Source organism: Rutilus rutilus (assembly GCF_951802725.1).
Source record: "Rutilus rutilus genome assembly, chromosome: 11".
Taxonomy (NCBI): domain Eukaryota; kingdom Metazoa; phylum Chordata; class Actinopteri; order Cypriniformes; family Leuciscidae; genus Rutilus; species Rutilus rutilus.
In genome coordinates, this window is record NC_140216.1 from 21,878,107 (window position 1) to 22,022,285 (window position 144,179).

The 144,179-nt window shown below is 38.5% G+C and overlaps 1 protein-coding gene across 2 annotated transcripts; it reads right to left on the reverse strand.

The window, feature by feature from the left end:
• Positions 1-52,331: 52,331 nt before the first annotated feature.
• Positions 52,332-115,277, reverse strand: LOC311299901 (uncharacterized protein). Of its 2 annotated transcripts, XM_084423832.1 has the most exons (11): positions 113,814-115,276; positions 113,160-113,275; positions 63,124-63,219; positions 62,442-62,537; positions 61,828-61,923; positions 61,214-61,309; positions 60,600-60,695; positions 60,058-60,153; positions 59,446-59,541; positions 57,466-57,579; positions 52,332-56,320 (listed from the first exon to the last, which is right to left on the reverse strand). In XM_084423832.1, exons 2-10 carry the CDS (start codon positions 113,232-113,234, stop codon positions 57,532-57,534), a joined length of 795 nt encoding a protein of 264 aa, XP_084279958.1. In that variant the 5' UTR covers positions 113,235-113,275; positions 113,814-115,276; the 3' UTR covers positions 52,332-56,320; positions 57,466-57,531. The 2 variants fall into 2 exon arrangements, with proteins under 2 accessions (XP_084279958.1, XP_084279959.1); XM_084423833.1 differs by lacking the exon at positions 60,058-60,153 and having other exon boundaries at positions 113,160-115,277.
• Positions 115,278-144,179: the final 28,902 nt, after the last annotated feature.

The window sequence follows — 144,179 nt, forward strand, 5'->3', positions numbered from 1 at the left end:
ACAGTCCCAACATTAAGTACACCAATTTTTGTGTTTCTAAGTCATTCCCTCTAGCGCCACCACCTGTCCAAAGTTTCACTTTTACTTTGCTAATAACTTTTGAACCGTAAGGCCAATCAGCAAAATCCTTTTTTCCTCTGATTCCTGAGCTCATGACGATTCGATTGCACCCTATATCGTCATTTTCCGTCATAAAAACATGGCCGCCATTTTGAATTTTCCTAAAAAGGTACTTTTTCAAACTCGTCCTAGACGGTTTGTCCGATTTGCACGAAAATTGAATCGGATCATCTTCAGGCAGGGGTGACAAAAAGTTATTAAAATCTTGTTGATTCGTCAAACCGTTTTCGATAAACGCTCGAACAAATTTTACGTAGCTCTTGCAAAAACAGTCGTAAGGCCGTATCTCCGCAACGGTTTATCGTATTCAGACCAAACTTGGTACATGTACTCACAAGCATGACCTGAGGCTACATGCTGCGTTTCGGCACAGCGCCACCTACAGGTCCGGAGATATGAAAAATGGCTATTTTTGCTTATAACTTCTGAACAGTTTGTCCAAAAATCATAAAATTGGTCTTGATAGATTCAGGGCGTCATGCCGAGTCGACTGATATCCAATTTTGCCATATCGGCCAATTTGACTGTCGGCCATTTTGAAATTTGTGCTAAAATGCTGTATTTTAACAACGCATGAACTGATTGTTACGAAACTTGGTATGGGTCATCAGCACGATGTCCTGAAGGAGTGTGAGAAGTTTCGAAACAGCGCCACCTAGTGGTGAATTTTTTTTTTCAAATGCTTATAACTTTGGGTGTGATCGACTTATTTTCACGAAACTCATCTTTTTAGACTCCTGAATCGTTGCCGAGTCCTACGATACCAAACATGCTAGGTTTCGCCTTACGGTTTGTGTAGCGTTGTGATTTAGCGCTTAAAAAACATTTGGCTATATCTTTGAAACCGCTAGTCCGATCGAGACGAAACCACCGTCAGAAGTTTGGAAACATAGGTCGATAGCTATACGCCAATGCCCAAATGCGAAAATATTGATGTTTAGGGGTACTAATTTCCAATCAAAGTCATGTGTCAGTCATTTTTTTCGTGTTTTTTCATATAAATGTCTATAACTCCGAAGTGAATTGAGATATTTTCACCAAAATTGAGACACATATGTATGGGCTCACTCTGAGGACACGTAAAAAAAATTGTGGGACTGAGCCTCTTGGTGGCGCTATAATTGAACAAAACATGAAATTCCCATTGACTTCAATACAGTTTTGTGAAATAAAATGCTATACTAAACAAATGCATTGGTGTAATATTACGAAACTCAGATTGTGTCATCAGCACCATCCCCTGAAGGCAACCAAAATATTTCAAGACAGCGCCACCTAGTGGTCAAAAGTTATAACAAAATTTCCAAAAAGGCTAATAACTTTTGAATAAATCTGGCTATTGAAATGCCACGGGTCTTAATAGATTCCTTGGGTCAAGCCGAGAACATAGATACCAAGTTTTCCTTATTTGGCCAAACTTCCTGTCCGCCATCTTGATTTTCAGTCAAAACCTACTTTTTCGAACTCCTCCTAGACCGTTAGTCCGATTTTCACCAAAATCGAATAGTACCATCTCCAGACCGTGCCGACTAAAAGTTATGGATTTCGTGTCGATAGACGAAACCGTTTTCGTATAGCGCAGCAGCAAAGTTGAGGCATGATGCTAATAGCAATAATTAAGGCTTTATATCTGCAATGCCTTGATATATTGACACCAATCTTTGTATGTGTCATTGTCACTTCACTCTGACCACATCACATCAGTTTTGTAACTGCGCCACCTATTGGTCGAAAGTGATAATCCATCAAATCATATTTTTAATTATTGTTTCTATGATTTTTCAGGCATTTTGCCTAAAATCCTCTTTAAATGTCTTTAATTGCTCATTGTTGCAGTTGGTCTGACACTTTCAGACATGTTGGCATGTCTTGTCGTCTTATTCTGCTTGGCCCCGGTAATGGCTGCTTGCAGCTATATTTATTATTATTATTCTTCCGCCATGGGAGTCTATGGCAGCCCATAGAACCGATTGCGGGAAAGTTGTTTTGGTTTGACATTCTGATAGAGGACAGTCCCAACATTAAATACACCAATTTTGGTGTGTCTAAGACATTCCCTCTAGCGCCACCACCTGTCCAAAGTTTCACTTTTGTTTTGCTAATAACGTTTGAAGCGTAAGGCCAATCAACAAAATTCTTTTTTCCCCTGATTCCTGAGCTCATGCCGATTCGAATGCACCCTATGACGTCATTTTCCATCATAAAACATGGCCGCCATTTAGAATTTTCCAAAAAAGCTACTTTTTCGAACTCGTCCTAGACGGTTTGTCCGATTTGCACAAAAATTTAACCAGATCATCTTCAGGCATTGCTGACAAAAAGTTATTAAAAGAAAGTTGATTCGTCAAACCGTTTTTGATAAACGCTCGAACAAATTTTACGTAGCGCTTGCAAAAACAGTCATAAGGCTGTATCTCCGCAACGGTTTATCGTATTCAGACCAAACTTGGTACATGTCGTCACAAGCATGACCTGAGGCTACATGCTGCGTTTCGGCTCAGCGCCACCTACTGGTCCGGAGATATGAAAAATGGCTATTTTTGCTTATAACTTATGAACAGTTTGTCCAAAAATCATAAAATGGATCTCGTTAGATTCAGGGCAACATGCCGAGTCGACTGATATCAAATTTTACCATATCGGCCATTGTGGCTGTCGGCCATTTTGAATTTTGTGCTAAAATGCTGTATTTTAACAACGCATGAACGGATTGTTACGAAACTTGGCATGGGTCATCAGCACGATGCCCTGAAGGAGCCTGAGAAGTTTCGAAACAGCGCCACCTAGTGGTGAATTTTTTTTTCCAAATGCTTATAACTTTGGTTTTGGTTGACTTATTTTCACGAAACTCATGTCATTAGACTCCTGAATCGTTGCCGAGTCCTACGATACCAAACATGCTAGGTTTCGCCTTATGGTTTGTGTAGCGTTGTGATTTAGCGCTTAAAAAACATTTGGCTATATCTTTGAAACCGCTAGTCCGATCGAGACGAAACCACCGTCAGAAGTTTGGAAACATAGGTCGATAGCTATTCGCCAATGCCCAAATGCGAAAATATTGATGTTTAGGGGTAGTAATTTCCAATCAAAGTCATGTGTCAGTCATTTTTTTCGTGTTTTTTCATATAAATGTCTATAACTCCGACGCGAATTGAGATATTTTCACCAAAATTGACACACATATGTATGGGCTCACTCTGAGGAAATGTAAAAAAAATGGTTTGACTGAGCCTCTTGGTGGCGCTATAATAGAACAAAACATGAAATTCCCATAGACTTCAATACAGTTTTGTGAAATAAAATGCTATACTAAACAAATGCATTGGTTTAATATTATGAAACTCTGTATGTGCCATCAGCACCATACCCTGAAGGTACCCAAAATATTTCGAGACAGCGCCACCTTGTGGTCAAAAGTTATAACAAAATTTACAAAAAGGCAAATTACTTTTGATAACATCTGCCTTTTGAAATACCATTGGTCTTCTTACATTCCTTGGATCAAGCCGAGAACATAGATACCAAGTTTTCCTTATTTGGCCTATTTTCCTGTGTGCCATCTTGATTTTTAATCAAAACCTACTTTTTCGAACTCCTCCTACACCGTTTGTCCGATTTTCACCAAAATCGAATCGTATCATCTCCAGACCGTGCCGACTAAAAGTTATTGATTTCGTGTCGATTGACGAAACTGTTGTCGTATACCGCAGCAGCAAAGTTGAGGCATGATGCCAAAGGCACTATTCAGGCTTTATCTCTGCAATGCCTTGACATATTGACACCAAACTTTGTATGTGTCATTGTCACTTCACTCTGACCGCATCACATCAGGTTTGTAAATGCGCCACCTATTGGTTGAAAGTGATAATCCATTAAATCATATTTTTATTTACTGTTTCTATGATTTTTCAGGCATTTGGCCTAAAATACTCTTTAATGTCTTTAATTGCTCATTGTTGCAGTTGGTCTGACACTTTCAGCAATGTTGGCATGTCTTGTCATCTGATTGTGCTTGGCCCCGGTAATGGCTGCTTGCAGCTATATTTATTATTATTCTTCTTCTTCTTCTTCTTCTTCCGCTCTTGGAGTCTATGGCAGCCCATAGAACCGATTGCGGGAAAGTTGTTTTGGTTTGACATTCTGATAGAGCACAGTCCCAACATTAAATACACCAATTTTGGTGTTTCTAAGTCATTCCCTCTAGCGCCACCACCTGTCCAAAGTTTCACTTTTATTTTGCTAATAACTTTTGAACTGTAAGGCCAATCAACAAAATTATTTTTTCCTCTGATTCCTGAGCTCATGCCGATTCGATTGCATCCTATGACTTCATTTTCTGTAATAAAAATATGGCCGCCATTTTGATTCATTCGAAAAACCTACTTTTTCGAACTCGTCCTAGACGGTTTGTCCGATTTGCACGAAAATTGAACCAGATCATCTTCAGGCAGTGCTGACCAAAAGTTATGGAATTCAAATTGATTCGTCAAACCGTTTTCAATAAACGCACGAACAAATTTTACGTAGCGCCTGCAAAAACAGTCGTAAGGCTGTATCTCTGCAACGGTTTATCGTATTCAGACCAAACTTGGTACATGTCATCACAAGCATGACCTGAGGCTACATGCTGCGTTTCGGCGCAGCGCCACCTACTGGTCCGGAGATATGAAAAATGGCTATTTTTGCTTATAACTTCTGAACAGTTTGTCCAAAAATCATAAAATTGGTCTCGTTAGATTCAGGGCGACATGCCGAGTCGACTGATATCCAATTTTACCATATCGGCCATTTTGACTGTCGGCCATTTTGAATTATGTGCTAAAATGCTGTATTTTATGAACGCATGAACGGATTGTTACGAAACTTGGCATGGGTCATCAGCACGATGTCCTGAAGGAGTGTGAGAAGTTTCGAAACAGCGCCACCTAGTGGGGAATTTTTTTTTTCAAATGCTTATAACTTTGGGTGCGGTCGACTTATTTTCACGAGACTCATCTAATTAGACTCCTGAAACCTTGCCGAGTCCTACGATACCAAACATGCTAGGTTTCGCCTTACGGTTTGTGTAGCGTTGTGATTTAGCGCTTAAAAAACATTAGGCTATATCTTCGAAACCGCTTGTCCGATCGAGACGAAACCACCGTCAGAAGTTTGGAAACATAGGTCGATAGCTATACGCCAATGCCCAAATGCGAAAATATTGATGTTTAGGGGTAGTAAAATTCAAACAAAGTCATGTGTCAGTCATTTTTTACGTGTTTTTTCATATAAATGTTTATAACTCTAAAGCAAATTGAGATATTTTCACCAAAACTGACACACATATGTATGGGCTCACTCTGAGGACACGTAAAAAAAATTGTGGGACTGAGCCTCTTGGTGGCGCTATAATAGAACAAAACATGAAATTCCCATTGACTTCAATACAGTTTTGTGAGATAAAATGCTATTTTCATTCAAAACCTACTTTTTCGAACTCCTCCCACACCGTTTGTCCGATTTTCACCAAAATCGAATCGTATCATCCCCAGACTGTGCCGACTAAAAGTTATGGATTTCGTGTCAATTGACGAAACCGTTTTCGTATAGCGCAGCAGCAAATTTGAGGCATGATGCTAATAGCACTATTCAGGCTTTATCTCTGCAATGCCTTGACATATTGACACCAAACTTTGTATGTGTCATTGTCTCCTCACTCTGACCACATCACATCAGTTTTGTAACTGCGCCACCTATTTGTCGAAAGTGATAATCCATTAAATCATATTTTTAATTACTGTTTCTATGATTTTTCAGCCATTTCGTCTAAAATCCTCTTTAAATGTCTTTAATTGCTCATTGTTGCAGTTGGTCTGACACTTTCAGACATGTCGGCATGTCTTGTCGTCTTATTCTGCTTGGCCCCGGTAATTGCTGCTTGCAGCTATATTTAGGGGCCAAGCACCGAAGGTGCGGAGGCACCTATTGTATCCGTTCGCGTTCTTATTATTATTATTATTATTCTTCTTCTTCTTCCGCTCTGGGAGTCTATGGCAGCCCATAGAACCGATTGCGGGAAAGTTGTTTTGGTTTGACATTCTGATAGAGGACAGTCCCAACATTAAGTACACCAATTTTGGTGTGTCTAAGTCATTCCCTCTAGCGCCACCACCTGTCCAAAGTTTCACTTTTACTTTGCTAATAACTTTTGAACCGTAAGGCCAATCAGCGAAATCCTTTTTTCCTCTGATTCCTGAGCTCTTGTCGATTCGATTGCACCCTATATCGTCATTTTCCGTCATAAAAACATGGCCGACATTTTGAATTTTCCTAAAAAGGTACTTTTTCGAACTCGTCCTAGACGGTTTGTCCGATTTGCACGAAAATTGAATCGGATCATCTTCAGGCAGTGGTGACAAAAAGTTATTAAAATCTTGTTGATTCGTCAAACCGTTTTCGATAAACGCTCGAACAAATTTTACGTAGCGCTTGCAAAAACAGTCGTAAGGCTGTATCTCCGCAACGGTTTATCGTATTCAGACCAAACTTGGTACATGTACTCACAAGCATGACCTGAGGCTACATGCTGCGTTTCGGCACAGCGCCACCTACAGGTCCGGAGATATGAAAAATGGCAATTTTTGCTTATAACTTCTGAACAGTTTGTCCAAAAATCATAAAATTGGTCTTGATAGATTCAGGGCGTCATGCCGAGTCGACTGATATCCAATTTTGCCATATCGGCCAATTTGACTGTCGGCCATTTTGAATTTTGTGCTAAAATGCTGTATTTTAACAACGCATGAACGGATTGTTACGAAACTTGGTATGGGTCATCAGCACGATGTCCTGAAGGAGTGTGAGAAGTTTCGAAACAGCGCCACCTAGTGGTGAATTTTTTTTTTCAAATGCTTATAACTTTGGGTGTGATCGACTTATTTTCACGAAACTCATCTCATTGGACTCCTGAATCGTTGCCGAGTCCTACGATACCAAACATGTTAGGTTTCGCCTAACGGTTTGTGTAGCATTGTGATTTAGCGCTTAAAAAACATTAGGCTATATCTTCGAAACCGTTTGTCCGATTGAGACGAAACCACCGTCAGAAGTTTGGAAACATAGGTCGATAGCTATACGCCAATGCCCAAATGCGAAAATATTGATGTTTAGGGGTAGTAATATTCAATCAAAGTCATGTGTCAGTCATTTTTTACGTGTTTTTTCATATAAATGTCTATAACTCCGAAGCAAATTGAGATTTTTGCACCAAAATCAACACATATATGTATGGGCTCACTCTGATGACACATAAAAAAAATGGTGGGACTGAGCCTCTTGGTGGCGCTATAATAGAACAAAACATGAAATTCCCATTGATTTCAATAGAGTTTTGTGAAATAAAATGCTATACTAAACAAATGCATTGGTGTAATATTACGAAACTCAGAATGTGCCTTCAGCACCATCCCCTGAAGGTACTCAAAATATTTCGAAACAGCGCCACCTAGTGGTCAAAAGTTATAACAAAATTTCCAAAAAGGCTAATAACTTTTGAATAAATCTGTCTATTGAAATGCCACTGGTCTTAATAGATTCCTTGGGTCAAGCCGAGAACATAGATACCAAGTTTTCCTTATTTGGCCGAACTTCCTGTCCGCCATCTTGATGTTCAGTCAAAACCTACTTTTTCGAACTCCTCCTAGACCGTTTGTCCGATTTTCACCAAAATCGAATCGTATCATCTCCAGACCGTGCCGACTAAAAGTTATTGATTTCGTGTCGATTGACGAAACCGTTGTCGTATACCGCAGCAGCAAAGTTGTGGCATGATGCCAAAGGCACTATTCAGGCTTTATCTCTGCAATGCCTTGACATATTGACACCAAACTTTGTATGTGTCATTGTCACTTCACTCTGACCGCATCACATCAGGTTTGTAACTGCGCCACCTATTGGTTGAAAGTGATAATCCATTAAATCATATTTTTATTTACTGTTTCTATGATTTTTCAGGCATTTGGCCTAAAATACTCTTTAATGTCTTTAATTGCTCATTGTTGCAGTTGGTCTGACACTTTCAGCCATGTTGGCATGTCTTGTCATCTGATTGTGCTTGGCCCCGGTAATGGCTGCTTGTTATTATTATTATTCTTCTTCTTCTTCCGCTCTGGGAGTCTATGGCAGCCCATAGAACCGATTGCGGGAAAGTTGTTTTGGTTTGACATTCTGATAGAGGACAGTTCCAACATTAAGTACACCAATTTTGGTGTGTCTAAGTCATTCCCTCTAGCGCCACCACCTGTCCAAAGTTTCACTTTTACTTTGCTAATAACTTTTGAACCGTAAGGCCAATCAGCAAAATCCTTTTTTCCTCTGATTCCTGAGCTCATGACGATTCGATTGCACCCTATATCGTCATTTTCCGTCATAAAAACATGGCCGCCATTTTGAATTTTCCTAAAAAGGTACTTTTTCGAACTCGTCCTAGACGGTTTGTCCGATTTGCACGAAAATTGAATCGGATCATCTTCAGGCAGTGGTGACAAAAAGTTATTAAAATCTTGTTGATTCGTCAAACCGTTTTCGATAAACGCTCGAACAAATTTTACGTAGCGCTTGCAAAAACAGTCGTAAGGCTGTATCTCCGCAACGGTTTATCGTATTCAGACCAAACTTGGTACATGTACTCACAAGCATGACCTGAGGCTACATGCTGCGTTTCGGCACAGCGCCACCTACAGGTCCGGAGATATGAAAAATGGCAATTTTTGCTTATAACTTCTGAACAGTTTGTCCAAAAATCATAAAATTGGTCTTGATAGATTCAGGGCGTCATGCCGAGTCGACTGATATCCAATTTTGCCATATCGGCCAATTTGACTGTCGGCCATTTTGAATTTTGTGCTAAAATGCTGTATTTTAACAACGCATGAACGGATTGTTACGAAACTTGGTATGGGTCATCAGCACGATGTCCTGAAGGAGTGTGAGAAGTTTCGAAACAGCGCCACCTAGTGGTGAATTTTTTTTTTCAAATGCTTATAACTTTGGGTGTGATCGACTTATTTTCACGAAACTCATCTCATTGGACTCCTGAATCGTTGCCGAGTCCAACGATACCAAACATGTTAGGTTTCGCCTAACGGTTTGTGTAGCATTGTGATTTAGCGCTTAAAAAACATTAGGCTATATCTTCGAAACCGTTTGTCCGATTGAGACGAAACCACCGTCAGAAGTTTGGAAACATAGGTCGATAGCTATATGCCAATGCCCAAATGCGAAAATATTGATGTTTAGGGGTAGTAATATTCAATCAAAGTCATGTGTCAGTCATTTTTTACGTGTTTTTTCATATAAATGTCTATAACTCCGAAGCAAATTGAGATTTTTGCACCAAAATCGACACATATATGTATGGGCTCACTCTGATGACACATAAAAAAAATGGTGGGACTGAGCCTCTTGGTGGCGCTATAATAGAACAAAACATGAAATTCCCATTGATTTCAATAGAGTTTTGTGAAATAAAATGCTATACTAAACAAATGCATTGGTGTAATATTACGAAACTCAGAATGTGCCTTCAGCACCATCCCCTGAAGGTACTCAAAATATTTCGAAACAGCGCCACCTAGTGGTCAAAAGTTATAACAAAATTTCCAAAAAGGCTAATAACTTTTGAATAAATCTGTCTATTGAAATGCCACTGGTCTTAATAGATTCCTTGGGTCAAGCCGAGAACATAGATACCAAGTTTTCCTTATTTGGCCGAACTTCCTGTCCGCCATCTTGATGTTCAGTCAAAACCTACTTTTTCGAACTCCTCCTAGACCGTTTGTCCGATTTTCACCAAAATCGAATCGTATCATCTCCAGACCGTGCCGACTAAAAGTTATGGATTTCGTGTCGATAGACGAAACCGTTTTCGTATAGCGCAGCAGCAAAGTTGAGGCATGATGCTAATAGCACTATTCAGGCTTTATCTCTGCAATGCCTTGACATATTGACACCAAACTTTGTATGTGTCATTGTCACTTCACTCTGACCACATCACATCAGTTTTGTAACTGCGCCACCTATTGGTCGAAAGTGATAATCCATAAAATCATATTTTTAATTATTGTTTCTATGATTTTTCAGGCATTTGGCCTAAAATACTCTTTAAAGTCTATAATTGCTCATTGTTGCAGTTGGTCTGACACTTTCAGACATGTTGGCATGTCTTGTCGTCTTATTCTGCTTGGCCCCGGTAATTGCTGCTTGCAGCTATATTTATTATTATTATTCTTCTTCCGCCATGGGAGTCTATGGCAGCCCATAGAACCGAGCGCGGGAAAGTTGTTTTGGTTTGACATTCTGATAGAGGACAGTCCCAACATTAAATACACCAATTTTGGTGTTTCTAAGTCATTCCCTCTAGCGCCACCACCTGTCCAAAATTTCACTTTTATTTTGCTAATAACTTTTGAACCGTAAGGCCAATCAGCTAAATTCTTGTTTCCTCTGATTTCTGAGCTCATGGCAATTCGATTGCACCCTATGACGTAATTTTACGTCATTAAAATATGGCCGCCATCTTGAATTTTTCTAAAAACCTACTTTTTCGAACTCGTCCTAGACGGTTTGTCCGATTTGCACAAAAATTGAACCAGATCATCTTCAGGCAGTGCTGACCAAAAGTTATGAAATTCAAATTGATTCGTCAAACCGTTCTTGATAAACGCTCGAACAAATTTTACGTAGCGCCTGCAAAAACAGTCGTAAGGCGGTATCTCCGCAACGGTTTATCGTATTCAGACCAAACTTGGTACATGTACTCACAAGCATGACTTGAGGCTACATGCTGCGTTTCGGCGCAGCGCCACCTACTGGTCTGGAGATATGAAAAATGGCTATTTTTGCTTATAACTTCTGAACAGTTTGTCCAAAAATCATAAAATTGGTCTCGTTAGATTCAGGGCAACATGCCGAGTCGACTGATATCCAATTTTACCATATCGGACATTTTGACTGTCGGCCATTTTGAATTTTGTGCTAAAATGCTGTATTTTAAGAACGCATGAACGGATTGTTACGAAACTTGGTATGGGTCATCAGCACGATATCCTGAAGGAGCGTGAGAAGTTTCGAAACAGCGCCACCTAGTGGTGAATTTTTTTTTTCAAATGCTTTTAACTTTGGGTGCGGTCGACTTATTTTCACGAGACTCATCTAATTAGACTCCTGAAACCTTGCCGAGTCCTACGATACCAAACATGCTAGGTTTTGCCTTACGGTTTGTGTAGCGTTGTGATTTAGCGCTTAAAAAACATTTGGCTATATCTTCGAAACCGTTTGTCCGATCGAGACGAAACCACCGTCAGAAGTTTGGAAACATAGGTCGATAGCTATACGCCAATGCCCAAATGCGAAAATATTGATGTTTAGGGGTAGTAAATTCCAATCAAAGTCATGTGTCAGTCATTTTTTACGTGTTTTTTCATATAAATGTCTATAACTCTGAAGCGAATTGAGATATTTTCACCAAAATTGACACACATATGTATCGGCTCACTCTGAGGACACGTAAAAAAAATTGTGTGACTGAGCCTCTTGGTGGCGCTATAATAGAACAAAACATGAAATTCCCATTGACTTCAATACAGTTTTGTGAAATAAAATGCTATACTAAACAAATGCATTGGTGTAATATTACAAAACTCAGAATGTGCCATCTGCACCATCCCCTGAAGGTACCCAACATATTTAGAAACAGCGCCACCTAGTGGTCAAAAGTTATAACAAAATTTCCAAAACTGCTAATAACTTTTGAATAAATTGGCCTATTGTAATGCAACTCATCTTAGTAGATTCCTTGGGTCAAGCTGAGAACATAGATACCAAGTTTACCTTATTTGGCCTAACTTCCTGTCCGCCATCTTGATTTTCATTCAAAACCTACTTTTTCGAACTCCTCCAAGACCGTTTGTCCGATTTTCACCAAAATCGAATCGTATCATCTCCAGACCGTGCCGACTAAAAGTTATGGATTTCGTGTCGATTGACGGAACCATTTTCTTATACCGCAGCAGCAAATTTAAGGCATGATGCCAAAAGGACTATTCAGGCTTTATCTCTGCAATGCCTTGACATATTGACACCAAACTTTGTATGTGTCATTGTCACTTCACTCTGACCACATCACATCAGTTTTGTAACTGCGCCACCTATTGGTCAAAAGTGATAAGCCATTAAATGATATTATTCATTACTGTTTCTATGATTTTTCAGGCATTTTGCCTAAAATCCTCTTTAAATGTCTTTAATTTCTCATTGTTGCAGTTGGTCTGACACGTCTTGTTGTCTTATTCTGCTTGGCCCCGGTAATGGCTGCTTGCAGCTATATTTATTATTATTATTCTTCTTCCGCCATGGGAGTCTATGGCAGCCCATAGAACCGATTGCGGGAAAGTTATGAAATTTGGCACAATGATAGAGGACAGTCCGAAAAGTCACCATACCAAATTTGGTGTCTTAAAACCAATCCCTCTAGCGCCACCACCTGTCCAAAATTTCACTTTTATTTTGCTAATAACTTTTGAACCGTTTGGCCAATCAACAAAATTCTTTTTCCCTCTGATTCCCGAGCTCATGCCGATTCGATTGCACCCTATGACGTCATTTTCCGGCTTATAAATATGGCCGCCATTTTTAGTGGGCTGAAAAAGCTACTTTTTCGAACTCGTCCTAGACGGTTTGTCCGATTTGCACGAAAATTGAACCAGATCATCTTCAGGCAGTGCTGACAAAAAGTTATGGAATTCAAATTGATTCGTCAAACCGTTTTTGAATAACGCTCGAACACATTTTACGTGGCGCTTGCGAAAACAGTCGTAGGGCTGTATCTCCGCAACGCTTAATCGGATTCAGACCAAAATTGGTACATGTCATCACAAGCATGACCTGAGGCTACCTGCTGCGTTTCGGCGCAGCGCCACCTACTGGTCCGGAGATATGAAAAATGGCTATTTTTGCTTATAACTTCTGAACATTTTGTCCAAAAATCATAAAATTGGTCTCGTTAGATTCAGGGCAACATGCCGAGTCGACTGATATAAAATTTTACCATATCGGCCATTTTGACTGTCGGCCATTTTGAATTTTGTGCTAAAATGCTGTATTTTAAGAACGCATGAACGGATTGTTACGAAACTCGGTATGGGTCATCAGCACGATGTTCTGAAGGAGCGTGAGAAGTTTCGAAACAGCGCCACCTAGTGGTGAATTTTATTTTTCAAATGCTTATAACTTTGGGTGTGGTCGACTTATTTTCACCAAACTCATCTCATTAGACTCCTGAATCCTTGCCGAGTCCAACGATACCAAATATGCTAGGTTTCGCCTTACGGTTTGTGTAGCGTTGTGATTTAGCACTTAAAAAACATTAGGCGATATCTTCGAAACCGTTTGTCCGATCGAGACGAAACCACCGTCAGAAGTTTGGAATCATAGCTTGTTAATTAAACGTTAAAGCCCAAATGCGAAAATATTGATGTCTAGAGGTAGTAAATTCCAATTAAAGTCATGTGTCAGTCATTTTTTACGTGTTTTTTCATATAAATGTCTATAACTCCGAAGATAATTGAGATATTTTCACCAAAATCGACACACATATGTATGGGCTCACTCTGAGGACACATACAAAAAATGGTGGGACTGAGCCTCTTGGTGGCGCTATAATAGAACAAAACATGAAATTCCCATTGACTTCCATACAATTTTGTGAAATAAAATGCTATACTAAACAAATGCATTGGTTTAATATTACGAAACTCAGATTGTGTCATCAGCACCATCCCCTGAAGGTACCCAAAATATTTCGAGACAGCGCCACCTAGTGGTCAAAAGTTGTAACAATTTCCAAAAAGGCTAATAACTTTTGAATAAATCTGGCTATTGAAATGCTTAATAGATTCCTTGGGTCAAGCCGAGAACATAGATACCAAGTTTTCCTTATTTGGCCAAACTTCCTGTCCGCCATCTTGATTTTCAGTCAAAACCTACTTTTTCAAACTCCTCCTAGACCGTTTGTCCGATTTTCACCAAAATCTAATCGTATCATCTCCAGACCGTGCCGACTAAAAGTTATGGATTTCTTGTCGATAGACGAAACCATTTTCGTATAGCGCAGCAGCAAAGTTGAGGCATGATGCCAATAGCACTATTCAGGCTTTATCTCTGCAATGCCTTGACATATTGACAACAAACTTTGTATGTGACATTGTCACTTCACTCTGACCACATCAGTTTTGTAACTGCGCCACCTACTTGTCGAAAGTGATAATCAATTAAATTATATTTTTAATTACTGTTTCTATGATTTTTCAGCCATTTCGTCTAAAATCCTCTTTAAATGTCTGTAATTGCTCATTGTTGCAGTTGATCTGACACCTTCAGCCATGTCTTGTCGTCTTATTCTGCTTGGCCCCGGTAATGGCTGCTTGTTATTATTAGGGGCCAAGCACCGAAGGTGCGGAGGCACCTATTGTATCTGTTCCCGTTCTTATTAGGGGCCAAGCACCGAAGGTGCGGAGGCACCTATTGTTTTCGTTCGCGTTCTTATTATTAGGGGCCAAGCACCGAAGGTGCGGAGGCACCTATTGTTTTCGTTCGCGTTCTTATTATTATTATTATTATTATTATTATTCTTCATTGTTCCGACTGGGAGTCTATGGCAGCCCATAGAACCGATTGCGGGAAAGTTGTAATGGTTTGACATTCTGATAGAGGACAGTCCCAACATTAAATACACCAATTTTGGTGTGTCTAAGTCATTCCCTCTAGCGCCACCAACTGTCCAAATTTTCACTCATGTTTCTGCTAATAACTTTTGAACCACAAGGGCTAGAAACAAAATTCTTTTTTCCTCTGATTCGTGAGCTCATGGCGATTCGATTGCACCCTATGACGTCATTTTTTGTCATAAAAACATTTCCGCCATTTTGAATTTTCCGAAAAACCTACTTTTTCGAACTCCTCCTAGGCCGTTGGTCCAATTTCCACGAAAATTGAATCAGATCATCTTCAGACCATGCCGAAAAAAAGTTATGGAATTCGTGTTGATTCATCAAACCGTTCTCGAATACCGCGCAAACAAATTTTACGTAGCGCTTGCAAAAACAGACACAAGCCAGTATCTCCTCAACACTTTATCATATTCAGACCAAACTTGGTACATCTCATCACAAGCATGACCTGAGGCAACATGCTGCGTTTCGGCGCAGTGCCACCTACTGGTCCGGAGATATGAAAAATTGCTATTTTTGCTTATAACTTCTGAATGGTTTGTCCAAAAATCATAAAAGTGGTCTCGTTAGATTCAGGGCGTCATGCTGAGTCGACTGATATCCAATTTTCCCCGATCAGCCATTTTGGCTGTCGGCCATTTTGAATTATGTGCTAAAATGCTGTATTTTATGAACGAGTGAACGTATCGTTACAAAACTCGGAATGGATCATCAGCACGATGCCCTGAAGGAGCCTGAGAAGTTTCGAAACAGTGCCACCTAGTGGTGAATTTTTTTTCCCAAATGCTTCCAAATGCTTATAACTTTGGGTGTGGTCGACTTATTTTCACGAGACTCATCTCATTAGAGTCCTGAATCGTTGCCGAGTCCCACGATACCAAACATGCTAGGTTTCGCCTTACGGTTTGTGTAGCGTTGTGATTTAGCGCTTAAAAAACATTTGGCTATATCTTCGAAACCGCTAGTCCGATCGAGACGAAACCACCGTCAGAAGTTTGGAAACATAGGTCGATAGCTATACGCCAATGCCCAAATGCAAAAATATTGATGTTTAGGGGTAGTAAATTCCAATCAAAGTCATGTGTCAGTCATTTTTTACGTGTTTTTTCATATAAATGTCTATAACTCCGAAGCGAATTGAGATATTTTCACCAAAATCGACACACATATGTATGAGCTCACTCTGAGGACATGTAAAAAAAATGGTGGGACTCAGCTTCTTGGTGGCGCTATAATAGAACAAAACATGAAATTCTCATTGACTTCAATACAGTTTTGTGAAATAAAATGCTATACTAAACAAATGCATTGGTGTAATATTACAAAACTCAAAATGTGCCATCAGCACCATCCCCTGAAGGTACCCAAAATATTTCGAGACAGTGCCACCTAGTAGTCAAAAGTTATAACAAAATTTCCAAAAAGGCTAATAACTTTTGAATAAATCTGGCTATTGAAATGCCACTGGTCTTCATAGATTCCCTGGGTCAAGCCGAGAACATAGATACCAAGTTTTCCTTATTTGGCCAGACTTCCTGTCCGCCATCTTGATTTTCATTCAAAACCTACTTTTTCGAACTCCTCCTAGACCGTTTGTCCGATTTTCACCAAAATCGAATCGTACCATCTCCAGACTGTGCCGACTAAAAGTTATGGATTTCGTGTCGATAGACGAAACCGTTTTCGTATAGCGCAGCAGCAAATTTGAGGCATGATGCCAAAAGCACTATTCAGGCTTTATCTCTGCAATCCCTTGAAATATTGACACCAAACTTTGTATGTGTCATTGTCACTTCACTCTGACCACATCACATCAGTTTTGTAACTGCTCCACCTATTGGTCGAAAGTGATAATCCATTAAATCATATTCTGAATTACTTTTTATATGATTTTTCAGCCATTTCGCCTAAACTCCTCTTTAAATGTCTTTAATTGCTCATTGTTGCAGTTGGTCTGACACTTTCAGCCATGTTGGAATATCCTGTCATCTGCTTGCGCTTGGCCCCGATAATTGCTGCTTGCAGCTATATTTAGGGGCCAAGCACCGAAGGTGCGGAGGCACCTATTGTATCCGTTCGCGTTCTTATTATTAGGGGCCAAGCACCGAAGGTGCGGAGGCACCTATTGTTTTTGTTCCGGTTCTTATTAGGGGCCAAGCACCGAAGGTGCGGAGGCACCTATTGTGTTTGTTCCGGTTCTTATTATTATTATTCTTCTTCCGACTGGGCGTCTATGGCAGCCCATAGAACCGATTGCGGGAAAGTTGTTTTGGTTTGACATTCTGATAGAGGACAGTCCCAACATTAAATACACCAATTTTTGTGTTTCTAAGTCATTCCCTCTAGCGCCACCACCTGTCCAAAGTTTCACTTTTATTTTGCTAATAACTTTTGAACCGTAAGGCCAATCAACAAAATTCTTTTTTCCTCTTATTTCTGAGCTCATGCCGATTCGATTGCACCCTATGACGTCATTTTCCGTCATATAAATATGGCCGCCATTTTTAATTTTCTGAAAAAGCTACTTTTTCGAACTCGTCCTAGACGGTTTGTCCGATTTGCACGAAAATTGAACCAGATCATCTTCAGGCAGTGTTGACCAAAAGTTATGGAATTCAAATTGATTCGTCAAACCGTTTTCGATAAACGCACGAATACATTTTACGTAGCGCTAGCAAAAACAGTCGTAAGGCTGTATCTCCGCAAAGGTTTATCGTATTCAGACCAAACTTGGTACATGTACTCACAAGCATGACCTGAGGCTACATGCTGCGTTTCGGCGCAGCGCCACCTACTGGTCCGGAGATATGAAAAATGGCTATTTTTGCTTATAACTTTTGAACAGTTTGTCCAAAAATCATAAAATTGGTCTCGTTAGATTCAGGGCAACATGCCGAGTCGACTGATGTCCAATTTGACCATATCGGTCATTTTGGCTGTCGGCCATTTTGAATTTTGTGCTAAAATTCTGTATTTTATGACCGCATGAACGGATTGTTACGAAATGTGGTATGGGTCATCAGCACAATGCCCTGAATGAGCCTGAGAAGTTTCGAAACAGCGCCACCTAGTGGTGAATTTTTTTTTTCAAATGCTTATAACTTTGGGTGTGGTCAACTTATTTTCACGAAACTCATCTTTTTAGACTCCTGAATCGTTGCCGAGTCCTACGATACCAAACATGCTAGGTTTCGCCTTACGGTTTGTGTAGCGTTGTGATTTAGCGCTTAAAAAACATTTGGCTATATCTTTGAAACCGCTAGTCCGATCGAGACGAAACCACCGTCAGAAGTTTGGAAACATAGGTCGATAGCTATACGCCAATGCCCAAATGCGAAAATATTGATGTTTAGGGGTACTAATTTCCAATCAAAGTCATGTGTCAGTCATTTTTTTCGTGTTTTTTCATATAAATGTCTATAACTCCGAAGTGAATTGAGATATTTTCACCAAAATTGACACACATATGTATGGGCTCACTCTGAGGACACGTAAAAAAAATTGTGGGACTGAGCCTCTTGGTGGCGCTATAATTGAACAAAATATGAAATTCCCATTGACTTCAATACAGTTTTGTGAAATAAAATGCTATACTAAACAAATGCATTGGTGTAATATTACGAAACTCAGATTGTGTCATCAGCACCATCCCCTGAAGGCAACCAAAATATTTCAAGACAGCGCCACCTAGTGGTCAAAAGTTATAACAAAATTTCCAAAAAGGCTAATAACTTTTGAATAAATCTGGCTATTGAAATGCCACGGGTCTTAATAGATTCCTTGGGCCAAGCCGAGAACATAGATACCAAGTTTTCCTTATTTGGCCAAACTTCCTGTCCACCATCTTGATTTTCAGTCAAAACCTACTTTTTCGAACTCCTCCTAGACCGTTTGTCCGATTTTCACCAAAATCGAATCGTATCATCTCCAGACCGTGCCGACTAAAAGTTATGGATTTCGTGTCGATAGACGAAACCGTTTTCGTATAGCGCAGCAGCAAAGTTGAGGCATGATGCTAATAGCAATAATTAAGGCTTTATCTCTGCAATGCCTTGATATATTGACACCAATCTTTGTATGTGTCATTGTCACTTCACTCTGACCACATCACATCAGTTTTGTAACTGCGCCACCTATTGGTCGAAAGTGATAATCCATCAAATCATATTTTTAATTATTGTTTCTATGATTTTTCAGGCATTTTGCCTAAAATCCTCTTTAAATGTCTTTAATTGCTCATTGTTGCAGTTGGTCTGACACTTTCAGACATGTTGGCATGTCTTGTCGTCTTATTCTGCTTGGCCCCGGTAATGGCTGCTTGCAGCTATATTTATTATTATTATTATTATTATTATTCTTCTTCTTCTTCTTCCGCCATGGGAGTCTATGGCAGCCCATAGAACCGCTTGCGGGAAAGTTATGAAATTTGGCACAATGATAGAGGACAGTCCAAAAAGTCACCATACCAAATTTGGTGTCTTAAAACCAATCCCTCTAGCGCCACCACCTGTCCAAAGTTTCACTTTTATTTTGCTAATAACTTTTGAAGCGTAAGGCCAATCAACAAAATTCTTTTTTCCTCTGATTCCTGAGCTCATGCTGATTCGATTGCACCCTATGACGTCATTTTCCGGCTTATAAATATGGCCGCCATTTTGAATGTGCTGAAAAAGCTACTTTTTCGAACTTGTCCTAGACGGTTTGTCCGATTTGCACGAAAATTGAACCAGATCATCTTCAGGCAGTGCTGACAAAAAGTTATGGAATTCAAATTGATTCGTCAAACCGTTTTCGATAAATGCTCGAACAAATTTTACGTAGCACCTGCAAAAACAGTCGTAAGGCTGTATCTCTGCAACGGTTTATCGTATTCAGACCAAACTTGGTACATGTCATCACAAGCATGACCTGAGGCTACATGCTGCGTTTCGGCGCAGCGCCACCTACTGGTCCGGAGATATGAAAAATGGCTATTTTTGCTTATAACTTCTGAACAATTTGTCCAAAAATCATAAAATTGGTCTCGTTAGATTCAGGGCAACATGCCGAGTCGACTGATATCAAATTTTACCATATCGGCCATTTTGACTGTCGGCCATTTTGAATTTTGTGATAAAATGCTGTATTTTAAGAACGCATGAACGGATTGTTACGAAACTTGGTATGGGTCATCAGCACGATGTTCTGAAGGAGCGTGAGAAGTTTCGAAACAGCGCCACCTAGTGGTCAAAAGTTATAACGACATTTCCAAAAAGGCTAATAACTTTTGAATAAATCTGGCTACTGAAATGCCACTGGTCTTATTAGATTCCTTGGGTCAAGCCGAGAACATAGATACCAAGTTTACCTTATTTGGCCAAACTTCCTTTCCGCCATCTTGATTTTCATTCAAAACCTACTTTTTCAAACTCCTCCTAGACCGTTTGTCCGATTTTCACCAAAATCGAATCGTATCATCTCCAGACCGTGCCGACTAAAAGTTATGGATTTCGTGTGGATAGACCAAACCGTTTTCGTATAGCGCAGCAGCAAAGTTGAGGCATGATGCTAATAGCACTATTCAGGCTTTATCTCTGCAATCCCTTGAAATATTGACACCAAACTTTGTATGTGTCATTGTCACTTCACTCTGACCACATCACATCAGTTTTGTAACTGCGCCACCTATTGGTCGAAAGTGATAATGCATTAAATCATATTTTTATTGACTGTTTCTATGATTTTTCAGCCATTTCGTCTAAAATCCTCTTTAAATGTCTTTAATTGCTCATTGTTGCAGTTGGTCGGACACCTTCAGCCATGTTGGCATATCCTGTCATCTACTTGCGCTTGGCCCCGGTAATGGCTGCTTGCAGCTATATTTAGGGGCCAAGCACCGAAGGTGCGGAGGCACCTATTGTGTTTGTTCCGGTTCTTATTATTATTATTCTTCTTCCGACTGGGCGTCTATGGCAGCCCATAGAACCGATTGCGGGAAAGTTGTTTTGGTTTGACATTCTGATAGAGGACAGTCCCAACATTAAATACACCAATTTTTGTGTTTCTAAGTCATTCCCTCTAGCGCCACCACCTGTCCAAAGTTTCACTTTTATTTTGCTAATAACTTTTGAACCGTAAGGCCAATCAACAAAATTCTTTTTTCCTCTTATTTCTGAGCTCATGCCGATTCGATTGCACCCTATGACGTCATTTTCCGTCATATAAATATGGCCGCCATTTTTAATTTTCTGAAAAAGCTACTTTTTCGAACTCGTCCTAGACGGTTTGTCCGATTTGCACGAAAATTGAACCAGATCATCTTCAGGCAGTGTTGACCAAAAGTTATGGAATTCAAATTGATTCGTCAAACCGTTTTCGATAAACGCACGAATACATTTTACGTAGCGCTAGCAAAAACAGTCGTAAGGCTGTATCTCCGCAAAGGTTTATCGTATTCAGACCAAACTTGGTACATGTACTCACAAGCATGACCTGAGGCTACATGCTGCGTTTCGGTGCAGCGCCACCTACTGGTCCGGAGATATGAAAAATGGCTATTTTTGCTTATAACTTCTGAACAGTTTGTCCAAAAATCATAAAATTGGTCTTGATAGATTCAGGGCGTCATGCCGAGTCGACTGATATCCAATTTTGCCATATCGGCCAATTTGACTGTCGGCCATTTTGAATTTTGTGCTAAAATGCTGTATTTTAACAACGCATGAACGGATTGTTACGAAACTTGGTATGGGTCATCAGCACGATGTCCTGAAGGAGTGTGAGAAGTTTCGAAACAGCGCCACCTAGTGGTGAATTTTTTTTTTCAAATGCTTATAACTTTGGGTGTGATCGACTTATTTTCACGAAACTCATCTCATTGGACTCCTGAATCGTTGCCGAGTCCAACGATACCAAACATGTTAGGTTTCGCCTAACGGTTTGTGTAGCATTGTGATTTAGCGCTTAAAAAACATTAGGCTATATCTTCGAAACCGTTTGTCCGATTGAGACGAAACCACCGTCAGAAGTTTGGAAACATAGGTCGATAGCTATACGCCAATGCCCAAATGCGAAAATATTGATGTTTAGGGGTACTAATTTCCAATCAAAGTCATGTGTCAGTCATTTTTTTCGTGTTTTTTCATATAAATGTCTATAACTCCGAAGCGAATTGAGATATTTTCACCAAAATTGACACACATATGTATGGGCTCACTCTGAGGAAATGTAAAAAAAATTGTGGGACTGAGCCTCTTGGTGGCGCTATAATTGAACAAAATATGAAATTCCCATTGACTTCAATACAGTTTTGTGAAATAAAATGCTATACTAAACAAATGCATTGGTGTAATATTACGAAACTCAGATTGTGTCATCAGCACCATCCCCTGAAGGCAACCAAAATATTTCAAGACAGCGCCACCTAGTGGTCAAAAGTTATAACAAAATTTCCAAAAAGGCTAATAACTTTTGAATAAATCTGGCTATTGAAATGCCACGGGTCTTAATAGATTCCTTGGGTCAAGCCGAGAACATAGATACCAAGTTTTCCTTATTTGGCCAAACTTCCTGTCCGCCATCTTGATTTTCATTCAAAACCTACTTTTTCGAACTCCTCCTAGACCGTTTGTCCGATTTTCACCAAAATCGAATCGTATCATCTCCAGACCGTGCCGACTAAAAGTTATGGATTTCGTGTGGATAGACCGAACCGTTTTCGTATAGCGCAGCAGTAAAGTTGAGGCATGATGCTAATAGCACTATTCAGGCTTTATCTCTGCAATGCCTTGACATATTGACACCAAACTTTGTATGTGTCATTGTCACTTCACTCTGACCACATCACATCAGTTTTGTAACTGCGCCACCTATTGGTCGAAAGTGATAATGCATTAAATCATATTTTTATTGACTGTTTTTATGATTTTTCAGCCATTTCGTCTAAAATCCTCTTTAAATGTCTTTAATTGCTCATTATTGCAGTTGGTCTGACACTTTCAGACATGTTGGCATGTCTTGTCGTCTGGTTGTGCTTGGCCCCGGTAATGGCTGCTTGCAGCTATATTTATTATTATTCTTCTTCTTCTTCTTCTTCTTCCGCTCTTGGAGTCTATGGCAGCCCATAGAACCGATTGCGGGAAAGTTGTTTTGGTTTGACATTCTGATAGAGCACAGTCCCAACATTAAATACACCAATTTTGGTGTTTCTAAGTCATTCCCTCTAGCGCCACCACCTGTCCAAAGTTTCACTTTTATTTTGCTAATAACTTTTGAACTGTAAGGCCAATCAACAAAATTATTTTTTCCTCTGATTCCTGAGCTCATGCCGATTCGATTGCATCCTATGACTTCATTTTCTGTAATAAAAATATGGCCGCCATTTTGATTCATTCAAAAAACCTACTTTTTCGAACTCGTCCTAGACGGTTTGTCCGATTTGCACGAAAATTGAACCAGATCATCTTCAGGCAGTGCTGACCAAAAGTTATGGAATTCAAATTGATTCGTCAAACCGTTTTCAATAAACGCACGAACAAATTTTACGTAGCGCCTGCAAAAACAGTCGTAAGGCTGTATCTCTGCAACGGTTTATCGTATTCAGACCAAACTTGGTACATGTCATCACAAGCATGACCTGAGGCTACATGCTGCGTTTCGGCGCAGCGCCACCTACTGGTCCGGAGATATGAAAAATGGCTATTTTTGCTTATAACTTCTGAACAGTTTGTCCAAAAATCATAAAATTGGTCTCGTTAGATTCAGGGCGACATGCCGAGTCGACTGATATCCAATTTTACCATATCGGCCATTTTGACTGTCGGCCATTTTGAATTATGTGCTAAAATGCTGTATTTTATGAACGCATGAACGGATTGTTACGAAACTTGGCATGGGTCATCAGCACGATGTCCTGAAGGAGTGTGAGAAGTTTCGAAACAGCGCCACCTAGTGGGGAATTTTTTTTTTCAAATGCTTATAACTTTGGGTGCGGTCGACTTATTTTCACGAGACTCATCTAATTAGACTCCTGAAACCTTGCCGAGTCCTACGATACCAAACATGCTAGGTTTCGCCTTACGGTTTGTGTAGCGTTGTGATTTAGCGCTTAAAAAACATTAGGCTATATCTTCGAAACCGCTTGTCCGATCGAGACGAAACCACCGTCAGAAGTTTGGAAACATAGGTCGATAGCTATACGCCAATGCCCAAATGCGAAAATATTGATGTTTAGGGGTAGTAAAATTCAAACAAAGTCATGTGTCAGTCATTTTTTACGTGTTTTTTCATATAAATGTTTATAACTCTAAAGCAAATTGAGATATTTTCACCAAAACTGACACACATATGTATGGGCTCACTCTGAGGACACGTAAAAAAAATTGTGGGACTGAGCCTCTTGGTGGCGCTATAATAGAACAAAACATGAAATTCCCATTGACTTCAATACAGTTTTGTGAGATAAAATGCTATTTTCATTCAAAACCTACTTTTTCGAACTCCTCCCACACCGTTTGTCCGATTTTCACCAAAATCGAATCGTATCATCCCCAGACTGTGCCGACTAAAAGTTATGGATTTCGTGTCAATTGACGAAACCGTTTTCGTATAGCGCAGCAGCAAATTTGAGGCATGATGCTAATAGCACTATTCAGGCTTTATCTCTGCAATGCCTTGACATATTGACACCAAACTTTGTATGTGTCATTGTCTCCTCACTCTGACCACATCACATCAGTTTTGTAACTGCGCCACCTATTTGTCGAAAGTGATAATCCATTAAATCATATTTTTAATTACTGTTTCTATGATTTTTCAGCCATTTCGTCTAAAATCCTCTTTAAATGTCTTTAATTGCTCATTGTTGCAGTTGGTCTGACACTTTCAGACATGTCGGCATGTCTTGTCGTCTTATTCTGCTTGGCCCCGGTAATTGCTGCTTGCAGCTATATTTATTATTATTATTCTTCTTCTTCTTCCGCTCTGGGAGTCTATGGCAGCCCATAGAACCGATTGCGGGAAAGTTGTTTTGGTTTGACATTCTGATAGAGGACAGTCCCAACATTAAGTACACCAATTTTGGTGTGTCTAAGTCATTCCCTCTAGCGCCACCACCTGTCCAAAGTTTCACTTTTACTTTGCTAATAACTTTTGAACCGTAAGGCCAATCAGCGAAATCCTTTTTTCCTCTGATTCCTGAGCTCATGACGATTCGATTGCACCCTATATCGTCATTTTCCGTCATAAAAACATGGCCGCCATTTTGAATTTTCCTAAAAAGGTACTTTTTCGAACTCGTCCTAGACGGTTTGTCCGATTTGCACGAAAATTGAATCGGATCATCTTCAGGCAGTGGTGACAAAAAGTTATTAAAATCTTGTTGATTCGTCAAACCGTTTTCGATAAACGCTCGAACAAATTTTACGTAGCGCTTGCAAAAACAGTCGTAAGGCTGTATCTCCGCAACGGTTTATCGTATTCAGACCAAACTTGGTACATGTACTCACAAGCATGACCTGAGGCTACATGCTGCGTTTCGGCACAGCGCCACCTACAGGTCCGGAGATATGAAAAATGGCAATTTTTGCTTATAACTTCTGAACAGTTTGTCCAAAAATCATAAAATTGGTCTTGATAGATTCAGGGCGTCATGCCGAGTCGACTGATATCCAATTTTGCCATATCGGCCAATTTGACTGTCGGCCATTTTGAATTTTGTGCTAAAATGCTGTATTTTAACAACGCATGAACGGATTGTTACGAAACTTGGTATGGGTCATCAGCACGATGTCCTGAAGGAGTGTGAGAAGTTTCGAAACAGCGCCACCTAGTGGTGAATTTTTTTTTTCAAATGCTTATAACTTTGGGTGTGATCGACTTATTTTCACGAAACTCATCTCATTGGACTCCTGAATCGTTGCCGAGTCCAACGATACCAAACATGTTAGGTTTCGCCTAACGGTTTGTGTAGCATTGTGATTTAGCGCTTAAAAAACATTAGGCTATATCTTCGAAACCGTTTGTCCGATTGAGACGAAACCACCGTCAGAAGTTTGGAAACATAGGTCGATAGCTATACGCCAATGCCCAAATGCGAAAATATTGATGTTTAGGGGTAGTAATATTCAATCAAAGTCATGTCAGTCATTTTTTACGTGTTTTTTCATATAAATGTCTATAACTCCGAAGCAAATTGAGATTTTTGCACCAAAATCGACACATATATGTATGGGCTCACTCTGATGACACATAAAAAAAATGGTGGGACTGAGCCTCTTGGTGGCGCTATAATAGAACAAAACATGAAATTCCCATTGATTTCAATAGAGTTTTGTGAAATAAAATGCTATACTAAACAAATGCATTGGTGTAATATTACGAAACTCAGAATGTGCCTTCAGCACCATCCCCTGAAGGTACTCAAAATATTTCGAAACAGCGCCACCTAGTGGTCAAAAGTTATAACAAAATTTCCAAAAAGGCTAATAACTTTTGAATAAATCTGTCTATTGAAATGCCACTGGTCTTAATAGATTCCTTGGGTCAAGCCGAGAACATAGATACCAAGTTTTTCTTATTTGGCCGAACTTCCTGTCCGCCATCTTGATGTTCAGTCAAAACCTACTTTTTCGAACTCCTCCTAGACCGTTTGTCCGATTTTCACCAAAATCGAATCGTATCATCTCCAGACCGTGCCGACTAAAAGTTATTGATTTCGTGTCGATTGACGAAACCGTTGTCGTATACCGCAGCAGCAAAGTTGTGGCATGATGCCAAAGGCACTATTCAGGCTTTATCTCTGCAATGCCTTGACATATTGACACCAAACTTTGTATGTGTCATTGTCACTTCACTCTGACCGCATCACATCAGGTTTGTAACTGCGCCACCTATTGGTTGAAAGTGATAATCCATTAAATCATATTTTTATTTACTGTTTCTATGATTTTTCAGGCATTTGGCCTAAAATACTCTTTAATGTCTTTAATTGCTCATTGTTGCAGTTGGTCTGACACTTTCAGCCATGTTGGCATGTCTTGTCATCTGATTGTGCTTGGCCCCGGTAATGGCTGCTTGCAGCTATATTTATTATTATTATTCTTCTTCCGCCATGGGAGTCTATGGCAGCCCATAGAACCGATTGCGGGAAAGTTATGAAATTTGGCACAATGATAGAGGACAGTCCAAAAAGTCACCATACCAAATTTGGTGTCTTAAAACCAATCCCTCTAGCGCCACCACCTGTCCAAAATTTCACTTTTATTTTGCTAATAACTTTTGAACCGTTTGGCCAATCAACAAAATTATTTTTTCCTCTGATTCCCGAGCTCATGCCGATTCGATTGCACCCTATGACGTCATTTTCCGGCTTATAAATATGGCCGACATTTTTAATGGGCTGAAAAAGCTACTTTTTCGAACTCGTCCTAGACGGTTTGTCCGATTTGCACGAAAATTGAACCAGATCATCTTCAGGCAGTGCTGACAAAAAGTTATGGAATTCAAATTGATTCGTCAAACCGTTTTCGAATAACGCTCGAACACATTTTACGTAGCGCTTGCGAAAACAGTCATAGGGCTGTATCTCCGCAACGCTTTATCGGATTCAGACCAAAATTGGTACATGTCATCACAAGCATGACCTGAGGCTACATGCTGCGTTTCGGCGCAGCGCCACCTACTGGTCCGGAGATATGAAAAATGGCTATTTTTGCTTATAACTTCTGAACATTTTGTCCAAAAATCATAAAATTGGTCTCGTTAGATTCAGGGCAACATGCCGAGTCGACTGATATCAAATTTTACCATATCGGCCATTTTGACTTTCGGCCATTTTGAATTTTGTGCTAAAATGCTGTATTTTAAGAACGCATGAACGGATTGTTACGAAACTCGGTATGGGTCATCAGCACGATGTTCTGAAGGAGCGTGAGAAGTTTTGAAACAGCGCCACCTAGTGGTGAATTTTATTTTTCAAATGCTTATAACTTTGGGTGTGGTCGACTTATTTTCACCAAACTCATCTCATTAGACTCCTGAATCCTTGCCGAGTCCAACGATACCAAATATGCTAGGTTTCGCCTTACGGTTTGTGTAGCGTTGTGATTTAGCCCTTAAAAAACATTAGGCGATATCTTCGAAACCGTTTGTCCGATCGAGACGAAACCACCGTCAGAAGTTTGGAATCATAGCTTGTTAACTAAACGTTAATGCCCAAATGCGAAAATATTGATGTCTAGAGGTAGTAAATTCCAATTAAAGTCATGTGTCAGTCATTTTTTACGTGTTTTTTCATATAAATGTCTATAACTCCGAAGATAATTGAGATATTTTCACCAAAATCGACACACATATGTATGGGCTCACTCTGAGGACACATACAAAAAATGGTGGGACTGAGCCTCTTGGTGACGCTATAATAGAACAAAACATGAAATTCCCATTGACTTCCATACAATTTTGTGAAATAAAATGCTATACTAAACAAATGCATTGGTTTAATATTACGAAACTCAGATTGTGTCATCAGCACCATCCCCTGAAGGTACCCAAAATATTTCGAGACAGCGCCACCTAGTGGTCAAAAGTTCTAACAATTTCCAAAAAGGCTAATAACTTTTGAATAAATCTGGCTATTGAAATGCTTAATAGATTCCTTGGGTCAAGCCGAGAACATAGATACCAAGTTTTCCTTATTTGGCCAAACTTCCTGTCCGCCATCTTGATTTTCAGTCAAAACCTACTTTTTCAAACTCCTCCTAGACCGTTTGTCCGATTTTCACCAAAATCTAATCGTATCATCTCCAGACCGTGCCGACTAAAAGTTATGGATTTCTTGTCGATAGACGAAACCATTTTCGTATAGCGCAGCAGCAAAGTTGAGGCATGATGCCAATAGCACTATTCAGGCTTTATCTCTGCAATGCCTTGACATATTGACAACAAACTTTGTATGTGACATTGTCACTTCACTCTGACCACATCAGTTTTGTAACTGCGCCACCTACTTGTCGAAAGTGATAATCAATTAAATTATATTTTTAATTACTGTTTCTATGATTTTTCAGCCATTTCGTCTAAAATCCTCTTTAAATGTCTGTAATTGCTCATTGTTGCAGTTGATCTGACACCTTCAGCCATGTCTTGTCGTCTTATTCTGCTTGGCCCCGGTAATGGCTGCTTGCAGCTATATTTATTATTATTATTCTTCATTGTTCCGACTGGGAGTCTATGGCAGCCCATAGAACCGATTGCGGGAAAGTTGTAATGGTTTGACATTCTGATAGAGGACAGTCCCAACATTAAATACACCAATTTTGGTGTGTCTAAGTCATTCCCTCTAGCGCCACCAACTGTCCAAAGTTTCACTCATGTTTCTGCTAATAACTTTTGAACCACAAGGGCTAGAAACAAAATTCTTTTTTCCTCTGATTCGTGAGCTCATGGCGATTCGATTGCACCATATGACGTCATTTTCCGTCATTATAATTTTTCCGCCATTTTGAATTTTCCGAAAAAGCTACTTTTTCGAACTCCTCCTAGGCCGTTGCTCCAATTTCCACGAAAATTGAATCAGATCATCTTCAGACCATGCCGACAAAAAGTTATGCAATTCGTGTTGATTCGTCAAACCGTTCTCGAATACCGCGCAAACAAATTTTATGTAGCGCTTGCGAAAACAGACACAAGCCTGTATCTCCGCAACGCTTTATCGTATTCACACCAAACTAAGCACATATCATCACAAGCATGACCTGAGCCTACATGCTGCGTTTCGGCGCAGTGCCACCTACTGGTCCGGAGATATGAAAAATGGCTGTTTTTGCTTATAACTTCTGAATGGTTTGTCCAAAAATCATAAAAGTGGTCTTGTTAGATTCAGGGCATCATGCTGAGTCGACTGATATCCAATTTTCCCAGATCAGCCATTTTGGCTGTCGGCCATTTTGAATTATGTGCTAAAATGCTGTATTTTAGGAATGCATGAACCTATCGTTACGAAACTCGGTATGGGTCATCAGCACGATGTCCTGAAGGAGCCTGAGAAGTTTCGAAACAGTGCCATCTAGTGGTGAATTTTTTTCCCCAAATGCTTCCAAATGCTTATAACTTTGTGTGTGGTCGACTTATTTTCACAGGACTCATCTCTTTAGACTCCTGAATCATTGCCGAGTCTAACGATACCAAACATGTTAGGTTTCGCCTTATGGTTTGTGTAGCGTTGTGATTTAGCGCTTAAAAAACATTTGGCTATATCTTTGAAACCGCTTGTCCGATCGAGACGAAACCACCGTCAGAAGTTTGGAAACATAGGTCGATAGCTATACGCCAATGCCCAAATGCGAAAATATTGATGTTTAGGGGTAGTAAAATCCAATCAAAGTCATGTGTCAGTCATTTTTTACATGTTTTTTCATATAAATGTCTATAACTCCGAAGCGAATTGAGATATTTTCACCAAAATCGACACAAATATGCATGGGCTCACTCTGAGGACACATAAAAAAAATGGTGGGACTGAGCCTCTTGGTGGCGCTATAACAGAACAAAACATGAAATTCCCATTGACTTCAATACAGTTTTGTGAAATAAAATGCTATAGTAAACAAATGCATTGGTGTAATATTACGAAACTCAGAATGTGCAATCAGCTCCATCCCCTAAAGGTACCCAAAATATTTCGAGACAGCGCCACCTAGTGGTCAAAAGTTATAACAAAATTTCCAAAAAGGCTAATAACTTTTGAATAAATCTGGCTATTGAAATGCCACTGGTCTTAATAGATTCCCTGGGTCAAGCCGAGAACATAGATACCAAGTTTTCCTTATTTGGCCAAACTTCCTGTCCGCCATCTTGATTTTCAGTCAAAACCTACTTTTTCGAACTCCTCCTAGACTGTTTGTCCGATTTTCACCAAAATCGAATCGTATCATCTCCAGACTGTGCCGACTAAAAGTTATGGATTTCGTGTCGACAGACGAAACCGTTTTCGTATAGCGCAGCAGCAAAGTTGAGGCATGATGCCAAAAGCACTATTCAGGCTTTATCTCTGCAATCCCTTGAAATATTGGCACCAAACTTTGTATGTGTCATTGTCACTTCACTCTGACCACATCACATCAGTTTTGTAATTGCTCCACCTATTGGTCGAAAGTGATAATCCATTAAATCATATTCTGAATTACTTTTTATATGATTTTTCAGCCATTTCGCCAAAAATCCTCTCTAAATGTCTTTAATTGCTCATTGTTGCAGTTGGTCTGACACCTTCAGCCATGTTGGCATATCCTGTCATCTGCTTGCGCTTGGCCCCGATAATTGCTGCTTGCAGCTATATTTAGGGGCCAAGCACCGAAGGTGCGGAGGCACCTATTGTTTTTGTTCCGGTTCTTATTATTATTATTATTATTATTATTATTCTTCTTCTTCTTCTTCCGCCATGGGAGTCTATGGCAGCCCATAGAACCGCTTGCGGGAAAGTTATGAAATTTGGCACAATGATAGAGGACAGTCCAAAAAGTCACCATACCAAATTTGGTGTCTTAAAACCAATCCCTCTAGCGCCACCACCTGTCCAAAGTTTCACTTTTATTTTGCTAATAACTTTTGAAGCGTAAGGCCAATCAACAAAATTCTTTTTTCCTCTGATTCCTGAGCTCATGCTGATTCGATTGCACCCTATGACGTCATTTTCCGGCTTATAAATATGGCCGCCATTTTGAATGTGCTGAAAAAGCTACTTTTTCGAACTCGTCCTAGACGGTTTGTCCGATTTGCACGAAAATTGAACCAGATCATCTTCAGGCAGTGCTGACAAAAAGTTATGGAATTCAAATTGATTCGTCAAACCGTTTTCGATAAATGCTCGAACAAATTTTACGTAGCACCTGCAAAAACAGTCGTAAGGCTGTATCTCTGCAACGGTTTATCGTATTCAGACCAAACTTGGTACATGTCATCACAAGCATGACCTGAGGCTACATACTGCGTTTCGGCGCAGCGCCACCTACTGGTCCGGAGATATGAAAAATGGCTATTTTTGCTTATAACTTCTGAACAATTTGTCCAAAAATCATAAAATTGGTCTCGTTAGATTCAGGGCAACATGCCGAGTCGACTGATATCAAATTTTACCATATCGGCCATTTTGACTGTCGGCCATTTTGAATTTTGTGATAAAATGCTGTATTTTAAGAACGCATGAACGGATTGTTACGAAACTTGGTATGGGTCATCAGCACGATGTTCTGAAGGAGCGTGAGAAGTTTCGAAACAGCGCCACCTAGTGGTCAAAAGTTATAACGACATTTCCAAAAAGGCTAATAACTTTTGAATAAATCTGGCTACTGAAATGCCACTGGTCTTATTAGATTCCTTGGGTCAAGCCGAGAACATAGATACCAAGTTTACCTTATTTGGCCAAACTTCCTGTCCGCCATCTTGATTTTCATTCAAAACCTACTTTTTCAAACTCCTCCTAGACCGTTTGTCCGATTTTCACCAAAATCGAATCGTATCATCTCCAGACCGTGCCGACTAAAAGTTATGGATTTCGTGTGGATAGACCAAACCGTTTTCGTATAGCGCAGCAGCAAAGTTGAGGCATGATGCTAATAGCACTATTCAGGCTTTATCTCTGCAATCCCTTGAAATATTGACACCAAACTTTGTATGTGTCATTGTCACTTCACTCTGACCACATCACATCAGTTTTGTAACTGCGCCACCTATTGGTCGAAAGTGATAATGCATTAAATCATATTTTTATTGACTGTTTCTATGATTTTTCAGCCATTTCGTCTAAAATCCTCTTTAAATGTCTTTAATTGCTCATTGTTGCAGTTGGTCTGACACCTTCAGCCATGTTGGCATATCCTGTCATCTACTTGCGCTTGGCCCCGGTAATGGCTGCTTGCAGCTATATTTATTATTATTATTCTTCTTCCGCCATGGGAGTCTATGGCAGCCCATAGAACCGATTGCGGGAAAGTTATGAAATTTGGCACAATGATAGAGGACAGTCCGAAAAGTCACCATACCAAATTTGGTGTCTTAAAACCAATCCCTCTAGCGCCACCACCTGTCCAAAATTTCACTTTTATTTTGCTAATAACTTTTGAACCGTTTGGCCAATCAACAAAATTCTTTTTTCCTCTGATTCCCGAGCTCATGCCGATTCGATTGCACCCTATGACGTCATTTTCCGGCTTATAAATATGGCCGCCATTTTGAATGGGCTGAAAAAGCTACTTTTTCGAACTCGTCCTAGACGGTTTGTCCGATTTGCACGAAAATTGAACCAGATCATCTTCAGGCAGTGCTGACAAAAAGTTATGGAATTCAAATTGATTCGTCAAACCGTTTTCGAATAACGCTCGAACACATTTTACGTAGCGCTTGCGAAAACAGTCGTAGGGCTGTATCTCCGCAACGCTTTATCGGATTCAGACCAAAATTGGTACATGTCATCACAAGCATGACCTGAGGCTACATGCTGCGTTTCGGCGCAGCGCCACCTAGTGGTCCGGAGATATGAAAAATGGCTATTTTTGCTTATAACTTCTGAACATTTTGTCCAAAAATCATAAAATTGGTCTCGTTAGATTCAGGGCAACATGCCGAGTCGACTGATATAAAATTTTACCATATCGGCCATTTTGACTTTCGGCCATTTTGAATTTTGTGCTAAAATGCTGTATTTTAAGAACGCATGAATGGATTGTTACGAAACTCGGTATGGGTCATCAGCACGATGTTCTGAAGGAGCGTGAGAAGTTTCGAAACAGCGCCACCTAGTGGTGAATTTTATTTTTCAAATGCTTATAACTTTGGGTGTGGTCGACTTATTTTCACCAAACTCATCTCATTAGACTCCTGAATCCTTGCCGAGTCCAACGATACCAAATATGCTAGGTTTCGCCTTACGGTTTGTGTAGCGTTGTGATTTAGCACTTAAAAAACATTAGGCGATATCTTCGAAACCGTTTGTCCGATCGAGACGAAACCACCGTCAGAAGTTTGGAATCATAGCTTGTTAACTAAACGGTAAAGCCCAAATGCGAAAATATTGATGTCTAGAGGTAGTAAATTCCAATTAAAGTCATGTGTCAGTCATTTTTTACGTGTTTTTTCATATAAATGTCTATAACTCCGAAGATAATTGAGATATTTTCACCAAAATCGACACACATATGTATGGGCTCACTCTGAGGACACATACAAAAAATGGTGGGACTGAGCCTCTTGGTGGCGCTATAATAGAACAAAACATGAAATTCCCATTGACTTCCATACAATTTTGTGAAATAAAATGCTATACTAAACAAATGCATTGGTTTAATATTACGAAACTCAGATTGTGTCATCAGCACCATCCCCTGAAGGTACCCAAAATATTTCGAGACAGCGCCACCTAGTGGTCAAAAGTTCTAACAATTTCCAAAAAGGCTAATAACTTTTGAATAAATCTGGCTATTGAAATGCTTAATAGATTCCTTGGGTCAAGCCGAGAACATAGATACCAAGTTTTCCTTATTTGGCCAAACTTCCTGTCCGCCATCTTGATTTTCAGTCAAAACCTACTTTTTCAAACTCCTCCTAGACCGTTTGTCCGATTTTCACCAAAATCTAATCGTATCATCTCCAGACCGTGCCGACTAAAAGTTATGGATTTCTTGTCGATAGACGAAACCATTTTCGTATAGCGCAGCAGCAAAGTTGAGGCATGATGCCAATAGCACTATTCAGGCTTTATCTCTGCAATGCCTTGACATATTGACAACAAACTTTGTATGTGACAGTGTCACTTCACTCTGACCACATCAGTTTTGTAACTGCGCCACCTACTTGTCGAAAGTGATAATCAATTAAATTATATTTTTAATTACTGTTTCTATGATTTTTCAGCCATTTCGTCTAAAATCCTCTTTAAATGTCTGTAATTGCTCATTGTTGCAGTTGATCTGACACCTTCAGCCATGTCTTGTCGTCTTATTCTGCTTGGCCCCGGTAATGGCTGCTTGCAGCTATATTTAGGGGCCAAGCACCGAAGGTGCGTAGGCACCTATTGTATCTGTTCCCGTTCCTATTATTATTATTATTCTTCCGTTTCTTCCGACTGGGAGTCTATGGCAGCCCATAGAACCGATTGCGGGAAAGTTGTAATGGTTTGACATTCTGATAGAGGACAGTCCCAACATTAAATACACCAATTTTGGTGTGTCTAAGTCATTCCCTCTAGCGCCACCACCTGTCCAAAGTTTCACTTTTATTTTGCTAATAACTTTTGAACCGTAAGTCCAATCAACAAAATTATTTTTTTCTCTTATTCCTGAGCTCATGCCAATTCGATTGCACCCTATGACGTCATTTTCGTCATAACAATATGGCCGCCATTTTGAATTGTCCGTAAAAGCTACTTTTTCGAACTCGTCCTAGATGGTTTGTCCGATTTGCACGAAAATTGAACCAGATCATCTACAGGCAGTGCTGACCAAAAGTTATGGAATTCAAATTGATTCGTTAAACCGTTTTCGAAAAACGCTCGAACTAATTTTACGTAGCGCCTGCAAAAACAGTCGTAGGGCTCTATCTCCGCAACGGTTTATTGTATTCAGACCAAACTTGGTACATGTCATCACAGGCATGACCTGAGGCTACATGCTGTGTTTCGGCGCAGCGCCACCTACTGGTCCAGAGATATGGAAAATGGCTATTTTTGCTTATAGCTTTTGAACAGTTTGTCCAAAAATCATAAAATTGGTCTCGTTAGATTCAGGGCAACATGCCGATTCGACTGATATCCAATTTGACCATATCGGCCATTTTGACTGTCAGCCATTTTGAATTTTGTGCTAAAATGCTGTATTTTATGAACGCATGAACGAATTGTTACGAAACTTGGTATTGGTCATCATCATGATGTCCTGAAGGAACCTGAGAAGTTTCGAAACAGCGCCACCTAGTGGTGAATTTTTTTCCCCAAATGCTTATAACTTTGGGTGTGGTCGACTTATTTTCACGAGACTCATCTCATTAGAGTCCTGAATCGTTGCCGAGTCCAACGATACCAAACATGTTAGGTTTCGCCTTATGGTTTGTGTAGCGTTGTGATTTAGCGCTTAAAAAACATTTGGCTATATCTTTGAAACCGCTTGTCCGATCGAGACGAAACCACCTTCAGAAGTTTGGAAACATAGGTCGATAGCTATACGCCAATGCCCAAATGCGAAAATATTGATGTTTAGGGGTAGTAAAATCCAATCAAAGTCATGTGTCAGTCAATTTTTACGTGTTTTTTCATATAAATGTCTATAACTCCGAAGCGAATTGAGATATTTTCACCAAAATTGACACAAATATGCATGGGCTCACTCTGAGGACACATTAAAAAAATGGTGTGACTGAGCCTCTTGGTGGCGCTATAACAGAACAAAACATGAAATTCCCATTGACTTCAATACAGTTTTGTGAAATAAAATGCTATACTAAACAAATGCATTGGTGTAATATTACGAAACTCAGAATGTGCCATCAGCTCCATCCCCTAAAGGTACCCAAAATATTTCGAGACAGCGCCACCTAGTGGTCAAAAGTTATAACAAAATTTCCAAAAAGGCTAATAACTTTTGAATAAATCTGGCTATTGAAATGCCACTGGTCTTAATAGATTCCCTGGGTCAAGCCGAGAACATAGATACCAAGTTTTCCTTATTTGGCCAAACTTCCTGTCCGCCATCTTGATTTTCATTCAAAACTTACTTTTTCGAACTCCTCCTAGACTGTTTGTCCGATTTTCACCAAAATCGAATCGTATCATCTCCAGACTGTGCCGACTAAAAGTTATGGATTTCGTGTCGATAGACGAAACCGTTTTCGTATAGCGCAGCAGCAAAGTTGAGGCATGATGCCAAAAGCACTATTCAGGCTTTATCTCTGCAATCCCTTGAAATATTGACACCAAACTTTGTATGTGTCATTGTCACTTCACTCTGACCACATCACATCAGTTTTGTAATTGCTCCACCTATTGGTCGAAAGTGATAATCCATTAAATCATATTCTGAATTACTTTTTATATGATTTTTCAGCCATTTCGCCAAAAATCCTCTCTAAATGTCTTTAATTGCTCATTGTTGCAGTTGGTCTGACACCTTCAGCCATGTTGGCATATCCTGTCATCTGCTTGCGCTTGGCCCCGATAATTGCTGCTTGCAGCTATATTTAGGGGCCAAGCACCGAAGGTGCGGAGGCACCTATTGTTTTTGTTCGCGTTCTTATTATTAGGGGCCAAGCACCGAAGGTGCGGAGGCACCTATTGTGTTTGTTCCGGTTCTTATTATTATTATTCTTCTTCCGACTGGGCGTCTATGGCAGCCCATAGAACCGATTGCGGGAAAGTTGTTTTGGTTTGACATTCTGATAGAGGACAGTCCCAACATTAAATACACCAATTTTTGTGTTTCTAAGTCATTCCCTCTAGCGCCACCACCTGTCCAAAGTTTCACTTTTATTTTGCTAATAACTTTTGAACCGTAAGGCCAATCAACAAAATTCTTTTTTCCTCTTATTTCTGAGCTCATGCCGATTCGATTGCACCCTATGACGTCATTTTCCGTCATATAAATATGGCCGCCATTTTAAATTTTCTGAAAAAGCTACTTTTTCGAACTCGTCCTAGACGGTTTGTCCGATTTGCACGAAAATTGAACCAGATCATCTTCAGGCAGTGTTGACCAAAAGTTATGGAATTCAAATTGATTCGTCAAACCGTTTTCGATAAACGCACGAATACATTTTACGTAGCGCTAGCAAAAACAGTCGTAAGGCTGTATCTCCGCAAAGGTTTATCGTATTCAGACCAAACTTGGTACATGTACTCACAAGCATGACCTGAGGCTACATGCTGCGTTTCGGCGCAGCGCCACCTACTGGTCCGGAGATATGAAAAATGGCTATTTTTGCTTATAACTTCTGAACAGTTTGTCCAAAAATCATAAAATTGGTCTCGTTAGATTCAGGGCAACATGCCGAGTCGACTGATGTCCAATTTGACCATATCGGTCATTTTGGCTGTCGGCCATTTTGAATTTTGTGCTAAAATTCTGTATTTTATGACCGCATGAACGGATTGTTACGAAACGTGGTATGGGTCATCAGCACAATGCCCTGAATGAGCCTGAGAAGTTTCGAAACAGCGCCACCTAGTGGTGAATTTTTTTTTTCAAATGCTTATAACTTTGGGTGTGGTCAACTTATTTTCACGAAACTCATCTTTTTAGACTCCTGAATCGTTGCCGAGTCCTACGATACCAAACATGCTAGGTTTCGCCTTACGGTTTGTGTAGCGTTGTGATTTAGCGCTTAAAAAACATTTGGCTATATCTTTGAAACCGCTAGTCCGATCGAGACGAAACCACCGTCAGAAGTTTGGAAACATAGGTCGATAGCTATACGCCAATGCCCAAATGCGAAAATATTGATGTTTAGGGGTACTAATTTCCAATCAAAGTCATGTGTCAGTCATTTTTTTCGTGTTTTTTCATATAAATGTCTATAACTCCGAAGTGAATTGAGATATTTTCACCAAAATTGACACACATATGTATGGGCTCACTCTGAGGACACGTAAAAAAAATTGTGGGACTGAGCCTCTTGGTGGCGCTATAATTGAACAAAATATGAAATTCCCATTGACTTCAATACAGTTTTGTGAAATAAAATGCTATACTAAACAAATGCATTGGTGTAATATTACGAAACTCAGATTGTGTCATCAGCACCATCCCCTGAAGGCAACCAAAATATTTCAAGACAGCGCCACCTAGTGGTCAAAAGTTATAACAAAATTTCCAAAAAGGCTAATAACTTTTGAATAAATCTGGCTATTGAAATGCCACAGGTCTTAATAGATTCCTTGGGTCAAGCCGAGAACATAGATACCAAGTTTTCCTTATTTGGCCAAACTTCCTGTCCGCCATCTTGATTTTCAGTCAAAACCTACTTTTTCGAACTCCTCCTAGACCGTTTGTCCGATTTTCACCAAAATCGAATCGTATCATCTCCAGACCGTGCCGACTAAAAGTTATGGATTTCGTGTCGATAGACGAAACCGTTTTCGTATAGCGCAGCAGCAAAGTTGAGGCATGATGCTAATAGCAATAATTAAGGCTTTATCTCTGCAATGCCTTGATATATTGACACCAATCTTTGTATGTGTCATTGTCACTTCACTCTGACCACATCACATCAGTTTTGTAACTGCGCCACCTATTGGTCGAAAGTGATAATCCATCAAATCATATTTTTAATTATTGTTTCTATGATTTTTCAGGCATTTTGCCTAAAATCCTCTTTAAATGTCTTTAATTGCTCATTGTTGCAGTTGGTCTGACACTTTCAGACATGTTGGCATGTCTTGTCGTCTTATTCTGCTTGGCCCCGGTAATGGCTGCTTGCAGCTATATTTATTATTATTATTATTCTTCTTCCGCCATGGGAGTCTATGGCAGCCCATAGAACCGATTGCGGGAAAGTTATGAAATTTGGCACAATGATAGAGGACAGTCCGAAAAGTCACCATACCAAATTTGGTGTCTTAAAACCAATCCCTCTAGCGCCACCACCTGTCCAAAATTTCACTTTTATTTTGCTAATAACTTTTGAACCGTTTGGCCAATCAACAAAATTCTTTTTTCCTCTGATTCCCGAGCTCATGCCGATTCGATTGCACCCTATGACGTCATTTTCCGGCTTATAAATATGGCCGCCATTTTGAATGGGCTGAAAAAGCTACTTTTTCGAACTCGTCCTAGACGGTTTGTCCGATTTGCACGAAAATTGAACCAGATCATCTTCAGGCAGTGCTGACAAAAAGTTATGGAATTCAAATTGATTCGTCAAACCGTTTTCGAATAACGCTCGAACACATTTTACGTAGCGCTTGCGAAAACAGTCGTAGGGCTGTATCTCCGCAACGCTTTATCGGATTCAGACCAAAATTGGTACATGTCATCACAAGCATGACCTGAGGCTACATGCTGCGTTTCGGCGCAGCGCCACCTAGTGGTCCGGAGATAAGAAAAATGGCTATTTTTGCTTATAACTTCTGAACATTTTGTCCAAAAATCATAAAATTGGTCTCGTTAGATTCAGGGCAACATGCCGAGTCGACTGATATAAAATTTTACCATATCGGCCATTTTGACTTTCGGCCATTTTGAATTTTGTGCTAAAATGCTGTATTTTAAGAACGCATGAACGGATTGTTACGAAACTCGGTATGGGTCATCAGCACGATGTTCTGAAGGAGCGTGAGAAGTTTCGAAACAGCGCCACCTAGTGGTGAATTTTATTATTCAAATGCTTATAACTTTGGGTGTGGTCGACTTATTTTCACCAAACTCATCTCATTAGACTCCTGAATCCTTGCCGAGTCCAACGATACCAAATATGCTAGGTTTCGCCTTACGGTTTGTGTAGCGTTGTGATTTAGCACTTAAAAAACATTAGGCGATATCTTCGAAACCGTTTGTCCGATCGAGACGAAACCACCGTCAGAAGTTTGGAATCATAGCTTGTTAACTAAACGTTAAAGCCCAAATGCGAAAATATTGATGTCTAGAGGTAGTAAATTCCAATTAAAGTCATGTGTCAGTCATTTTTTACGTGTTTTTTCATATAAATGTCTATAACTCCGAAGATAATTGAGATATTTTCACCAAAATCGACACACATATGTATGGGCTCACTCTGAGGACACATACAAAAAATGGTGGGACTGAGCCTCTTGGTGGCGCTATAATAGAACAAAACATGAAATTCCCATTGACTTCCATACAATTTTGTGAAATAAAATGCTATACTAAACAAATGCATTGGTTTAATATTACGAAACTCAGATTGTGTCATCAGCACCATCCCCTGAAGGTACCCAAAATATTTCGAGACAGCGCCACCTAGTGGTCAAAAGTTCTAACAATTTCCAAAAAGGCTAATAACTTTTGAATAAATCTGGCTATTGAAATGCTTAATAGATTCCTTGGGTCAAGCCGAGAACATAGATACCAAGTTTTCCTTATTTGGCCAAACTTCCTGTCCGCCATCTTGATTTTCAGTCAAAACCTACTTTTTCAAACTCCTCCTAGACCGTTTGTCCGATTTTCACCAAAATCTAATCGTATCATCTCCAGACCGTGCCGACTAAAAGTTATGGATTTCTTGTCGATAGACGAAACCATTTTCGTATAGCGCAGCAGCAAAGTTGAGGCATGATGCCAATAGCACTATTCAGGCTTTATCTCTGCAATGCCTTGACATATTGACAACAAACTTTGTATGTGACATTGTCACTTCACTCTGACCACATCAGTTTTGTAACTGCGCCACCTACTTGTCGAAAGTGATAATCAATTAAATTATATTTTTAATTACTGTTTCTATGATTTTTCAGCCATTTCGTCTAAAATCCTCTTTAAATGTCTGTAATTGCTCATTGTTGCAGTTGATCTGACACCTTCAGCCATGTCTTGTCGTCTTATTCTGCTTGGCCCCGGTAATGGCTGCTTGCAGCTATATTTAGGGGCCAAGCACCGAAGGTGCGGAGGCACCTATTGTATCCGTTCGCGTTCTTATTATTATTATTCTTCTTCTTCTTCTTCTTCTTCCGCTCTTGGAGTCTATGGCAGCCCATAGAACCGATTGCGGGAAAGTTGTTTTGGTTTGACATTCTGATAGAGCACAGTCCCAACATTAAATACACCAATTTTGGTGTTTCTAAGTCATTCCCTCTAGCGCCACCACCTGTCCAAAGTTTCACTTTTATTTTGCTAATAACTTTTGAACTGTAAGGCCAATCAACAAAATTATTTTTTCCTCTGATTCCTGAGCTCATGCCGATTCGATTGCATCCTATGACTTCATTTTCTGTAATAAAAATATGGCCGCCATTTTGATTCATTCGAAAAACCTACTTTTTCGAACTCGTCCTAGACGGTTTGTCCGATTTGCACGAAAATTGAACCAGATCATCTTCAGGCAGTGCTGACCAAAAGTTATGGAATTCAAATTGATTCGTCAAACCGTTTTCAATAAACGCACGAACAAATTTTACGTAGCGCCTGCAAAAACAGTCGTAAGGCTGTATCTCTGCAACGGTTTATCGTATTCAGACCAAACTTGGTACATGTCATCACAAGCATGACCTGAGGCTACATGCTGCGTTTCGGCGCAGCGCCACCTACTGGTCCGGAGATATGAAAAATGGCTATTTTTGCTTATAACTTCTGAACAGTTTGTCCAAAAATCATAAAATTGGTCTCGTTAGATTCAGGGCGACATGCCGAGTCGACTGATATCCAATTTTACCATATCGGCCATTTTGACTGTCGGCCATTTTGAATTATGTGCTAAAATGCTGTATTTTATGAACGCATGAACGGATTGTTACGAAACTTGGCATGGGTCATCAGCACGATGTCCTGAAGGAGTGTGAGAAGTTTCGAAACAGCGCCACCTAGTGGGGAATTTTTTTTTTCAAATGCGTATAACTTTGGGTGCGGTCGACTTATTTTCACGAGACTCATCTAATTAGACTCCTGAAACCTTGCCGAGTCCTACGATACCAAACATGCTAGGTTTCGCCTTACGGTTTGTGTAGCGTTGTGATTTAGCGCTTAAAAAACATTAGGCTATATCTTCGAAACCGCTTGTCCGATCGAGACGAAACCACCGTCAGAAGTTTGGAAACATAGGTCGATAGCTATACACCAATGCCCAAATGCGAAAATATTGATGTTTAGGGGTAGTAAAATTCAAACAAAGTCATGTGTCAGTCATTTTTTACGTGTTTTTTCATATAAATGTTTATAACTCTAAAGCAAATTGAGATATTTTCACCAAAACTGACACACATATGTATGGGCTCACTCTGAGGACACGTAAAAAAAATTGTGGGACTGAGCCTCTTGGTGGCGCTATAATAGAACAAAACATGAAATTCCCATTGACTTCAATACAGTTTTGTGAGATAAAATGCTATTTTCATTCAAAACCTACTTTTTCGAACTCCTCCCACACCGTTTGTCCGATTTTCACCAAAATCGAATCGTATCATCCCCAGACTGTGCCGACTAAAAGTTATGGATTTCGTGTCAATTGACGAAACCGTTTTCGTATAGCGCAGCAGCAAATTTGAGGCATGATGCTAATAGCACTATTCAGGCTTTATCTCTGCAATGCCTTGACATATTGACACCAAACTTTGTATGTGTCATTGTCTCCTCACTCTGACCACATCACATCAGTTTTGTAACTGCGCCACCTATTTGTCGAAAGTGATAATCCATTAAATCATATTTTTAATTACTGTTTCTATGATTTTTCAGCCATTTCGTCTAAAATCCTCTTTAAATGTCTTTAATTGCTCATTGTTGCAGTTGGTCTGACACTTTCAGACATGTCGGCATGTCTTGTCGTCTTATTCTGCTTGGCCCCGGTAATTGCTGCTTGCAGCTATATTTAGGGGCCAAGCACCGAAGGTGCGGAGGCACCTATTGTTTTTGTTCCGGTTCTTATTATTATTATTATTATTATTATTATTCTTCTTCTTCTTCTTCCGCCATGGGAGTCTATGGCAGCCCATAGAACCGCTTGCGGGAAAGTTATGAAATTTGGCACAATGATAGAGGACAGTCCAAAAAGTCACCATACCAAATTTGGTGTCTTAAAACCAATCCCTCTAGCGCCACCACCTGTCCAAAGTTTCACTTTTATTTTGCTAATAACTTTTGAAGCGTAAGGCCAATCAACAAAATTCTTTTTTCCTCTGATTCCTGAGCTCATGCTGATTCGATTGCACCCTATGACGTCATTTTCCGGCTTATAAATATGGCCGCCATTTTGAATGTGCTGAAAAAGCTACTTTTTCGAACTCGTCCTAGACGGTTTGTCCGATTTGCACGAAAATTGAACCAGATCATCTTCAGGCAGTGCTGACAAAAAGTTATGGAATTCAAATTGATTCGTCAAACCGTTTTCGATAAATGCTCGAACAAATTTTACGTAGCACCTGCAAAAACAGTCGTAAGGCTGTATCTCTGCAACGGTTTATCGTATTCAGACCAAACTTGGTACATGTCATCACAAGCATGACCTGAGGCTACATACTGCGTTTCGGCGCAGCGCCACCTACTGGTCCGGAGATATGAAAAATGGCTATTTTTGCTTATAACTTCTGAACAATTTGTCCAAAAATCATAAAATTGGTCTCGTTAGATTCAGGGCAACATGCCGAGTCGACTGATATCAAATTTTACCATATCGGCCATTTTGACTGTCGGCCATTTTGAATTTTGTGATAAAATGCTGTATTTTAAGAACGCATGAACGGATTGTTACGAAACTTGGTATGGGTCATCAGCACGATGTTCTGAAGGAGCGTGAGAAGTTTCGAAACAGCGCCACCTAGTGGTCAAAAGTTATAACGACATTTCCAAAAAGGCTAATAACTTTTGAATAAATCTGGCTACTGAAATGCCACTGGTCTTATTAGATTCCTTGGGTCAAGCCGAGAACATAGATACCAAGTTTACCTTATTTGGCCAAACTTCCTGTCCGCCATCTTGATTTTCATTCAAAACCTACTTTTTCAAACTCCTCCTAGACCGTTTGTCCGATTTTCACCAAAATCGAATCGTATCATCTCCAGACCGTGCCGACTAAAAGTTATGGATTTCGTGTGGATAGACCAAACCGTTTTCGTATAGCGCAGCAGCAAAGTTGAGGCATGATGCTAATAGCACTATTCAGGCTTTATCTCTGCAATCCCTTGAAATATTGACACCAAACTTTGTATGTGTCATTGTCACTTCACTCTGACCACATCACATCAGTTTTGTAACTGCGCCACCTATTGGTCGAAAGTGATAATGCATTAAATCATATTTTTATTGACTGTTTCTATGATTTTTCAGCCATTTCGTCTAAAATCCTCTTTAAATGTCTTTAATTGCTCATTGTTGCAGTTGGTCTGACACCTTCAGCCATGTTGGCATATCCTGTCATCTACTTGCGCTTGGCCCCGGTAATGGCTGCTTGCAGCTATATTTAGGGGCCAAGCACCGAAGGTGCGGAGGCACCTATTGTGTTTGTTCCGGTTCTTATTATTATTATTCTTCTTCCGACTGGGCGTCTATGGCAGCCCATAGAACCGATTGCGGGAAAGTTGTTTTGGTTTGACATTCTGATAGAGGACAGTCCCAACATTAAATACACCAATTTTTGTGTTTCTAAGTCATTCCCTCTAGCGCCACCACCTGTCCAAAGTTTCACTTTTATTTTGCTAATAACTTTTGAACCGTAAGGCCAATCAACAAAATTCTTTTTTCCTCTTATTTCTGAGCTCATGCCGATTCGATTGCACCCTATGACGTCATTTTCCGTCATATAAATATGGCCGCCATTTTAAATTTTCTGAAAAAGCTACTTTTTCGAACTCGTCCTAGACGGTTTGTCCGATTTGCACGAAAATTGAACCAGATCATCTTCAGGCAGTGTTGACCAAAAGTTATGGAATTCAAATTGATTCGTCAAACCGTTTTCGATAAACGCACGAATACATTTTACGTAGCGCTAGCAAAAACAGTCGTAAGGCTGTATCTCCGCAAAGGTTTATCGTATTCAGACCAAACTTGGTACATGTACTCACAAGCATGACCTGAGGCTACATGCTGCGTTTCGGCGCAGCGCCACCTACTGGTCCGGAGATATGAAAAATGGCTATTTTTGCTTATAACTTCTGAACAGTTTGTCCAAAAATCATAAAATTGGTCTCGTTAGATTCAGGGCAACATGCCGAGTCGACTGATGTCCAATTTGACCATATCGGTCATTTTGGCTGTCGGCCATTTTGAATTTTGTGCTAAAATTCTGTATTTTATGACCGCATGAACGGATTGTTACGAAACGTGGTATGGGTCATCAGCACAATGCCCTGAATGAGCCTGAGAAGTTTCGAAACAGCGCCACCTAGTGGTGAATTTTTTTTTTCAAATGCTTATAACTTTGGGTGTGGTCAACTTATTTTCACGAAACTCATCTTTTTAGACTCCTGAATCGTTGCCGAGTCCTACGATACCAAACATGCTAGGTTTCGCCTTACGGTTTGTGTAGCGTTGTGATTTAGCGCTTAAAAAACATTTGGCTATATCTTTGAAACCGCTAGTCCGATCGAGACGAAACCACCGTCAGAAGTTTGGAAACATAGGTCGATAGCTATACGCCAATGCCCAAATGCGAAAATATTGATGTTTAGGGGTACTAATTTCCAATCAAAGTCATGTGTCAGTCATTTTTTTCGTGTTTTTTCATATAAATGTCTATAACTCCGAAGTGAATTGAGATATTTTCACCAAAATTGACACACATATGTATGGGCTCACTCTGAGGACACGTAAAAAAAATTGTGGGACTGAGCCTCTTGGTGGCGCTATAATTGAACAAAATATGAAATTCCCATTGACTTCAATACAGTTTTGTGAAATAAAATGCTATACTAAACAAATGCATTGGTGTAATATTACGAAACTCAGATTGTGTCATCAGCACCATCCCCTGAAGGCAACCAAAATATTTCAAGACAGCGCCACCTAGTGGTCAAAAGTTATAACAAAATTTCCAAAAAGGCTAATAACTTTTGAATAAATCTGGCTATTGAAATGCCACAGGTCTTAATAGATTCCTTGGGTCAAGCCGAGAACATAGATACCAAGTTTTCCTTATTTGGCCAAACTTCCTGTCCGCCATCTTGATTTTCAGTCAAAACCTACTTTTTCGAACTCCTCCTAGACCGTTTGTCCGATTTTCACCAAAATCGAATCGTATCATCTCCAGACCGTGCCGACTAAAAGTTATGGATTTCGTGTCGATAGACGAAACCGTTTTCGTATAGCGCAGCAGCAAAGTTGAGGCATGATGCTAATAGCAATAATTAAGGCTTTATCTCTGCAATGCCTTGATATATTGACACCAATCTTTGTATGTGTCATTGTCACTTCACTCTGACCACATCACATCAGTTTTGTAACTGCGCCACCTATTGGTCGAAAGTGATAATCCATCAAATCATATTTTTAATTATTGTTTCTATGATTTTTCAGGCATTTTGCCTAAAATCCTCTTTAAATGTCTTTAATTGCTCATTGTTGCAGTTGGTCTGACACTTTCAGACATGTTGGCATGTCTTGTCGTCTTATTCTGCTTGGCCCCGGTAATGGCTGCTTGCAGCTATATTTATTATTATTATTCTTCCGACTGGGCGTCTATGGCAGCCCATAGAACCGATTGCGGGAAAGTTGTTTTGGTTTGACATTCTGATAGAGGACAGTCCCAACATTAAATACACCAATTTTTGTGTTTCTAAGTCATTCCCTCTAGCGCCACCACCTGTCCAAAGTTTCACTTTTATTTTGCTAATAACTTTTGAACCGTAAGGCCAATCAACAAAATTCTTTTTTCCTCTGATTCCTGAGCTCATGCCGATTCGATTGCACCCTATGACGTCATTTTCCGGCTTAAAAATATGGCCGCCATTTTGAATGTGCTGAAAAAGCTACTTTTTCGAACTCGTCCTAGACGGTTTGTCCGATTTGCACGAAAATTGAACCAGATCATCTTCAGGCAGTGCTGACAAAAAGTTATGGAATTCAAATTGATTCGTCAAACCGTTTTCAATAAGCGCACGAACAAATTTTACGTAGCGCTTGCAAAAACAGTCGTAGGGCTGTATCTCCGCAACGCTTTATCGGATTCAGACCAAACTTGGTACATGTCATCACAAGCATGACCTGAGGCAACATGCTGCGTTTCGGCGCAGCGCCACCTACTGGTCCGGAGATATGAAAAATGGCTATTTTTGCTTATAACTTCTGAACAGTTTGTCCAAAAATCATAAAATTGGTCTCGTTAGATTCAGGGCAACATGCCGAGTCGACTGATATCAAATTTTACCATATCGGCCATTTTGACTGTCGGCCATTTTGAATTTTGTGCTAAAATACTGTATTTTAAGAACGCATGAACGGATTGTTACGAAACTTGGTATGGGTCATCAGCACGATGTTCTGAAGGAGCGTGAGAAGTTTCGAAACAGCGCCACCTAGTGGTGATTTTTTTTTTCAAATGCTTATAACTTTGGGTGTGGTCGACTTATTTTCACCAAACTCGTCTCATTAGACTCCTGAATCCTTGCCGAGTCCAACGATACCAAACATGCTAGGTTTCGCCTTATGGTTTGTGTAGCGTTGTGATTTAGCGCTTAAAAAACATTTGGCTATATCTTCGAAACCGTTTGTCCGATCGAGACGAAACCACCGTCAGAAGTTTGGAAACATAGGTCGATAGCTATACGCCAATGCCCAAATGCGAAAATATTGATGTTTAGGGGTAGTAATTTCCAATCAAAGTCATGTGTCAGTCATTTTTTACGTGTTTTTTCATATAAATGTCTATAACTCCGAAGCAAATTGAGATTTTTGCACCAAAATCGACACACATATGTATGGGCTCACTCTGATGACACATAAAAAAAATGGTGGGACTGAGCCTCTTGGTGGCGCTATAATAGAACAAAACATGAAATTCCCATTGATTTCAATAGAGTTTTGTGAAATAAAATGCTATACTAAACAAATGCATTGGTGTAATATTACGAAACTCAGAATGTGCCTTCAGCACCATCCCCTGAAGGTACTCAAAATATTTCGAAACAGCGCCACCTAGTGGTCAAAAGTTATAACAAAATTTCCAAAAAGGCTAATAACTTTTGAATAAATCTGTCTATTGAAATGCCACTGGTCTTAATAGATTCCTTGGGTCAAGCCGAGAACATAGATACCAAGTTTTCCTTATTTGGCCGAACTTCCTGTCCGCCATCTTGATGTTCAGTCAAAACCTACTTTTTCGAACTCCTCCTAGACCGTTTGTCCGATTTTCACCAAAATCGAATCGTATCATCTCCAGACCGTGCCGACTAAAAGTTATTGATTTCGTGTCGATTGACGAAACCGTTGTCGTATACCGCAGCAGCAAAGTTGAGGCATGATGCCAAAGGCACTATTCAGGCTTTATCTCTGCAATGCCTTGACATATTGACACCAAACTTTGTATGTGTCATTGTCACTTCACTCTGACCGCATCACATCAGGTTTGTAACTGCGCCACCTATTGGTTGAAAGTGATAATCCATTAAATCATATTTTTATTTACTGTTTCTATGATTTTTCAGGCATTTGGCCTAAAATACTCTTTAATGTCTTTAATTGCTCATTGTTGCAGTTGGTCTGACACTTTCAGCCATGTTGGCATGTCTTGTCATCTGATTGTGCTTGGCCCCGGTAATGGCTGCTTGCAGCTATATTTATTATTATTATTATTTTGTCAACCTTTCGGGCACTTTTGGGGCCCTTAACATGCTCGAAAACTCTTGAAACTTTGCACACAGGTCAGAACCTGCGGCCATCAGGGCCGGGCTGAACCTGGTACCCAGGCGTGGCAGGGGGGCTCGACAGCGCCCCCTGGAACGGGATCCGAACACGTGTCCATAAATCAAACACGCTTGCATGTAATAATATGAAACTCGGTACACATATAGATCTCATCGGGCCGAACAACTTTCGTGCTCTAAGTTTTATGCCAGCCAAACAGGAAGTCGGCTATTTAGGGTTGTTTGGAAACGCATGCTGTGGAATTTAATGTACTCCTCCTAGGGAATTCATCGATTCGCCTCCAAACTCGGTGTGCATGAAGACAAGACATTGAGGATGCTAAATTGCGGACGGATTTTTGATATCTCGAACGGTTTGGCCGTGGCGTGGAAACGAATTTATGGCGAAAAAATGAAACAGGAAGTGTGTTATAACTTCTACATACATTAACTGATCTTGATGAAACTTCAGCAGTGTGTTCGTTGTAAGAGGCCGATCACATGGATGTGACTATTGTGAGTCAAAGTTATAGCGCCACCAACTGGCAGCAGGAAGTGTGTCCCTTTCAAAATGCTTTGAAATCACCCTCTTATTTTTATCCGATTTGCTTCAAAGTTTAAGTGTATAATGTAAACACACGGCAGATGTAGACCTGTGAAAGGATTTTTGATATCTTTAATACTGTTGCCATGGCAACGCTTCAAACTTTAATATTCTTTTTTGATGCTTTTGAGACTCTTAACATACTTGAAATTGGATGAAACTCGACAGACACATCACATTTATTAGCCCGTAGACATGTGCAAAGTTTCAGAAACGGGCGTGGTGAGGAGCTCAGTAGCGCCACCTTTAGTCATAAGTGGGGGGGTTAGTTTTATCAACAGCAACAAAACTTGGTATGTGTATTGTTCTCATCAAGACGGACAACTTTCTAATTGACATTAACTACCTCCGACCAACAGGAAGAGAGATATTTTGGTTTGAATGTGGATTTTCTGAAGAATTTTCTCTCCCTCTCTCTGTGTCTCTGTGTGTGTGAGGGGAGGGGGGGGGGGATTTGACTATTGCTTTTATATTGTTAATCAAGGTTTCAGGGGCTTTTGGGGTCCTTAACGTGTTCAAAAACTCTTGAAACTTTGCACACAAATCAGAACCCCACGGCCATCAGGGCCGGGCTGAAGCTGGTACCCGGGCGTGGCAGGGGGGCTCAACAGCGCCCCCTTGAACGGGGTCCCAAAACTTGGTCCATAGATCAAACACGCTTGCATTAATTAATATGAAACTCGGTACACAAATAGATCTCATCGGGCCGAACAACTTTCCCCCGGTCAAGTTTTACGCCAGCCCAACAGGAAGTCGGCTATTATGGGTTGTTTGGAAAACGCTTGCTGTGGAATGCGAAGTACTCCTCCTAGAGGATTCATCCAATCCCCACCAAACTCGGTGTGCATGAAGTCAAGACATTGAGGATTCTAAATTGCGGACGGATTTTTGATATCTCGAACGGTTTGGCCATGGCGAGGAAACGAATTTATGGCGAGAAAAGAGAAACACGAAGTTGTATAACTTCTGCATACATTAACTGATCTTGATGAAACTTCACCAGTGTGTTCGTGGTAAGAGGCCGATCAGATGGATGTAACTATTGTGAGTCAAAGTTATAGCGCCACCAACTGGCAGCAGGAAGTGTGTCACTTTCAAAATGCTTTTGACAAAAGTGGGGGGGTTAGTTTTACCCAGAGTTACAAAAATCAGTACGTACACTGGTCTCATCGAGCCGGACAACTTTCTATTATACAGTTATTAGCTTCGACGAATAGGAAGTCAGATATTTTGGTTTGAATGTGGATTTATTTGCAAATTCAGCCTCTGCTTTTTACCCACTCCTGCTAAGTGTTTTTTTTTTTATTCACACCAAACTTTAACACGATGAAAATACATTAAAGATGCTAAATTGTGAACGGATATTAAATATTTCAAACGGTTTTGACATGGCGAGGGATTAAAATAATGTAAAAAAAGGAATCAGAAAACATCTCATATCTTCTTAAAATTTAATTATACACCATTTATTTTTATATAAAATTATACAAATATCAGAACTAAACCGAAACAGAACTAGTTTTGGGTTTATTCAGTTTTTTTCAATTCAAGAATTATGTACAAGTTTAAAATCAGCCAGAATGCGCTATTTAGTAAAAAAAAAAAGTCATACATAGGGCTATACTGCCCTCTTGTGTTCAAAATCAGGTAGGCCCATTGTATATTGTATTTATATATAAATATAATAGCGATGTGACTGAGAATTTTTTCCCACTGGTTAATTGATGTGTGACACCGCGCCGGGGGCTTTTAAATCGCTAACTTAAAGGGATACTCCACTTTAAATGGAAAATTCTGTCATCATATACTCACCCTCATATTGTTTCAATCCTTTATTAATTTCTTTCTTCTGCTGAACAGAAAGGAAGATATTTAGAAGAATGTCAGTAACCAGACAGTTTCTGGTCTCATTGACTTCCATAGTATACATTTTTTTCTCCTAAATATCTTCCTTTCTGTTCAGCAGAAGAAAGAAATTCATAAAGGATTAAAACAACATGAGGGTGAGTATATGGTGACAGAATTTTCATTTTAAAGTGGAGCATCCCTTTAAAAGCGAAAGTGAAATACGGTCGTCCAGTAGGAATGAACTAAAAAACATTCACTCTGTTCTGCTCGTTCCTCGCTGTAGACGCGTTATTGCCCATGCAGCCGTGAGCATTTTAGTTTCATTTAAAAAATAGCGCCATTTCGGGGGTGGGATTGCTTGAATGTTTTTTTTACAAAAAGCACAATGTTGTGTTTTATTGCGAGTGTACATAAATATAAGTAAACACAGTGCAGTTTAAATGATGTCCTGTATGAACAAACCGACGGAGTAGCCTATGTTTTTATGTTTCCACTGTTCGATCGTGCCCACGCCTCACACACACACACACACACACACACACACACACACACACACATACTTGTTTTTCTACCATTAGGGGGACCACCGTTTTTTGCCCACTTGTGGGGTCCACCACTTCCAGTGGTTCTACAGACTTGTAAAAAATCAAGCAAGATAACAAAAAATTCCTAATAAGAAATATCACTTCAATATACCAAAATTCAAACAAAATTGTTTGCACATGCGTTTTTGTGTCACTTGTGGGGCCCGGATCTAACTTTTAGGAGTTGTGGGGGCCACTTTCACAGATACACACACATTTCTAATCTTTATATCTTAGAAGGGACCAATACACACACATTTCTAATCTTTATATCTTAGAAGGGACCAAAGTCACTATCTGTAAAACATCAACTACTTCTATTATTTGCCCTTGATTACCATATAAACTTTCTTATATTATAATGTATATGCCTCTAAATTAATCTGCACACATCTATATTGGCAAGGCAAGTTTATTTATATAGCATAGAAGTGCTTTACATAGAAATTAAAATAATAATAGAATAAAGAAATAAGAATAATTAAAACAGTTAAAAAAAAATTAAATACAGTACAGTACAAACAGTCGGACGAACAGCGGCACAGTGCTCATTCAGTAAATGCATAGCTAAACAGAAGTGTTTTGAGTCTGGATTTAAATGTGACTACTGTAGGAGCACATCTGATCTCCTCTAGAAGCTGGTTCCAGCTGTGGCTGGCATAATAGCTAAAAGCAGATTCGCCATGCTTAGAGTGAACCCTTGGTATATATCAGTTTAGCCATTAACATGGCATAAAAAGCCAATCCAGAGACTTTTCTAAATCAATGAGCCCTCAAATTTTGGTTACAGCCTGACCTGCTTCAGTCTGCAGGACACCAACTGTACTTTGTCTGCATTGTATTGGTCATTGAATGAACTGTGCGGTTTTGCTGAAGGGGATCTTGTTTGTCCCATGGTTATTTTTCTTTTATTTCTAATGAAGTTGTGTTCCTAGCCAGTCATGTTCACTGCAGCCTAAGATAATATACTCCTAAATTGAGGACTTCACATGAAAACTCCCTATTCATCTGATGCATAAAGACTTTAAGACCCTGTGGAATTATAGCACTAATACCGTGAGTAATTTTTACACTAAACACTGGATTAAAAAACAACAACTTTACAACATGATTTGTCCTCAATGAAAATGTATTTGGTAATACACAATGGCCAGTTCCATACAAAAAGAGGTTAGACAACATTTTACATTTCAAATGGGTAAAAAAATAAAGCTTTTGGTCAATGTAACAGTAATAAACATGCTATAAGAAACTCATGGCATTACAATGCATGAGTCAACAGTCTGATTTTTGGTATAAAACATTTAAAATTAAAAAAGACATTTGAATGGATCTACCAGTCTACTTTATAATATAAGACAACAAAGAACTTTAAAGGGTTAGTTCCCCCAAAAATGAACATTCTGCCTTCATTCACTCACCATCAAGGCATTCTAAACCCATAAGAAACTTGTTCATCTTCAGAACACAACTGAAGATATTTGAATGAAACCTGAGAGATTTCCATCTTTCCATTTAAAAACTGTTCATCCAAAACTTTCAAACATTCATAAAGAAAAAAGTTATCCATGTGACTCCAGAGGTTTAATCCCAATTTTATGGAGCAATGTCAATGTTTCGTGTGCCAAAAAAAAAAAAAAAAAAAAAAAAAGATCTGTCTTCACTTCCACAGATCAACACATGAATCTTACTCATGAACACAAATTGGAGCTAAACTCTGCAGGACGGTGGCCCTCGAGGACCAGGGTTGAGAACAATCAACACTGCAATTTCATGTTGTGCAAGAGATCAGCAATAACATATTTTGTAAACGGGGAACAGCGACAAATAACAAACAAGAAAAATCGTATATGAGGTGAAGAATCATTAGTAACCAGGAAAAATTTGGTATAATTGTGTGTGCTGCAGCGATGCAAAAGTCCAGTTCACAGTTATTGCATTTGTGGATGATGTATTACGTGAGATCAACAACAGCACAAAAACAGGGCAAAACGATATACAACAAACAAGGAAAAGGGCATATGAGGCAAAGAATCCCTTTTAACCAGAAAATGTGTATAATTGTGTGTGCTGCATCAATGCAAAGTCCAGTTTACAGTTGTTGCAATTGTTGGATCAAAGAACTCATAAAGCCTGAAAAGTAGTCATGTCTCGGGCTGCAAGATGCCTAGCTGGACTCAATGATGAAACTGGCAAATATAAACGTCCGTCTCTTGCTCGCAAAGTTGGACATGGCTTGCATGCTTTAGCCATGTTTATCAAATCTGAAGGATTGAAGATGAAAGATCAACAGACTGCCAAAGATGCTGAGGAATGTGCACTGCTATACCAAGAAAGTAGGAAATTTGACATTGCAAGTCAAGCGCTAACTCAGCTTAACCAGACCAAGTGGAATTCTCCTCAGATTCTACCATTCACACAGGATGTCCACAGACTGCATTGCTATTTGTCTGAGAAACAGCAGAAGCAATTGAATGCCCTGCAAGAAGAGCCTTCTCCCTTGAACTGGAAGGACGTTGCTAAAGTGACCCTGGCGCAAGTTATCCTCTTCAACCGACGCAGAGCAGAAGGATACATCAGAAACACACGAAGATGTTAACCTAGCACTTACAGCACTGGAGCAGAAGCTTTGCAAACATTTTGTTCGGATTGCCATAGTAGGAAAGAGAGGGAGGAAAGTTCCTGTTCTCCTTACCCCGGTCATGAGAGAATCGCTCGATACTCTGAAAAGCGAGAAGAATGTGGAGTACTGAGTGAAAACGGATACTTGTTTGCATTGCCGCTCTCTGTCCATTACTTGAGGGGTTCCGATTGCATTAGGCAGTTTGTGAATGAATGTGATGATATCAAACATCCCAAAGCGCTAACCTCAACAAAACTTAGGAAACACATTGCTACTCTGTCGACTGTTCTGAATCTCAAGACTACAGAACAGGGACGGCTAGGAGAATACAAGGGGAAGAATCTGGATGAAATTCAGCTTGATGTGACTGGTATTGATATAGAAGTCTTTTTTATTATTAAGGAAAGTTAAAAAGCACAGCATTGTCCATTTATAAATCGTTCTCTTTTAGAATAGTAGATAGTATTTGAGAAGTAATAGAATAGAATTGAATAGAACAGAGTAGAAGTATTTGACCTCAACATACTGAAGAAGAGAGCAGGTTTTATTGTTATAATGTGACTAACTAGACAATTTTAGTCTATTCAGCTATTTATGTAGTCATTTTGTATAATCTTGACAGATTGCAGTTTCACAACTCATTGAATCATTGAACAGAATCCCTATTAACCAGAAAATGTGTATAATTGTGTGTGCTGCATCAATGCAAAGTCCAGTTCACTGTTATTGTAATTGTTGTATAATGTTAAGTAAGTGGATTAAGTGAAAGTGCATTCACCTAACTTCATAAAATTGGTATTAAACCACATGGATTACTACTACTTTATAAATGTTCTGAAGCTTGAAAGTTTAGGGTGAGGTTGAAGTTTAGGATGAACAATGGAGGGACAGAAATATCTCGTTTCATTCAAAATATTTTCATCTGTGTTCCAAAGATGAACAAATTTCTTATGGGTTTGGAATAACAAAGGAGAGTAAATGACAACTAACCCTTTAAGAGGATAATACAATGAAAAACTAAATGTCAACTTTGTTGAAAACACTTAGAACACATGTCCCGATGTGAATGCTAGTGGGAAGGCATCCAATACGTTGAGATACCTGTATTTCCCCGTACTTTCCTTCTTATGGCAGAAATACGATTTTTGATGAAGTATTTGACCGCCTTCCAGTCTCGATTTCCTAAAGCTTGAGCTTCTGCATCAACGCAGCGCTGACAGTCCTTTTTCCCTGGAACTTGGCTCCTCACAATGAATTTCCTTAGGTGCCTTTCTACTGCCGCACATTCATCTGTTGTCCAGCTTCTTTTGGCAGCAGTTTCTTTACCCAAGTATACAAAAAAATAACATGTTATTAAGTTTAGGTTAATGTCTTAAGTTTAGGATTTTTAAACCTTAATCTGAACTGAAAGACTATTGGATTGATCACACAGGCCATTCATTGCCATATTGACTTGGTTCAGAGACTAAAAATACACTTTTAGTTTGTTTCTGAATAAAACTTTTGACTAATAATAATAATAAAGCAGTGCAATCCAGTAAAATGTGTGGTAGCACTTTATTTTGATGGTCCCCTTTAGACATTCTGTTAACTGAGTAACAATGCACCTACATGTCAACTAACTCTCATTACAGCATTAGTAGACCGTCTACTTAAAGTACTTTATACAATTTTGGCAAATGTACTTTGTTTTATGGACATTTTTATTTTAAAAACAAGACAAGGATTATTAGCAATGACTTTTACAGTCCGCATCTCATATTTTACGTATTGTCCTGTTAAACATGGCAGTCTCACATCGATGGGAATATGCATATGGAAATTATATGCAGATGAATGTATTAAAACTTTTGTGCGAACGCAAAATCTTCCCTTTGTGCATCCCACACTTTTAGAATGAAATCTAAGCAAAGTGTTATACATTTACATAGTACAATTTTCCTTTTGATCATATAATGAAAATGTTTAACCCAAAAATTCTGTCATCATTTACTCACCCACATGTTGTTCCAAACCTGTATGAGTTTCTTTCTTCTGAACACAGAAGACATTTTAAAGAATGTGGGTAACCAGAGAGTTGACGGCACCACTGACGTTCAAATTAGGAAAAAAATACTATAGAAGTCAGTGGTGCCATCAATTGTCTGGTTACCCCCATTCTTTAAAATGTCTTCTGTGTTCAGCAGAAGAAAAACTCATACAGGTTTGGAACAACATGAAGGTGAGTAAATGACAATAAAAATTTTGGGGTAAAGTATCCCTTTAAACCTTACGCTCAATAATTCTGTTTGAGGTTGTAAACCAAATATAATCAGAATATTAGACTGTGTAAACATACCTATTGTGACAGCTATCAATGTACAGTGATCAAGAGTAAAGATTTGATCAAATAATATAATTCAGAATAAAGCTTGTGTCTTCAAGACGAACGGGACAATCAATCTACTTAACATTTCTAAGCTCACCTCTCTTTTTTGCCGACTTTCTCTGGTATTGGGAATGCAGCGTGGAAGTAGGTTCTTGTGTGGATGTCACACTGTCCTCAACTTCAGTCTCCTGTGCTTCTGGAATAAAGTCATCTGAGTGCAAAGAAAAAAAAAAAGTTTATTAAAGAAAGATAAATCAAAATGTAAGCAACACTGACTGGATTAGGATCTATCATGCATAACATTTGTGTCATGGTGACCAAGAGCAATGATCAACAGTACAAGTTTATAAATATTCAGTATACGGCACGAGTCTTGCAGATGATATGTATTGTGAAAAGCGCTATACAAATAAACAAATCGAATTGAACAAATTTCACATGGTTCCATAATTCTACAATACAGTGGTAGAGAGAGCCGGGTTTAATCATACTTGCACTCACACTGGGAGCACAATTTAAATGTATGCCCTTGGCAGATACTTTCTCCCCAAAGCAACTTACAGAACACATTACAGTGGCAATAGCCCTGAAGCAATGGGATGAGAACGTTGAGGAGATCGTCTACCTTTGGATCGTCTACTATACCTGTGGTGTAGCTTACTGTACCACACAATTAACTGGAAACAATGTCAAACATTCCCCACATGCAACAGGCAGCATGTCTAAAACATGTCAACTATAAATTAACTAAAAGGTTATATTAATGCAACAACCAAATATGTGGAATCCCATAAATATTGTGCAATAACATCTACATTTAATTGTCTAATTTAATTGAGAGATCTTTCATAACCAAATTTTTCTTGTGAACACCCATCCATGTCAACAGTCTCTAAAACGGCAAGTAATAGAATATGAATGAGTTGTAAAACTGAAACTGCAATCTGTCAAGAGTATACAAAATGACTATAACAATAAAACCTGCCCTCTTCTTCAGTATGTTGAGGTCAAAAATTTCTACTCTGTTCTATTCAATTATATTCTATTACTTATCAAATACTATCTACTGTTCTAAAAGAGAACGATTTATAGATGGACAATGCTGTGCTTTTTAACTTTCCTTAGAGAAAAAAAAAAAAGACTTAATACTAGTCACATCGCGATCATCGTTTTCATGATTGATCGTCGCTGTCATTTGCGAGTACTCAGAGTCCATCCCTACCACGCACACCTACCTATTACGCAATCGCCACGGACCAACGGTAGTACGATGGTGTTTACCAGCCCGAGCAAACTTTTCTGGAAAGTTCGCTTTGAAATCCCAAAACAAACTTTGTTATGGCCTGATTTTGTTGAATGACGTCACAGTTCGTTATTCGATTTCGCTTGAAGTATATCGGGCCTTAAGGAGAAATGACTGATAAGACAATGATGAAGTAGCTGGTACGAAACAGATCCTAAGCATCATTGACATATCTTATCTTGCCGATGCTCCATATAGACAGTAAGAGCATACACTCATCTTTTCTAGAGGTAACAGCAAGTGTCACAGCAACAAATACGATGTTGCAATGCATTCCATCCAAAATACTCATTCTGAACATGCAGCAGCTTGATCAGTGTTGAATTACACCTGCAATTACACTAGTTTAAATATTGACAGGTGTTGTCCCAATGATGTAAAATCACTAAGAGTGAGATCCATACGTGAGGGCCCCATAAGGCCTAGACTGGAAATGTGTGTGTATGTGGGGGCCCCATAAGGCCTAGACTGGAATGGTGTGTGTGAGCTTAACTGTGAATTCATTCGTTTGAGGGGAGGGCCCCATAAGGCCTAGACTGGAAATGTGTGTGTATGTGGGGGCCCCATAAGGCCTAGACTGGAATGGTATGTGTGTGAGCTTAACTGTGAATTCATTCGTTTGAGGGCAGGGCCCCATAAGGCCTATACTAGAAATGCGTGTGAGGGCCCCATAAGGCCTAGGCTAGAAATGTGTGTGTGTGAGCGCTTGACATGTAGAGCATGAGGGCAAGACTAGAATAGATTGTGATGACAGAGTCGACATTACTACTTTACCTGCGTGACGACAGCATCTTTGTTGGAGGCATCATGGGAAGAGTGATCTGTTAGGGATGTTTTGGTCTCTAGAACAGAAGTCTGCTGCTTTGGCTCCTGGAAATTAGACAAAAAAAACAACAGAAACCAAAGTTAACAAAAGTTAGCTCATGTGAAAACAGTTTCTCATCTAGCACAGCTGAAATATAAGAGCATACACTCATGTTTTCTAGAGGTAACAGCAAGTGTCACAGCAACAAATAAGTTGTTGCAATGCATTCCATCCAAAATACTCATTCTGAACATGCAGCAGCTTGATCAGTGTTGAATTACACCTGCAATTACACTACTTTAAATATTGACAGGTGTTGTCCCAATGATGTAAAATCACTAAGAGTGAGATCCATACGTCAGGGCCCCATAAGGCCTAGACTGGAAATGTGTGTGTATGTGGGGGCCCCATAAGGCCTAGACTGGAATTGTGTGTGTGTGAGCTTAACTGTGAATTCATTCGTTTGAGGGGAGGGCCCCATAAGGCCTAGACTGGAAACGTGTGTGTGTGTGTGCGCTTGACATGCAGCATGAGGGCAAGACTAGAATAGATTGTGATGACAGTCGACATTACTCCTTTACCTGCGTGACGACAGCATCTTTGTTGGAGGCATCATGGGAAGAGTGATCTGTTAGGGATGTTTTGGTCTCTATAACAGAAATCTGTTGCTTTGGCTCCTGGAAATCAGACAAAAAACAACAGAAACCAAAGGTAACAAAAGTTAGCTCATGTGAAAACAGTTTCTCATCTAGCACAGCTGAAATATAAGAGCATACATTTGTCTTTTCTAGAGGTAACAGCAAGTGTCACAGCAACAAATAATATGTTGCAATGCATTACATCCAAAATACTCATTCTGAACATGCAGCAGCTTGATCAGTGTTGAATTACACCTGCAATTACACTACTTTAAATATTGACAGGTGTTGTCCCAATGATGTAAAATCACTAAGAGTGAGATCCATACGTCAGGGCCCCATAAGGCCTAGACTGGAAATGTGTGTGTGTGTGGGGGGGCCCCATAAGGCCTAGACTGGAAACGTGTGTGTGTGTGAGCGCTTGACATGCAGCATGAGGGCAAGACTAGAATAGATTGGGATGACAGTCAACATTACTCCTTTACCTGCGTGACGAAAGCATCTTTGTTGGAGGCATCATGGGAAGAGTGATCTGTTAGGGATGTTTTGGTCTCTATAACAGAAGTCTGTTGCTTTGGCTCCTGGAAATCAGACAAAAAACAACAGAAACCAAAGGTAACAAAAGTTAGCTCATGTGAAAACAGTTTCTCATCTAGCACAGCTGAAATATAAGAGCATACATTTGTCTTTTCTAGAGGTAACAGCAAGTGTCACAGCAACAAATAAGATGTTGCAATGCATTACATCCAAAATACTCATTCTGAACATGCAGCAGCTTGATCAGTGTTGAATTACACCTGCAATTACACTACTTTAAATATTGACAGGTGTTGTCCCAATGATGTAAAATCACTAAGAGTGAGATCCATACGTCAGGGCCCCATAAGGCCTAGACTGGAAATGTGTGTGTATGTGGGGGGGCCCCATAAGGCCTAGACTGGAAATGTGTGTGTGTGTGAGCTTAACTGTGAATTCATTCATTTGAGGGAAGGGCCCCATAAGGCCTAGACTGGAAACGTGTGTGTGTGTGAGCGCTTGACATGCAGCATGAGGGCAAGACTAGAATAGATTGGGATGACAGTCAACATTACTCCTTTACCTGCGTGACGACAGCATCTTTGTTGGAGGCATCATGGGAAGAGTGATCTGTTAGGGATGTTTTGGTCTCTATAACAGAAGTCTGTTGCTTTGGCTCCTGGAAATCAGACAAAAAACAACAGAAACCAAAGGTAACAAAAGTTAGCTCATGTGAAAACAGTTTCTCATCTAGCACAGCTGAAATATAAGAGCATACATTTGTCTTTTCTAGAGGTAACAGCAAGTGTCACAGCAACAAATAATATGTTGCAATGCATTACATCCAAAATACTCATTCTGAACATGCAGCAGCTTGATCAGTGTTGAATTACACCTGCAATTACACTACTTTAAATATTGACAGGTGTTGTCCCAATGATGTAAAATCACTAAGAGTGAGATCCATACGTCAGGGCCCCATATGGCCTAGACTGGAAATGTGTGTGTGTGTGGGGGGGCCCCATAAGGCCTAGACTGGAAATGTGTGTGTGTGTGAGCTTAACTGTGAATTCATTCATTTGAGGGAAGGGCCCCATAAGGCCTAGACTGGAAACGTGTGTGTGTGTGAGCGCTTGACATGCAGCATGAGGGCAAGACTAGAATAGATTGGGATGACAGTCAACATTACTCCTTTACCTGCGTGACGACAGCATCTTTGTTGGAGGCATCATGGGAAGAGTGATCTGTTAGGGATGTTTTGGTCTCTATAACAGAAGTCTGTTGCTTTGGCTCCTGGAAATCAGACAAAAAACAACAGAAACCAAAGGTAACAAAAGTTAGCTCATGTGAAAACAGTTTCTCATCTAGCACAGCTGAAATATAAGAGCATACATTTGTCTTTTCTAGAGGTAACAGCAAGTGTCACAGCAACAAATAAGATGTTGCAATGCAGTACATCCAAAATACTCATTCTGAACATGCAGCAGCTTGATCAGTGTTGAATTACACCTGCAATTACACTAGTTTAAATATTGACAGGTGTTGTCCCAATGATGTAAAATCACTAAGAGTGAGATCCATACGTCAGGGCCCCATAAGGCCTAGACTGGAAATGTGTGTGTATGTGGGGGGGCCCCATAAGGCCTAGACTGGAAATGTGTGTGTGTGTGAGCTTAACTGTGAATTCATTCATTTGAGGGAAGGGCCCCATAAGGCCTAGACTGGAAACGTGTGTGTGTGTGAGCGCTTGACATGCAGCATGAGGGCAAGACTAGAATAGATTGGGATGACAGTCAACATTACTCCTTTACCTGCGTGACGAAAGCATCTTTGTTGGAGGCATCATGGGAAGAGTGATCTGTTAGGGATGTTTTGGTCTCTATAACAGAAGTCTGTTGCTTTGGCTCCTGGAAATCAGACAAAAAACAACAGAAACCAAAGGTAACAAAAGTTAGCTCATGTGAAAACAGTTTCTCATCTAGCACAGCTGAAATATAAGAGCATACATTTGTCTTTTCTAGAGGTAACAGCAAGTGTCACAGCAACAAATAAGATGTTGCAATGCATTACATCCAAAATACTCATTCTGAACATGCAGCAGCTTGATCAGTGTTGAATTACACCTGCAATTACACTAGTTTAAATATTGACAGGTGTTGTCCCAATGATGTAAAATCACTAAGAGTGAGATCCATACGTCAGGGCCCCATATGGCCTAGACTGGAAATGTGTGTGTGTGTGAGCTTAACTGAATTCATTCATTTGAGGGGAGGGCCCCATAAGGCCTAGACTAGAAATGTGTGTGTGTGTGAGGGCCCCATAAGGCCTAGACTGGAATGGTGTGTGTGTGTGAGCTTAACTGTGAATTCATTCATTTGAGGGGAGGGCCCCATAAGGCCTAGACTAGAAATGTGTGTGTGTGAGCGCTTGACATGCAGCATGAGGGCAAGACTAGAATAGATTGTGATGACAGAGTCGACATTATTCCTTTACCTGCGTGACAAAAGCATATTTGATGGAGGCATCATGGGAAGAGTGATCTGTTAGGGATGTTTTGGTCTCTAGAACAGAAGTCTGCTGCTTTGGCTCCTGGAAATCAGACAAAAAGTTCTAAGAAACAGATCATGCATATATGAGATCACATAGCTATGCATAGATAATCATTTTTTACATACATTTAAGATGAATGTGTGTATTTAATGGGTAAAGCGCAGAAGAACTGAAGCGGATGCTTGAGCGCTGACTAGGGCTGAACGATTTTGGAAAATAATCTAATTGCGATTATTTTTACCAATATTGCGATTGCGATTTAATATGCGATTATTTTTAAGCTCTTTATCTTTTCTATTATTTCAACAAAAACAAGCAATACATCACTGTAAAATAGGATGGGAATCTTTTTTTTTTATAAAACTTAAAATATTTATAATTATAAGTACTTTTAAAAAGAAATACACATTAAAAAAAACTAAATAATACAACTATATGTTAAGAATTTTAACTAATATAGCTCCAAAACATAAAAGCAAATCAAATAAAAACATTAAAAACATTACAAGCAATAAACAATGAGTGCTTTCAGTATTTAAGGGTAGGCTGTCTGAACGTTTTCATCTCTTTTGAAATATAAGATGTGGTTTGTCCTGTCTGTTAAAATAACTTAACTGCGTTTACATTAATTTCGCGTCATAAAAGCATTTTGAGATGCAAGTACATTTCACCACGTAGACGGAGTCGCTCACAGCCGCATGCTCAAGCGCTCTTCGCAAAGCGCGCGTGAGTATTTGAAACTGAAAGCAGCTTCTGTCAGTGATTTTCATATTTTTAATATATAAGCCAACTGTATTCCAAAAGACATATGATGCCTTCGTAGAGCATTTGTAAGGAAAATACCGGCGCCGGCGGGCGAGACTACAAGAGTAACATCAAGCAAAGCACGCATGACGCGTATCTTATAGCGCATCTTGTGCAATGCAGCCCGCGAATGTCCTTGTAATTCGCTTCAACTTCTCCGAACTTTATGAAAGATTATTTTTCGGAAGGTTCGAGTGGTGTCGTGTGTGCGTGTGTGTGAGACAGAGGAATTAGAAGCAAGCAGAATATTGTTGTTTATAAAGCACACGCAGCGTCATCACGTAGGCTATCTGTGTTTAAAACTAAGATCAGACTCTATTCTGAATTATCTGAATAGATACAAAATCGTTGGAGAGAATCTATAACACAATATCACATAAATTAAACACAAACTGTTCTTTCCTGTAGCCTATGCCAGGTCTATGTGTAGCGTGCCAAGTTGATGCTTCCTCCGTAGGCGTAGTGCAGACTGCTTTACTGCTGACGCGTGTCACGTGACCAAAGTTTAATCGCAGCTTTTGCGGTTAAATCGCGTTTCATCATATCGCGATATTATCGCAAATGCAATTAATCGTTCAGCCCTAGCGCTGACAGAAGACTTTTCAGTACACACGCTTCGATTGTGTGCACACAGAGGGCTGCCTGTCATGGTTCATTGCAATTTAGCATTTTAAGATCTTTGAAACTTTGATTTAAGACATTGAAATGCTAATTAAGGCATTATTTGTACATTAACAAATTAAAAACTTAAAGATTGGCAGACATCCTGATAATCAACAGAAGTTGGAGCTATGATTCATAGGGGTGGAGCGGTACATGTATTCGTATTTAGGGATGGGGCCGATCCGATCCAGTATCGGTATCGGGACCGATACCAGCGTAATTCACGCATCGGATTTTCCCGATCCAACCTGCGGAGATATCCGATATCCATGAGTCATGTCTGCACTTTAACGTTGTCTGCTGAAATGACTCCAAAAGTGATTCCCGCCAGCTAGTCTGCTAGCTTTGGATTTGGATTTCCCGAACGGAGGCGCAGCTCAATGAGACACAGCGTTATGAGACACGCCCCCGCTCAGGAAATCCATTCCGCAGTTTGCGGTTAGCCAACATGTCCGCTGTGTGGAAATACTTCACACTGGAAACACCGCAGAGCAAGACAGCATCAGACAATTAATACGAGTCGAGTCTATTAAATGTATTTTTTTGAATGAATACTTGTTTGATACTCCATAAATACTTGTTTAGTTAATGGATGATTCACCATTTCTGAACGAATCTTTTGAATGAATGATTCTCGTTCCAGAGAAGGCAGACATGCTGATTTTTCTTCAAAAGAATTGCTGATTCTACATCTGATGATGTAACGTCTTTACTTCTGTTACATATTTTATGTTCATGTTTTTGCTTTTCATGATAATTCCTTAAAGTATTATAAATATAAATACTTTGCATTGTCACAGTTTTACTGGTAATAGCCTAAATGTGACAAGAATAAAAGGTAGAATTTTTACAAGTATTTGCTCTCTTTTTTCTCTCCAATAAATATTGAAATTGAAACCAAGAATCGTTAAGAACCGGATTCGATAAGCAGAACCGGAATGGTTAAAATTAAAACGATACCCAACCCTACGTCTGAGGCGAAATCCGCTTGTCTGTTTGCAAGATGGCTGATGTTGATCGAGCATTCATCGAGAGAGTTACCGCATCGGAACGAGGATCACCCTTTAGATAGTGTGTGTGTAAGATGTTTAACATTACACTTGCACTTTTCTTATATTTCAAGACTCAAGTATTTGACATTTTGGGAATGTAATAAATATTGACATGACAATCAATTTGAAACCCTTACAGTTGTATATTTGTTTTCAGAATGGGATTTTTCCTGTTAACAGGATTTCCTGTTTTTCTGACTTCCTTTTCTGACCTTATACTTCTCAAGTTGCCTTTTGGGACATACATGCGTATACGTACATATCACACTTGCCTGTTGAGAGAAGTTTATTTCAGCATCATATAAAATAAACAATAATGATAATAATAATTAAAGCTGCAAGCAGCATTTATCGGGGTTCAAGCAGTTAAGGCCTTTAAGACCTTTAAGCACAAAAGCATCAAAAGTTATTAAGTTTTATTTAGCAAGCATTTAACCACTGACATATATGACTCCAACGTCACAGTCAGTTATGCTGGGATTCACTCATTTTTCAGCGGTCTTTTGCAAACAGGAGATTTACACATGAAGGAGAAAACAATGGTGTTTGAGGCTCACGGTATGTCAGTTCCATGTCCAGAACTCTTATCATTCAACTATGCCAAGATAAATACAGTTTTCAATTGTATGGCACCTTTAAAATAGATGATTAGTAATATAATGCTTACTTGTAGTCTGAAATGGCTTTAACAAAAGAAGAAAAATATTCTTAGATTTCTGTTCATTCTAATCATGTACAAATAAAGTAGCACAGTAAGATTACATTTATTTGAATGCATTAGTGAGTGTGTGATTGTGCTGTGTGTGCAGCTTATCAATACTAAAAGTGAAGGTGTAGTTGATATCTTTGGTGATAATATCTGTAATCATAAAAAACAAAAACAATTAAGAAATAAAGAATTAAAATTACAAATAATATTCTATTAAGATATGAGTTACAATAACATGATTTGTAATAGTAATAATATCAATAATATATGCACAATACACACAGTTTAGACTATCAGGTCTGTGTTTTACAAAAACATTAGTATTGCAGCCAATGTGAGTCTGTGGGATTTATAAACAGACAAAATATGATTTGAAATGTTATTTTAATGATTTTATTAAGTTTAAACAATATTTCAAATGGGAAAAAAAATGAAAAATAATATTTTAGTGGGTAGAATGAACCAATGAGTGTTCTTCTTCTGGTGGTTAAAATGTAAATGAAAACAATAATACTTAAACAATAATACTTAATACACTAACCATGCTTGAACACACACATGCACACACATTTTGTTGTAGATGTAGATATTTAAAATAAAAGATAGGTAACAAAATGATAATTGCAAATCTCCTCTGTATAACACCATTTTCAGATTTCAAATTAATCACTGAGAGGCAGAATTGTTCAAACTGAGAGCTCAGTACAAATGAAGTGATAAACTTTGACAAAACATGATTGTGTTATAATAGGTGATTTTCATGCAAGTAATTTTATATAGTCCAAAACTTAATGCAAAAGCACAGATGAAAATATTTTATTAAGTAGAATGTCCTGCAGAGGGCAGTAGAAGACCACTAATTGACTCACTTTCATTTGAAAGACTTTTTTATCCACCAGTAAAACAAAGCAGTTTCTCCATGTTCTTTCCATTAAGCATGCTTACACACACAGACACACACACAGACACAAACACATCCACACACACACACACACACACACACACACACACACACACACACACACACAAAGACAAATGTTTTCAATGTTTTTAGGATGTGATATTGTGAAAATATCTTCATCTCCTCATCCTGAACAACTTTGACTCAAGAATTACTAATGTCAATCAAACCATTCATAATCATAATAAAAAAAAAATATATATATATATACAAATATCATAATAAAATAAAAAAAACATCATAATAAAAAAAGATTGCTTCTTAAAGCATTTGTTTATTTCCCAATACTGAAAGCGAATTAAAAGATCATGCATAATCCTGCTGCTCCCTCTAGTGGACAACAGTGGAATTACAGTCTCCATCTTACAGTTGAAGTGTTTGAATGAATGAAATGAAAAGTTTTTCACTTATATCTCGGGAACCAGAAGGCGAAAAATTCTGAAACTCAGAGCATAGATAGTGCTTGAGGAGTCCTGTTGAATGAGACCATCGCAGTGTTTTTGGGCGATTGGGCCCGGGAGTTATGAGGCATATTATTTTGGGGCTTTTATCTCTGTAATGCCCAGGGCAAATTACACCACATTTGAATCGATGCTAGCCAAGGACGCGCCCTTTCCAACGAGCTCTCACACAAGGTTCGGGGTGGTCTGGGTCGGGAGTTACGGGCGTTCAAAGTCGGGGTCCCGCTGACTAACGATCCGCGGGGGGGGGGGCGCTCCCGAGGCCCGCGACCATACGTTTCGATCAAGAGCCCGGAGACGTCCTTACCATCAAAATTTGAACGCGCAGCGACTTTCCGTTTTCGAGTTATGAGTGAATTTGTACTGGGGGGGCGTGGCCTAAATGGCGGCCTCCGTTTTTACTTTCGTTTCTGGATTCCATTCATTAATGTGACACAATTGTCAATAGTAATACTTCAATAGATGAGTTTTGACAAAATGTGATTGTAAATGTTAAAATAATGATTTTATAAAGTCTAAATATGAATTATATAGCAATATTAGGGAGTAGTATGATGAAATGACAGCAGGGGGCAGTACAATACCACTTATTGGCTTAATATGCCATGTTATATATTTTTTTACATTTTTAACTGTTATAGAGGCAAATTTTGTCCGATCTGTCTGAAATTTTTCATACTTCTTAAGAGTCACATGTTCTGACTTGTTTTTATTAAAGAGATATAGGCTTTTGGAGACACTTGGTCAAGGCTACATATTGAAGTGACACTATTATAGCCATCCAAATGAAGAAGTTATACTTTTTCTGATAATTATTGATCTAGAGAGTCCAGAGAATTGCACTGCACTGGTTTTGAACATTATTATATGAACATTATATGATTATAGATGGAAAATACCATTTACAGCCAATACGGGCAATTTATATAATATATGATTTTAAAGCGTTTTAACAGTTATAGCGCCACCTATTGTCCGATCTCCATGAAATGTTGCATGCTTGTTAAGGATGTTATGTCACATATGCTCACCAATTTTTGTGAAGTTCTGAGTTTTTATTTAGGATTTATAGACTTTTTAGTGTATTTTGCCACGCCCATTTTATAAATGACCCTATTACAGCCATTCAAATGCAAAAGTTCAACTTTTTTTCGATAATTATTGATCTAGAGAGTCCAAAGAATTGTCCTAGACTGGTTTGGTTCCGATCGGGCGAAAAACCAGGGACTAGTTCGCAAAAGTAGGTTTTTAACATGTTCGCGAATATTTAATGAACGGTTTGATTGACAGCAATGGTTCTAGAGGCAAAGTTGTTCAGCATAAGCAGATCTATCAAATGATATGCATTTTGTGATGATAAGTGTAACACCACGTGATTACAGAGCCATAAAACTCATTAGCGCCAACTAGTGGCCGATTTCTTTCAAAATTCTTACAGACCTCTAGGGCCATGAGCCGAACATGCCCATTGAGTTTCGTTCCGATCGGCCTCCGTTAACCTTGTCTAATAGGTGCTCAAACTTCATTGGCCGATGGCGGCCATGTTTTTTGAGATACGCCAATGTCCTCATACACATACATGGCACCTTGGACCAAGACACTGCATACCAATTTTCAAGTCAATCGGACTAACGGTCAGGTGGTTATAGCCTGTTTTATGTTTTTTTCATTTTATAGCGCCACCATGAGGCCAATCGTCGCGATTTTTTTACTGTGACCCCAGATTGAACTCATACACATGTGTACCAAGTTTGGTGAAGATACCTCATTTACATCGGGAGTTATAGCCATTTTAGTAAAATAGGCCCCTCCCACAACGTACGTTTTGGCGCCCCTTAGCGACCGTGAATCGAAATTTCCACTTTTTTTCGATAATTATTGATATTCAGACTCCAGAGAACATTTCTGCACTGGTTTGGTTCCAATCGGGCAAAAAACCAGGGACTAGTTTGCAAAAGTAGGTTTTTGACAAAATTCAAAATGGCGGAAAATCTATCATGGCGGAAATGAAATCGGAGATATACGTTTTGTTCGTCAGGCATCCAGCTTTCCAATGATATAAGACACTTGAGTCTACGACATACGGTCTAGGAGTTATGAACAGTTTCGCGCTTTTGGTTGCTATAGCGCCACCTATGGGCCAATCGGGGTCATAATCTCTGAACCTTTCCTCGATTTTTGTACTACCATCTGTCAAAGTTTCAAAGTTCCAGCTCTTACGGTTTGGGCTGCACGATGCGTTTTACGGCGGAATAATAATAATAATAATAATTAAAGCTGCAAGCAGCATTTATCGGGGTTCAAGCAGTTAAGGCCTTTAAGGCCTTTAAGCACAAAAGCATCAAAAGTTATTAGTTTTATTAAGCAAGCATGTAACCACTGACATAATAGATGAAAAAGACAATTTACAGCCAATACAGGCAATGTACCATAGGAAATATATGGTTTTAAAGCTTTTTAACAGTTATAGCGACACCTATGGTCCGATCTCCATAAAATTGTTTACTGTGACCTCAAATTGAACCCATACACATGTGTACTGAGTTTGGTGAAGATATCTCATTTACTTCTTGAGTTATAGCCATTTTAGTAAAATAGGCTCCTCCCACAACAATTTACCACATTCTAGTATTATTTACTATGATTCTAGCATGATTTGCCATATTCTAGCAGGATTTACCATGATATACTACATTCTAGTATGATTTACCATACATTCTAGTATGATTTACCATTGTTTACTGTGATTCTAGCATGGTTCACCATAGTTTATCATGATTTATCATAGTTTACCATGATTTACCCTGTTCTAGCAACGTTTACCATGATTTACCATGTTCTAGCATGATGTACCATGATATACCATGTTCTAGAATGATGTACCAGGATTATAGTATGATTTACCTTGATACACCACATTCTAGTATTATTTACTATGATTTACCATGTTTTTAGCGTGATTTACCATGATTTACCACATTGTTAGCAATTATGTGAAGTTAGGTTTCTGAATAAATTCTGAATAATCTGATTAATAGTTTACAAAGACTTTGTGAAGTGTTTATAGACCATTCAAATATATTTTCATAATGACATATCCCAATAGCATTGAAAAAACAACATTTGTGTGTGTGTGTGTGTGTGTGTGTGTGTGTGATCTGTCTGAAAATGTTCATGCATGTTTAGAGTGATATTTCACATGTTCTGACTTGTTTTTAAGAAGGTCTGAGCATCTTAAAAGATATAAGCTTTCGGGGACACTTGGTCAAGGCCACGTATTGAAGTGACCCTATTATAGTCATCCAAATGAAGTAGTTCAACTTTTTCTGATAATTATTGATCTAGAGAGTCCAGAGAATTGTACTGCACTAGTTTTGAACATTATGATATGAAAATTATTTGATCATAGATGAAACAGACCATTTGCAGCCAATACAGGCAATTTACCATAGGAAATATATGGTTTTAAAGCTTTTTAACAATTATAGCGCCAACTATGGTCCGATCTCCATAAAATTTGGCATGCTTGTTAAAGATGTTATGGCACATATTCCCACCAATTTTTGTGAAGTTCTGAGTTTTCATTTATGATTTATAGGCTTTTTAGTGCATTTTGCCACACCCATTTTCTTTATGACCCTATTATAGCCATGCGCAAAATGCAAAAGTTCAACTTTTTTTTGATAATTATTGATCTAGAGAGTCCATAGAATTGTCCTAGACTGGTCTGGTTCCGATCGGGCGAAAAACCTAGGACTAGTTCGCAAAAGTAGGTTTTTAACATATTCGCGAATAATTAATGAACGGTTTGATTGACAGCAATGGTTCTTGAGGCAAAGTTGTTCAGCATGAGCAGATCTATTAAATGATATGCATTTTGTGACAATAAGTGTAACACCACGTGATTACAGAGCCATAAAACTCGTTAGCGCCAACTAGTGGCCGATTTCTTTCAAAATTCTTACAGACCTCTAGGGCCATGAGTCGAACATGCCCACCGAGTTTCGTTCCGATCGGCCTCCGTTAACCTTGTCTAATAGGTGCTCAAACTTCATTGGCCGATGGCGGCCATGTTTTTTGAGATACACCAATGTCCTCATAGACATACATGGGGCCTTGGACCAAGACACTGCATGCCAATTTTCAAGTCAATCGGACTAACGGTCAGGTGGTTATAGCCTGTTTTATGTTTTTTTCATGTTATAGCGCCACCATGTGGCCAATCGCCACGATTTTTTTACTGTGACCTCAGATTGACCTCTTACATATACGTACCAAGTTTGGTGAAGATACCTCATTCATTTCTGGAGTTATAGCTGTTTTAGTACAATAGGCTCCTCCCACAACATACATTTTGGCGCCCCTTAGCGACCGTGAATCGAAATTTCGACTTTTTTTCGATAATTATTGATATTCAGACTCCAGAGAACATTTCTGCACTGGTTTGGTTCCGATCGGACGAAAAACCTAGGACTAGTTCGCAAAAGTAGGTTTATAACAAAATTCAAAATGGCGGAAAAATTTGCATACCGGAAATGAAATCGGAGATATACGTTTTGTTCTTCAAGTGTCCAGCTTTCCAATGATATAAGACACTTGAGTCTACGACATACGGTCTAGGAGTTATGAACAGTTTCGCGCTTTTGGTTGCTATAGCGCCACCTATGGGCCAATCGGGGTCATACTCTCTGAACCTCTCCTCGATTTTTGTACTACCATCTGGCAAAGTTTCAAGGTTCCAGCTCATACGGTTTGGGCTGCACGATGCGTTTTAGCGGAGAAGAAAAATAATAATAAAAATCAGTACAATTACAATAGGGTTTCAGCACTTCGTGCTTGAACCCCTAATTAAAGCTGCAAGCAGCATTTAGCGGGGTTCAAGCATTTAGGGTCTTTAAGCACATAAGGCAGTTTAGTGAGTTTTTGTTTAGGATTTACAGGCTTTTGAGTGTTTTTTGCCATACCCATTTTCTAAATGATCCTGTTATGGCTACCCAATGGGTAAAGTTAAAGTTTTTTATATAATTAATAATCTAGAGCTTCCAGAGAATTGTACTGCACTGGTATATTTCTGATCGGGCGAAAAACCTAGGACTAGTTCGCAAAAGTAGGTTTTTAACATAATCGCAAGTATTTAATGAACAAATTGATTGACAGCAGTAGTTCTTGAGGCAAAGTTGTTCAGTATGAGGAGATCTATCAAATGATATGCATCACGTGATTACATAGCCGTAAAACCTGTTAGCATCAACTAGTGGCTGATTTTTCAAAATTCTTACAGACCTCTAGGGCCACGAGTCGAACATGCCCACCGAGTTTCGTTCTGATCGGCCTCCGTTAAGAGCAAACTAACAGCTTTGAATTAAAATGGTGAGGTATCCTGTTGTAAACATCAACCATGCCTGTTGACAGTTCTCTTTTGTGGGAAGGGAATGAAAAGTTCTCAAATCCGCAGCACAGCCTCAGACATAACATTTATATCCATGATCTGCCATTTTCACTATTGTCCTTGCTTGCTTCTTCACAATACCTGCAGATCTTCTGATGATTTGGCTGTGCAGGTCCACATTAACACTGCCTGGCCTAGAAAATGGACTGGGAAATGCAAATTTGGGGGGTATAAATATTAATGATCCTGACTCCAACGTCACAGTCGGTGTTATGGTGGGATTCACTCATTTTTCAGCGGTCTTTTGCAAACAGGAGATTTACACATGAAGGAGGAAACAATGGTGTTTGAGGCTCAAGGTATGTCAGTTCCATGTCCAGAACTCTTATCATTCAACTATGCCAAGATAAATACAGTTTTCAATTGTATGGCACCTTTAAAATAGATGATTAGTAATATAATGCTTACTTGGAGTCTGAAATGGCTTTAACAAAAGAAGAAAAATAGTCTTAGATTTCTGTTCATTCTAATCATGTACAAATAAAGTAGCACAGTAAGATTACATTTATTTGAATGCATTAGTGAGTGTGTGATTGTGCTGTGTGTGCAGCATGTCAATACTAAAAGTGAAGGTGTAGTTGATATCTTTGGTGATAATATCTGTAGTAATCATAAAAAAACAATTAAGAAATAAAGAATTAAAATTACAAATAATATTCTATTAAGATATGAGTTATAATAACATGATTTGCAATAGTAATAATATCAATAATATATGCACAATACACACAGATTAGACTATCAGGTCTGTGTTTTACAAAAACATTAGTATTGCAGCCAATGTGAGTCTGTGGGATTTATAAACAGACAAAATATGATTTGAAATGTTATTTTAATGATTTTATTAAGTTTAAACAATATTTCAAATGGAAAAAAAATGAAAAATAATATTTTAGTGAGCAGAATGAACCAATGAGTGTTCTTCTTCTGGTGGTTAAAATGTAAATGAAAACAATAATACTTAAACAATAATACTTAATACACTAACCATGCTTGAACACACACATGCACACACATTTTGTTGTAGATGTAGATATTTAAAATAAAAGATAGGTAACAAAATGATAATTGCAAATCTCCTCTGTATAACACCATTTTCAGATTTCAAATTAATCACTGAGAGGCAGAATTGTTCAAACTGAGAGCTCAGTAAAAATGAAGTGATAAACTTTGACAAAACATGACTGTGTTATAATAGGTGATTTTCATGCAATAATTTTATATAGTCCAAAAACTTATGCAAAAGCACAGATGAAAATATTTTATTAAGTAGAATGTCCTGCTTCCATAGTAGAAGACCACTAATTGACTCACTTTCATTTGAAAGACTTTTTTTATCCACCAGTAAAACAAAGCAGTTTCTCCATGTTCTTTCCATTAAGCATGCTTACACACACAGACACACACACAAACACATCCACACATCCACACACACACACACACACACACACACACACACACACACACACACACACACACACACACACACACACACACACACAAAGACAAATATGTTTTCAATGTTTTTAGGATGTGATATTGTGAAAATATCTTCATCTCCTCATCTTGAACAACTTTGCCTCAAGAATCACTAATGTCAATCAAACCGTTCATAATCATAATAAAAAAATAAAATATATACAAATATCATAAAAAAAAAAAAAAATCATAATAAAAAAGATTGCTTCTTAAAGCATTTGTTTATTTCCCAATACTGAAAGCGAATTAAAAGATCATGCGTAATCCTGCTGCTCCCTCTAGTGGACAACAGTGGTATCATAGCTTACATTTTACAGTTGAAGTGTTTGAATGAATGAATGGGAATTTGTTTTTTTACTTATATCTCAGGAACCAAAAGGCGAAAAATTCTGAAACTCAGAGCATAGATAGTGCTTGAGGAGCCCTGTTGAATGAGACCATCAAGGTGTTTTTGGGCGATTGGGGCTGGGAGTTATGGCTGTTATAAGGCATATCTGTTCGGGCTATTATCTCTGGAATGCCCAGGGCAAATAACACCACATTTGAATCGAAGCTAGCCAAGGACGTGCCCTTTCCAACGAGCTCTCACACAATGTTCGGGGTGGTCTGGGTCGGGAGTAATGGTCGTTCAAAATCGGGGGTCCCGCGGACTGGCGATGCGCGGGGGGCGCGCTCCCGAGGCCCGCGACGACACGTTTCGATCAAGAGCCCGGAGATGTCCTCACCATCAAAATTTGAGCGCGCAACGACTTTCCGTTTTCGAGTTATGAATGAATTTGTATTCGGGGGCGTGGCTTAAATGCCGTTATACTTTCGTTTCATTTCATTCATTTACTTTCGTCCATTTCCATATCTCAGTGTAACACAATTGTCAATAGTAATACTCAATAGATGAGTTTTGACAAAATGTGATTGTAAATGTTAAAATAATGATTTTATAAAGTCTAAATATGAATTTTATAACAATATTAGGGAGTAGTATGATGAAATGACAGCAGGGGGCAGTAAAATACCACTTATTGGCTTAATATGTCATTATATTCATATAAAATCACCTTTTGAAGAAGTTAAACTTTTTTTCTGATAATTATTGATCTAGAGAGTTCAGAGAATTGTGCTGCACTGGTTTTGAACATTATGATATGAACATTATATGATGATAGAAGACACCATTTACAGCAAATACAGGCAATTTACCATAGGAAATATATGGTTTTAAAGCGTTTTAACAGTTATAGCGCCAACTATGGTCCGATCTCCATAAAATTTCCCATGCTTCTTTAGCAGGTTATGACACATATGCTCATCAATTTTTGTGAAGTTCTGAGTTTTCGTTTAGGATTTATAGGCTTTTGAGTGCATTTTACCACGCCCCTTTTCTAAATGACCCTATTACAGCCATACTCATGCAAAAGTTAAACTTTTTTTTGATAATTATTGATCTAGAGAGTCCAGAGAATTGTCCTAGACTGGTGTGGTTCCGATCGGGCGAAAAACCAGGGACTAGTTCGCAAAAGTAGGTTTTTAACATATTCATGAATATTTAATGAACGGTTTGATTGACAGCAATGGTTCTGGAGGCAAAGTTGTTCAGGATGAGCAGATCTATCAAATGATATGCATTTTGTGACGATAAGTGTAACACCACGTGATTACAGAGCCATAAAACTCGTTAGCGCCAACTAGTGGCCGATTTCTTTCAAAATTCTTACAGACCTTTAGGGCCATGAGTCGAACATGCTCATCGAGTTTCGTTCCGATCGGCCTCCGTTAACCTTGTCTAATAGGTGCTCAAACTTCATTGGCCGATGGCGGCCATGTTTTTTGAGATACGCCAATGTCCTCATACACATACATGGCACCTTGGACCAAGACACTGCATACCAATTTTCAAGTCAATCGGACTAACGGTCAGGTGGTTATAGCCTGTTTTATGTTTTTTTCAATTTATAGCGCCACCATGAGGCCAATCGTCGCGATTTTTTTACTGTGACCCCAGATTAAACTCATACACATGTGTACCAAGCTTGGTGAAGATACCTCATTTACATCGGGAGTTATAGCCATTTTAGTAAAATAGGCCCCTCCCACAACGTACGTTTTGGCGCCCCTTAGCGACCGTGAATCGAAATTTCCACTTTTTTTCGATAATTATTGATATTCAGTCTCCAGAGAACATTTCTGCACTAGTTTGGTTCCAATCGGGCAAAAAACCAGGGACTAGTTCGCAAAAGTAGGTTTTTGACAAAATTCAAAATGGCGGAAAATCTATCATGGCGGAAATGAAATCGGAGATATACGTTTTGTTCGTCAGGCGTCTAGCTTTCCAATGATATAAGACACTTGAGTCTACGACATACGGTCTAGGAGTTATGAGCAGTTTCGCGCTTTTGGTTGTTATAGCGCCACCTATGGGCCAATCGGGGTCATAATCTCTGAACCTTTCCTCGATTTTTGTACTACCATCTGTCAAAGTTTCAAAGTTCCAGCTCTTACGGTTTGGGCTGCACGATGCGTTTTACGGCGGAATAATAATAATAATAATAATAATAATAATAATAAAAATCAGCACAATTACAATAGGGTTTCAGCACTTCGTGCTTGAACCCCTAATTAAAGCTGCAAGCAGCATTTATCGGGGTTCAAGCAATTAAGGCCTTTAAGGCATTTAAGCACAAAAGCATCAAAAGTTATTAAGATTTATTTAGCAAGCATGTAACCACTGACATAATAGATGGAAAAGACCATTTACAGCCAATACAGGCAGTTTACCATGGGAAATATGTTTTTAAAGCTTTTTAACAGTTATAGCGCCACATATGGTCCAATCTCCATAAAATTGATTACTGTGACCTCAAATTGAACCCATACACGTGTGTTCTGAGTTTGGTGAAGATATCTCATTTACTTCTTGAGTTATAGCCATTTTAGTAAAATAGGCTCCTCCCACAACAATTTACCACATTCTAGTATTATTTACTATGATTCTAGCATGATTTACCATAGTTTACCATGATATACTACATTCTAGTATGATTTACCATTGTTTACTGTGATTCTAGCATGTTTTACCATAGTTTATCATGATTTATCATAGTTTACCTGTCCCGTCAGCTGATCTGCTCCAGCTGAGCTGCATTAGCTGGTTAACTCCCCTCGCTGCTCAATGGCCAAAGCTCAAACAAGACGCCCTATTTAAAGCACATTCAGCTTGCTCATACATGCTTGCTGTTTGCTTTTGCTGCCCGCCACCTCCCCAGCTCCTCCTTATGCATAACGTGTCATTTGCTTTATGTCATGTTGCCTGCTCTGTTCACAGGGGGGATATTTTAGCTCTCACAGTCCTAAACTGTGTGAGCATTCCCTAATGCTGCTGCTGCTGTCCTCTGACTCTCTGCTATTTCATGGGGCTCATGAAAGGTCAGAGGACTCCCTGAACAGAGCCATACCGCCAAATTTCAATTCAGGAACATCAACTTGTTTGCAATCTATTCAATACAAATTCTTAAATTATTTTTATTGTCTGTGTGTTCTTGACTTAATGGACCTGACAGAACTAGCAACTATGTGAATTGTCAGTGCAAATGCAGTGATAAACACTGACAAAATCTGATTGTGTTATATTAGTTATTGTTATATAAGTGATTTTTGGAGTCTAAATATGAACGAAAGCACATGTGTAAAGCAAATGTGAAAAGACTTCATTAATAAAGTAGAATGGCAAGCAGAGGGCAGTAAAAGACCCCTTTTTGGCTCACTTTCACTTTAACCTTCATGATTTTCACCAGTTTTCTGCACTAAAGCAAACCAGTTTTTCCATGTGAACTCCATAATGCATGCTTACACACACACACACACACACACACACACACACACAAATATGTTTTCAAAGTTTTTGGGATATGTTATTGAGAAAATATATTTAAATTGTCTATAGGCATTTCTTTGTGATCTAATAATATAAAACTTCATAATCATAAAAAATAAAATAAATAAATGTATACAAATATCATAAAAAAATAAATAAAAAAAAACATCATAATAAAATAGATTGCTTTTTAAAGCATTTGTTTGTTTCCCAATACTGAAAGCTAATGAAAAGATCATGTGTAATCTTGCTGCTCCCTCTAGTGGACAACAGTGATATTATAGCTTACATATTACAATTGAAGTGTTTGAATGAATGAGTGAATGAATGGGAATTTGGTTTTTCACTTATATCTCGGTAACCAGAAGGCGAAATAACACCACATTCGAATCGAAGCTAGCCAACGAAGAGCCCTTTCCAACGAGCTCTCACACAAGGTTCGGGGTGGTCTGGTTCAGGAGTAACGGCCGTTCAAAATCGGGGTCCCGCCGACTAGCGATCTCCGGGGGGGGCGCGCTCCCGAGGCCCGCGACATCACGTTTCGATCAAGAGCCTGGAGAGGACCTTACCATCAAAATTTGAGCGCGCAACGACTTTCCGTTTTCAAGTTATGAGTGAATTTGTACTGGGGGGGGCGTGGCCTAAATGGCGGCCTCCGTTTTTACTTTCGTTTTCAATTCCATTGCTTAATTTGACACAATTGTCAATAGTAATACTTCAATAGATGAGTTTTGACAAAATGTGATTGTAAATGTTAAAATAATGATTTTATAAAGTCTAAATATGAATTATATAACAATATTAGGGAGTAGTATGATGAAATGACAGCAGGGGGCAGTACAATACCACTTATTGGCTTAATATGCCATGTTATATCATTTTTACCTTTTTAACTGTTATAGAGGCAAATTTTGTCCGATCTGTCTGAAATTTCTCATGCTTCTTAAGTCACATGTTCTGACTTGTTTTTATTAAAGAGATATAGGCTTTTGGAGACACTTGGTCAAGGCTACATATTGAAGTGACACTATTATAGCCATCCAAATGAAGAAGTTATACTTTTTCTGATAATTATTGATCTAGAGAGTCCAGGGAATTGCACTGCACTGGTTTTGAACATTATTATATGAACATTATATGATTATAGATGGAAAAGACCATTCACAGGCAATACAGGCAATTTACCATAGGAAATATATGGTTTTAAAGCGTTTTAACAGTTATAGCGCCACCTTTGGTCCGATCTCCATAAAAATTTCCATGCTTCTTTAGCATGTTAAGACACATATGCGCATCAATTTTTGTGAAGTTCTGAGTTTTCGTTTAGGATTTATAGGCTTTTGAGTGTATTTTGCCAAGCCCATTTTCTTTATGACCCAATTATAGCCATACGAAAAATGCAAAAGTTCAACTTTTTTTTGATAATTATTGATCTAGAGAGTCCAGAGAATTGTCCTAGACTGGTCTTATTCCGATCGGGCGAAAAACCTAGGACTAGTTCGCAAAAGTAGGTTTTTAACATATTCGCAAATAATTAATAAACGGTTTGAATGACAGCAATGGTTCTTGAGGCAAAGTTGTTCAGAATGAGGAGATCTATCAAATGATATGCATATTGTGTGGATATTTGTAACACCACGTGATTACAGAGCCGTAAAACTCGTTAGCGCCAACTAGTGGCCGATTTCTTTCAAAATTCTTACAGACCTCTAGGGCCATGAGTCGAACATGCCCATCCAGTTTCGTTCCGATCGGCCTCCGTTAACCTTGTCTAATAGGTGCTCAAACTTCATTGGCCGATGGCGGCCATGTTTTTTGAGATACGCCAATGTCCTCATAGACATACATGGCACCTTGGACCAAGACACTGCATACCAATTTTCAAGTCAATTGGACTAACGGTCAGGTGGTTATAGACTGTTTTATGTTTTTTTCATGTTATAGCGCCACCATGTGGCCAATCGCCGCAGTTTTTTTACTGTCACCTCAGATTGACCTCTTACACATGTGTACCGAGTTTGGTGAAGATACCTCATTTACTTCTGGAGTTATAGCCATTTTAGTAAAATAGGCCCCTCCCACAACGTACGTTTTGGCACCCCCTAGCAACCGTGAATCGAATTTTCAACTTTTTTTCGATAATTATTGATATTCAGACTCTAGAGAACATTTCTGCACTGGTTTGGTTCCGATCGGGCGAAAAACCAGGGACTAGTTCGCAAAAGTAGGTTTTTGACAAAATTCAAAATGGCGGAAAATCTATCATGGCGGAAATGAAATCGGAGATATACGTTTTGTTCGTCAGGCGTCCAGCTTTCCAATGATATAAGAAACTTGAGTCTACGACATACGGTCTAGGAGTTCTGAGCAGTTTCGCGCTTTTGGTCGCTATAGCGCCACCTATGGGCCAATCGAGGTCATACTTTGATACGTTCTCCCCAAATTGAGGACTACCATTTGGCCAACTTTCAAGGTTCCAGCTCTTACGGTTTGGTCTGCACGATGCGTTTTAGGGGAAAATAATAATAATAATTAAAGCTGCAAGCAGCATTTATCGGGGTTCAAGCATTTAAGGCCTTTAAGGCCTTTAAGCACAAAAGCATCAAAAGTTATTATGTTTTATTTAGCAAGCATTTAACCACTGACATAATAGATGGAAAACACCATTTACAGCCAATACAGGCAATGTACCATAGGAAATATATGGTTTTAAAGCTTTTTAACAGTTATAGCGCCACCTTTTGTCCGATCTCCATAAAATTGTACAGGCTTGTTAATGATGTTCTTTTACATATGCTCACCAATTTTTGTGAAGTTCTGAGTTTTCATTTAGGATTTATAGGCTTTTTAGTGTATTTTGCCACGCCCATTTTATAAATGACCCTATTACAGACATGCAAATGCAAAAGTTCAACTTTTTTTTGATAATTATTTATCTAGAGAGTCCAGAGAATTGTCCTAGACTGGTCTGGTTCCGATCGGGCAAAAAACCTAGGACTAGTTCGCAAAAGTAGGTTTTTAACATATTCGCAAATATTTAATGAACGGTTTGATTGACAGCAGTGGTCCTTGAGGCAAAGTTGTTCAACATGAGGAGATCTATCAAATGATATGCATTTTGTGACGAAATTTGTTACACCACGTGATTACAGAGCCTTAAAACTCGTTAGCGCCAACTAGTGGCCGATTTCTTTCAAAATTCTTACAGACCTCTAGGGGCTTGAGCCGAACATGCCCACCGAGTTTCGTTCTGATCGGACTTCGTTAACCTTGTTTAATAGGTGCTCAAACCTCATTGGCCAATGGCGGCCATGTTTTTTGACATATGCCAATATCCTTTTAGATATACATGGCCCCTTGGGCCAAGACACTGCATACCAAATTTCAAGTCATTCGGAAAAACGGTCAGGTGTCTATACGTTTTTTTTGTTTTATAGCACCACCATGTGGCCAATCGATGCAATTTTTTTATCGTGACCTCAAATTGACCCCCTACATATTTGTACCAAGTGTGGTGAAGTTTACGAAATTACTTCTTGAGTTATAGCCATTTTAGTAAAATAGGCTCCTCCCACAACGTTAATTTTGCACCCCCTAGCGACCGTGAATTGAAATTTCAACTTTTTTTCGATAATTATTGATCTTCAGACTCCAGAGAACAATTCTGCACTGGTTTGGTTCCGATCGAGCAAAAAACCAGGGACTAGTTCGCAAAAGTAGGTTTTCGACAAAATTCAAAATGGCGGAAAATCTATCATGACGGAAATGAAATCGGAGATATACGTTTTGTTCGTCAGACGTCCAGCTTTCCAATGATATAAGACACTTGTGTCTACGACATACGGTATAGGAGTTATGACCACTTTCGCGCTTTTGGTCGCTATAGCGCCACCTATGGGCCAATCGGCGTCATAATTTGATAACCTCTCCTCGATTTTTGTACTACCATATGCCAAAGTTTCAAAGCTCTAGCTCTTACGGTTTGGGCTGCACGATGCGTTTTACGGCAGAAGAATAATAATAATTAAAGCTGCAAGCAGCATTTAGCGGGGTTCAAGCATTTAGGGTCTTTAAGCACATAAGGCAGTTTAGTGAGTTTTTGTTTAGGATTTACAGGCTTTTGAGTGTTTTTTGCCATACCCATTTTCTAAATGATCCTGTTATGGCTACCCAATGGGTAAAGTTAAAGTTTTTTATATAATTAATAATCTAGAGCTTCCAGAGAATTGTACTGCACTGGTATATTTCTGATCGGGCGAAAAACCTAGGACTAGTTCGCAAAAGTAGGTTTTTAACATAATCGCAAGTATTTAATGAACAAATTGATTGACAGCAGTAGTTCTTGAGGCAAAGTTGTTCAGTATGAGGAGATCTATCAAATGATATGCATCACGTGATTACATAGCCGTAAAACCTGTTAGCATCAACTAGTGGCTGATTTTTCAAAATTCTTACAGACCTCTAGGGCCACGAGTCGAACATGCCCACCGAGTTTCGTTCTGATCGGCCTCCGTTAAGAGCAAACTAACAGCTTTGAATTAAAATGGTGAGGTATCCTGTTGTAAACATCAACCATGCCTGTTGACAGTTCTCTTTTGTGGGAAGGGAATGAAAAGTTCTCAAATCCGCAGCACAGCCTCAGACATAACATTTATATCCATGATCTGCCATTTTCACTATTGTCCTTGCTTGCTTCTTCACAATACCTGCAGATCTTCTGATGATTTGGCTGTGCAGGTCCACATTAACACTGCCTGGCCTAGAAAATGGACTGGGAAATGCAAATTTGGGGGGTATAAATATTAATGATCCTGACTCCAACGTCACAGTCGGTGTTATGGTGGGATTCACTCATTTTTCAGCGGTCTTTTGCAAACAGGAGATTTACACATGAAGGAGGAAACAATGGTGTTTGAGGCTCAAGGTATGTCAGTTCCATGTCCAGAACTCTTATCATTCAACTATGCCAAGATAAATACAGTTTTCAATTGTATGGCACCTTTAAAATAGATGATTAGTAATATAATGCTTACTTGGAGTCTGAAATGGCTTTAACAAAAGAAGAAAAATAGTCTTAGATTTCTGTTCATTCTAATCATGTACAAATAAAGTAGCACAGTAAGATTACATTTATTTGAATGCATTAGTGAGTGTGTGATTGTGCTGTGTGTGCAGCATGTCAATACTAAAAGTGAAGGTGTAGTTGATATCTTTGGTGATAATATCTGTAGTAATCATAAAAAAACAATTAAGAAATAAAGAATTAAAATTACAAATAATATTCTATTAAGATATGAGTTACAATAACATGATTTGTAATAGTAATAATATCAATAATATATGCACAATACACACAGTTTAGACTATCAGGTCTGTGTTTTACAAAAACATTAGTATTGCAGCCAATGTGAGTCTGTGGGATTTATAAACAGACAAAATATGATTTGAAATGTTATTTTAATGATTTTATTAAGTTTAAACAATATTTCAAATGGAAAAAAAATGAAAAATAATATTTTAGTGAGCAGAATGAACCAATGAGTGTTCTTCTTCTGGTGGTTAAAATGTAAATGAAAACAATAATACTTAAACAATAATACTTAATACACTAACCATGCTTGAACACACACATGCACACACATTTTGTTGTAGATGTAGATATTTAAAATAAAAGATAGGTAACAAAATGATAATTGCAAATCTCCTCTGTATAACACCATTTTCAGATTTCAAATTAATCACTGAGAGGCAGAATTGTTCAAACTGAGAGCTCAGTAAAAATGAAGTGATAAACTTTGACAAAACATGACTGTGTTATAATAGGTGATTTTCATGCAAGTAATTTTATATAGTCCAAAAACTAACGCAAAAGCACAGATGAAAATATTTTATTAAGTAGAATGTCCTGCAGAGGGCAGTAGAAGACCACTAATTGACTCACTTTCATTTGAAAGACTTTTTTTATCCACCAGTAAAACAAAGCAGTTTCTCCATGTTCTTTCCATTAAGCATGCTTACACACACAGACACACACACAAACACATCCACACACACACACACACACACACACACACACACACACACACACACACACACACACACACACACAAAGACAAATATGTTTTCAATGTTTTTAGGATGTGATATTGTGAAAATATCTTCATCTCCTCATCTTGAACAACTTTGCCTCAAGAATCACTAATGTCAATCAAACCGTTCATAATCATAATAAAAAAATAAAATATATACAAATATCATAAAAAAAAAAAAAATCATAATAAAAAAGATTGCTTCTTAAAGCATTTGTTTATTTCCCAATACTGAAAGCGAATTAAAAGATCATGCGTAATCCTGCTGCTCCCTCTAGTGGACAACAGTGGTATCATAGCTTACATTTTACAGTTGAAGTGTTTGAATGAATGAATGGGAATTTGTTTTTTTACTTATATCTCAGGAACCAAAAGGCGAAAAATTCTGAAACTCAGAGCATAGATAGTGCTTGAGGAGCCCTGTTGAATGAGACCATCAAGGTGTTTTTGGGCGATTGGGGCTGGGAGTTATGGCTGTTATAAGGCATATCTGTTCGGGCTATTATCTCTGGAATGCCCAGGGCAAATAACACCACATTTGAATCGAAGCTAGCCAAAGACGGGACCTTTCCAACGAGCTCTCACACAATGTTCGGGGTGGTCTGGGTCGGGAGTAATGGTCGTTCAAAATCGGGGGTCCCGCGGACTGGCGATGCGCGGGGGGCGCGCTCCCGAGGCCCGCGACGACACGTTTCGATCAAGAGCCCGGAGATGTCCTCACCATCAAAATTTGAGCGCGCAACGACTTTCCGTTTTCGAGTTATGAATGAATTTGTATTCGGGGGCGTGGCTTAAATGCCGTTATACTTTCGTTTCATTTCATTCATTTACTTTCGTCCATTTCCATATCTCAGTGTAACACAATTGTCAATAGTAATACTCAATAGATGAGTTTTGACAAAATGTGATTGTAAATGTTAAAATAATGATTTTATAAAGTCTAAATATGAATTTTATAACAATATTAGGGAGTAGTATGATGAAATGACAGCAGGGGGCAGTAAAATACCACTTATTGGCTTAATATGTCATTATATTCATATAAAATCACCTTTTGAAGAAGTTAAACTTTTTTTCTGATAATTATTGATCTAGAGAGTTCAGAGAATTGTGCTGCACTGGTTTTGAACATTATGATATGAACATTATATGATGATAGAAGACACCATTTACAGCAAATACAGGCAATTTACCATAGGAAATATATGGTTTTAAAGCGTTTTAACAGTTATAGCGCCAACTATGGTCCGATCTCCATAAAATTTCCCATGCTTCTTTAGCAGGTTATGACACATATGCTCATCAATTTTTGTGAAGTTCTGAGTTTTCGTTTAGGATTTATAGGCTTTTGAGTGCATTTTACCACGCCCCTTTTCTAAATGACCCTATTACAGCCATACTCATGCAAAAGTTAAACTTTTTTTTGATAATTATTGATCTAGAGAGTCCAGAGAATTGTCCTAGACTGGTGTGGTTCCGATCGGGCGAAAAACCAGGGACTAGTTCGCAAAAGTAGGTTTTTAACATATTCATGAATATTTAATGAACGGTTTGATTGACAGCAATGGTTCTAGAGGCAAAGTTGTTCAGGATGAGCAGATCTATCAAATGATATGCATTTTGTGACGATAAGTGTAACACCACGTGATTACAGAGCCATAAAACTCGTTAGCGCCAACTAGTGGCCGATTTCTTTCAAAATTCTTACAGACCTTTAGGGCCACGAGTCGAACATGCTCATCGAGTTTCGTTCCGATCGGCCTCCGTTAACCTTGTCTAATAGGTGCTCAAACTTCATTGGCCGATGGCGGCCATGTTTTTTGAGATACGCCAATGTCCTCATACACGTACATGGCACCTTGGACCAAGACACTGCATACCAATTTTCAAGTCAATCGGACTAACGGTCAGGTGGTTATAGCCTGTTTTATGTTTTTTTCAATTTATAGCGCCACCATGAGGCCAATCGTCGCGATTTTTTTACTGTGACCCCAGATTAAACTCATACACATGTGTACCAAGCTTGGTGAAGATACCTCATTTACATCGGGAGTTATAGCCATTTTAGTAAAATAGGCCCCTCCCACAACGTACGTTTTGGCGCCCCTTAGCGACCGTGAATCGAAATTTCCACTTTTTTTCGATAATTATTGATATTCAGTCTCCAGAGAACATTTCTGCACTAGTTTGGTTCCAATCGGGCAAAAAACCAGGGACTAGTTCGCAAAAGTAGGTTTTTGACAAAATTCAAAATGGCGGAAAATCTATCATGGCGGAAATGAAATCGGAGATATACGTTTTGTTCGTCAGGCGTCTAGCTTTCCAATGATATAAGACACTTGAGTCTACGACATACGGTCTAGGAGTTATGAGCAGTTTCGCGCTTTTGGTTGTTATAGCGCCACCTATGGGCCAATCGGGGTCATAATCTCTGAACCTTTCCTCGATTTTTGTACTACCATCTGTCAAAGTTTCAAAGTTCCAGCTCTTACGGTTTGGGCTGCACGATGCGTTTTACGGCGGAATAATAATAATAATAATAATAATAAAAATCAGCACAATTACAATAGGGTTTCAGCACTTCGTGCTTGAACCCCTAATAATAATTAAAGCTGCAAGCAGCATTTATCGGGGTTCAAGCAGTTAAGGCCTTTAAGGCCTTTAAGCACACAAGCATTAAAAGACATTAAGTTTTATTTAGCAGGCATTTAACAATTGACATAATAGACGGAAAAGACCATTTACAGCCAATACAGGCAGTTTACCATGGGAAATATATGGTTTTAAAGCTTTTTAACAGTTATAGCGCCACCTTTGGTCCGATCTCCATAAAATTTGGCATGCTTGTTAATGATGTTATGTCACATATGCTCACCAATTTTTGTGAAGTTCTGAGTTTTCATTTATGATTTATAGGCATTTTAGTGTATTTTGCCACGCCCCTTTTGTAAATTACCCTGTTACAGCCAGGCAAATGCAAAAGTTCAACTTTTTTTCGATAATTATTTATCTAAAGAGTCCAGAGAATTGTCCTAGACTGGTCTGGTTCCGATCGGGCGAAAAACCAGGGACTAGTTCGCAAAAGTAGGTTTTTAACATATTCATGAATATTTAATGAACGGTTTGATTGACAGCAATGGTTCTTGAGGCAAAGTTATTCAGCATGAGGAGATCTATCAAATGATATGCATTTTGTGACAATAAGTGTAACACCACGTGATTACAGAGCCATAAAACTCGTTAGCGCCAACTAGTGTCCGATTTCTTTCAAAATTCTTACAGACCTCTAGGGCCATGAGTCGAACATGCCCATCGAGTTTCGTTCCGATCGGCCTCCGTTAACCTTGTCTAATAGGTGCTCAAATCTCATTGGCCAATGGCGGCCATGTTTTTCGAGATACGCCAATATCCTTTTAGACACACATGGCCCCTTGGGCCAAGACACTGCGTACCAAATTTCAAGTCAATCGGACTAACGGTCAGGCGTCTATATGTTTTTTTTGTTTTATAGCGCCACCATGTGGCCAATCGACGCAATTTTTTTACTGTGACCTCAGATTGACCTCCTACACATGTGTACCAAGTTTGGTGAAGTTTACTAAATTACTTCTTGAGTTATAGCCGTTTTAGTAAAATAGGCTCCTCCCACAACGTTAATTTTGCACCCCCTAGCGACCGTGAATCGAAATTTCAACATTTTTTCGATAATTATTGATCTTCAGACACCAGAGAACAATTCTGCACTGGTTTGGTTCCGATCGGGCGAAAAACCAGGGACTAGTTCGCAAAAGTAGGTTTTCAACAAAATTCAAAATGGCGGAAAATCTATCATGGCGGAAATAAAATCGGAGATATACGTTTTTTTCGTAAGGCGTCCAGCTTTCCAATGATATAAGACACTTGAGTCTATGACTTACGGTCTAGGAGTTATGAGCAGTTTCGCGCTTTTGGTTGCTATAGCGCCACCTATGGGCCAATCGGGGTCATAATTTGATAACCTCTCCTCGATTTTTGTACTACCATCTGGCAAAGTTTCAAAGCTCCAGCTCTTACGGTTTGGGCTGCACGATGCGTTTTACGGCAGAAGAAAAATAATAATAATAATAATAATTAAAGCTGCAAGCAGCATTTATCGGGGTTCAAGCAGTTAAGGCCTTTAAGGCATTTAAGCACAAAAGCATCAAAAGTTATTAAGAGTTATTAAGCAAGCATGTAACCACTGACATAGTAGATGGAAAAGACCATTTACTGCCAATACAGGCAATGTACCATAGGAAATATATGATTTTAAAGCTTTTTAACAGTTATAGCGCCACCTTTGGTCCGATCTCCATAAAATTTAGTACGCTTGTTAATGATGTTATGTCACATATGCGCACCAATTTTTGTCAAATTCTGAGTTTTCATTTATGATTTATAGGCTTTTTAGTGTATTTTGCCACGCCCCTTTTATAAATGACCCTATTACAGCCACCAAAATTAAAAAAAGTTCAACTTTTTTTCGATAATTATTGATCTAGAGAGTCCAGAGAATTGTTCTAGACTGGTCTGGTTCCGATCGGGCAAAAAACCAGGGACTAGTTTGCAAAAGTAGGTTTTTAACATATTCATGAATATTTAATGAACGGTTTGATTGACAGCAATGGTTCTTGAGGCAAAGTTGTTCAGCATAAGCAGATCTATCAGATGATATGCATTTTGTGATGATAAGTGTAACACCACGTGATTACAGAGCCATAAAACTCGTTAGCGCCAACTAGTGGCCGATTTCTTTCAAAATTCTTACAGACCTCTAGGGGCTTGAGCCGAACATGCCCACCGAGTTTCGCTCCGATCGGACTTCGTCAACGGTACTCAAACCTCATTGGCCAATGGCGGCCATGTTTTTTTAGATACGCCATATTCCTTTTAGACATACATGGCCCCTTGGGCCAAGACACTGCATACCAAATTTCAAGTCAATCGGACTAACGGTCAGGTGTCTATACGTTTTTTTTGTTTTATAGCGCCACCATGTGGCCAATCGACGCAATTTTTTTACTGTGACCTCAAATTGACCTCTTACACACGTTTAGCAAGTTTGGTGAAGTTTACTGAATTACTTCTTGAGTTATAGCCATTTTAGTAAAATAGGCTCCTCCCACAACGTTAATTTTGCACCCCCTAGCGACCGTGAATCGAAATTTCAACTTTTTTTCGATAATTATTGATCTTCAGACTCCACAGAACAATTCTGCACTGGTTTGGTTCCGATCGGGCGAAAAACCAGGGACTAGTTCGCAAAAGTAGGTTTTCGACAAAATTCAAAATGGCGGAAAATCTATCATGGCGGAAATAAAATCGGAGATATACGTTTTGTTCGTCAGGCGTCCAGCTTTCCTCTGATATAAGACACTTGAGTCTATGACTTACGGTCTAGGAGTTATGAGCAGTTTCGCGCTTTTGGTTGCTATAGCGCCACCTATGGGCCAATCGGGGTCATAATTTGATAACCTCTCCTCGATTTTTGTACTACCATCTGGCAAAGTTTCAAGGTTCCAGCTCTTACGGTTTGGGCTGCACGATGCGTTTTACGGCAGAAGAAAAATAATAATAATAATAATAATAATAATTAAAGCTGCAAGCAGCATTTATCGGGGTTCAAGCAATTAAGGCCTTTAAGGCCTTTAAGCATAAAAGCATCAAAAGTTATTAAGATTTATTTAGCAAGCATGTAACTACTGACATAATAGATGAAAAAGACCATTTACCATAGGAAATATATGGTTTTAAAGCTTTTTAACAGTTATAGTGCCACCTTTGGTCCAATCTCCATAAAATTTTGCATGCTTGTTAAGGATGGTATGTCACATATGCTCACCAATTTTTGTGAAGTTCTGAGTTTTTGTTTAGGATTTATAGGCTTTTGATTGTATTTTGCCACGCCCATTTTATAAATGACCCTATTACAGCAATCCAAATGCAAAAGTTCAACTTTTTTTTGATAATTATTGATCTAGAGAGTCCAGAGAATTGTCCTAGACTGGTCTGGTTCCGATCGGGCGAAAAACCTAGGACTAGTTCGCAAAAGTAGGTTTTTAACATATTCATGAATATTTAATGAACTGTTTGATTGACAGCAATGGTTCTAGAGGCAAAGTTGTTCAGCATGAGCAGATCTATCATATGATATGCATTTTGTGACGATAAGTGTAACACCACGTGATTACAGAGCCATAAAACTCGTTAGCGCCAACTAGTGGCCGATTTCTTTCAAAGTTCTTACAGACCTCTAGGGGCTTGAGCCGAACATGCCCACTGAGTTTCATTCTGATCGGCCTCCGTTAACCTTGTCTAATAGGTGCTCAAACTTCATTGGCCGATAGCGGCCATGTTTTTTGAGATACACCAATGTCCTCATAGACATACATGGCACCTTGGACCAAGACACTGCATACCAATTTTCAAGTCAATCGGACTAACGGTCAGGTGGTTATAGCCTGTTTTATGTTTTTTTCATATTATAGCGCCACCATGAGGCCAATCACCGCGATTTTTTTACTGTGACCTCAACTTGAGCTCTTACATATGTGTACCGAGTTTGGTGAAAATATCTCATTTCGTTCACGAGTTATAGCCATTTTTGTATAATTAGCTCCGCCTCCTGCAAACGTTTTGATACTCCTTAGCAACCGTGGATCGAAATTTTACATTTTTTTCGATAATTATTGATCTTCAGACTCCTGTGAATATTTCTGCACTGGTTTGGTTCCGATCGGGCGAAAAACCAGGGACTAGTTCGCAAAAGTAGGTTTTGGACAAAATCCAAAATGGCGGGAAAATTTGCATACCGGAAATGAAATCCTTGAGGCCTTTTTTGTTCGGCTTGACCCAAGGATTCCAAAGATATAAGACACTTGAGTCTGTGACAAAGGGTTGATGAGATTTAAGCAAAAATATGCCATTTTTTTGTTTTTTGCACTGTAGCGCCACCTATTGGCCAATCTAGCTCATATTCTCTGAACCTCTCCTCGATTTTTGTACTACCTTCTGGCCAAGTTTCAAGTCTCTAGCACTTACGGTTTAGGCTGCACGATGCGTTTTACGGCAGAATAATAATAATAATTAAAGCTGCAAGCAGCATTTATCGGGGTTCAAGCAGTTAAGGCCTTTAAGGCCTTTAAGCACAAAAGCATCAAAAGTTATTAAGATTTATTTAGCAAGCATGTAACCACTGACATAATAGATGGAAAAGACCATTTACAGCCAATACAGGCAATTTGCCATGGGATATATATGGTTTTAAAGCTTTTTAACAGTTATAGCGCCACCTATGGTCCGATCTCCATAAAATTGTTTACTGTGACCTCAAATTGAACCCATACACATGTGTACTGAGTTTGGTGAATATATCTCATTTACTTCTTGAGTTATAGCCATTTGAGTAAAATAGGCTCCTCCCACAACGATTTGCCACATTCTAGAATTATTTAATATGATTCTAGCATGATTTACTATCATATACCATGTTCCAGAATGATTTATTAGGATTCTAGCATGATTTACCTTGATACACCTCATTTCAGTATTATTTACTATGATTTACAATGTTTCTAGCATGATTAACCACATTACTAGCAATTATGTGAAGTGTCAGTGCAAATGAGGTGATGAACACTGACAAAATATTATTGTGTTATAATAGTTAGTTATATACGTGATTTTTAGTGTGTGTCCAAGTATGAATGCAAAAGCACATGTAAAATATTTCATTATTAAGTAGAATGGCCAGCAGAGGGCACTAGAAGACCACTTATTGGCTCACTTTCACTTTAAACTAGTTTTCTGCACTAAAGCAAACCAGTTTTTCCATGTTAACTCAATGCATGCTTACACACACACACACACACACACACACACACACACACACACACACATACACACACAGCATAGTTAACCATGATTTACCATGATATACCACGTTCTAGTATTATTTACCAGGAGATAAACGACAATCTAGTATTATTTACTTTGATTTACCATGTTTCTAGCCTGATTTACCACATTACTAGCAATTATTTGAAGTGTCAGTGCAAATAAAGTGATTAACACTGACAAAATATGATTGTGTTATAATAGTTATTGCTATATAAGTGATTTTTTAGTGTGTATTCAAGTATGAATGCAAGCACATGTTGAAATATTTCATTAATAAGTAGAATGGCCAGCAGAGGGCAGTAGAAGACCACTTATTGGCTCACTTTCACTTTAAAACAGTTTTCTGCACTAAAGCAAACCAGTTTATCCATGTTAACTCAATGCATGCTTACACACACACACACACACACACACACACACACACACACACACACACACACACACACACACACACACACACACACAAACACACACACACACACACACACACACACACACACACGTCTGATTCACTATCTTTGTGGGGACTCTCCATAGACGTAATGGTTTTTATACCGTACAAACTGTATATTCTGTCCCCTTACACTAACCCTACCCCTAAACCTACCCATCACAGGAAACATTCTGCATTTTTACTTTCTCAAAACAACTCATCCTGTGTGATTTATAAGCCTTTTGAAAAGTGGGGACCGCTGGCTGGTCCCCACAATGTAGGTGATCTCAGGTTTTACTATTCTTATGGGGACATTTGGTCCCCACAATGTAATATAAACAAGGGCGCACACACACACACACACACACACACACACACACACACACACACACACACACACACAGCAAAGTTAACCATGATTTACCATGATTTACCACATTACTAGCAATTATTTGAAGTGTCAGTGCAAATAAAGTGATTAACACTGACAAAATATGATTGTGTTATAATATTTATTGCTATATAAGTGATTTTTAGTGTGTATTCAAGTATAAATGCAAGCACATGTGGAAAAATTTAATTAATAAGTAGAATGGCCAGCAGAGGGCAGTAGAAGACCACTTATTGGCTCACTTTCACTTTAAACCTCATGATTTTGACCAGTTTTCTGCACTAAAGCAAACCAGTGTTTCCATGTTAACTCAATAATGCATACTTGCTACATATGCTACACACAATAATGCTACACACACACACACACACACACACACACACACACACACACACACACACACACACACACACACACACACACACACACACACACACACACACACAAATGTTTCAGTGATATTGGTGTCACATTCACCTTCATCACATTCACCTTCTGTCTTCATCACATTCACCATCTGTCGTCATCACCTGCACCTGCTCCTCATCACCCTCCTCATCATCACCTGCTCCTCATCATCATAACCGTCACCTGTTGTCCTTGTCTTGATCTGTGTATTTAAGTTCCCCTCTCATCCATTATCATTGTCGGTTATTGTTTGTGCACTAGCACTCTGTTATGTTTGTTTTCATGTTGGAAAATAAAACCTTTGTTATATTTGTACCACACACACACACCATCATTTATCATGATTTACCATGGCTGATACCAATACCAATATGAGAAAATGACTATTTTAAACAGCAGGGGGCAGTAAAATACCACTTATTGGCTTAACATGCCATTAATTCATATCATTTTCACCTTTTTAACTGTTATAGAGGCAAATTTTGTCCGATCTGTCTGAAAATTTTCATGCTTGTTCAGGGTGATATTTCACACGTTCTGACTTGTTTTTAAGAAGGTCTGAGCATTGATTAAAGAGATATAGGCTTTCGGGGACACTTGGTCAAGGCCACGTATTGAAGTGACCCTATTATAGTCATCCAAATGAAGTAGTTCAACTTTTTCTGATAATTATTGATCTAGAGAGTCCAGAGAATTGTACTGCACTAGTTTTGAACATTATGATATGAAAATTATTTGATCATAGATGAAACAGACCATTTGCAGCCAATACAGGCAATTTACCATAGGAAATATATGGTTTTAAAGCTTTTTAACAATTATAGCGCCAACTATGGTCCGATCTCCATAAAATTTGGCATGCTTGTTAAAGATGTTATGGCACATATTCCCACCAATTTTTGTGAAGTTCTGAGTTTTCATTTATGATTTATAGGCTTTTTAGTGCATTTTGCCACACCCATTTTCTTTATGACCCTATTATAGCCATGCGCAAAATGCAAAAGTTCAACTTTTTTTTGATAATTATTGATCTAGAGAGTCCAGAGAATTGTCCTAGACTGGTCTGGTTCCGATCGGGCGAAAAACCTAGGACTAGTTCGCAAAAGTAGGTTTTTAACATATTCGCGAATAATTAATGAACGGTTTGATTGACAGCAATGGTTCTTGAGGCAAAGTTGTTCAGCATGAGCAGATCTATTAAATGATATGCATTTTGTGACAATAAGTGTAACACCACGTGATTACAGAGCCATAAAACTCGTTAGCGCCAACTAGTGGCCGATTTCTTTCAAAATTCTTACAGACCTCTAGGGCCATGAGTCGAACATGCCCACCGAGTTTCGTTCCGATCGGGCTCCGTTAACCTTGTCTAATAGGTGCTCAAACTTCATTGGCCGATGGCGGCCATGTTTTTTGAGATACACCAATGTCCTCATAGACATACATGGGGCCTTGGACCAAGACACTGCATGCCAATTTTCAAGTCAATCGGACTAACGGTCAGGTGGTTATAGCCTGTTTTATGTTTTTTTCATGTTATAGCGCCACCATGTGGCCAATCGCCACGATTTTTTTACTGTGACCTCAGATTGACCTCTTACATATACGTACCGAGTTTGGTGAAGATACCTCATTCATTTCTGGAGTTATAGCTGTTTTAGTACAATAGGCTCCTCCCACAACATACATTTTGGCGCCCCTTAGCGACCGTGAATCGAAATTTCGACTTTTTTTCGATAATTATTGATATTCAGACTCCAGAGAACATTTCTGCACTGGTTTGGTTCCGATCGGACGAAAAACCTAGGACTAGTTCGCAAAAGTAGGTTTATAACAAAATTCAAAATGGCGGAAAAATTTGCATACCGGAAATGAAATCGGAGATATACGTTTTGTTCTTCAAGTGTCCAGCTTTCCAATGATATAAGACACTTGAGTCTACGACATACGGTCTAGGAGTTATGAACAGTTTCGCGCTTTTGGTTGCTATAGCGCCACCTATGGGCCAATCGGGGTCATACTCTCTGAACCTCTCCTCGATTTTTGTACTACCATCTGGCAAAGTTTCAAGGTTCCAGCTCTTACGGTTTGGGCTGCACGATGCGTTTTAGCGGAGAAGAAAAATAATAATAAAAATCAGTACAATTACAATAGGGTTTCAGCACTTCGTGCTTGAACCCCTAATAAAAATCAGTACAATTACAATAGGGTTTCAGCACTTCGTGCTTGAACCCCTAATAATAATAATAATAATTAAAGCTGCAAGCAGCATTTATCGGGGTTCAAGCAGTTAAGGCCTTTAAGGCATTTAAGCACAAAAGCATCAAAAGTTATTAAGATTTATTTAGCAAGCATGTAACCACTGACATAATAGATGGAAAAGACCATTTACAGCCAATACAGGCAGTTTACCATAGGAAATATATGATTTTAAAGCTTTTTAACAGTTATAGCGCCACCTATCGTCCGATCTCCATAGAATTTTTCATGCTTGTTAATGATGTTATGTCACATATGCTGACCAATTTTTGTGAAGTTCTGAGTTTTTATTTAGGATTTATAGGCTTTTTAATGTATTTTGACACGCCCATTTTATAAATTACCCTATTACAGCCATCCAAATGCAAAAGTTCAACTTTTTTTTGATAATTATTGATCTAGAGAGTCCAGAGAATTGTCCTAGACTGGTCTGGTTCCGATCGGGCAAAAAACCTAGGACTAGTTCGCAAAAGTAGGTTTTTAACATATTAATGAATAATTAATGAACAGTTTGATTGACAGCAATGGTTCTTGAGGCAAAGTTGTTCAGGATGAGGAGATCTATCAAATGATATGCATATTGTGTGGATATTTGTAACACCACGTGATTACAGAGCCGTAAAACTCGTTAGCGCCAACTAGTGGCCGATTTCTTTCAAAATTCTTACAGACCTTTAGGGCCATGAGCCGAACATGCCCATTGAGTTTCGTTCCGATCGGCCTCCGTTAACCTTGTCTAATAGGTGCTCAAACTTCGTTGGCCGATGGCGGCCATGTTTTTTTAGATACGCCAATGTCCTCATACACATACATGGCACCTTGGACCAAGACACTGCATACCAATTTTCAAGTCAATCGGACTAACGGTCAGGTGGTTATAGCCTGTTTTATGTTTTTTTCATTTTATAGCGCCACCATGAGGCCAATCGTCGCGATTTTTTTACTGTGACCTCAACTTGAGCTCATACATATGTGTACCGAGTTTGGTGAAAATATCTCATTTCGTTCACGAGTTATAGCCATTTTCGTATAATTAGCTCCGCCTCCTGCGAACGTTTTGATACCCCTTAGCAACCGTGGATCGAAATTTTACATTTTTTTCGATAATTATTGATCTTCAGACTCCTGTGAATATTTCTGCACTGGTTTGGTTCCGATCGGGTGAAAAACCAGGGACTAGTTCGCAAAAGTAGGTTTTGGACAAAATCCAAAATGGCGGGAAAATTTGCATACCGGAAATGAAATCCTTGAGGCCTTTTTTGTTCGGTTTGACCCAAGGATTCCAAAGATATAAGACACTTGAGTCTGTGACAAAGGGTTGATGAGATTTAAGCAAAAATATGCCATTTTTTTGTTTTTTGCACTGTAGCGCCACCTATTGGCCAATCTAGCTCATATTCTCTGAACCTCTCCTCGATTTTTGTACTACCTTCTGGCCAAGTTTCAAGTCTCTAGCACTTACGGTTTAGGCTGCACGATGCGTTTTACGGCAGAATAATAATAATAATAATAAAAATCAGCACAATTACAATAGGGTTTCAGCATTTCATGCTTGAACCCCTAATAATAATAATTAAAGCTGCAAGCAGCATTTATCGGGGTTCAAGCAGTTAAGGCCGTTAAGGACTTTAAGCACAAAAGCATCAAAAGTTATAAAGTTTTATTTAGGAAGCATGTAACCATTGACATCATAGATGGAAAAGACCATGTTCTAGCATCATTTACCATGATATACCACATTCTAGCATGATTTACCATAGTATATCGTGATATACCATGGTTTACCATGATTTACCATGAATTTATCTCAGTTTATCTTGATTTACCATGTTCTAGCATGATTTACCATGATATACCACATTCTAGCATGATTTACCATAGTTTATCATGATTTACCATGGCTTACCATGATTTACCTTGTTCTAACATAGTTTACCATGAATTTATCTGTTTACCTTGATTTACCATGTTCTAGCATGATTTACCATGATATACCACATTCTAGCATGATTTACCATAGTTTATCTTGATTTACCATGGTTTACCATGATTTACCCTGTTCTAGCATAGTTTACCATGAATTTATTTTAGTTTACCTTGATTTACCATGTTCTAGCATAATTTACCATGATATACCACATTCTAGCATGATTTACCATAGTTTATCATGATTTACCATGGTTTACCATGATTTACCCTGTTCTAGCATGATATACCATGATATATCACGTTCTAGAATGATTTACCAGGATTCTAGCATGATTTACCTTGATACACCACATTCTAGTATGATTTACTATGATTTACCATGTTTCTAGCGTGATTTACCATGATTTACCACATTACTAGCAATTATGTGAAGTGTCAGTGCAAATGAAGTGATAAACACTGTCAAAATATGATTTTGTTATAATAGTTATTGTTATATAAGTGATTTGCACAAAGCACATGTGAAAAGACTTCATAAGTAGAATGGCCAGCAGAGGGCACTAGAAGACCACTTATTGGCTCAGTTTCACTTTAAATGTCATTATTTTTACCAGTTTTCTGCACTAAATCAAACCAGTTTTTCCATGTTAACTCAATAATGCATGCTTACACACACACACACACACACACACACAAAGACAAATGTTGTTGTTTTTTTCAATGCTATTGGGATATGTCATTATGAAAATGTATTTCAATGGTCTATAAACATTTCACAAAGTATTTGTAAGCTATTAAGCAGAGATTATTCAGAATTTATTCAGAAACCTAAGACTACACACACACATTATGTTGTAGATACAGATATTTGAAATATATAATGTGATCAAACTGTCAATACTAATATTTTAACAGATGGATTTTGAGTAAATGTAATTGTAAATGTTAAAATAGGGATTTTATAAAGTCTAAATATAAATTATAGAACAATATGACAAAATGACTATTTTAAACAGCAGGGGGCAGTAAAATACCACTTATTGGCTTAATATGCCATTATATCCATATCCTTTTCACCTTTTTAACTGTTATAGAGGCAAATTTTGTCTGATCTGTCTGAAAATTTTCATGCATGTTCAGAGTGATATTTCACATGTTCTGACTTGTTTTTAAGAAGGTTTGAACATTCATTAAAGAGATATAGGCTTTCGGGGACACTTGGTAAAGGCTACATTTTGAAGTGAACCTATTATAGCTATCCAAATGAAGTAGTTCAACTTTTTCTGTCAATTATTGTTCTAGTGAGTCCAGAGAATTGTATTGCACTAGTTTTTAATATTATGATATGACAATTATATGATCAGAGATGGAAAAGACCATTTATAGCCAATACAGGCAGTTTACCATAGGAAATATATGTTTTTAAAGCCTTTTAACAGTTATAGCGCCAACTATTGTCCGATCTCCATAAAATTTTGTATGCTTGTTAAAGATGGTATGTCACATATGCTCACCAATTTTTGTGAAGTTCTGAGTTTTTGTTTAGGATTTATAGGCTTTTGATTGCATTTTGCCAAGCCCATTTTATAAATTACCCTATTACAGCAATCCAAATGCAAAAGTTCAACTTTTTTTTGATAATTATTGATCTAGAGAGTCCAGAGAATTGTCCTAGACTGGTCTGGTTCCGATCGGGCGAAAAACCTAGGACTAGTTCGCAAAAGTAGGTTTTCAACATATTCATGAATATTTAATGAACTGTTTGATTGACAGCAATGGTTCTAGAGGCAAAGTTGTTCAGCATGAGCAGATCTATCATATGATATGCATTTTGTGACGATAAGTGTAACACCACGTGATTACAGAGCCATAAAACTCGTTAGCGCCAACTAGTGGCCGATTTCTTTCAAAATTCTTACAGACCTCTAGGGGCTTGAGCCGAACATGCCCACTGAGTTTCGTTCCGATCGGCCTCCGTTAACCTTGTCTAATAGGTGCTCAAACTTCATTGGCCGATAGCGGCCATGTTTTTTGAGATACACCAATGTCCTCATAGACATACATGGCACCTTGGACCAAGACACTGCATACCAATTTTCAAGTCAATCGGACTAACGGTCAGGTGGTTATAGCCTGTTTTATGTTTTTTTCATATTATAGCGCCACCATGAGGCCAATCACCGCGATTTTTTTACTGTGACCTCAACTTGAGCTCATACATATGTGTACCGAGTTTGGTGAAAATATCTCATTTCGTTCACGAGTTATAGCCATTTTCGTATAATTAGCTCCGCCTCCTGAGAACGTTTTGATACCCCTTAGCAACCGTGGATCGAAATTTTAACTTTTTTTCGATAATTATTGATGTTCAGACTCCTGTGAATATTTCTGCACTGGTTTGGTTCCGATCGGGCAAAAAACCAGGGACTAGTTCGCAAAAGTAGGTTTTGGACAAAATCCAAAATGGCGGAAAAATTTGCATACCGGAAATGAAATCCTTGAGGCCTTTTTTGTTCGGCTTGACCCAAGGATTCCAAAGATATAAGACACTTGAGTCTGTGACAAAGGGTTGATGAGATTTAAGCAAAAATATGCAATTTTTTTGTTTTTTGCACTGTAGCGCCACCTATTGGCCAATCTAGCTCATATTCTCTGAACCTCTCCTCGATTTTTGTACTACCTTCTGGCCAAGTTTCAAGTCTCTAGCACTTACGGTTTAGGCTGCACGATGCGTTTTAGGGCGGAATAATAATAATAATAATAAAAATCAGCACAATTACAATAGGGTTTCAGCATTTCATGCTTGAACCCCTAAAAATCAGTACAATTACAATAGGGTTTCAGCACTTCGTGCTTGAACCCCTAATAAAAATCCTTACAATAACAATAGGGTTTCAGCACTTCGTGCTTGAACCCCTAATTAAAGCTGCAAGCAGCATTTATCGGGGTTCAAGCAGTTAAGGCCTTTAAGACCTTTAAGCACAAAAGCATCAAAAGTTATTAAGTTTTATTTAGCAAGCATTTAACCACTGACATATATGACTCCAACGTCACAGTCAGTGTTATGCTGGGATTCACTCATTTTTCAGCGGTCTTTTGCAAACAGGAGATTTACACATGAAGGAGGAAACAATGGTGTTTGAGGCTCAAGGTATGTCAGTTCCATGTCCAGAACTCTTATCATTCAACTATGCCAAGATAAATACAGTTTTCAATTGTATGGCACCTTTAAAATAGATGATTAGTAATATAATGCTTACTTGGAGTCTGAAATGGCTTTAACAAAAGAAGAAAAATAGTCTTAGATTTCTGTTCATTCTAATCATGTACAAATAAAGTAGCACAGTAAGATTACATTTATTTGAATGCATTAGTGAGTGTGTGATTGTGCTGTGTGTGCAGCATGTCAATACTAAAAGTGAAGGTGTAGTTGATATCTTTGGTGATAATATCTGTAGTAATCATAAAAAAACAATTAAGAAATAAAGAATTAAAATTACAAATAATATTCTATTAAGATATGAGTTATAATAACATGATTTGCAATAGTAATAATATCAATAATATATGCACAATACACACAGATTAGACTATCAGGTCTGTGTTTTACAAAAACATTAGTATTGCAGCCAATGTGAGTCTGTGGGATTTATAAACAGACAAAATATGATTTGAAATGTTATTTTAATGATTTTATTAAGTTTAAACAATATTTCAAATGGGAAAAAAATGAAAAATAATATTTTAGTGAGCAGAATGAACCAATGAGTGTTCTTCTTCTGGTGGTTAAAATGTAAATGAAAACAATAATACTTAAACAATAATACTTAATACACTAACCATGCTTGAACACACACATGCACACACATTTTGTTGTAGATGTAGATATTTAAAATAAAAGATAGGTAACAAAATGATAATTGCAAATCTCCTCTGTATAACACCATTTTCAGATTTCAAATAAATCACTGAGAGGCAGAATTGTTCAAACTGAGAGCTCAGTAAAAATGAAGTGATAAACTTTGACAAAACATGACTGTGTTATAATAGGTGATTTTCATGCAATAATTTTATATAGTCCAAAAACTTATGCAAAAGCACAGATGAAAATATTTTATTAAGTAGAATGTCCTGCTTCCATAGTAGAAGACCACTAATTGACTCACTTTCATTTGAAAGACTTTTTTTATCCACCAGTAAAACAAAGCAGTTTCTCCATGTCCTTTCCATTAAGCATGCTTACACACACAGACACACACACAAACACATCCACACACACACACACACACACACACACACACACACACACACACACACACACACACACACACACACAAAGACAAATATGTTTTCAATGTTTTTAGGATGTGATATTGTGAAAATATCTTCATCTCCTCATCTTGAACAACTTTGCCTCAGGAATCACTAATGTCAATCAAACCGTTCATAATCATAAAAAAATAAAATATATACAAATATCATAAAAAAAAAAAAATCATAATAAAAAAGATTGCTTCTTAAAGCATTTGTTTATTTCCCAATACTGAAAGCGAATTAAAAGATCATGCGTAATCCTGCTGCTCCCTCTAGTGGACAACAGTGGTATCATAGCTTACATTTTACAGTTGAAGTGTTTGAATGAATGAATGGGAATTTGTTTTTTTACTTATATTTCAGGAACCAAAAGGCGAAAAATTCTGAAACTCAGAGCATAGATAGTGCTTGAGGAGCCCTGTTGAATGAGACCATCAAGGTGTTTTTGGGCGATTGGGGCTGGGAGTTATGGCTGTTATAAGGCATATCTGTTCGGGCTATTATCTCTGGAATGCCCAGGGCAAATAACACCACATTTGAATCGAAGCTAGCCAAAGACGGGACCTTTCCAACGAGCTCTCACACAATGTTCGGGGTGGTCTGGGTCGGGAGTAATGGTCGTTCAAAATCGGGGGTCCCGCGGACTGGCGATGCGCGGGGGGCGCGCTCCCGAGGCCCGCGACGACACGTTTCGATCAAGAGCCCGGAGATGTCCTCACCATCAAAATTTGAGCGCGCAACGACTTTCCGTTTTCGAGTTATGAATGAATTTGTATTCGGGGGCGTGGCTTAAATGCCGTTATACTTTCGTTTCATTTCATTCATTTACTTTCGTCCATTTCCATATCTCAGTGTAACACAATTGTCAATAGTAATACTCAATAGATGAGTTTTGACAAAATGTGATTGTAAATGTTAAAATAATGATTTTATAAAGTCTAAATATGAATTTTATAACAATATTAGGGAGTAGTATGATGAAATGACAGCAGGGGGCAGTAAAATACCACTTATTGGCTTAATATGTCATTATATTCATATAAAATCACCTTTTGAAGAAGTTAAACTTTTTTTCTGATAATTATTGATCTAGAGAGTTCAGAGAATTGTGCTGCACTGGTTTTTAACATTATGATATGAACATTATATGATGATAGAAGACACCATTTACAGCAAATACAGGCAATTTACCATAGGAAATATATGGTTTTAAAGCGTTTTAACAGTTATAGCGCCAACTATGGTCCGATCTCCATAAAATTTCCCATGCTTCTTTAGCAGGTTATGACACATATGCTCATCAATTTTTGTGAAGTTCTGAGTTTTCGTTTAGGATATATAGGCTTTTGAGTGCATTTTACCACGCCCCTTTTCTAAATGACCCTATTACAGCCATACTCATGCAAAAGTTAAACTTTTTTTTGATAATTATTGATCTAGAGAGTCCAGAGAATTGTCCTAGACTGGTGTGGTTCCGATCGGGCAAAAAACCAGGGACTAGTTCGCAAAAGTAGGTTTTTAACATATTCATGAATATTTAATGAACGGTTTGATTGACAGCAATGGTTCTAGAGGCAAAGTTGTTCAGGATGAGCAGATCTATCAAATGATATGCATTTTGTGACGATAAGTGTAACACCACGTGATTACAGAGCCATAAAACTCGTTAGCGCCAACTAGTGGCCGATTTCTTTCAAAATTCTTACAGACCTTTAGGGCCATGAGTCGAACATGCTCATCGAGTTTCGTTCCGATCGGCCTCCGTTAACCTTGTCTAATAGGTGCTCAAACTTCATTGGCCGATGGCGGCCATGTTTTTTGAGATACGCCAATGTCCTCATACACATACATGGCACCTTGGACCAAGACACTGCATACCAATTTTCAAGTCAATCGGACTAACGGTCAGGTGGTTATAGCCTGTTTTATGTTTTTTTCAATTTATAGCGCCACCATGAGGCCAATCGTCGCGATCTTTTTACTGTGACCCCAGAGTAAGCTCATACACATGTGTACCAAGTTTGGTGAAGATACCTCATTTACATCGGGAGTTATAGCCATTTTAGTAAAATAGGCCCCTCCCACAACGTACGTTTTGGCGCCCCTTAGCGACCGTGAATCGAAATTTCCACTTTTTTTCGATAATTATTGATATTCAGTCTCCAGAGAACATTTCTGCACTAGTTTGGTTCCAATCGGGCAAAAAACCAGGGACTAGTTCGCAAAAGTAGGTTTTTGACAAAATTCAAAATGGCGGAAAATCTATCATGGCGGAAATGAAATCGGAGATATACGTTTTGTTCGTCAGGCGTCCAGCTTTCCAATGATATAAGACACTTGAGTCTACGACATACGGTCTAGGAGTTATGAGCAGTTTCGCGCTTTTGGTTGTTATAGCGCCACCTATGGGCCAATCGGGGTCATAATCTCTGAACCTTTCCTCGATTTTTGTACTACCATCTGTCAAAGTTTCAAAGTTCCAGCTCTTACGGTTTGGGCTGCACGATGCGTTTTACGGCGGAATAATAATAATAATAATAATAATTAAAGCTGCAAGCAGCATTTATCGGGGTTCAAGCAGTTAAGGCCTTTAAGCACACAAGCATCAAAAGACATTAAGTTTTATTTAGCAGGCATTTAACAATTGACATAATAGACGGAAAATACCATTTACAGCCAATACAGGCAGTTTACCATGGGAAATATATGGTTTTAAAGCTTTTTAACAGTTATAGCGCCACCTTTGGTCCGATCTCCATAAAATTTGGCATGCTTGTTAATGATGTTATGTCACATATGCTCACCAATTTTTGTGAAGTTCTGAGTTTTCATTTATGATTTATAGGCATTTTAGTGTATTTTGCCAAGCCCCTTTTGTAAATTACCCTGTTACAGCCAGGCAAATGCAAAAGTTCAACTTTTTTTCGATAATTATTTATCTAGAGAGTCCAGAGAATTGTCCTAGACTGGTCTGGTTCCGATCGGGCGAAAAACCAGGGACTAGTTCGCAAAAGTAGGTTTTTAACATATTCATGAATATTTAATGAACTGTTTGATTGACAGCAATGGTTCTAGAGGCAAAGTCGTTCAGCATGAGCAGATCTATCATATGATATGCATTTTGTGACGATAAGTGTAACACCACGTGATTACAGAGCCATAAAACTCGTTAGCGCCAACTAGTGGCCGATTTCTTTCAAAGTTCTTACAGACCTCTAGGGGCTTGAGCCGAACAGGCCCACTGAGTTTCGTTCTGATCGGCCTCCGTTAACCTTGTCTAATAGGTGCTCAAACTTCATTGGCCGATAGCGGCCATGTTTTTTGAGATACACCAATGTCCTCATAGACATACATGGCACCTTGGACCAAGACACTGCATACCAATTTTCAAGTCAATCGGACTAACGGTCAGGTGGTTACAGCCTGTTTTATGTTTTTTTCATATTATAGCGCCACCATGAGGCCAATCACCGCGATTTTTTTACTGTGACCTCAACTTGAGCTCTTACATATGTGTACCGAGTTTGGTGAAAATATCTCATTTCGTTCACGAGTTATAGCCATTTTTGTATAATTAGCTCCGCCTCCTGCGAACGTTTTGATACCCTTTAGCAACCGTGGATCGAAATTTTACATTTTTTTCGATAATTATTGATATTCAGACTCCTGTGAATATTTCTGCACTGGTTTGGTTCCGATCGGGCGAAAAACCAGGGACTAGTTCGCAAAAGTAGGTTTTGGACAAAATCCAAAATGGCGGGAAAATTTGCATACCGGAAATGAAATCCTTGAGGCCTTTTTTGTTCGGCTTGACCCAAGGATTCCAAAGATATAAGACACTTGAGTCTGTGACAAAGGGTTGATGAGATTTAAGCAAAAATATGCAATTTTTTTGTTTTTTGCACTGTAGCGCCACCTATTGGCCAATCTAGCTCATATTCTCTGAACCTCTCCTCGATTTTTGTACTACCTTCTGGCCAAGTTTCAAGTCTCTAGCACTTACGGTTTAGGCTGCACGATGCGTTTTACGGCAGAATAATAATAATAATAATTAAAGCTGCAAGCAGCATTTATCGGGGTTCAAGCATTTAAGGCCTTTAAGCACATAAGCATTTAAGACATTAAAATTTATTTAGAAATCTTTTAACCACTGAAATAATAGATGGAAAAGTCAATTTACAGCCAATACAGGCATTTTACCATAGGAAATACATGGTTTTAAAGCTTTTTAACAGTTATAGCGCCACCTATCATCCGATGTCCATAACATTGTTCATGCTTGTTAATGATGTTATTGTACATATGCTCACCAATTTTTGTGAAGTTCTGAGTTTTCATTTAGGATTTATAGGCTTTTTAGTGTATTTTGCCACGCCCATTTTCTAAATGACCCTGTTACAGCCACCCAAATGTAAAAGTTCAACTTTTTTTTGATAATTATTGATCTAGAGAGTCCAGAGAATTGTCCTAGACTGGTTTGGTTCTGATCGGGCGAAAAACCTAGGACTAGTTCGCAAAAGTAGGTTTTTAACATATTCATGAATATTTAATGAACTGTTTGATTGACAGCAATAGTTCTTGAGGCAAAGTTGTTCAAGATGAGGAGGTCTATCAAATGATATGCATTTTGTGACAATAAGTGTAACACCACGTGATTACAGAGCCATAAAACTCGTTAGCGCCAACTAGTGGCCGATTTCTTTCAAAATTCTTACAGACCTCTAGGGCCATGAGTCGAATATGCCCATCGAGTTTCGTTCCGATTGGCCTCCGTTAACCTTGTCTAATAGGTGCTCAAACTTCATTGGCCGATGGCGGCCATGTTTTTCAAGATACGCCAATGTCCTCATACACATACATGGCACCTTGGACCAAGACACTGCATACCAATTTTCAAGTCAATCGGACTAACGGTCAGGTGGTTATAGCCTGTTTTATGTTTTTGTCATGTTATAGCGCCACCATGTGGCCAATCGCCGCGATTTTTTTACTGTGACCTCAGATTGACCTCTTACACATGTGTACCGAGTTTGGTGAAGATACCTGATTTACTTCTGGAGTTATAGCCATTTTAGTAAAATAGGCTCCGCCTTCTTCGAACGTTTTGGCGCCCCTTAGTGACCGTGAATCGAAATTTCAACTTTTTTTCAATAATTATTGATATTCAGACTCCAGACAACATTTCTGCACTGGTTTGGTTCCGATCGGGCGAAAAACCTAGGACTAGTTCGCAAAAGTAGGTTTTGGACAAAATCCAAAATGGCGGAAAAATTTGCATACCGGAAATGAAATCCTTGAGGCCAATTTTGTTCGGCTTGACCCAAGGATTCCAATGATATAAGACACTTGAGTCTGTGACAAACGGTTAATGACATTTAAGCAAAAATGTGCAATTTTTTTGTTTTTTGCGCTGTAGCGCCACCTATTGGCCAATCTGGGTCATATTCTCTGAACCTCTCCTCGATTTTTGTACTACCTTCTGGCCAAGTTTCAAGTCTCTAGCACTTACGGTTTGGGCTGCACGATGCGTTTTAGCGGAGAAGAAAAATAATAATAATAAAAATCCTTACAATTACAATAGGGTTTCAGCATTTCATGCTTGAACCCCTAATAAAAATCAGCACAATTACAATAGGGTTTCAGCATTTCATGCTTGAACCCCTAATAAAAATCAGCACAATTACAATAGGGTTTCAGCACTTCGTGCTTGAACCCCTAATTAAAGCTGCAAGCAGCATTTATCGGGGTTCAAGCATTTAAGGCCTTTAAGCACATAAGCATTTAAGACATTAAGATTTATTTAGAAAGCTTTTAACCACTGAAATAATAGATGGAAAAGTCCATTTACAGCCAATACAGGCAAGCTTTTTAACAGTTATAGCGCCACCTATAGTCCGATCTCCATGATATTTTGCATGCTTGTTAATGATGTTGTGGCACATATGCTCACCAATTTTCGTGAAGTTCTGAGTTTTCGTTTAGGATTTATAGGCTTTTGAGTGCATTTTGCCACGCCCATTTTCTTTATGACCCAATATACCCGTGCGAAAAATGCAAAAGTTCAACTTTTTTTTGATAATTATTGATCTAGAGAGTCCATAGAATTGTCCTAGACTCGTTTGGTTCTGATCGGGCGAAAAACCTAGGACTAGTTCGCAAAAGTAGGTTTTTAACATAATTACAAATATTTAATGAACGGTTTAATTGACAGCAATGGTTCTTGAGGCAAAGTTGTTCAACAAGAGGAGATCTATCAAATGGTATGCATTTTGTGACAATAAGTGTAACACCACGTGATTACAGAGCCATAAAACTCGTTAGCGCCAACTAGTGGCCGATTTCTTTTAAAATTCGTACAGACCTCTAGGGCCATGAGTCGAACATGCCCACCGAGTTTTGTTCCGATCGACCTCCGTTAACCTTGTCTAATAGGTGCTCAAACTTCATTGGCCGATGGCGGCCATGTTTTTTGAGATACGCCAATGTCCTCATAGACATACATGACACCTTGGACCAAGACACTGCATACCAATTTTCAAGTCAATCAGACTAACGGTCAGGTGGTTATAGCCTGTTTTATGTTTTTTTCATGTTATAGCGCCACCTAGTGTTCAATCGTCGCGACTTTGTTACCGTGACCCCAAATTGAACTCATACACATATGTACCAAGTTTGGTGAAGATATCTAATTTACTTCTCGAGTTATAGCCGTTTTAGTAAAATAGGCTCTTTCCACAAAAATCAATTAGCGCCCCCTAGAAACCATGAATCGAAATTTCAATTTTTTTTCGATAATTATTGGTAACCAGACTCCAGAGAACATTTCTGCACTGGTTTGGTTCCAATCGGACAAAAAACCAGGGACTAGTTCGCAAAAGTAGGTTTTTGACAAAATTCAAAATTGCGGAAAAATTTGCATACCGGAAATGAAATCGGAGATATACATTTTGTTTGCCATGAGGTCTTGATTACATGGATATAAGACACTTGAGTCTACGACATACAGTCTAGGAGTTATGAGCAGTTTCGCGCTTTTGGTCGCTGTAGCGCCACCTATGGGCCGATTTGGCTAAGTCCGTGTATCTGAGTAGCGAGCAATACTACTACCATTTGACCAAGTATCACGTCTCTAGGCCTTACGGTTTTGGCTGCACGATGCGTTTTAGGGAAGAATAATAATAATAAAAATCCTTACAATTACAATAGGGTTTCAGCATTTCATGCTTGAACCCCTAATAATAATAATAATAATAATAAAAATCAGCACAATTACAATAGGGTTTCAGCACTTCGTGCTTGAACCCCTAATAATAATAATAATATTAAAGCAAACACAGCTCTGGTATCGGAATAGTATCGGTATCGGCCGATATCCAAATTCAGGTATCGGGATCAGATCGGAAGTGAAAAAATGTGGATCGGTGCATCCCTAGAACCAAATCGGTACGGGTGTCATGGTTCGGTGCATGAATTTACACACAGAATACACAGTATAAAAATAAATAAAACTCGCGTTCAAATGAATTAATGTAATGCAGAACTACTGTTAGATACGCAGGTTCTTTAGGGACACCTAATCTGTAGCCCCGCCTTAGGCTAGGTTTGTTTATACTTTCGCGAGCCTCCGCTGACCGCGCGCGCGCGCCTCCCCAAATGGACGAGGCATTTATACTTTGCGTTCGCCGGTGTACTATTCTTTGAAATGACAGGGTGCGACTCGGTGTAACTGTCCATCAGGAATCAGCGGTGAGAAATAAGGTACACTAGTGAATGTTTATTTTAGTAGCCTACAACAACCTTTAGTACACCAAAACCACACTACAAAAGAATCGTGTAAAGCAGGAAACCAGATTATTCCGTGACATTAGAAGAAAATGGATATGAGAACGTAACCTACAACTAAATTAACGTTATCTTACATAATTTCTAAACATTTGTATTTAGTTTTGTGAACCTTTTTATAAAACATGGCTATTTATTTTTATTTAAAGGGCTTATGTCTGCTATTTTGTTAATGTACATTAAGCAACTCATTTAGATGCAAGAACTGGCTGCCGGTGCTGTGAGATGTACATGCTTGGCCAGATTCGGCTCGAAGTTGTGCGTCTTCGGATGCGGAGCCGTGCACACTAAAAAACCGTGCACTGCACACCGCCACGCAAAATTAGGGCTGTCGCGGTGAAGGATTTTCCCTTGCGGTAATTTTCAGTGGGCCAATAGCGCGATATGCGGTTTTACCGCATTTATTAATTTATTTAGATGTATTTGTTGCTATATAAATAAGTGTCACGATGTGGTCAGTATGCACAAAAGCGAGAACATTTTAAGTAAACAACAAACCGAAACTAAAAAGCGTCTCTGCGCATTGAAAGCCTGTCACTCAGCGCGCAGTTGTTACGGCAACGGACTGTCGTTGAGTGAGTCATTAAACCATTCATTCAACAACACGTTCAAAAACGCTGATTGATTCATTAAAAGATAGTAATGAAACAAGGTTAATTATTTTTAACTTTGAGCTCCACTTTTCAAGGCTCAGCTGACCAGCAATGCGTCGCATGGGAAATGCTGAAGCTTCATAGAGATAAATGGCATTGATTCAATGCGTGACTCACTGAGTTTTGTTTCCCGCGACCGCGAGTTCCTCGCGCTGTGGATGCTGACCAGCGATGTCGCTGATGCCATTCATGGTAAATACCCTTTATTTTAAACGTTCAAAGGATGACAGGACAAATATTTAACTTTCCTTGGACACGGCAACCTTTTCACGAATATGACTTGACCTCAAAGACAGACGCAGGTAATCGCACGCGCTCAGTCGATCTCTCTCATTCACTGTCCGTTTAGGCTTAAGTGCAACTCCACGAAGCCTCTGTACAAATCACCACGATAAAACCATGATCACCATGTCTTATTATCATTATTAACTTATTTAACATTCAATACACATGCACAAAGTTCAAATCAAGAAGGGTGTAGCCTTATGAAAAAAGAAAACGCAAATATCGCGGTTGCTGTGGTTACTTGAATTCCTCTGCGGTTGGCTTGTCAGTAGAGCGGTAATACAATATTGCAGTTATCGTGATAGCCCTACGCGAAATGTGGCCTTGCACACTAGGGCTGCAACAACTAATCGATAATAATCGATTATGAAAATCGTTGTCAACGAATGTCATTGTCGATTAGTTGGTCTGCTCACATCACGGGGAGCGTTACTGATGACGTCCCTTTCATGACAACGCAGTCACGCGAAATGGCAGAGAGTAATCGGAGAGAAACATCAGCACGGCAAGCAAAAACTGTATTCTCATTATATGATGATGTGAAAATGGTATAGTCTAGTTTAATTCAATACTACAGTGTAAACAGCTTTGTTTACTAACTTCGGGACAGTCACACTAGATCTATTTTGTATCGAGCATCAGGTTGCGCAATCAGTTCGCTCGCAACATAAGTGATGGATTAAAATAGCGCTACCGCATAAATAGGTTAAATTAAATGGTATTTACAAAGTGAAGCACTAAATATAAAGGCAGTTAATAACAGCAGCAGTAAAATATTGTTTTTTAGTCACTGTAGTCAGTGGTTTTCAGCGAATGCTTGTGCAGTAATACATCATTTTTCCTGTACTTTTAATCAAGCCTGTTGTCAGCTGCGTACCTCCATTCCGCTCTCTTTTTATAGCATTTGTCTACTACTATGTAAGGGATAATCCCGCTTATTACATGGCTACCCACCAAATAAATCAATAATTTTACACAAAATATTGATTTAAAAAGGAGTTTATTGATTTAAAAATGATTGTATTGCTTCCGCTAAAGAAAATACTCCGTTCCGTCTCTACGGTTAGAATCCTGCGTCCATAGCAACGCTCTGTTTTTCTGGTGTGTTATACTTCGCAGCGGTCTGTTATCAAGAAATAACAGATTGCATTCTACATTGGAATTCAAAATCTGCTGCTTAATATCTTATTACAAACATGTTTGTGTCCTAATTTCATAATGTGAAGTTTATATGAGCAGCGCAACTCAATATTTTGTTTTGTTTATTTATATTTTGGATATTTAAAGAAGTTTTACTGTTTAAAAACTGGACAAACTTTTGTGTTTGGGGTTTAAAATGTAAAAATTAAAGATTATATTAGTAAAACTCAATGTGTGGCTTTTGCACTTTTTAAAGTACACTTTTACACATAAATACCCTGATTTAGGGTTTTATTTAGTTATAAACAAAAATCAAATTGAATTTAAAAAACCTATCCGATTAATCGATTAATCGAAAAAATAATCGTCCGATTAATCGATTATCAAAATAATCGTTAGTTGCAGCCCTATTGCACACCCAACGCGCACGACCGCCAACACCGCAATGACGACATTTTTGCCGCGCGCCCTCGCATAAATAAGAGATGCTTTATTTTCAGTTTTATAGCTGATTGTCTTGTTTACATCTTACTTTACACACTTCAGGGCAGGCTGTTGCAGCTAGCTCAGGGGAGAGACCGTATGACACTATGGTACAGCCTCAGACATGCACAATAAAAAATTTCTGCATTTTTGTTTTGCTTTTCCCTCCATTGTACCGAACTCCTACCGAACCGTAATGTCTGAACCGAATCGTGACTTCTGTGTACTGTTCCACCCCTAATGATTCAGGTTATTAACACACAATGTGGACACTTTTACAAAACCAATGCTAATTTATCATTTTCCAACTACAAAGACATGGATTATCATGTAAGCGTACATGCAAACGATCAGTACTAAGAAATTAATGTGTAATATGCTGTCCCATACCTTTGTTACTATCGATAAATCATTCCGTAAACCCAGGTTTGTCCCTAAAAGACAGAATGTGTGTCCTGGCATCATCAACAGGCCTTATCCTCGTCTTCCTTTTCAACATTATGGTGCTGAAAATAATTACATACACAATAAAAATCAATTACATTATCATGGGGAAACAAAAAAAATAATTAAATCAAACAATTTCAAGTAATGTAACGTTAATATTCAGTGGTTTAAGATCTAAATGTAGCTTGCACAGGCCAGACAACAGATATAAAACAGAAACGATAATTAGATTATTCAGGCATATTGTAAATATTGTAAGATAGATCAATAAACAGTTAAGTTAGTCTGTCAGCTGCACACGATCTGCAATCATGTCTGCTCAATTAAAATATAAGCGTCAAACCAATACATTAGTGGATTTTTGCAAAACTATAAAGCAAACGGAGTCAAATTATCATGTAATGCAATAAAATGCTTCTTATGCAGCCGCCATTATCAGCTATCGATCTATAAATAGCATCACCAGCTCATAACATTATCATCTATCGATCTGAATAAAATGCTACATCATTAACTATCATTTAACGTTAGTTGCGCTACGAAATTGAGTAAGAATTGAAACGAATATCATGTACAAAGTCAAATAACTTCACTTACCTCTTTCTCACATGAAGAGAGTGTGTTCAGAGTCGAAGCGCGTGGAACTTCCGGTTTAAAATGCCGTCCTTGACCGTGTCCGTGGGCTTTTAGCAGCTAATGTTAGCCATCTGATTAAAACCTTAACGTTACTTCATTAAGCATTATTCTGTTCACACGACTAGAAATACACATGAAACTATATCAAATGTTTAGTTAAATACTATAGGATTACAGCAAATTATTGCTTAGTCTACATGAAGTGTTTCTTCCGTTGAAACAGAGTCAAAACATGAGGAATTAAAGATTACAACCCAGAAACAGTGTGCGTCAGTGCGTCAGTGCGTGAGTGCGTGGGCGCATCCAATAAAACTACACGGCTCCTCCCTCCCTCTCCGTGGGCCTTTCTCATTGGCTAAAGCCACACACACATCCGGGAGTGTGTATCTGCTGCAATACCACGTTCCCAGCTACAGGGGCGATAGAGAGCATACACACTTACACACTCAAAACTGGTTTTTATTACCTTGTGGGGAAAGTGAAAAAAAAGCATGAGGCATATCAGCAGAGGCTACTGAGGCAGTTTACGTTGAAATCGGTGTGGGGCCCACCATTTTGGGCCCCACAACGTTGTTGGACCCCATACCGTTGGTGTGCTCCCGGTGACTGGGACCCACAAAGTAAGAAATACAAGTACACACACACACACACACACACACACACACACACACACACACACACACACACACACACACTGTGCATTCCAGCATTGCAATCTTGACATCGCAGCCGGTTCATTACAGCCGTAATAAAATATAATAATAAATATAAATAGTCAACCTATTTGCAGCAAATGATAGTAGATTTTAGATCAATATATTTGTTTTCCTTACAATTTTAATTAACACTAACTTTATTCTCATCTGAATTATAAATAATTTATTTCTGTATAAAATAATACTACCATTAAAAAATACATTTGATTGTCTTTTTTAATCAATGGAGAATGTGTGACTTAAAAATAAACAGATTAGTGCTCGGTTTGAGGACAAGAAATGAAAATCAATGCAATATGATGAATGTCCAAAAACGTACGCTCTTCTCTGCCCGTTCCTCGCCTCGCCATATATATAAATATATATATGGCAAGGCAAGGCAAGGCAAGTTTATTTATATAGCACATTTCATACACAGTGGCAATTCAAAGTGCTTTACATAGAAGAAATTAAAATAATAAAAAGAATAAGAATAATTAAAACAGTTTATACAGAAAATACAGTACAGTTCAAACAGTCGGACGAACATTGGCACAGTGCTCATTCATTAAATGCATAGCTAAACAGATGTGTTTTGAGTCTGGATTTGAAATATATATTTATTTTTTGTTACATATATATAATGTATATATATATATATATTTATTTTTTTGTTACATTTTTATCTCTCTCTCTCTCTCTCTCTCTCTCTCTCTATATATATATATATATATAAATATAGCTGCGAGCAGCGATGGAGGGCCCAAGCCGGTGACACCGCCACCCCGGTGGCTTTAGTGTAACTAAAGGCACCAGGGTGGCGGTGCCACCGGCTTGGGCCCGCAATCGCTGCTCGCAGCTATATTTAGGGCCCAAGCCCTGAAAGGGCGAAGGCCCTATTGTTTTCGTTAGGATTATTATTATTAGGGCCCAAGCCCTGAAGGGGCGAAGGCCCTATTGTATTCGTTAGGATTATTAGTGGTGCTTGCTGAAAGCAAGGCATCACTATTGTTATTGCTCATACTTATTATTCTTCTTATTAGTGGTGCTTGCTGAAAGCAAGGCATCACTATTGTTATTGCTCATACTTATTATTAGTGGTGCTTGCTGAAAGCAAGGCATCACTATTGTTATCCTCCATACTTATTATTATTATTATTATTTTTATTCCACTTTTTTTTCGGCGCGTAACTCGTCCCGCACCGTTTGTCACAGACCCATGAATGAGGTGTCAAATCGACCGGCTCATTGAGGAGAGGTGTGCTATGACTTTTATAAGCGATCGGGGGTACGGCGTTCGCCCCAGGGGCAAAAAACGGGCCAAAAAAAACGCATAGACTTAACATTGCAAAAAACTTTGACGAGTCATAGCTCTGAGCGAGGATTTCGCAGAAACGTGTGAGTTGCCACATTTCAAGAGGCTGACAGGCTCTGTAAGAACATACCTCACAATGGGGTAAAAGTTGCACCCCTGGGGGGCAGGAGCGTCCCAAAGTTTCCCATTGACTTACAATGGTGTAGGACGGCCCATTTCATGGGCCGTCCTACACATTGCATAGGGATTTTGTATTGAACGTAGCTCTGGATCACAGTGTCATAGAGACAAGGGGGCGGGCTCATTTTACTCAGACGACCATTCAGTCTCTCAGGATCGTTGTTAAGCTATCAAGCCACGCCCTAGCAACCATTTAGAGCCCCTTAGCAACAAGTTCCATAGACTTCCATTGAAAGAGTTCAAAGAGATATCTCCAGACTGAATTGTCATAGAAACATGGGGGTGGTCTCATTTGACTCGGGGCAGCAAACAGCCAATCATGAATCACCTAAACACTTCCAAGCCCCTCCCTAGCAACCATTGTCGTGCACCTTAGCAACCAAAACCATAGAGGGATATCTTCCATTCTGAATGTCACAGAGGCATGGGAGTTGGTTTATATCATTCATACTGACAAGAAGCCTTTGGAGTTTCATGATTGGCAGCTGACAAGCCACTCCCTAGCAACCAAACAGAGTACCCTAGCAACCAAAATTCAAAGAGGGTTATCTTCCATTCTGAATGTCGCAGAGGCATGGGAGTTGGTTTATATCATTCATACTGACAAGCAGCCTTTGGAGTTTCATGATTGGCAGCTGACAAGCCACTCCCTAGCAACCAAACAGAGTACCCTAGCAACCAAAATCCAAAGAGGGATATCTTCCATTCTGAATGTCACAGAGGCATGGGAGTTGGTTTATATCATTCATAGTGACAAGAAGCCTTTGGAATTTCATCATTGGCAGCTGCCAAGTAACTCCATAGCAACCAAAAAGAGTACCCTAGCAACCGTTTAGCAAAACGTATATCTCTGCATCAAAACATAGTATAGAGATGGAACTTGGCTCTTTTGACTAAATCATGGTAAACTATGGTAAATCATCCTAGAATCATAGTAAATCATACTAAAACATGGTAAATCATGGTATACTATAGTAAATCATAGTAAACTATGGTAAATCGTGGTAAATCATGGTAAACTATGGTAAATCATCCTAGAATCATAGTAAATCATACTAAAACATGGTAAATCATGGTATACTATAGTAAATCATAGTAAACTATGGTAAATCATGGTAAATCATGGTAAACTATGGTAAATCATGGTAAACTATGGTAAATCATGGTAAACTATGATAAATAATGCTAAAATCAGTAAATCATACTTGAACGTGGTATATCATGGTATACTATAGTAAATCATGGTAAACTATGGTAAATCGTGGTAAATCATGGTAAACTATGGTAAATCATGGTAAACTATGGTAAATCATGCTAGAATCAGTAAATCATACTTCAACATGGTAAATCATGGTATACTATAGTAAATCATGGTAAACTATGGTAAATCATGGTAAACTATGATAAATCATGCTAGAATCAGTAAATCATACTTGAACATGGTATATCATGGTATACTATAGTAAATCATGGTAAACTATGGTAAATCGTGGTAAATCATGGTAAACTATAGTAAATCATGGTAAACTATGGTAAATCGTGGTAAATCATGGTAAACTATGGTAAATCATGGTAAACTATGGTAAATCATGCTAGAATCAGTAAATCATACTTCAACATGGTAAATCATGGTATACTATAGTAAATCATGGTAAACTATGGTAAATTATGGTAAATCATGGTAACTATGATAAATCATGCTAGAATCAGTAAATTATACTAGAACATGGTAAATTGTGGTATACTATAGTAAATCATGGTAAACTATGGTAAATCATGCTAGAATCAGTAAATCATACTTGAACATGGTATATCATGGTATACTATAGTAAATCATGGTAAACTATGGTAAATCGTGGTAAATCATGGTAAACTATGGTAAATCATGGTAAACTATGGTAAATTATGGTAAACTATGGTAAATTATGGTAAATCATGGTAAACTATGGTAAATTGTGGTAAATCATGGTAAACTATGGTAAATCATGGTAAACTATGGTAAATCATGCTAGAATCAGTAAATCATACTTCAACATGGTAAATTATGGTATACTATAGTAAATCATGGTAAACTATGGTAAATCATGGTAAACTATGGTAAATCATGGTAAACTATGGTAAATCATGCTAGAATCAGTAAATCATACTTCAACATGGTAAATCATGGTATACTATAGTAAATCATGGTAAACTATGGTAAATCATGGTAAACTATGGTAAATCATGGTAAACTATGATAAATCATGCTAGAATCAGTAAATCATACTTGAACATGGTATATCATGGTATACTATAGTAAATCATGGTAAACTATGGTAAATCGTGGTAAATCATGGTAAACTATGGTAAATCATGGTAAACTATGGTAAATTATGGTAAACTATGGTAAATTATGGTAAATCATGGTAAATTGTGGTAAATCATGGTAAACTATGGTAAATCATGGTAAACTATGGTAAATCATGGTAAACTATGGTAAATCATGCTAGAATCAGTAAATCATACTTCAACATGGTAAATTATGGTATACTATAGTAAATCATGGTAAACTATGGTAAATCATGGTAAAGTATGGTAAATCATGGTAAACTATGGTAAATCATGGTAAACTATGGTAAATCATGGTAAACTATGATAAATAATGCTAAAATCAGTAAATCATACTTGAACGTGGTATATCATGGTATACTATAGTAAATCATGGTAAACTATGGTAAATCGTGGTAAATCATGGTAAACTATGGTAAATCATGGTAAACTATGGTAAATCATGCTAGAATCAGTAAATCATACTTCAACATGGTAAATCATGGTATACTATAGTAAATCATGGTAAACTATGGTAAATCATGGTAAACTATGATAAATCATGCTAGAATCAGTAAATCATACTTGAACATGGTATATCATGGTATACTATAGTAAATCATGGTAAACTATGGTAAATCGTGGTAAATCATGGTAAACTATAGTAAATCATGGTAAACTATGGTAAATCGTGGTAAATCATGGTAAACTATGGTAAATCATGGTAAACTATGGTAAATCATGCTAGAATCAGTAAATCATACTTCAACATGGTAAATCATGGTATACTATAGTAAATCATGGTAAACTATGGTAAATTATGGTAAATCATGGTAACTATGATAAATCATGCTAGAATCAGTAAATTATACTAGAACATGGTAAATTGTGGTATACTATAGTAAATCATGGTAAACTATGGTAAATCATGCTAGAATCAGTAAATCATACTTGAACATGGTAAATCATGGTATACTATAATAAATCATGGTAAACTATGGTAAATCGTGGTAAATCATGGTAAACTATGATAAATCATGCTAGAATCAGTAAATCATACTTGAACATGGTAAATCCTGGTATACTATAGTAAATTATGGTAAACTATGGTAAATTGTGGTAAATCATGGTAAACTATGGTAAATCATGCTTGAATCAGTAAATCATACTTGAACATGGTAAATCATGGCATTCTATAGTAAATCATGGTAAACTATAGTAAATCGTGGTAAATCATGGTAAACTATGGTAAACACCTTAGCAACTGCCTAGCAACCACACTGAATACCCTAGCAACCACTTAGCAACGCCCTAGCAACCACCCAGAATACCTTGGAAACCTCCCAGAACACCATAGCAACCACCTAGTAAAACCCTAGCAACCGTGCCGAATTTTGCCACTGCAAGCACCACTTCACATTTTCTTCAGGAAATGTACATTCTAGTTAGTGGTGCTTGCTGAAAGCAAGGCATCACTATTGTTATTGCTCATACTTATTATTCTTATTATTATTATTAGTGGTGCTTGCTGAAAGCAAGGCATCACTATTGTTATTGCTCATACTTATTATTATTATTCTTCTTTTTATTATTCCACACAAAGTTTGGCGCGTAACTCGTCCCGCACCGTTTGTCACAGATCCATGAATGAGGTGTCAAATCGACCGGCTCATTAAGGAGAGGTGTGCTATGACTTTTATAAGCGATCGGGGGTGCGGTGTTCGCCCCAGGGGCGAAAAAGCGGCCAAAAAAGTCCCATTGACTTAACATTGCGACGAACTTTGACCACACGTAGCTCTGAGCGAGGATTTCGCAGAAATGTGTGATTTGCCACATTTGAAGAGGCTGACAGGCTCTGTAAGAACATACCTCACAATGGGGTAAAAGTTGCACCCCTGGGGGGCAGGAGATGCCCAAAGTTGCCCCTTTGACTTACTATGGGGAAGGAACGTCCCGTGAAACACACATGCTTTTCCTACTATGGTAAATTGCATAGGGACTTTGTATTGAACGTAGCTCTGGATCACAGTGTCATAGAGACAAGGGGGAGGGCTCATTTTACTCAGACGACCAATCAGTCTCTCAGGATCATTGTGAAGCTATCAAGCCACGCCCTAGCAACCATTTAGAGCCCCTTAGCAACAAGTTCCATAGACCTCCATTGAAAGAGTTCAAAGAGATATCTCCAGACTGAATTGTCATAGAAACATGGGGGTGGTCTCATTTGACTCGGGGAAGCAAACAGCCAATCATGAATCACCTAAACACTTCCAAGCCCCTCCCTAGCAACCATTGTCGAGCACCTTAGCAACCAAAATCCAAAGAGGGATATCTTCCATTCTGAATGTCACAGAGGCATGGGAGTTGGTTTATATCATTTATACTGACAAGAAGCCTTTGGAGTTTCATGATTGGCAGCTGACAAGCCACTCCCTAGCAACCAAACAGAGTACCCTAGCAACCAAAATCCAAAGAGGGTTATCTTCCATTCTGAATGTCGCAGAGGCATGGGAGTTGGTTTATATCATTCATACTGACAAGCAGCCTTTGGAGTTTCATGATTGGCAGCTGACAAGCCACTCCCTAGCAACCAAAGAGAGTACCCTAGCAACCAAAATCCAAAGAGGGATATCTTCCATTCTGAATGTCACAGAGGCATGGGAGTTGGTTTATATCATTCATAGTGACAAGAAGCCTTTGGAATTTCATCATTGGCAGCTGCCAAGTAACTCCATAGCAACCAAAAAGAGTACCCTAGCAACCGTTTAGCAAAACGTATATCTCTGCATCAAAACATAGTATAGAGATGGGACTTGGCTCTTTTGACTAAATCATGGTAAACTATGGTAAATCATCCTAGAATCATAGTAAATCATACTAAACCATGGTAAATCATGGTATACTATAGTAAATCATAGTAAACTATGGTAAATCGTGGTAAATCATGGTAAACTATGGTAAATCATGCTAGAATCATAGTAAATCATACTTGAACATGGTAAATCATGGTAAACTATGGTAAATCATGGTAAACTATGGTAAATCATGGTAAACTATGATAAATCATGGTAAACTATGATAAATCATGCTACAATCAGTAAATCATACTTGAACATGGTATATCATGGTATACTATAGTAAATCATGGTAAACTATGGTAAATCGTGGTAAATCATGGTAAACTATGGTAAATCATGGTAAACTATGGTAAATCATGCTAGAATCAGTAAATCATACTTCAACATGGTAAATCATGGTATACTATAGTAAATCATGGTAAACTATGGTAAATCATGGTAAACTATGGTAAATCATGGTAAACTATGATAAATCATGCTAGAATCAGTAAATCATACTTGAACATGGTAAATCATGGTATACTATAGTAAATCGTGGTAAATCGTGGTAAACTATGGTAAATCATGGTAAACTATGGTAAATCGTGGTAAATCATGGTAAACTATGGTAAATCATGGTAAACTATGGTAAATCATGGTAAACTATGGTAAATCATGGTAAACTATGATAAATCATGCTAGAATCAGTAAATCATACTTCAACATGGTAAATCATGGTATACTATAGTAAATCGTGGTAAATCGTGGTAAACTATGGTAAATCATGGTAAACTATGGTAAATCATGGTAAACTATGGTAAATCATGGTAAACTATGGTAAATCATGGTAAACTATGATAAATCATGCTAGAATCAGTAAATCATACTTCAACATGGTAAATCATGGTATACTATAGTAAATCGTGGTAAATCGTGGTAAACTATGGTAAATCATGGTAAACTATGGTAAATCATGCTAGAATCATAGTAAATCATACTTGAACATGGTAAATCATGGTATACTATAGTAAATCATGGTAAATCATGGTAAACTATGGTAAATCATGGTAAACTATGATAAATCATGCTAAAATCAGTAAATCATACTTGAACATGGTATATCATGGTATACTATAGTAAATCATGGTAAACTATCGTAAATCGTGGTAAATCATGGTAAACTATGGTAAATCATGGTAAACTATGGTAAATCATGCTAGAATCAGTAAATCATACTGGAACATGGTAAATCATGGTATACTATAGTAAATCATGGTAAACTATAGTAAATTGTGGTAAATCATGTTAAACTATGGTAAATCATGGTAAACTATGGTAAATCATGCTAGAATCAGTAAATCATACTTGAACATGGTAAATCATGGTATACTATAGTAAATCGTGGTAAATCATGGTAGAATCATAGTAAATCATACTTGAACATGGTAAATCATGGTATACTATAGTAAATCTGGTAAACTATGGTAAATTGTGGTAAATCATGGTAAACTATGGTAAATCATGGTAAACCATGCTAGCAACATGGTAAAACAAGCTAGCATCATGCTAGCTACATGCTAATCATGCTAACATGATGCTAGCATGATGCTAATAATGCTAGCATGATGCTAGCAACATGCTAATAATGCTAGCATGATACTAGCTACATGCTAATCATGCTAGCTTCTTGCTACAAACATGCTAGCAAACGTGCTATTCATGTTAGCATCTTGTTAAAAAATGCTAGCATCATGCTAACAACATGCTAATCATGCTAGCTACATTCACGTTAGCTTTTGCTAAAAACATGCTAGCATGATGCTAGCAACATGCTAATCATATTAGCACCATGATAGCAACATGCTAGCATTATGTTAGTCACATGCTTATAATGCTAGCATGATGATAATTTTGTTAGAATCTTGCTAAAAACTAGCTAAACGCACTTTAGCAACCGAGTGGCGAGTTTTGCCACTGCAAGCACCACTTCACATTTTCTTCAGGAAATGTACATTCTAGTTAGTGGTGCTTGCTGAAAGCAAGGCATCACTATTGTTATTGCTCATACTTATTATTCTTATTATTATTATTATTATTCTGGACAAAGTTTGGCGCGTAACTCGCCCCGCACCGTTTGTCTCAGAGCCATGAATGAGGTGTCAAATCGACCGGCTCATTAAGGAGAGGTGTGCTATGACTTTTATAAGCGATCGGGGGTGCGGTGTTCGCCCCAGGGGCGAAAAAGCGGCCAAAAAAGTCCCATTGACTTAACATTGCGACGAACTTTGACCACACGTAGCTCTGAGCGAGGATTTCGCAGAAATGTGTGATTTGCCACATTTGAAGAGGGTGACAGGCTCTGTAAGAACATACCTCACAATGGGGTAAAAGTTGCACCCCTGGGGGGCAGGAGATGCCCAAAGTTGCCCCATTGACTTACTATGGGGAAGGAACGTCCCGTGAAACACACATGCTTTTCCTACTATGGTAAATTGCATAGGGACTTTGTATTGAACGTAGCTCTGGATCACAGTGTCATAGAGACAAGGGGGAGGGCTCATTTTACTCAGACGACCAATCAGTCTCTCAGGATCATTGTGAAGCTATCAAGCCACGCCCTAGCAACCATTTAGAGCCCCTTAGCAACAAGTTCCATAGACTTCCATTGAAAGAGTTCAAAGAGATATCTCCAGACTGAATTGTCATAGAAACATGGGGGTGGTCTCATTTGACTCGGGGCAGTAAACAGCCAATCATGAATCACCTCAACACTTCCAAGCCCCTCCCTAGCAACCATTGTCGAGCACCTTAGCAACCAAAATCCAAAGAGGGATATCTTCCATTCTGAATGTCACAGAGGCATGGGAGTTGGTTTATATCATTCATACTGACAAGAAGCCTTTGGAATTTCATCATTGGCAGCTGCCAAGTAACTCCATAGCAACCAAAGAGAGTATCCTAGCAACCGTTTAGCAAAACGTATATCTCTGCATCAAAACATAGTATAGAGATGGGACTTGGCTCTTTTGACTAAATCATGGTAAACTATGGTAAATCAACCTTGAATCATAGTAAATCATACTAAAACATGGTAAATCATGGTATACTATAGTAAATCATAGTACACTATGGTAAATCGTGGTAAATCATGGTAAACTATGGTAAATCATGCTAAAATCATAGTAAATCATACTTGAACATGGTAAATCATGGTATACTATAGTAAATCATGGTAAACTATGGTAAATCATGGTAAACTATGGTAAATCATGGTAAACTATGGTAAATCATGCTAGAATCAGTAAATCATAATTGAACATGGTATATCATGGTATACTATAGTAAATCATGGTATACTATAGTAAATCATGGTAAACTATGGTAAATCGTGGTAAATCGTGGTAAACTATGGTAAATCATGGTAAACTATGGTAAATCATGCTAGAATCAGTAAATCATACTTGAACATGGTAAATCATGGTATACTATAGTAAATCATGGTAAACTATAGTAAATCGTGGTAAATCATGGTAAACTATGGTAAATCATGCTAGAATCATAGTAAATCATACTTGAACATGGTAAATCATGGTATACTATAGTAAATCATGGTAAACTATGGTAAATCATGCTAAAATCAGTAAATCAGACTTGAACATGGTAAATCATGGTATACTATAGTAAATCATGGTAAACTATGCTAAATCGTGGTAAATCATGGTAAACTATAGTAAATCATGGTAAACTATGGTAAATTATGCTAGAATCAGTAAATCATACTTGAACATGGTAAATCATAGTATACTATAGTAAATCATGGTAAACTATGGTAAATGATCCTAGAATCATAGTAAATCATACTAAAACATGGTAAATCATGGTATACTATAGTAAATCATTGTAAACTATGGTAAATCGTGGTAAATCATGGTATACTATAGTGAATCATGGTAAACTATGGTAAATCATGGTAAACTATGATAAATCATGCTAGAATCAGTAAATCATACTGGAACATGGTAAATCATGGCATACTATAGTAAATCATGGTAAAGTATGGTAAATCGTGGTAAATCATGGTAAACTATGGTAAATCATGCTAGAATCAGTAAATCATATTTGAACATGGTAAATCATGGTATACTATAGTAAATCATGGTAAACTATGGTAAATCGTGGTAAATAATGGTAAACTATGGTAAATCATGGTAAACTACGGTAAATCATGCTAGAATCAGTAAATCATACTTGAACATGGTAAATCATGGTAAACTATGGTAAATCGTGGTGAACTATGGTAAATCATGGTAAACTATGGTAAATCGTGGTGAACTATGGTAAATCATGGTAAACTATGGTAAATCATGGTAAACTATGATAAATCATGCTAGAATCATAGTAAATCATACTTGAACATGGTAAATCGTGGTATACTATAGTAAATCATGGTAAACTATGGTAAATCATGGTAAATCATGCTAGAATCAGTAAATCATACTTGAACATGGTAAATCGTGGTATACTATAGTAAATCATGGTAAACTATAGTGAATCATGGTAAATCATGGTAACTATGATAAATCATGCTAGAATCAGTAAATTATACTAGAACATGGTAAATTGTGGTATACTATAGTAAATCATGGTAAACTATGGTAAATCATGCTAGAATCAGTAAATCATACTTGAACATGGTAAATCATGGTATACTATAATAAATCATGGTAAACTATGGTAAATCGTGGTAAATCATGGTAAACTATGATAAATCATGCTAGAATCAGTAAATCATACTTGAACATGGTAAATCCTGGTATACTATAGTAAATTATGGTAAACTATGGTAAATCGTGGTAAATCATGGTAAACTATGGTAAGTCATGCTTGAATCAGTAAATCATACTTGAACATGGTAAATCATGGCATACTATAGTAAATCATGGTAAACTATAGTAAATCGTGGTAAATCATGGTAAACTATGGTAAACACCTTAGCAACTGCCTAGCAACCACACTGAATACCCTAGCAACCACTTAGCAACGCCCTAGCAACCACCCAGAATACCTTGGAAACCTCCCAGAACACCATAGCAACCACCTAGTAAAACCCTAGCAACCGAGTGGCGAGTTTTGCCACTGCAAGCACCACTTCACATTTTCTTCAGGAAATGTACATTCTAGTTATTATTATTATTATTCTGGACAAAGTTTGGCGCGTAACTCGCCCCGCACCGTTTGTTTCAGAGCCATGAATGAGGTGTCAAATCGACCGGCTCATTAAGGAGAGGTGTGCTATGACTTTTATAAGCGATCGGGGGTGCGGTGTTCACCCCAGGGGCGAAAAAGCGGCCAAAAAAGTCCCATAGACTTAACATTGCAACGAACTTTGAGCACTCATAGCTCTGAGCGAGGATTTCGCAGAAACATGTAATTTGCCACATTTGAAGAGGCTGACAGGCTCTGTAGGAACATACCTCACAATGGGGTAAAAGTTGCACCCCTGGGGGGCAGGAGCGTCCCAAAGTTGCCCCATTGACTTACTATGGGGAAGGAACGCCCCGTGAAACACACATGCTTTTCCTACTATGGTAAATTGCATAGGGATTTTGTATTGAAGATAGCTCTGCATCACAGTGTCATAGAGACAAGGGGGCGGGCTCATTTTACTCAGACGACCAATCAGTCTCTCAGGATCATTGTAAAGCTATCAAGCCACGCCCTAGCAACCATTTAGAGCACCTTAGCAACAAGTCCCATAGACTTCCATTGAAAGATATCAAAGGGATATCTCCGGACTGAATTGTCATAGAAACATGGGGGTGGTCTCATTTGACTTGGGCCAGCAAACAGCCAATCATGAATCACCTCAACACTTCCTAGCCCCTCCATAGCAACCATTGTCGAACACCTTAGCAACCAAAATCCAAAGAGGGATATCTTCCATTCTGAATGTCACAGAGGCATGGGACTTGGTTTATATCATTCATAGTGACAAGAAGCCTTTGCAGTTTCATCATTGGCATCTGCCAAGCCACTCCATAGCAACAAAACAGAGTACCCTAGCAACCAAAATCCAAAGAGGTATATCTGCCATTCTGAATGTCACAGAGAAATGGGAGTTGGTTTATATCATTCATAGTGACAAGAAGCCTTTGCAGTTGTATCATTGGCAACTGCCAAGCCACTCCCTAGCAACCAAACAGAGTACCCTAGCAACCGTTTAGCAAAACGAATATCTCTGTATCAGAACATCGTATAGAGATGGGAGGTAGTTTATATCATTCATACTGACAAGCAGCCTTTGGAGTTTCATGATTTGCAGCTGCCAAGCCACTCCCTAGCAACCAAACAGAGTACCGTAGCAACCAAAATACAAAGAGGGATATCTTCCATTCTGAATGTCACAGAGGCATTGAAGTTGGTTTATATCATTTATAATGACAAGGAGCCTTTGCAGTTTCATCATTGGCAGCTGCCAAGCCACTCCCTAGCAACCAAACAGAGTACCCTAGCAACCGTTTAGCAAGATCTATATCTCTGCATCAGAACATCGTATAGAGATGGGAGTTGGTTTATATCATTCATACTGACAAGAAGCCTTTGGAGTTTCATCATTGGCAGCTGCCTAGCAACTCCATAGCAACCAAATAGAGTACCCTAGCAACCATTTTACAAGACCTACATCTCTGCATCAGAATATTGTATAGAGATGGGGGTTGGCTCATTAGTTTCGGTTGGAAAACAGTCTGTAAATATCACCATGGTAACTGTGTATTCACACCCTAGCAACAGTTTACAGCCACCTAGCAACCCTATTGCAACATATAGAAGCCATATTTTAGCTCCACAACATCGTACAGACATGGTTGTTGGCTCGTATGCAATCATGTACAACACCCTAGCAACCGAGTGGCGAGTTTTACCACTGCAAGCACCACTTCACATTTTCTTCAGGAAATGTACATTCTAGTGTTGTGATTACTATTCGCCTAGACAAAACTTCGGCGCGTAACTCGCCCCACACCGTTTGTCACAGACCCCTGAATGAGGTGTCAAATCGACCGGTTTATTGAGGAGAGGTGTGCTATGACTTTTATAAGCAATCGGGTGTAAGATGTTCGTCTGGCGGGCGAAAAATTAGCCGAAAAATGTCCCATAGACTTAACATAGGCACAAAATTTGCAAAATCATATCTTTGGCTCAGAAGGTCATAGAGCCTTGGGGTTGGGCTCTTTTGATTCATCCTATCAAGCAGCCAATAAGTAGTGACATAACAACTTCATAGCCACGCCCTAGAAACCAGTTACAGGCCCCTAACAACCATTGAACAACATTTACAAGCCATTATCTCAGAAACAAAACATTGTAAAAACACAGAGTTGGGCATTTTTTGACCCATACCTGCAAATACTCTTTAAATATTACCCCATAAACTGTATAAACAAACCTTAGCAACCATTTGGAGTACCCTAGCAACCGTACAAACACATGAATGAGCTATATCTCAGCACCAGAACATCGTATAGACATGGGGGTGTGCTTGTTTGTTTCGGTTGGGAAACCAATCTGTAAATATCATCATGGTAACTGTGTAACCACATCTTAGCAACCGTTTAAAGCTACCTAGCAACCATATTGCAACATACAGAAGCCACATTTCAGTTCCACAACATCGTACAGACATGGTTGTTGGCTCCTATGCAAACATGTACAACACCCTAGCAACCGAGTGGCGAGTTTTGCCACTGCAAGCACCACTTCACATTTTCTTCAGGAAATGTACATTCTAGTGTTGTGATTACTATTCGCCTAGACAAAACTTCGGCGCGTAACTTGCCCCACACCGTTTGTCACAGACCCCTGAATGAGGTGTCAAATCGACCGGTTTATTGAGGAGAGGTGTGCTATGACTTTTATAAGCGATCGGGTGTAAGATGTTCGTCTGGCGTGCGAAAAATTTGCCGAAAAATGTCCCATAGACTCAACATAGGCACAAAATTTGTAAAATCATATCTTTGGCTCAGAAGGTCATAGAGCCTTGGGGTTGGGCTCTTTTGATTCATCCTATCAAGCAGCTAATAAGTAGTGACATAACAACTTCATAGCCACGCCATAGCAACCAGTTACAGGCCCCTAGCAACCATTGAACAACATTTACAAGCCATATCTCAGCAACAAAACATTGTAAAAACACAGAGTTGGGCATTTTTTGACCCAGACTTGCAAATACTCTCTAAATATTACCCCATAAACTGTATAAACAAACCTTAGCAACAATTTGGAGTACCCTAGCAACCGTACAAACACATGAATGAGCTATATCTCAGCACCAGAACATCGTATAGACATGGGTGTGTGTTTGTTTGTTTCGGTTGGGAAACCAGTATGTAAATATCACCATGGTAACTGTATTCACACCCTAGCAACCGTTTAGAGCCACCTAGCAACCATATTGCAACATATAGAAGACATATTTCAGCTCCACAACATCGTACAGACATGGTTGTTGGCTCGTATGCAATCATGTACAACACCCTAGCAACCGAGTGGTGAGTTTTGCCACTGCAAGCACCACTTCACATTTTCTTCAGGAAATGTACATTCTAGTTAGTGGTGCTTTTTTAAAAGCATCACTATTGTTATTGCTCATACTTATTATTCTTCTTCTTCTTATTATTCCGGACAAAAGTTTGGCGATTAATGCGCCCCGCACCGTTTGTCTCAGACCCCTGAATGAGGTGTCAAATCGACCGGCTCATTGAGGAGAGGTGTGCTATGACTTTTCTAAGCGATCGGGTGTACGATGTTCGCACAGCGGACGAAAAAGCGGCCAAAAAAGTCCCATTGACTTAACATGGGGAGTTCTAAAAACATTTGAATCCCAACCGACGTTTTCACACACACAGACTCCAAAGGGCCTGTCACCCCTGCATCTCTCCCTCTCTCTCTCCCTCAGAGGATTTATATTATCAAGCAGCCAATAAGTAATGGCCTAAAATCTTCATAGCCACACCCTAGCAACCAGTTACAGCACCCTAGCAACCACTAAGAGCTCCCTAGCAACCACCCTAAACCAAAAAAAAAAAAATGTTTAAATTTTTTTGTATTTTTTAAAGCAATATTACACTCGTGGCCTTGCGATATCGCTCCATGCTTGTGCCTAATCGGCCATAGGCACGAGGCCGCAGGCCGAGTGCCGTACTGAAGGCACTCGTTATTAAAGATTTTAATAACTCTATAAAAACTCCATAGTTACCACATCTTTGACAACTACCAACCACCTAGTAACACCATAGCAACTACCAAAAATACCTTAGCAACCATCCTGAACACCCTAGAAACGTCTAGAAACGCTCTAGTAGATCATATAAACATGAAGGTGGTCTCGTTTCACTCAGGGCATTAAATGGCCAATCATGAATCACCTCAACACTTCCTAGCCCCTCCCTAGCAACCATTGTCGAGCACCTTAGCAACCAAAATCCTAGAGGGATATCTTCTATTCTGAATAAGACAGAGGCATGGGAGTTGGTTTATATCATTCATACTGAAAAAGCAGCCTTTGGAGTTTCATCATTAGCAGCTGCCAAGCCACTCCATAGCAACCAAACAGAGTACCCTAGCAACTATTTAGCAAGACATATATCTCTGTATCAGAGCATCGTATAGAGATGGGGGTTGGTTTTATATAATTCATAGTGACAAGAAGCCTTTGGAGTTTCATGATTGGCAGCTGCCAAGCCACTCCCTAGCAACCAATCAGAGTACCCTAGCAACCAAAATTCAAAGAGGGATATCTTCCATTCTGAATGTCACAGAGGCATGGGAGTTGGTTTATATCATTCATAGTAACAAAAAGCCTTTTTGCAGTTTCATGATTGGCAGCTGCCAAGCCACTCCCTAGCAACCAAACAGAGTACCCTAGCAACTATTAGCAAGACCTATATCTCTGTATCAGAGCATTGTATAGAGATGGGGGTTGGTTTATATAATTCATAGTGACAAGAAGCCTTTGGAGTTTCATCAGTGGCAGCTGTCAAGCAACTCCATAGCAACCAAACAGAGTACCCTAGCAACCAAAATCCAAAGAGGGATATCTTCCATTCTGAATGTCACAGAGGCATGGGAGTTTGTTTATTTCATTCATAGTGACAAGAAGCCTTTGGAATTGCATCACTGGCAGCTGCCAAGTAACTCCATAGCAACCAAACAGAGTACCCTAGCAACCAAAATCCAAAGAGGCATATCTTCGATTCTGAATGTCACAGAGGCATGGGAGTTGGATTATATCATTCATACTGACAAGAAGCCTTTGGAATTTCATCATTGACAGCTGACAAGCCACTCCCTAGCAACCAAACAGAGTACCCTAGCAACCAAAATCCAAAAAGGCATATCTTCCATTCTGAATGTCGCAGAGGCATGGGAGTTAGTTTATATCATTCATAGTGACAAGAAGCCTTTGGAGTTTCATGATTGGTAGCTGACAAGCCACTCGCGAGCAACCAAATAGAGTACCCTAGCAACCGTTTAGCAAAACTTATATCTCTGCATCAGAACATCGTATAGAGATGGGAGTTGGTTTATATCATTCATACTGACAAGAAGCCTTTGTAGTTTCATCATTAGCAGCTGCCAAGCAACTCCATAGCAACCAAACAGAGTACCCTAGCAACCATTTTACAAGACCTACATCTCTGCATCAGAATATTGTATAGAGATGGGAGTTGGCTCATTAGTTTCAGTTGGAAAACAGTCTCTAAATATCACCATGGTAACTGTGTAACCACACCTTAGCAACCGTTTAAAGCTACCTAGCAACCATATTGCAACATATAGAAGCCATATTTCAGCTCCACAACATCGTACAGACATGGTTGTTGGCTCGTATGCAATCATGTACAACATCCTAGCAACCGAGTGGCGAGTTTTGCCACTGCAAGCACCACTTCACATTTTCTTCAGGAAATGTACATTCTAGTGTTGTGATTACTATTCACCTAGACAAAACTTTGGCGCGTAACTCGCCCCACACCGTTTGTCACAGACCCCTGAATGAGGTGTCAAATCGACCGGTTTATTGAGGAGAGGTGTGCTATGACTTTTATAAGCGATCGGGTGTAAGATGTTCGTCTGGCGGGCGAAAAATTAGCCGAAAAATGTCCCATAGACTTAACATAGGCACAAAATTTGCAAAATAATATCTTTGGCTCAGAAGGTCATAGAGCCTTGGGGTTGGGCTCTTTTTATTCATCCTATCAAGCAGCCAATAAGTAGTGACATAACAACTTCATAGCCACGCCCTAGAAACCAGTTACAGGCCCCTAGCAACCACTGAACAACATTTACAAGCCATATCTCAGCAACAAAACATTGTAAAAACACAGAGTTGGGCATTTTTTGACCCAGACCTGCAAATACTCTTTATATATTACCCCACAAACTGTATAAATAAACCTTAGCAACCATTTGGAGTACCCTAGCAACCGTACAAACACATGAATGAGCTATATCTCAGCACCAGAACATCGTATAGACATGGGGGTGTGCTTGTTTGTTTCGGTTGGGAAACCAGTCTGTAAATATCACCATGGTAACTGTGTATTCACACCCTAGCAACCGTTTAGAGCCACCTAGCAACCATATTGCAACATATAGAAGCCATATTTCAGCTCCACAACATGGTACAGACATGGTTGTTGGCTCGTATGCAATCATGTACAACACCCTAGCAACCGAGTGGCGAGTTTTGCCACTGCAAGCACCACTTCACATTTTCTTCAGGAAATGTACATTCTAGTTATTATTATTCTTCTTTTTATTATTCCACACAAAGTTTGGCGCGTAACTCGTCCCGCACCGTTTGTCACAGATCCATGAATGAGGTGTCAAATCGACCGGCTCATTAAGGAGAGGTGTGCTATGACTTTTATAAGCGATCGGGGGTGCGGTGTTCGCCCCAGGGGCGAAAAAGCGTCCGAAAAATCCCATAGACTTAACATTGCGACGAACTTTGACCACACGTAGCTCTGAGCGAGGATTTCGCAGAAACGTGTGATTTGCCACATTTGAAGAGGCTGACAGGCTCTGTAAGAACATACCTCTCAATGGGGTAAAAGTTGCACCCCTGGGGGGCAGGAGATGCCCAAAGTTGCCCCTTTGACTTACTATGGGGAAGGAACGTCCCGTGAAACACACATGCTTTTCCTACTATGGTAAATTGCATAGGGACTTTGTATTGAACGTAGCTCTGGATCACAGTGTCATAGAGACAAGGGGGAGGGCTCATTTTACTCAGACGACCAATCAGTCTCTCAGGATCATTGTGAAGCTATCAAGCCACGCCCTAGCAACCATTTAGAGCCCCTTAGCAACAAGTTCCATAGACTTCCATTGAAAGAGTTCAAAGAGATATCTCCAGACTGAATTGTCATAGAAACATGGGGGTGGTCTCATTTGACTCGGGGCAGCAAACAGCCAATCATGAATCACCTAAACACTTCCAAGCCCCTCCCTAGCAACCATTGTCGAGCACCTTAGCAACCAAAATCCAAAGAGGGATATCTTCCATTCTGAATGTCACAGAGGCATGGGAGTTGGTTTATATCATTCATACTGACAAGAAGCCTTTGGAGTTTCATGATTGGCAGCTGACAAGCCACTTCCTAGCAACCAAACAGAGTACCCTAGCAACCAAAATCCAAAGAGGGTTATCTTCCATTCTGAATGTCGCAGAGGCATGGGAGTTGGTTTATATCATTCATACTGACAAGCAGCCTTTGGAGTTTCATGATTGGCAGCTGACAAGCCACTCCCTAGCAACCAAACAGAGTACCCTAGCAACCAAAATCCAAAGAGGGATATCTTCCATTCTGAATGTCACAGAGGCATGGGAGTTGGTTTATATCATTCATAGTGACAAGAAGCCTTTGGAATTTCATCATTGGCAGCTGCCAAGTAACTCCATAGCAACCAAAAAGAGTACCCTAGCAACCGTTTAGCAAAACGTATATCTCTGCATCAAAACATAGTATAGAGATGGAACTTGGCTCTTTTGACTAAATCATGGTAAACTATGGTAAATCATCCTAGAATCATAGTAAATCATACTAAAACATGGTAAATCATGGTATACTATAGTAAATCATAGTAAACTATGGTAAATCGTGGTAAATCATGGTAAACTATGGTAAATCATCCTAGAATCATAGTAAATCATACTAAAACATGGTAAATCATGGTATACTATAGTAAATCATAGTAAACTATGGTAAATCATGGTAAATCATGGTAAACTATGGTAAATCATGGTAAACTATGGTAAATCGTGGTAAATAATGGTAAACTATGGTAAATCATGGTAAACTATGGTAAATCATGCTAGAATCAGTAAATCATACTTCAACATGGTAAATCATGGTATACTATAGTAAATCATGGTAAACTATGGTAAATCATGGTAAACTATGGTAAATCATGGTAAACTATGATAAATCATGCTAGAATCAGTAAATCATACTTGAACATGGTATATCATGGTATACTATAGTAAATCATGGTAAACTATGGTAAATCGTGGTAAATCATGGTAAACTATGGTAAATCATGGTAAACTATGGTAAATTATGGTAAACTATGGTAAATTATGGTAAATCATGGTAAACTATGGTAAATTGTGGTAAATCATGGTAAACTATGGTAAATCATGGTAAACTATGGTAAATCATGCTAGAATCAGTAAATCATACTTCAACATGGTATATTATGGTATACTATAGTAAATCATGGTAAACTATGGTAAATCATGGTAAAGTATGGTAAATCATGGTAAACTATGGTAAATCATGCTAGAATCAGTAAATCATACTTCAACATGGTAAATCATGGTATACTATAGTAAATCATGGTAAACTATGGTAAATCATGGTAAACTATGGTAAATCATGGTAAACTATGATAAATCATGCTAGAATCAGTAAATCATACTTGAACATGGTATATCATGGTATACTATAGTAAATCATGGTAAACTATGGTAAATCGTGGTAAATCATGGTAAACTATGGTAAATCATGGTAAACTATGGTAAATCATGCTAGAATCAGTAAATCATACTTCAACATGGTAAATCATGGTATACTATAGTAAATCATGGTAAACTATGGTAAATCATGGTAAATCATGGTAACTATGATAAATCATGCTAGAATCAGTAAATTATACTAGAACATGGTAAATTGTGGTATACTATAGTAAATCATGGTAAACTATGGTAAATCATGCTAGAATCAGTAAATCATACTTGAACATGGTAAATCATGGTATACTATAATAAATCATGGTAAACTATGGTAAATCGTGGTAAATCATGGTAAACTATGATAAATCATGCTAGAATCAGTAAATCATACTTGAACATGGTAAACTATGGTAAATCGTGGTAAATCATGGTAAACTATGATAAATCATGCTAGAATCAGTAAATCATACTTGAACATGGTAAATCCTGGTATACTATAGTAAATTATGGTAAACTATGGTAAATTGTGGTAAATCATGGTAAACTATGGTAAATCATGCTTGAATCAGTAAATCATACTTGAACATGGTAAATCATGGCATACTATAGTAAATCATGGTAAACTATAGTAAATCGTGGTAAATCATGGTAAACTATGGTAAACACCTTAGCAACTGCCTAGCAACCACACTGAATACCCTAGCAACCACTTAGCAACGCCCTAGCAACCACCCAGAATACCTTGGAAACCTCCCAGAACACCATAGCAACCACCTAGTAAAACCCTAGCAACCGTGCCGAATTTTGCCACTGCAAGCACCACTTCACATTTTCTTCAGGAAATGTACATTCTAGTTATTATTATTATTCTGGACAAAGTTTGGCGCGTAACTCGCCCCGCACCGTTTGTCTCAGAGCCATGAATGAGGTGTCAAATCGACCGGCTCATTAAGGAGAGGTGTGCTATGACTTTTATAAGCGATCGGGGGTGCGGTGTTCGCCCCAGGGGCGAAAAAGCGGCCAAAAAAGTCCCATTGACTTAACATTGCGACGAACTTTGACCACACGTAGCTCTGAGCGAGGATTTCGCAGAAATGTGTGATTTGCCACATTTGAAGAGGCTGACAGGCTCTGTAAGAACATACCTCACAATGGGGTAAAAGTTGCACCCCTGGGGGGCAGGAGATGCCCAAAGTTGCCCCATTGACTTACTATGGGGAAGGAACGTCCCGTGAAACACACATGCTTTTCCTACTATGGTAAATTGCATAGGGACTTTGTATTGAACGTAGCTCTGGATCACAGTGTCATAGAGACAAGGGGGAGGGCTCATTTTACTCAGACGACCAATCAGTCTCTCAGGATCATTGTGAAGCTATCAAGCCACGCCCTAGCAACCATTTAGAGCCCCTTAGCAACAAGTTCCATAGACTTCCATTGAAAGAGTTCAAAGAGATATCTCCAGACTGAATTGTCATAGAAACATGGGGGTGGTCTCATTTGACTCGGGGCAGTAAACAGCCAATCATGAATCACCTCAACACTTCCAAGCCCCTCCCTAGCAACCATTGTCGAGCAGCTTAGCAACCAAAATCCAAAGAGGGATATCTTCCATTCTGAATGTCACAGAGGCATGGGAGTTGGTTTATATCATTCATACTGACAAGAAGCCTTTGGAATTTCATCATTGGCAGCTGCCAAGTAACTCCATAGCAACCAAAGAGAGTATCCTAGCAACCGTTTAGCAAAACGTATATCTCTGCATCAAAACATAGTATAGAGATGGGACTTGGCTCTTTTGACTAAATCATGGTAAACTATGGTAAATCAACCTTGAATCATAGTAAATCATACTAAAACATGGTAAATCATGGTATACTATAGTAAATCATAGTACACTATGGTAAATCGTGGTAAATCATGGTAAACTATGGTAAATCATGCTAGAATCATAGTAAATCATACTTGAACATGGTAAATCATGGTATACTATAGTAAATCATGGTAAACTATGGTAAATCATGGTAAACTATGGTAAATCATGGTAAACTATGATAAATCATGCTAGAATCAGTAAATAGACTTCCATTGAAAACTATTATACTATAGTAAATCATGGTAAACTATGGTAAATGATCCTAGAATCATAGTAAATCATACTAAAACATGGTAAATCATGGTATACTATAGTAAATCATAGTAAACTATGGTAAATCGTGGTAAATCATGGTATACTATAGTAAATCATGGTAAACTATGGTAAATCATGGTAAACTATGATAAATCATGCTAGAACCAGTAAATCATACTGGAACATGGTAAATCATGGTAAACTATGGTAAATCATGGTAAACTATGGTAAATCATGGTAAACTATGATAAATCATGCTAGAATCAGTAAATCATAATTGAACATGGTATATCATGGTATACTATAGTAAATCATGGTATACTATAGTAAATCATGGTAAACTATGGTAAATCGTGGTAAATCGTGGTAAACCATGGTAAATCATGGTAAACTATGGTAAATCATGCTAGAATCAGTAAATCATACTTGAACATGGTAAATCATGGTATACTATAGTAAATCATGGTAAACTATAGTAAATCGTGGTAAATCATGGTAAACTATGGTAAATCATGCTAGAATCATAGTAAATCATACTTGAACATGGTAAATCATGGTATACTATAGTAAATCATGGTAAACTATGGTAAATCATGCTAAAATCAGTAAATCAGACTTGAACATGGTAAATCATGGTATACTATAGTAAATCATGGTAAACTATGCTAAATCGTGGTAAATCATGGTAAACTATAGTAAATCATGGTAAACTATGCTAAATTATGCTAGAATCAGTAAATCATACTTGAACATGGTAAATCATAGTATACTATAGTAAATCATGGTAAACTATGGTAAATGATCCTAGAATCATAGTAAATCATACTAAAACATGGTAAATCATGGTATACTATAGTAAATCATAGTAAACTATGGTAAATCGTGGTAAATCATGGTATACTATAGTAAATCATGGTAAACTATGGTAAATCATGGTAAACTATGATAAATCATGCTAGAATCAGTAAATCATACTGGAACATGGTAAATCATGGTATACTATAGTAAATCATGGTAAAGTATGGTAAATCGTGGTAAATCATGGTAAACTATGGTAAATCATGCTAGAATCAGTAAATCATACTTGAACATGGTAAATCATGGTATACTATAGTAAATCATGGTAAAGTATGGTAAATCGTGGTAAATCATGGTAAACTATGGTAAATCATGCTAGAATCAGTAAATCATATTTGAACATGGTAAATCATGGTATACTATAGTAAATCATGGTAAACTATGGTAAATCGTGGTAAATAATGGTAAACTATGGTAAATCATGGTAAACTATGGTAAATCATGCTAGAATCAGTAAATCATACTTGAACATGGTAAATCATGGTAAACTATGGTAAATCGTGGTGAACTATGGTAAATCATGGTAAACTATGATAAATCATGCTAGAATCATAGTAAATCATACTTGAACATGGTAAATCATGGTATACTATAGTAAATCATGGTAAACTATGGTAAATCATGGTAAATCATGCTAGAATCAGTAAATTATAATTGAACATGGTAAATCATGGTATACTATAGTAAATCATGGTAAACTATAGTAAATCGTGGTAAATTGTGGTAAACTATGGTAAATCATGCCTGAATCAGTAAATCATACTTGCACATGGTAAATCATGGTATACTATAGTAAATCATGGTAAACTATGGTAATTAGTGGTAAATCGTTGTAAATCATGGTAAACTATGGTAAATCATGCTAGAATCAGTAAATCATACTTGAACATGGTAAATCATGGTATACTATAGTAAATCATGGTAAACTATGGTAAATCATGGTAAATCATGGTAACTATGATAAATCATGCTAGAATCAGTAAATTATACTAGAACATGGTAAATTGTGGTATACTATAGTAAATCATGGTAAACTATGGTAAATCATGCTAGAATCAGTAAATCATACTTGAACATGGTAAATCATGGTATACTATAATAAATCATGGTAAACTATGGTAAATCGTGGTAAATCATGGTAAACTATGATAAATCATGCTAGAATCAGTAAATCATACTTGAACATGGTAAATCCTGGTATACTATAGTAAATTATGGTAAACTATGGTAAATCGTGGTAAATCATGGTAAACTATGGTAAATCATGCTTGAATCAGTAAATCATACTTGAACATGGTAAATCATGGCATACTATAGTAAATCATGGTAAACTATAGTAAATCGTGGTAAATCATGGTAAACTATGGTAAACACCTTAGCAACTGCCTAGCAACCACACTGAATATCCTAGCAACCACTTAGCAACGCCCTAGCAACCACCCAGAATACCTTGGAAACCTCCCAGAACACCATAGCAACCACCTAGTAAAACCCTAGCAACCGTGCCGAATTTTGCCACTGCAAGCACCACTTCACAATTTCTTCAGGAAATGTACATTCTAGTTCTTATTAGTGGTGCTTGCTGAAAGCAAGGCATCACTATTGTTATTGCTCATACTTATTATTCTTCTTATTAGTGGTGCTTGCTGAAAGCAAGGCATCACTATTGTTATCCTCCATACTTATTATTATTATTATTATTTTTATTCCACTTTTTTTTCGGCGCGTAACTCGTCCCGCACCGTTTGTCACAGACCCATGAATGAGGTGTCAAATCGACCGGCTCATTGAGGAGAGGTGTGCTATGACTTTTATAAGCGATCGGGGGTACGGTGTTCGCCCCAGGGGCAAAAAACGGGCCAAAAAAAACGCATAGACTTAACATTGCAAAAAACTTTGACGAGTCATAGCTCTTAGCGAGGATTTCGCAGAAACGTGTGATTTGCCACATTTGAAGAGGCTGACAGGCTCTGTAAGAACATACCTCACAATGGGGTAAAAGTTGCACCCCTGGGGGGCAGGAGCATCCCAAAGTTGCCCCATTGACTTACTATGGGGAAGGAATGTCCCGTGAAACACACATGCTTTTCCTACTATGGTAAATTGCATAGGGACTTTGTATTGAACGTAGCTCTGGATCACAGTGTCATAGAGACAAGGGGGAGGGCTCATTTTACTCAGACGACCAATCAGTCTCTCAGGATCATTGTGAAGCTATCAAGCCACGCCCTAGCAACCATTTAGAGCCCCTTAGCAACAAGTTCCATAGACTTCCATTGAAAGAGTTCAAAGAGATATCTCCAGACTGAATTGTCATAGAAACATGGGGGTGGTCTCATTTGACTCGGGGCAGTAAACAGCCAATCATGAATCACCTCAACACTTCCAAGCCCCTCCCTAGCAACCATTGTCGAGCACCTTAGCAACCAAAATCCAAAGAGGGATATCTTCCATTCTGAATGTCACAGAGGCATGGGAGTTGGTTTATATCATTCATACTGACAAGAAGCCTTTGGAATTTCATCATTGGCAGCTGCCAAGTAACTCCATAGCAACCAGGAGAGAGTATCCTAGCAACCGTTTAGCAAAACGTATATCTCTGCATCAAAACATAGTATAGAGATGGGACTTGGCTCTTTTGACTAAATCATGGTAAACTATGGTAAATCATGGTAAACTATGGTAAATCATGGTAAACTATGATAAATCATGCTAGAATCAGTAAATCATAATTGAACATGGTATATCATGGTATACTATAGTAAATCATGGTAAACTATGGTAAATCGTGGTAAATCGTGGTAAACTATGGTAAATCATGGTAAACTATGGTAAATCATGCTAGAATCAGTAAATCATACTTGAACATGGTAAATCATGGTATACTATAGTAAATCATGGTAAACTATAGTAAATCGTGGTAAATCATGGTAAACTATGGTAAATCATGCTAGAATCATAGTAAATCATACTTGAACATGGTAAATCATGGTATACTATAGTAAATCATGGTAAACTATGGTAAATCATGGTAAACTATGGTAAATCATGGTAAACTATGATAAATCATGCTAGAATCAGTAAATCATAATTGAACATGGTATATCATGGTATACTATAGTAAATCATGGTATACTATAGTAAATCATGGTAAACTATGGTAAATCGTGGTAAACTATGGTAAATCATGGTAAACTATGGTAAATCATGCTAGAATCAGTAAATCATACTTGAACATGGTAAATCATGGTATACTATAGTAAATCATGGTAAACTATAGTAAATCGTGGTAAATCATGATAAACTATGGTAAATCATGCTAGAATCATAGTAAATCATACTTGAACATGGTAAATCATGGTATACTATAGTAAATCATGGTAAACTATGGTAAATCATGCTAAAATCAGTAAATCAGACTTGAACATGGTAAATCATGGTATACTATAGTAAATCATGGTAAACTATGCTAAATCGTGGTAAATCATGGTAAACTATAGTAAATCATGGTAAACTATGGTAAATTATGGTAAACTATGATAAATCATGCTAGAACCAGTAAATCATACTGGAACATGGTAAATCATGGTATACTATAGTAAATCATGGTAAAGTATGGTAAATCGTGGTAAATCATGGTAAACTATGGTAAATCATGCTAGAATCAGTAAATCATACTTGAACATGGTAAATCATGGTATACTATAGTAAATCATGGTAAAGTATGGTAAATCGTGGTAAATCATGGTAAACTATGGTAAATCATGCTAGAATCAGTAAATCATATTTGAACATGGTAAATCATGGTATACTATAGTAAATCATGGTAAACTATGGTAAATCGTGGTAAATAATGGTAAACTATGGTAAATCATGGTAAACTATGGTAAATCATGCTAGAATCAGTAAATCATACTTGAACATGGTAAATCATGGTAAACTATGGTAAATCGTGGTGAACTATGGTAAATCATGGTAAACTATGGTAAATCATGGTAAACTATGATAAATCATGCTAGAATCATAGTAAATCATACTTGAACATGGTAAATCATGGTATACTATAGTAAATCATGGTAAACTATGGTAAATCATGGTAAATCATGCTAGAATCAGTAAATTATAATTGAACATGGTAAATCGTGGTATACTATAGTAAATCATGGTAAACTATAGTAAATCGTGGTAAATTGTGGTAAACTATGGTAAATCATGCCTGAATCAGTAAATCATACTTGCACATGGTAAATCATGGTATACTATAGTAAATCATGGTAAACTATGGTAATTAGTGGTAAATCGTTGTAAATCATGGTAAACTATGGTAAATCATGCTAGAATCAGTAAATCATACTTGAACATGGTAAATCATGGTATACTATAGTAAATCATGGTAAACTATGGTAAATCATGGTAAATCATGGTAACTATGATAAATCATGCTAGAATCAGTAAATTATACTAGAACATGGTAAATTGTGGTATACTATAGTAAATCATGGTAAACTATGGTAAATCATGCTAGAATCAGTAAATCATACTTGAACATGGTAAATCATGGTATACTATAATAAATCATGGTAAACTATGGTAAATCGTGGTAAATCATGGTAAACTATGATAAATCATGCTAGAATCAGTAAATCATACTTGAACATGGTAAATCCTGGTATACTATAGTAAATTATGGTAAACTATGGTAAATCGTGGTAAATCATGGTAAACTATGGTAAATCATGCTTGAATCAGTAAATCATACTTGAACATGGTAAATCATGGCATACTATAGTAAATCATGGTAAACTATAGTAAATCGTGGTAAATCATGGTAAACTATGGTAAACACCTTAGCAACTGCCTAGCAACCACACTGAATACCCTAGCAACCACTTAGCAACGCCCTAGCAACCACCCAGAATACCTTGGAAACCTCCCAGAACACCATAGCAACCACCTAGTAAAACCCTAGCAACCGTGCCGAATTTTGCCACTGCAAGCACCACTTCACATTTTCTTCAGGAAATGTACATTCTAGTTAGTGGTGCTTGCTGAAAGCAAGGCATCACTATTGTTATTGCTCATACTTATTATTCTTATTATTATTATTATTATTCTGGACAAAGTTTGGCGCGTAACTCGCCCCGCACCGTTTGTCTCAGAGCCATGAATGAGGTGTCAAATCGACCGGCTCATTAAGGAGAGGTGTGCTATGACTTTTATAAGCGATCGGGGGTGCGGTGTTCGCCCCAGGGGCGAAAAAGCGGCCAAAAAAGTCCCATTGACTTAACATTGCGACGAACTTTGACCACACGTAGCTCTGAGCGAGGATTTCGCAGAAATGTGTGATTTGCCACATTTGAAGAGGGTGACAGGCTCTGTAAGAACATACCTCACAATGGGGTAAAAGTTGCACCCCTGGGGGGCAGGAGATGCCCAAAGTTGCCCCATTGACTTACTATGGGGAAGGAACGTCCCGTGAAACACACATGCTTTTCCTACTATGGTAAATTGCATAGGGACTTTGTATTGAACGTAGCTCTGGATCACAGTGTCATAGAGACAAGGGGGAGGGCTCATTTTACTCAGACGACCAATCAGTCTCTCAGGATCATTGTGAAGCTATCAAGCCACGCCCTAGCAACCATTTAGAGCCCCTTAGCAACAAGTTCCATAGACTTCCATTGAAAGAGTTCAAAGAGATATCTCCAGACTGAATTGTCATAGAAACATGGGGGTGGTCTCATTTGACTCGGGGCAGTAAACAGCCAATCATGAATCACCTCAACACTTCCAAGCCCCTCCCTAGCAACCATTGTCGAGCACCTTAGCAACCAAAATCCAAAGAGGGATATCTTCCATTCTGAATGTCACAGAGGCATGGGAGTTGGTTTATATCATTCATACTGACAAGAAGCCTTTGGAATTTCATCATTGGCAGCTGCCAAGTAACTCCATAGCAACCAAAGAGAGTATCCTAGCAACCG

Excerpts from the sequence above, each read along its gene's own strand:
- LOC311299901 (XM_084423832.1), bottom strand. The coding sequence starts at position 113,234 with ATGATGCCAGGACACACATTCTGTCTTTTAGGGACAAACCTGGGTTTA. Across the intron at positions 62,538-63,123 it reads AATATGCTTTTGTCACGCAG|GAGCCAAAGCAACAGACTTC; the intron begins GTAAAGGAATAA and ends TCTGATTTCCAG. Across the intron at positions 61,310-61,827 it reads AAGATGCTGTCGTCACGCAG|GAGCCAAAGCAACAGACTTC; the intron begins GTAAAGGAGTAA and ends TCTGATTTCCAG.